General features: G+C 49.3%; 2 protein-coding genes and 1 long non-coding RNA gene across 5 annotated transcripts; all 3 read right to left on the reverse strand.

Moving 5' to 3' along the window:
* Positions 1-1,680: 1,680 nt before the first annotated feature.
* ARID1A (AT-rich interaction domain 1A) lies at positions 1,681-62,553 on the reverse strand. The gene is given in 21 exon segments (XM_075721838.1): positions 1,681-3,936; positions 4,761-4,891; positions 5,193-6,066; positions 7,527-7,623; positions 7,734-7,868; positions 8,027-8,177; positions 8,351-8,523; positions 8,875-9,007; positions 13,065-13,272; positions 13,828-14,037; positions 16,526-16,635; positions 16,722-16,867; positions 18,159-18,474; positions 19,099-19,266; positions 19,993-20,082; positions 20,436-20,676; positions 36,254-36,367; positions 37,373-37,834; positions 38,536-38,748; positions 61,386-61,679; positions 61,681-62,553. Coding segments are annotated over 21 exon segments (6,861 nt in total). The 3' UTR covers positions 1,681-2,214.
* A 9,672-nt stretch (positions 62,554-72,225) lies between these two features.
* Positions 72,226-81,000, reverse strand: LOC142595003 (uncharacterized). Of its 3 annotated transcripts, none has more exons than XR_012831675.1 (6): positions 80,927-81,000; positions 79,795-79,894; positions 75,722-75,880; positions 75,014-75,177; positions 73,989-74,103; positions 72,226-72,459 (listed from the first exon to the last, which is right to left on the reverse strand). It is a non-coding gene; the product is annotated as an uncharacterized LOC142595003 (long non-coding RNA). The 3 variants fall into 3 exon arrangements; XR_012831673.1 differs by having other exon boundaries at positions 75,014-75,281; XR_012831674.1 differs by having other exon boundaries at positions 72,226-72,464; positions 75,014-75,281.
* A 20,553-nt stretch (positions 81,001-101,553) lies between these two features.
* Positions 101,554-142,239, reverse strand: RPS6KA1 (ribosomal protein S6 kinase A1). Its single transcript, XM_075722201.1, has 23 exons — positions 142,177-142,239; positions 135,451-135,495; positions 118,354-118,407; positions 113,465-113,581; positions 112,279-112,360; positions 111,907-111,987; positions 111,028-111,107; positions 110,302-110,408; positions 109,670-109,707; positions 109,394-109,536; positions 108,307-108,377; positions 107,972-108,060; positions 107,696-107,760; positions 106,586-106,688; positions 106,148-106,275; positions 105,529-105,654; positions 104,973-105,062; positions 104,567-104,725; positions 104,187-104,348; positions 102,846-102,922; positions 102,564-102,681; positions 102,008-102,145; positions 101,554-101,688 (listed from the first exon to the last, which is right to left on the reverse strand). The coding sequence occupies exons 1-23, from the start codon at positions 142,237-142,239 to the stop codon at positions 101,566-101,568; spliced, it is 2,259 nt and encodes a 752-aa protein (XP_075578316.1). The 3' UTR covers positions 101,554-101,565.
* Between the last annotated feature and the right edge of the window lie 598 nt (positions 142,240-142,837).

Genomic DNA, 142,837 nt, shown 5'->3' on the forward strand with positions numbered 1-142,837 from the left:
TGTCACAGAACGGCGAAGTCCAGCAGAATTCCTATCTCACAACTTGGTTTCCATTCAGTATTTTTTAAAGCCAAGGAAGCCTAGCACCCTGCCTGTCTCTTCAGAAATCCATTTTAAGGACTCCCCTCCTTTTGCCAGGCAAAGAGCTCCCGCAATTCCTGCTGATAAACAGACTTTTCAGAAAAGAGTCAGTTTGATTCTGGCACAATTACTCCCAGGAATCTGAAGTTTACAGAATACAGCTAAAGGAGGGTTCTGGGAACCAAGAGCTTCCTAGGAGAGGACTAGGGGGATAAAAACGAGGCGATTTCTTGAACAAAAAATACACTTGCCTTTAAAAAAAGCTTCTCCTTTAACTAGCTCTTTTGCTTAAATGAGCTCAGTGCCGTTCTAGCAAGCCTGCTTCCATTACCATTTGAGGATAAAGCTTCAGGCTAAATAAAATACCCATTTACTAACCCATGAAAACGTGCCGATTTTCATATGAAGAGCCTGAACTTTGGCCGTTTGCTGAAGGGCATCAGAGCTCTGTCCGCTGGAAAACCCCGTCCTCTGAAGGAAGTCAGAGTCCACACCACGATTCCAAGAAAATGTGAAAAACACGAGAGGAATGAGAATTTTCCATTTTACGGAGCTGAAAGGGAACTGCCCCCCTTCCGAGCAACTCTTTTACCCTGTGAACTACGTGTGTCTCTGCCATAGCTTCACCTCACACTGCAAATCCGCTCCTACCCGAGCCAAAGCAGCACCAAGCCAAAACTCCATCGCTGAAAACAAGCCAAACAGAGAAAGCAAAGCCAGACCATGGTCTCCAGAGCAAGACAGGACTTTGTCACCTCCAGACACTGCTGCAACGCACAGGACCTTCGAGGTCTCTGCGCTGTGTGGGAAGAAGGAGCTGACCTGCAACACCACGCCTACAAGACCTGACAGCACTGAAGTTACCTCCACATTCTGCTAACAAAAAAAACCCTTACAAACATCTTACCAAGATTTAATGTACATTTATTCTTAACACGTGGAACATATAGTATAAAGATTTCATACGGAATAAATGATATTCATTAAGCCAAAAAAGGAAAAAAGGGAGGAATTTACATCAAGTTTTTAGCTACATCGTCTGAAATACAAATATGCAGAATTCATCACTGAAAAATCTCAATTGTGTTTCTTCATCAGGAACTTCAACTGAACCTAGAACTTTTTCACACCTCGATTAGAAAGAAAACAAAAACAGGAAAAATAAACTATAAGTTGATTGGCTGCTGAGACAGCAATGACTTTATACACAGAGACCTGTACAGCATCCTCCAGGGAGGGATGTCTGGCAAGAGATTAAATAATTGTGTCTCGCTTTCGCAGGTCATCAACTCGTTAACTCGTCATACTATAAAGGGGTAGGGAGAGGGGGACAAAACTGTAAGGAATCTTAGGGTATGTGCAATGTACAACGTCATATATATATACACACGTGGCAGCGCTCAGGCTGCAGCTAAAGGTTAAAACCAGTTCTAAGAGGTGATCTCAGGGTTATTCATACAATCAAGGAGGAAGAGAGAAAGAGGTCAGGGTGTTGTAGGTTCACACATGATACTTTGGGGGAAAAGCCTTTTTTTCTCCTCAACATTAACTAAAAACATTTTTAAAAACTACAGCTTGCTGCTGATCCAGCTTTTTTTTTTTTTTTTTTCATGTGAGACATTATTACAGTATGTTTACAGTTTAAGGTGTACAGTACATGAAGTTCTACACGCTACTGCACAGGCCTCCCTTGGACAAGGTCTGTTCACAACTGGTAACTTCTTGGTTCCTGCAAGATTGTGAATGTACAACGATAAACCACACAGAGTTCAGCAGTCACTTTTGTCCTTCAGAGTTTACCATTAAAAACAGTTATGAAAGTGGTGCCTGTCAATGTGATAACACGGCAAGTCGTTTTCCCCAAACTCACTGTAAACGACAGTAACTTTGGTTAAAATAAAAAAAAGTCTTCTATGTAGACAGAACTTTGTCTCCTTTAATAAGGGATTCAGGACAAATTTGAAGGGCAGGGGAAGGGGAGAGGGAACGGGGACATCTTTCCCCAAGGGAGAAGCAGGACAGCGCAGGGCAGACAGTGGATTCTGAGGTGGTTTTGCATAAATAAAGGGCAACAGTCAGTTTCTAAGTTCTCCACTCACGCACACGCACACAGGGTCTCGGATCCCACAGCTGTCATGACTGGCCAATTAAAAACAGTACATCACAAATAACTTGTGAAACCAAAGGGTTCATCAAAGGCGACACGGAGATGTCCAACAGCCGCGACTCGTATAACGTGAACTCCGAGTGGTTCTCGTCCACCTTGGCCAGGGCGAGCAGCGCCCGAGCAGCTCGGCGCATCATGTCCACGCTCGTCGACTCAAAGGGCGGGTTCTGCATGTGCATCAAGCCGGCCTGGCTCTGCTGGAACTGCGTGGCGGCCAGGCTGTCCTCCAAGAAGCCCAGCAAGTTGCCAATGCTGCCCTTCTGCACAGCAATCGCTCTTGCTGCCAGGCTGTCCCCCTGTGCCAAGTTGGCCAGTAGTACCACAGCCATCTCTCGACACACCGGGTTCTTTCTGTCACTAAGGAACCGCACCATGGTGCTGTACAGCTTCTCCAAGCGACTGAAGGGGGGAGTTGCAAGAATCAAATCCACATTGTTGTCCTGGATGCTGAGTTTGCTGAGTGTTTCCAAAACCAGTCTCTGAGGGGAGAGGACCGCATTGGGCCCCAGTGTTGGAAAGGGATCCTGGGCCTCTGCTGATGGACAGACTGCCCAGTGGAGGAGTCCATCCAGGATAGGCAAACAGATGCTTTCCGGGTAAGGGGAGAGGTCCAGCTGGCCAGAAATGTTGGCCAACGTGACCAGTGTATTTTCACGCAGCATCTCCAAGCAGTCCCACCACCACTCCACCTTGTTGCAGCTCACCCCTTGGTCCTGCTCCTCCTCTTTCTCATAGGTCAGGGGCGCCTGTTTGCGTTCTGGATGCTTGTGGTGTAAGAGAATCAGCTTCCCTAGAATCAGCAGCAGCCCGGGATGTTTAGACATTTCAAAGTCATTGCCCGGCACAAACGATAAACTCCTGATGATGTTAGAGACGCAGATGCAGCGCTTCGCCAGAGAGTCCTGCCAGTCTAGGAGGGTGCAGAGGGGCGTCTCGTCTTTACTGTGAGGTTCATCTTCCAGAATTTTTATATTTCTGTGGCTCTGAGCTGGACTAATGCCAAAGGGAAACTTGCTGCTTTCCTTCGCCGTTTCCAAAGCTTTGACCTCTTCCTCCTCCCCTGCCAGGGAGCCCGGACGTGCCGAAAGCATGTCGTCCATGGTGGCAGTTATCCTCTTCTCCGAGGAGCTGTCGGATGGAGGAGTCTCTCCTTCCCTAGTGCTCGGATTGCTCTCAGCTGCCGAACGTTTCCTCAAGACAGAGTTGCAGGAAGCTCGTTTATGAGTCAAAGGTAGCTCCGTCTTGCTCTCAAAGTGGGTCTGAATGTGCTCGGTGGTATCTCCGCCGCCAATCCGCCAGTGCAGCAGTCCGCTTTCGAACTCCTGCACTCGCCCCAACTTGTCTGAATAATCTACCACAAACGGGTCGTTTTTCTGCACGACCTTGACTGGAAGCTTGTCAAATTTACTAACTAGTTTTTCCTCGCTGCTCTCTAGAGGTGCTTTGTCCTTGCTCGAAAACGCAGCCTCCTCCTCTTCCTCATCCTCTTCCTCCTCACAGTTCAGGCTCCGTGGTTCATCATCCTCCTCCCCTTCTTCATGAGAGGAAGCTGACGATTTGCAGAACCTTTCGGGATCTAATAGTGTTCTTTGCCCTGGGTCTCCCACCTCATATTCCTTCAGGATTCCAAATATCTCAATCAGGCAGCGCCGGAAATACTCCACCAAGAGTTCCAGCAAGCCTGGCAGCTACGAGGGAGGAGAAAAACAGGAGGGGGAGGAAGGAAGGGAACAGTGATCAGAAAACAACTTAGGCCAACACAAGCAACTGGGACAGCAGGGCATAAAGGGCTAAAAATGTAAGTAATGATGTTAATTAATGGGTTCTTCTCATGCTGGCCATAAACTGTTTGCAAAAGAGAGCTTTCCATCCTCTGAGAAAAGGAACAAAGGCAAAACCAGATACAGACCATCACTATCCAAGCCGCCCCCCTCTCCAGACACACGTACCCGTGTAAACACACGTGCTCTTTGTTGTTTCTCCCCTCTGGTTAACACACGGGGAGGTGAAGGGCAGCGCTAAGCAAAGTGGCCTTTACGGTACTGCCGAGCAGTTTTTACAACAGCCACAGAGACACGTGGCAACTATCTGAGAAAGACTGGCCCTCTGGATTGGCATCCCAGCCTCGCTGCGCACTGTCCCGGGGGAAAGACAGAGCCGGAGGTGGACGAACGCCATCAACACCCGAAAATACAAGCAGCCTCCAGCCTTTCGCAGCACTCTCGCTGCCAAGTCCATTATGGCCTCCCCACCGTTATTCACTTTCTCTGTTACAGAGGAGAAAATGCACGCTTGCACACCAACGAACATCTAGATTACACGGGCCGGTGAGTAACCAGCACACAGCTACCCAGTCCCCATGCTCTCTTCAGACCTGGCGCGTTCCGCAGGTACGGGGACGTCTGGGAGTCTGGCCCTGTAAGGGCACAAGCTGCGCGTTGCTATCTTGCTGACAGAAAACCCTACAAAATTAGCATTTCAAAGACCTGCATCAGAAAGCATCTGCACCCACCTGGCTGAGATTGAAGGTCATTATGCTGTTGTCATCATAGAGCAGGATGTTTATGGTATCTAAGGCCCACGTACTTTCAGCTAGCAGCCCAGACTTCAGAGACATCATCACTCTCCAGGCTTCAGGAGTTCCTGTAACATAAACACATGATACTTCCAGCTCCTGGAGTTTAGAAACAAAAAGGAGATACTTGATACCGCTTTTTGGACCCATGAAGAGCAGAGCCTGTTTAAGATGATGTACAGACTGTATGTACCAGCAATCTCTCCGCAGACAACGTCAAAATGATGCCTGAAGACACAGCTAACCTCCAAAAATGTAATTCTTTCAAAGCCAGCAGAGCCCTTCCACCTGGCAGTACTGTACCAAAGGGTAACGGCAGCACCCACCCCCTTGAGAGGCACAAGCAGAAAAGCAGGAGTTTCCTCTTACCGATATCTTTTGCTGTCAGCCGTCTCCTCTGCTTCAACACAGGCTGCGTAGCTTCTACTGATCCCGGAGGGAAGGTGATGTCTCGTCGGATCATGGGAGGCTGTACAGCTGCTGGTGTTATATGCGAGGCAGGGACTGGCGGTCCTGCCTTCTGCATTTTCATCCCCGAGTGCAGGAATGGAGATTTACTAGGAGAAGTGCGATTCTCCAGAGGTCTGGGCAGAGGTGCTGGGCTGGATACCTGAGGAATGTGATTCTGCATGCTAGGGGGGGTCTGGTAGTTAGACTGGGGGGGCCTAGTCATTGGGGGCACGGGGGCAGAGGGACCATAAGGAGGTTGCCGGTTCCCATGGGAAGGCCACGGTCCCTCATGGTTGACCCTCTGGTCTGAATGCAGAATTTCATCTGTTCGAGTCACTCCGTGATAAGCAGGCCCCTGGGGCGCAGAGCCAGCGCTCTGCCGATTCGGATAGCTGTACCCTATTTCGTTGCGCCCTTGCCACATGGCGCCTTGCTGTGGGCCCTCTGGAGTAGACTGTATCGGACCACCCATCATCTGAGGAGGCATGTTTTGCTGAGCATTGGAGCCTGGGGGAGCTGAGACCCTGTCTCTGCCAAATTGGAATGGGAACTGGTTCTGTGGCCCTCCGGCAGATCGGCGGTCAGCAGCAGGGTATGTACTCCCATACTGGTTATACAAGTCCTGCTGTGGAGACGGCTGTGCAGTTTGCTGCTGGCTCGGTTGCTGGGTCTGTGCTGGAGGCAGCTGCTGCTGCGTCTGCCCCTGCCCGGCGCTGTATGGTACGTTGTACATCTCCCCTTCGTGTCGCTTAGCGGGCGGGCCGTAGCTGCCATCCATCGGTCGCTTGTAATTCTACAGGGAAAATAAAGGTATCGACAATATGAGATTATGCGCTTAGAAACAAGCGACCCAAACCTCAGTGGGCAGAGCTACTCGGAGCCAGAGGATCTGCCCCACAGCGTGGCATGTGAGAGGGCAAGACTTGTCTCGTCGTTAGCCATATCTAATGTGAAGTTAGATCAGTCCTTCAATTTCACAAGCCAAGGCCAATTCCTTGCGGCTGGCTGGGTAGTTTCCTTGTGGATTCTACAAGGATGCCTTAGGGGCAGATATCTGCCCACAGAAAGGACTTTCCTGTAGAAAAGACTCAGCTCTCCTATACATTCACCACAAACCAAACTGTGCACAGGTACTTGTTTCCTTTCACATCCAGGAATTTTATCAGACCCTGTTTCTCTTGTGTTTCCCAGAAAATGGAGGTTTCTGCTGAAGCATCAAGCAAGATGTCTTAAAAACTGCTGTACTTCCCGCTTCTTCCTCTCCTATAGATTTCAAAACACATCACTGAAAGGAGCAAGAACTATTCTCCCCCCTACTTCTTTTAAGCGCAAATGGAGAAAACAGTCAACTGCCGAGACAAAATTAAAATCCAACGTCTCTCTTGCCTCCAAGGGTCTATGCTCTAGCTGCTATACAGTTTACTCAGAAGCTCCACGGTCATGACTGGCTTCAGATGGAGCTCTAGGGCTTCAAAGATGACAAGTACCAGAGTAACCTGAACTCTTGGCTCAGAGCCCCGTGGCTCTGGTTGCAGAGCCAAACTGCAGAGCAGTTGGAATTATTCTTAGCACAGCTCAGCGAGTGCCCTCTCTATACTCTCCTAAACCAGAGGACTCAAAATTATCAGGAAAACATTATGGGTCTTGGCACTGATACAAAGAGCGAGTCATATATAAGGATTATGGAAAGAGATATATGTTCATTCAAACTCTGTCCTGAAAGAAACCTGATGTTTTCGAGGACAACGAGTAGGAGGCAGTGGAGGAGTGGAGGCAGGTCTGAAGCCTGTGTCTGCAGGCTCAGTAAGGCAAAGACAAAAAAAAGCCCTGGGTTGTGCAGAATGATCCACCTGAAACAGCTCCCCAGAACGATCAAGGACTTACTCCAAACAAGCTCATCTGATCACTTGGACCAGAAGTGTTACAGAAGCATGATGGGGTTCAGGAAATTCCAGAGGGACAGAGAAGCCCAATAAAGCTTCCTGATCTCCTGCTGCCTGAGTGGAGCGTGCACGCCCGCAAACTAAAGAACCTCCGTTCTCAGAACATTGTTTTGCTAACTCAACACTGGAAACGCTAATTAAAACTTATTTAAACTATTTCAAAATTGGAGGGAAAAAAGCCTCCTGTACAAGGTACTTGATAATACACATTCATAAAGCAAACACACAGCCCAAACAGTTTTCATCCTCCCCTTTTCACAAATGTCACAGTCTCTCAGTCAAACAAATCAGAAACTTTCTGGTAACTTACCTGCTGTTGCTGTTGATACATGGTAGTTTGCTGGCTAGGGAAGGGGCTGCCCGAGGATGTGCCTTGAGTGGAGAATTGATTGCCATAGGAATCATGTCTGGAGAAGAAACAGATGCATTACTTGTCTGATCAGATGCATGCTTCACTTTCACAGTCTCAGAGCTCTCTAACTGGGAAGAGCTGTTTGTGGCAACACCCCGCACAGACCTTTGCTGCTGCTGCTGCTGCTGCTGTGGGTAGCGGCTGGGAGAGTACATCCCCGATTCAGGGGTGGAAGGCATGATGTTTGGCTGCGGAGTTCCGGTTGCTAAGTTGCCCTCAGGTCCCATGCCGGGCTCCGTCCTGCATGGAAGCAAACACAAAAACCCCACACGTCCACTTGAATTCACCCTTGCTCCTCAAAGGGAAAAAGATGATCAGAAAAGTCACAATAGCGAAGAGAAAGTAATCATTTCACATGAGTCAAGCAAATCAGGATCTCACCAGGTTCAAGTACTCACCTCACTCTGTCGTAAGGGCCTCCGTAGGAATAGTGTTGCCGCTGTCCCATGGCCATGTTACCCATCCCTGGACCTGCAGCACGATTGTAAGGGTCACCCATACCACTGTTGGGGCCCTGCCCTGAGGGCATGAAGGGATCGTTTGCTGGAGCTGAAATATTGAAAGAAGGATTGATAAGCACATCTGCCTTAGAAGGACATGTCCCACCTTCTGGGGAAGAAGGGCAAGCAGAAGGTCTCCTACAGCACATTCCAGCGTACAGCCAGATGGAGGGATTACTACTCAAGGCGAAAAGGGAGAGGAGCACACAAGGACTTCCTCACCTTTCCTCATACTGCTGTAAGGATCTTTATTTGGCTCGTAAGACATGCGACCCATCATGTCGGAGGTATTCATGCTGGGCTGGTACCCTGGATTTGGAGTCATGGAGTTCCGCTTCTGGAACGTAGGATCACTACCATCTGCAAAGGCATCCTGAAGGCCCACTGAGTTACTCCTGATTCAAAAAAACCCACAAACACAGGATTATAGAGGTCCACAATGCTCCTCAGGATACTTTTCCCCACATGTTCCGTCTCAGGTGTTGCTATCCCCAGAAGGACCACAGCCATGCTCCTCCAACGCAGCCATGAAGAACTGCCCTTCTACAATACTGTCCTCAGTGCCAATCCCAAAAGCAATGATTATTCACACACAGATGCAGGGTCATCAATGTTGCTGTGAGCCATTAACAAAAGAGCAAAGCCATGGAGCCCCACCAGAACAGCCATCTGTGGCAGCGACCCAGAAGTAACCTCACAGTCACGCTGCATGCAGCACAGCGGAAGAGGGTGCGATGGTTTCATACCTGATGCCTGGCAAAGGGGGCATCTGGCTGTGTGGCGTAGATGCTGGAGTTGGTGGCTTCAGGTCTCCTCCTTCTGCCATGGAGCTGCTGGTGGACTGAGGCGTCTGAGGACCCTGCATTGAGCCTGAACCCGCTGCAAGAACAGAAATGTGGTGTGAGCAACTTTGCACCCTACAGATGCAACCCAGAAACTTCCAGAACATCAGCCTCAAGAACAGAGAGCAAAGAGTCCTTCAAGAAAGAGAGAGATGAAACATGGCCAAAAAGGTAGAAGGAGATCAACACTGCAAGGACATACTGGGCCAGACTTCCCAGAAGAACCATGTCCTATAATGTAAAGCTGAGAGGATATTTTCATCATGCCTTCATTCTTAACCACATTCCCTTTTACACACCCTGCCGCCACTGTGGCACTGTGTTGTGTTGCCCAGGCTATCTAGCTTCAAAGGCTGATGCTCTACAGCGCACCACGCAGCACGGAATATGGTGCTTCTTGCCAAGTGACAACCACCGACCCATCACCTTCACCTTGGGGCCAGAAAGAAGGTGGGTTTGAGCCCTCTCCTGGAAGTCTCATAATCCTCCTAGTGATGGAAACTCCAGGACATCAGCCGAAGTCACCAGGTGACTCTCAACAAGACACCTCTGTCTGCTCTGCCCTTCGAGAGGGGTTAATTCATGCAGGTTAATTTCAAGCACCACTCCCAAGGATTCCTGGAACAGGGAATGCCGGAGATGCCGGATCTTTCACTGAACAACAAAACCCGTCCAGCAAGTTCCCTGGCTCGTACAGGTTGCTTTACGCTACAGTAAGCTTTCATCAAAAATCCCAGGCCGTCATGTGTAATCCAGCTGTGCCGTCAGCTCTAGGAGCTCTCCTCTGTCCCTGGATCGCTGTGACAGCGTCGGCTCTCAGATTCATCTGCTCCTCGCAGCTGGCAAGAGCTGAACTCTTAATTAATGTTTCCATTAGTTACCATCCCCAGCACCCGATATCCCTCAGCTTCAGCCCTGCTGGTTGATGAGTCATTTCAGCTATTCATTAAAATCCTCCGAGGTCACATCCAGGGCATGTTTGTTTACACCCCACCTTCCTGGCACCCTGTCCTCTTCTCCGCAACTCCCTCCCAGCCTGGGGAGGTCTCGGGAGAAGGAAGGGCAGAGGCAAGCTCAGCAGGGAGTTTCATTCATGGGGCCTGCCCGCCGTTCTCCTTTCCTCGTCAGCAGTGGTTGAGCTCCACTCACTTCCCCCAGGAATTCGCCGCTCGTCTCTGTTTGTAATGCTGGCATCGGCAGGAAGAGGCCTCGAGACATTCCCTGCGTCGCTGCCATTTGGTGTTTGTCCCCACCCCCTGCCGTCCCTCCCACTCACAAATTTACACACAGTTGGAGCCAGGCCAGTTCCATGCTCTGGGAATTAAAACCCAACGGCAGACTGATTATGCCTCCCCAGGGACACGCTGCAGTTTGTGAGCAGGAACCCAAGAAGGTTTGCAGGAAACCCGTGCCGAGCGCCCAGGAGGCATACCCAGTCCAATACTCCAGCCAAGACCTTTCTGTAAACACTTTTGGGTTTTGAGGGTTATGAATGCACACTGCATGGAAAACAGCTCCAGCACCAAGAGCTCTATCTAGATGATTGTCCTGCATGGCCTCTAGATGCTCTGCAGCCTCAAAAAGCGGTTAATGGAAAATCACACAGTACGATCCCCATCATTCACAACGTTATGCAGAAGTTCATTTGACAGAACAGGCTGAAAGGAAGCGTAAGGCAATGCCAACAGGTTCTAAAGCCTGCAAGGAGAGCAAAGCATGTGTGTCTGTGTGGGATGACAGAGCCCTTCATCCACGTGATGGGACTTCAAAATGCCCCACTGCTGTCCACTCAGCTTTCAAACAGGGAAGTTATTCCCCAGTAAGGGTGATCCGCTGGGAGACAGGCCTCTGTGTGCGCAAGTCTGGAGGATTGGATAATAGGAAAAATTTCTTCACGGAAAGGGTAGTCAAGCATTGGAACAGGCTGCCCAGAGAGGTGGTGGAGTCACCATCCCTGGAAGCGTTCAAAAAACGGCAGAGGTGGCACTTCGGGACATGGTTTAGTCTAGTCTACCCTTAATTGGTTTAGTGTGGACTTGGCAATGTTAGGTTAATGGTTGGACTGGATGATCTTAAAGGTCTTTTCCAACCTAAACAATTCTATGATTCTATGACGCTGCTTCAGCGGGGCCTCAGCAACGCGCTGGAACAGTAGCGCCCACTGGGACTCAATGCTCCTCCAAGGCTCTTAAGTCTGGAGCTGAGGTTGAGAAAGCAATTTGTGTTGTGTCCTACACCCGTGTTCCTGCTGATCCAGGGGAGCAAGAGAGAGGAAACGGAAAGCAACAGAGGAGCATGAATGTGCTGAGCGATACAGCTTAAAGGATCAGAGCAACCAACCATGCTTCAGTGCTGCCTCTGCATATTCCTAGTTGCAGGAGTCTGAAGTAAGACAAGTGGAGAGAACAGTTTAAATAGGAAATACAGCCCGGTCCTCTCTCAGCAGGAATCAAACCTGTGGACTAAGTCAACAGAGCTTGCACAAATGTGCAGAGTTTGGGATAGCAGCCCTGCAAATTCCTACTGCTGATGTGCTGAAGCAAGAGATCACCTGTATCACAGCCCAGAAGGCAGACTCACGACCTTCACATACCATCGAATCAACTGGAACAAAATAAAAATTGATGCACCATCTAATCCATTCTGACAGGCACCTAGTGCTACAAGACATTTTAAGTGGCTTCCCAAAAGTCTCAGCCCTCTCCAAATGCTCTTAACATCTTTGTTCCACTGCCTAGTATCTCAGGGGGGCAAGAAAGAGGTTCTGGAAAGAAAGCGGGGATGGATTTGTGGTCTAGCTTACGCAGAACTCAGACACCACTTTAGACAGAAGTTTAGTCTAATGACACAAAGTTGCTTTATCTTGCAGAATACACCAAGGTTGAAGCTACGCTGGGACAGGTTTCCTGACTAGTGAACAGACGTGATTTAGTTCTTTAAAAAAACACCACTCTGTAACTGAGAGGATAGATAAATGTAGTTGCCAATAGAATATTCGGACAAGCACGCTGTCAATCAAGGGCTTAGCAGGACTGAAACACAACTGCAGTACAATCAAAAAAAGGTTCATTATTCCACTCCTCAGGGGTTAGACAAAGATGATGCCAGGTTTCAGAACCAATAAGGCATTTTTTTGCAAACATTACAGGAACTTCAAAGCAGACCAAGTTTTTATTTTACCTACATGAACAGGCTCCTGACCAGAAAAGGCATCTGAAGGTTTTACTTATAAGACAAACTGGAAAACTGAAGCTTAAAGGGTTGGCAAGTTCAGCAGCAATTCAAGCAATGAACTCGATGCAAATGAGACAGAAATGATCAGACTTTCCAAAGACTGAGGAGCACAGCATGCACTGCTAGCCTGGACTTTTTCTCCCTTCCCTCCCTCCCCGAATTTAACGCTATGCTTAAGTATTCAGAAACCGGAGCACCCCATCAAATTTGAAACAACAGCAGAAGTTCATTTTAAAGGGCCTGAATTCTAGAGCATCCAACATGTGATAGGCTTAAGAAGCTCTCTGGGCACAAAGCCTCAGAAAGTCCTCACTGTCTTCTGCTGAAGACAGAAAGAAGTAATTCATGAGGAAGATGAGTGCACACCCACATCAACCATTTACTCCCAGAAGGTGGCACTTTCATAGTCCAAACAAGCACAACTTTTCTAGCAAGTTCCCGAAGCTAAGTAGTAACAACAAGGGCTGCTGTTTGCATATGCAGAGATCACCCTGAAAGGATACCTCCAGACTTCTCTCTCCACCAGATTCTCATCAGGCAGTGATGTACTGGTAAGCACAGAGGTGAGTGTGTATATGTACGTACAAATCTTTATGTTTTCCCTTTTCTTAAGCTTAGCACAGAGGTGGCACACAGAAAAACTGAACTGTCCCAAGAGGCTTGACTTATTCCCAGTATCATTCGCTCCCACATTACAAAAGTATTTAATCTACACAACCAGAGAAATCAGAAACAGACATGAGGGCTTTGCGAAGTTTGGAATTGGTCTGGCCCACAGCATGTGGAAGTCGGGTGTACGGTGCCACAGATCCTCTGGTTCAAACATTCATTGCACACCTTAAACCAGTGTCTAAACTCACCTGGAGATGGAGGCTGTATCTTAGTCTGAGACTTCTTTGAATCGGCAGCTGCAAAGATATCTGGAGGGGGGTCTTCACCTCGCTCAATCTTGCACTCAAAGGCATAGAGACACTGGATGTACTGCTTCTTCAAAGAACTAGCCGCACTGCTGGACGTGCCCACATTGAGATTTGTGGCTAACTCACGCCACTTCTTGTTTTTGTTGACCTGCACAACCAAACAAGAGGCTCTAAACTCAAAATCCCAGCTACTTCTCCTCCAAGGAATTTTCTGGGAAGAAATCGACACTTCCCAGGCTAAAACAAAGGATGCAGTAAGGCCTAAGCAGAGCAGATACAGTTGTGTTCAAAACCAAAAAGTAGCAAACTCTCTTCCTCACCTACAGAAAACTTTTCAAACAAGGACAGATTGCAAACCAAATTAGCCATGAGGTCGGTTGACAGCCAGATGCAAAGACAAAGACAGTGTCACCAATCTTTGCATTGGACAAAGCAGGGGACAAAAACGCTTGAATTGAATCTCACCACAGACTGTTCTCAACCAGACAATGGGAGAGCAGACATTTGGCTCGCTTAAAGGATGCTAGGGTTTATAAGCATTATTTTAAAAAATAAAAAGAAACACAGCTAAATGGAAAGTCATGGCTTACATCTAGCTACAAATCTGACTTTGAATTGTGTTGGCTATTGACTTGTGACTGCCAGGCGGTGGGCAGCTCTGAACACAAACACCTAGTCACCACTGCGGCTGCTGGACACTCACCTGAGTCAATCCTCCAATCTCCTTCACCGAGATGTAGAGCCGGTAAAGGTCCAAGGGTTTCCTGCCTACCGCTGGGAGATTTGTCATGCCCATGGCCTTCTCTTCAGTAAAGGCCAGGTAACGATCTACCCAGATCTTCCTCTCAGGCTCACCACCCAGCTCATAGAGTTTGGTGATCTTCTCATTGGTTGTAGTAGAGGAACTGGACTTCTAGGAGAAGGAAAGAGATATCAGGACTGAGCAGCACAAAAGCAGCTAGTTCACATCCAAGATGGTTTCAAAAAGGCAGTCAGATAAGAGTTCCAAGTTCTGCTGTTATACTGAGAACAGCTTTATATTAGACCCACACTTGTCTCAGATCAACATCAGGCAAGCATTATTTGACAAAGGTATCACAGAATCAGCCACTACTCAGGGAATTCACAGAATATGTATTTTTAAAAAGTGAAAGGTTTCAGGAATGCTACAGAAACCAAACAAACCTCAAGGAGACTTTGCAGAGAGCCATCTCTTTGAGACATCCTTTGTGGGCTTGTTTGCTAAATATAGGAGAAAAACATCTAATTCAACTGCAAATGAGATTCCCCATGACTACTGCACTCTGCCAGGGTGAATGCTGCCCTCTGCTTAGTCTCTTCTCTTACCCAAGCGGTAGATGCCAGGTTAAACTGACACTAAACACTGCAAAGGAATAAAATTAAACGTGCCTCAAAGAAAAATAAAGATTAGAGGCACCTGTTTGACAAATGTGTGTTGGGGCCCCCCACAAAGACCATCTCTCTTCCCTTGCCTATTCACTGACGGAACTGCAGAAATCCACTGCTACCCAGATACGATGTAAACTCCCATACTGGTTTGCTATCGCTGGCATATCAGGATCCAGGAAGACTGATATGGAAAGGTATCACAGGAATTTGGAATACAAGTTTACAGTTATGAAGTACGACTAACACACACTAGATCCCACACTTCTGATTCACTGAATTGTCCAAGTGTCTATTGAGAGGTAAAACCTGCGGTCCTGCATCTTGCCTTGCTTCCCTCAAGTCTTTTGCTGTAGTACACGAGCATGTTATTTTGTCTTTCACCACCTGGATCACATACACTTGGAGCAAAGGCAGAAATGGTTTTGGCATTCCAAATGCTTACTTAAAAATAAACTTCCAAAGTAGAAGTGAACTTCAAATCTGATGATGTTCTAGATGAACCACTACACCCAAGACTGAGTGCATTTGTTAGCGCATGAGATGATCCTTGAACAGCGCAGACCAGGAGGACAGAACAACCCTTATTTGTAGCTCCTAGCATCTCCTAGCCCAAGAGCATTCAAGTCCTTATTTGTCATAAATAGAAAGGCAGATGCCAGAACACACGAGCAGAAGTGAGAGATCTTCTGAATCTTCTTGCCGACTGCTGGTGGCACAGGTATCAAACTTGCAGAGCATTTCTTTTCCTTCAAGTAGCAAAAGAGGAGACTATGGGCTCAGAAACTGCTTTTTTGGTGGTTCTTTTGAAGCTGGAAGCAGTAATGCAAAGAAAAACACTCCGTGAAGAACTTGTTTGCCTCCCTCTTCTGGCTTTAACACAGGATTAGTAAGAGGTTTGTTTGTGAAACAACTGTAACACTTTAGTGTACCACCTCCCAGCTGAGAGGTGATAACTGACTAGCTCCAAGCCTACAGCAGAAACAAACTCAGGTTTGTTTACACTTCTTTTGGCAGTTTCACTGTGGCAGGTGATAATTCCTAATACTAAATTGTTTTGCAAGTGAAATTGATTACTCCCAAAGGACTGGGAAATGCTCCCCTTCGTTTCTAAACAGTTTATGAATCCCAGAAGTAAAACCCTCAGTTGTCTGAATTTCCCTGATAAATCTTGAGGAACCTCTTGGACCGCTGGCACAATTCAAGCACAGCCAGGGCTGGACACGTCAAGCGTAATTCACATTGAATCTCCTTACACTGAGCTCTTCAACTGCACGGTCTTTACCTTTACCCTTCTGATTCAAGCAACAGTCTAATGAGCTATTCATAGGATCTGGGGACTTGGCTAAAGCTGACCCCAAAGGTGCATCTGTTCAGGTACCTTCTCCCCAGTTAATAAAGGCAAGACTAGCCCACAATTGAAACGAGAACATATAAACAAGGCGTGCCAGGCATCTGTTAGAAATTCCAGATAGAGGCTTGAACTCATGAGTCATAAACAGGGCAGGACATGTGAATTCTGACAGAAAAGTCCCCTTCCTGGCCTTCCTGAGGGCTAGCACGTCTCTGTAGGGGACGGCAGAGTTCAGGCTCCTCAAGAATACTGTTATTAACACGTGGGTATTCAGCGGTTTATTGCAAGTATAGCCAGAGCCTACTCAACAACACACATACACACATTTCGAGACACTTAACGTCTTTAATTACACTCCAAACCAGTAACACATCCCAAAAGAGGATATCCCACTCACTCGCCACACTCCTGAGCTACACCATGGTCGCAAGTAGCAGTCAGATCACATACTACAAGGACAACCATGCTAATGAGAAGCCTGTTCAGGGTAAGGAGGACAAATCAAATCAGGTTCCTCTCAGGAGCCACACTCACTACTAGATAGATGCACTGTTCAATCTAAGTTAACATGCAATGGTTTTATTCCCCTGGATGCTGAAGAGGATGGGAGTCATTAAAAACAAAAGCCAAAACATTTTACCTTTGACTTGGATTCCGCTTTTGGCGTCCCATCTGCCTTATTGTTCATTTTAGTTGCAGGTGTTAATTTGACATCCCCAAGACCCATCATTTCAGGGCTTGCTGCCATCCCTAGGAAGTTAGAAGAATCTTTAACGCTGATTTTCAATCCAGTACAATGACATCGGTGAAATGCCTAACCGTCAGCACAGGCTTACCTGCAGAGTTGTTTGCCATATTCCCACCCATGGGATAGGGTGGGCCCTGGGGGTTTATCATGCCACCCATACTGTTAATTCCCTGTCCGTAAGGAGGTCCAGTGCCCATCATTCCCCCTTGATTCATGTTGGGATAACCAGGAGGCCTAGAGAAGGCAAGGAAGAAACAGATGCTTACTCCAAATACTAAGCATTAAGATCTTATCTACTAAGGAAGCAGGTTTACTAAAAGAAACCTTCGACACAGGAAGCGGAGAAGTGACTTTCTCCAGCTCACTTTTCCAGCAAAAAGACCAAAGATCAGGTGCTCTTCTAAAGCTTAGCTACCCCAGAGCCTAAGTCTCATTCTCAAAAGGGGATGCAAACCATTTTGAAAGAGGGACTTCAGTTCTGAACGTTTTCACCCTTAATCTTGTTCTACTACATCCCCAAACTGAACTTCATTTCAGTTGTTAAGTTGCCTTTACAGGGAAAAACAGATCTGCAAATACTGCAGCCCTGTGCATTTAAGTGAGGATACATTATTTGTGCAGATGAACAGTGTAGTGCTCCAGCCACATTTAATGATTTTTTCTTTCTTTCTTTCCTTTTTATTACCCATACAAGCTACGTTATTTTACATGCATCAGAAAACCTCATACACAACTGTCGCTCAAACTTGTTACTCAAAGGGACAGGCTTTGATGCCTTCATTGGCATTTGGGAACCTGACCTCTTGGCAGGCATAGGTAACATCATAGGTAACATCAGACAGTAGATTGCAGAAGCAGCCCTTAAGTCAAGATAAAGAGCACAATGCCCTGGCAGACAACAAATGTACCTAACAGCTTTACTGGGGGAACTCAATTTATAAGCAAGTTCATGCCTCGCAAGTCATTCTGGTAGGCCACATACACCTACTCTGAAATGCACAGTAAAAAAACCCACACACAACCACAGAAAATAGTTGCAAAGTTCAGTGCTGAATTCCAGCTCCCTTTCCCACAGCTGCTCATCAAGGCCCTAAAAGGAAGAAGTTCATTACACTGGACAAGTAATGCCTTAGTTCAGACAAATGCAGCTGGATGGCTGTCTGCTAGATTTATGGGCTTTACCACACACACAGCATCTTTTAAGTCACTCATGTAGCAAAGGCAACCAGAAAGCAAAAACAACTGAGGAGGATCTCAGAGTTAAATAGATTTCACCTATGAGTATTAAAAAATTCCCTAAGGATGTCATTAATGATGTATGCCAACACATTGCTTGTCCAAGCTTTCTGCTCTTCTTTTTTTAATACTTAAGACTGATGAAAAAGTCTCCAAGAAAGGCAAACCTTCAAGGAAGTGTATGTTCAGTATTAGCCCAACTTTGGGTTATTCCATCCACAGCTTTGAAACCTAGATCTGACATAGGGAAGGGACTTCAACAGCGACCAGGGGAAATCTCATTCCTTACCTGTTCTGGATGGAGTTGGCAGCAGCATGCATGGCGGCAGCAGCCGCTTCTTGTGCTTTGCGATTCATGCCTCCCGGCGGGGGGCACATCCCTGTCCCCACCTGAGGCGGCATATTCGCCATGTTAGGTCCGTAAGGTCTGTTCCCCATGGTTGCATGGCTCATCCTCCCCGGAGGAAGCCCGCTGTATGGTGGCACACCGGTCTGCCCATGCATCTGGCTCCCTGCTCCCATGGGGTTCATGCTTCCTCCCATTCCCGGACTGGGGTAGTTGGCATTGGACATAGCATTGTAGTTTGGCTGCCTGGGATAACCTCCTAAGGAGATAAAAAGAGGAGAAGACAACATCATTCAACTAGTTAGTTTATGAATCACCAAAAAAATATTCTATCAGCAAATATTTAAAGATCACTAACAGAGATGAGGGGGAGTGTTAACACCTCAACAAAAAGTCAAAGTACTTGGATATAAGCCACATAAAATGTGTTTTGACATAGCCAAGTAACAACATCGATTCAAAAGCTGCCTGAAACTCTCCCAAACCTCAACCAAGCAGAGTGAGCTAAATGGTCCAGGACAGGATGTAAAAAACTCATTTAACCCTTTCCAAAGCATAAACCATTCAATTTTCTTCCTCTCCAAAGAGAACTGGCCCTTCTTCTCTATTACACTGGATGTACAACCTGTATCTTTTTAAACGAGGAGGAAGAATCCTACATTTAGAAGTACAACTAGCCCTGAAACCAGCACATTTCATCAGTCTCAACATGAACAAAGCACAGTTCCTTCCAGCTCGTAAGGAGCGCGCTGTTTTGTACTACCCACACCTTAAGAGGGGACAAATAAAAACAGTTTATCAAAGACAAGGTGTTACAATAGAGAGGGGCCTTTTTTTTTTTGCTGAGCTCAGTTCCCACCTTGAGGAGCTGACCGTGCCTCACCTTGAGGTCCGTACTGCCCGCCCTGGGGTCCGTAGCTTCCCATGGAGTTCTGCTGGTACGGCCCCATGCCAGCGTGCATCTGTCCTCCAGAAGACTGACGGGGAGATAAGGCTGAGCCGGGCTGGGGTGAGCTGTACTGGGGCATCTGAGGATTCCTCTGCATGTAACCTGGTCACCCAGTGAGCGGAGCAGACAATTATTAGTGTGAAGTATCCAGACGTGCCACTGGACACACATGGTCTTAGGTAACAGCAATCTCCGGGACCCACTAACAAAATCCCTTCAGCAACAGCCTAGACAGATTTTACAGTGGTTGCTATTAAGGAGCCAGTGTTATCTGCTAAGATAACAGATCCAATTTCCTGTTTTAAGCAGGAAAAAAACCTTAGCGTCACAGAAGTAGACAGTATGACTCTGCAAATCCTAGGGGCTTCTTTTTGTTGGTGGTGGTTTTTGTTTGCTTGTTTGTCTTCTCAGGGTGACAACTATATACCTTCAGCCATGAGAGCTGAAATTTTACATGCATTTTCCCCCACACTAACTTTAGTCTCTTAGGGGTAAAAGGCACGCAATATCGTTGCGAGCACCCCTCATTCTGAAGCTTAAGGTCATGGACCTTGGACAAGCAACATTTTCAAGAAAGTGTTTCGAAAGCCAGGGAAAACATCTTACAAGCCAAACTACTAGCTTGGATGGAACATTATGAAGCCAAACAACCAGCAACAGCTGAATTTACTGCAAGCTGCCTAAACACTTGCAGCTTATAAAGCTGGGGCAGCTTTTAAATGCTATCTCAACATCGAATCCATGTCACCAGGCCAGGCAATTTTCAGTTACGCATCTAGCTTTACAAACCAATCCATACAATTAAACCTTTTAACTCATGTCACACACCTCGATCTTGCGCTATGCTTGACTGGTTCATGGAAGGATGCATGATACTGTCCGACTGGCCACTGGGCGGTCGGGGTGGCATCTGATTGCCTACACCACAAAAAGGAGAGTGGTTAATCACAAAAATTGCACACCACAATACCCAAGGATGCAAGAGTATTAAAACCAGAACTACAAACAACTTCAGGAGAAGGCTATGTTAGCCACAACGAAGAAAAACAAGAACGCAGCAAAATGACACTGCTGGTTTACCAGACATCCCACCCAGCCCACTGCCTCCTTTAAAAGTTAAGACATTTTAAAGCAAACAAATGAGATCACAGGACCTCAAAAACCACATAGTACTGACACTGGCCAATTCCTCCCCACTGGCCAGTTCAATTCACTCTCCAGCTGCATGAAGCAGTCCCACCACCACATCAACTCGTGCCGAGCAGCGTTACCTGGTACTGCAGCAGGTGAAAGTGGACCAGAGCGGGACTGAGCAACGCTAGCTGGAGATCCAACTGGGGATGGGGAGGGTCCTCTGATGCCTGGCAGGTGAGGAGAGGTATGTGGAGAGAAAGGAGACTGAGCTGGGTTACTCTGCTCTCCTTGACTGCTGGAAATCCCTGATGTGCTTACTCCAGGACTCAGGGCTCCTTCTGTACCCATGGGTAGATCATCTATTGAACCAGACAGGTCCTGCAATACACAGAGAAACAGATCAGGCAAAAATAAAAAGACATGGGACTGTTCTCTCACATACCACTAAGAAAGAAGTGCATTTCTCCCTTAGGCATACTACAAATAGAAACCAATGAACTCTGTTCATGTTATTGTCAGTGAGGAAGGCTGCTGCAGACTGAGGTAACTGCCAAATGTGTCTTATCCTGCTGCCTGTCTCTGAACCCAAGAGTTCCCTAGCTGGTTTGCCGAGTGCTTGCTGATGGTCCAAATGACTGGTTAATTCTCCTACTTGCTTCTTTTAATTCAGTTTAGAGGCGAGAAATTAAAGAATGCATCAACCATACACGTAAAACTGCAAATAGAGGAGACGGTCCATGTGATCATGGCTTGGAAGAGAAATGTGGCTCAGCCTCTGAAAGACAGAAAACTCCTGCCTCACCATAATTAATTCGTAAACCTCATATGAGCTGGGAAACTACTCACTTGAGATGGATAAAAACAAACTAAACAGAGATTTAAAAGAAAACTGTAAAACATTCTTCAGGGTTCCCACTTCCCTTTCTTCAAAGATAGCAAAAATTAGCAGTTACAGTATCAGCCTGTAAAGTTCAGCTTTTCTTGAAGGCAAGGCTAGAAAATACCCTTCCTACTGCATGTATCCACCCTGAAGAAGAAAAGCACGAAAAGCCTAAGAAAGTTGAAACCTCCAATGGCCACACTAGTGACTGCAAAGCGACAGCACCAAAAATCAGCTGGCAAGTCTGAAAAATGGCGATACTTCCAAGAAGATGATGTGCAAATCCAACACGCACAAATGTACTAGCTGTTGGACAACAAAGTCCATCAACTGTTCAGGCTTGGCCTGGAGTAAATGAGGAAGTAACAGTCCAAGACAGAGTAAGTGGTGGTGCATTTGAACAGAAAACTGGGAAGTTATAACTATTCCCGTGATTAGATAAAATCTCTGCCGGAGATTCGAAGGATCACAGCAGGTGAAGAAGTGGCAGACCAAAGCTTACCAGGACTTCACCTATCCTTTGTAAGTCTTTCGGGGTAATCAACCCTGCATCAGAAGTGTTCTGGACTGCACCCTGAAGGCATTTCAGATCAACTCCCCCTGCAGAGAACTCAGCTGACCAGCATGAACAGAGCTAACCTCATTTAAAACACCATGCAGAAAGGCCGAGCCAACTGACAAATAACTTGGACACCCTGGTCTCATTTACACTGACTGGATGATGCCTTGTTTAGCAGCAGTTCGGATAACATTTTTCCAGCTCTGCGCAGCGCAGAAGGACCTCAGACACAAAATTCTGCAAACTTATCGGCCTTCAGAAGCAAGCAAGAGCCCTATCGCTCCGTAACACCTGTCTGCTAGGTGATGCGTGAAAAGGCTCCGACAGCACATCCCCATCATCTAAGCTGGAGAACAGTACGTCACCACATCCTAGGAAGTGGAAAACTGGAGTTATGGAAGAATAAAAAACCACCCAGGAGATATCCAGCCACCTCATCACACTTGTTGGATAGACAGTGACATTCAGAAGGACAAAGGGGAGAGGTGGGCATCAGCTGCACCACATTCAGTTGTCTGCTGCAGTAGGGCAATCTTGTCTATTTTAACAGTGGAATTTGATCAAAATGCTTCTAACAAACGCTGGCAAGTGCTACATTTGAGCTGAAAATGCCAGTCAGTTGGTGGGATGACTTGGTGCATAGCACGTCCTTCCTCCCCTTCCATTACCGCTTCCGTTTGAGAGATCATTTCCTGCATGACAGTCTCAGACGTGTATTTGCTTACTGCTGAACTATTATCTTCCTGGGGAAAAAAGAGCTTTGTTTTATTTCAATGAAAGATAGAAAACTGCAGAAAAAGCCTAAAAATAGTATCTAAGAGCTCTTGCAATTTTCACCACCTTCCTATTGTAACATCAAAAGCGTTGCTCATTTACACAGCCGCTTGTTTTTTTCCCCCGGACAACTTTTGACAAAACCCATATTCCTACTGTGGAAACCATCTGAAGTGGGAGTAGAGAGACAGTATTTCCAACATTTTGCATTAAAAAGCACCAACCAACACAAACAATCAAGACCAAAACACTCCTCTCCCTGAGACTCACTGCATCTAACTTCAGGCACCAGTATAAGACACACATCTAGACTCCCGTCTAAGTCAACAAAGGGATCAGAACGTCCAGAAGCCAATTCAGTCCAACCTAAAATTGGACAGAAATACCGTTATTTCCCTTAAAAACATTAAGGTACTTTCACAGTCTGAATCACCAAATGCATCCAAACACTGTTTTCATCATCACTGAAATGAAGTTGGAGGCCAAAACCCTTTGCAGCTGCAAAATCCCCACCACCATGAGCTTATGCGGGTACGGCATTTCAGAGCAGTTAAACCTTCAGACCAGAGGGGCAGAGCCTATAGCTACTTAGATGAGAGATTTTTAGGCTCAAAAGAAAAAACACATTATAAATGTACACCCGCGACAAAATACTGGCAGGGAAGGACAGATACGGAGCGAGTGTGCAAGGTGAAACGTGAAAGTTTCCTTCCGTTATCAGGAGTATAAGTGACATGCTTCTCCAAGAGGCAAAAGAGAAGGTTTGCCTCCAGGATCTGAGGAGGTCACTGTCCGCTACACGGGATAAGCGATATTCATACATGAACTGGGCAGACTAAGGGATACAACTTGGTAATACCAGGCACGAAAATATCTGCAAGACATAAAATGAAGCAATGTCAAAAACTGTTTGAAAATTAACTCTTAAGTAGCTAGATAACAATCTTTAAAGCTGATGTTTTCGACCTTACCTACGCATCAAAGCTTAACCTAAGTGCTGCAAGTCATTTAAAAACATTCAGTTTTAATTAAGCGGGTTAATACAGGGTTGCTTCAGACATGCGAGCGAGGGCCCCTCTGCATTGCTAGCATACCGTCATGGACCTCACATATAGGAAAAGCAGGCCTTCTAGCTGTAAGGCTGTGGATCAGACTCTCAAATCATCAGTTTAAATAAGTTAAAGGTGAATTACACGTCAACCTTTCTTGGCTGTTAGGACATGAATTGAAACAGGACCATAAAAATCAAGTAACTCATAAAGTGACTTTCACCTCTGTAAGTTTTATGAATTCCAACAATAGTCATTTTCCAGCAAAGAAACACTCTGCCAGCACAGCAGCATTTTCTGAGTGTGTTATTCAGCAGGACTAAGGAGTGCGACTCCTGCAAGGGGAAGGAGAGAAGCAGGGACTGGAACGCCTAAGTGCAAGGAGCTGATCAGCAAGGAGCTGTTTTCCACCTATCAAGTTATTTTCTCAGGATGCCAACCATCAAGGCAGAGCGTGTTCGGTTTTGGGGTTTTTGGGTTTTTTTTGGTTTGTGGTTTGTTTTTTTTTTTTTTAACTAAGCCAAAAGGACACCCTCCAGCTCTGATATCCCATTTACTCAAGTGCACCACAAACTAGGGGAAAAAGAAATCTCTCTACAGACTGTTTTAAGGACGGCCGTAGCAGAAAAGCCTTTTAAAAAAAAAAAAAAAAAAAAAAAAAAGAAACCTCCTTGAAATAATGGAGACCTGCTGCCGTCAGTGGGTTCTGGATCAAGCCCAAGAGGAGAGGGCCAGTGAGGTTTTTATTTGCCTCCCACAGAGCATCAGGAGGAGACCTGGAAAGACACAGCAGCACCAGGAGAAGGGCTCTCCTCTTCCCTCCTCCCACGAGCACAGCCAATCGAGCCGAGACAGGAGGTGAGGCTCGACAGCAGTAACTCTGCCAACTTGAAGGAAACGTCAGGGTCTGGAGAATTTCCTCACGTGTTTCCAATGTGTTTTTTATGCATTTTATTGCTCATCTGCCATGCAGATCAAAAACGCTGGAGGGATTCCAACTATTTCACACAGAATCTCACACTCCAGGCTGGCTGCAGCCCCAAAGCCTGAGTTTCTTCACTTGAAATACTGCCCAGTGTTATTTTGGGATGTGACCTGATAGCGGAAGCCCACAGGGACCCCGAAACGATAACTGTTCCAGCTGCGATTGGCTGCCCAATCCCCACCGATGCCAGCATGGGTTTGTCAGTACTGCTGACAAACAAGGACTCAGCAGCTAACACCTTCTTTTCACACCACAACAAAACCATGCCTGAAATCACACAATCTGGTACCCAAAGGAGGGGGCAGGGGAGTTCATCTATCTCCGGGAAAGGGCTGCAAGTCCTGGCATGACCAGCACAAGGGAGCCGCTTAGTTTATGCTGGAAACAGCAAGGTTTCTTTTCTATGAAAAGAGGAACCACCATTTCACTGTCTGATACAAGTTCATTTGTTAAACAAACACAAAGATGAAACAACAAGAAATACTTAAGATCAAGGTAACAAAACCCCAGAGGAGAAGAGATTCAAGGCTCCGCTCTGGCCCATGCCACTGATCTGGAAGAGCAGGAAGACTGACCAGAAAGCAAATTGATCTCCTCACTGGGGACTGCAGCCTTCCTCTGCTACTCCCCTGCCCGTCCGCGACCTAAGTGCCTGCGAGAAGTGTGGGGGAAGAGGGAAGGAGCACAGTCAGACTGCAATGATTGTAGGCACTATCAGATCACTAGATAGCACTCAAGGAAATTATGATCTGGAGACGAGCATGTGGTGGAGCTTATAAATTCTGTCAGGCCAGTTGTTTCCATAAAGATGCTTACAAGCAAGACCAGAGAACAATGGCTAAATTTATTCCCTGATTCTTTCTGAAAGGGAAAAAGCCTCTTCATTGCTTCTGACTAATTGAAATATGTACTTTCTATTACAATTTCATTTTCCCTGCAGTTTCTTCTCCACTCATTCAAGAACTATCAACACTTAAAAATCACAAGCTTGTCGTTCCTTCTCCTTTATTTCCACACCCAAAATACCTCAATCCTCTCTATCACAAAAATTACACAGCTGACTGGCAAGCTAGGGTCTCCCTGCTATTTCGGGGAAACGGATAGAGTTGTTCCTCCTTCTACGGTACACACAACTGAATCTTGCATCTTATGCTTCACAAAGCACTCTATCTCGTAACACAAAGCAGCCTGGAGACCTCACCGTGCTCCATTTACACCAGACTTACAGATTCACATCACACCCAGGAAGACACCTTGCAAAGCTGACGTGAGATTTCCACAGATGTGACGGAAGGGGCCGGGGAGGGCTCTGCAGCCTGCCACCGCCTCCCGACTTACTGCATGCCTCTTCCAGATGGCTTCCCCAGTAGAAACCAGAAGTTGGAGCTGAGGAACACAAATTAAGCTACAGCAGAAATCCAGTTGATACTTTTCATCTAGAGAGCTACAATCTACTGCCTCCAAAGTTTTTTCTTGCTGACAAATCAAAGAGTCAGAATGGAGTTTTCGCTCTCTGAGCTGGTCCAGCTTACCAGAGGCACACTGGAAAGGGCCCACACTCTTGCAAGCCCTGCATCACTACCAGCTCAATTTCAACTGCCATGCTTTAAAATTCTGACAAAAACCATCAGCACGCAGCACCACAAACACGAAACCCACTGAGCACTGGCTCTCAGCGTTTGGTAGGCAGCTGCAGGCTCCCTGAACACCCTGGGTGGGAATGTAAAAGACCTACCATCACCATGAGAAGAAAGTGAACTATTCCAAAGCCAAAGCAGATTTCCAAGTCCTGTCCCATCCCAAAAATATACAAGTTGTCCCAGGGAAGACCACCATTTGCCTCACTCTGCTCTTCTACCATCGGTTATTGTGCAGAAGATAACGAGTTCATCTTTCCAGCACCAAAAGCACCTTCTAGATGATCGTCATTCTTGGTGCATGTATGGGCTGGGCAAGAGACAAAGGGGAGGAGGAAGGATGCACTCAGGATGTCTCTCCAATAAAACCTCTCGCCACATCTAGAACATTTCTGGAATTTAAAGTGAAGTGAAAGATGCTGTTAACACTCTGCTCGCATGCGCTCTGTACCCTGTCACACTTTGGGAGGGGTCGGGTAGAAACCAAAAATAGGTCTTTTTAAGCTGCCAGTTTACCTGTTACTGATTTTGTGTTCATATATGTGTGGGAAGCATGTTCATCCACATTCCCAAGCTACCCAAGATGACTAAAGACTAATCAAATATAATCAAAGCCTGGCAAACACAAGCTGGTGTCCCCTTGACCATATACAGCTTTCCTCTGCTGCCACATAGCTCCTACCTCTTACGCTCAGAGGTAGGAGCCAAAAGTCTGGTTTTAGTTTAACAGGGAAAGATGACTTTCTCCTGGCATAAGAAATAGGGAATGCCCAGAAGGAAGATCCCTGCCATACTAGCACAAGCTGCACAGTACATTTCTGTGTTTTATGAAAGCTTTTTAAATTCATGGCCTTGCCTCTTCTCTTCTATTCCCCTTCAGAATGGGACAAGATCAGCAATCAGAAGGAACAAAGGGATTTAATTACACAATGAAATCAGTGGTTTGGGCCCCTTGGATACATCCCTGGGAGTTCAACCTCTGCTCTGAGCAAGGACCACATGTGAGCAACTAGAAACTAGACAGTTCTCAAGTTCTGCGGCAGTTTTTGTTTTGGAGAAAAACCCAAGATCCTGGTTACAAAACTAAGCATGCATAAAAACCTTTGAGTCCTATTACGTGCCACTTACTCATCCAAGCAGTCCTTTGGTAAAGGAAATAAGTGCTAGACTTTTACTGCTTCAAGGGAAAAAAAAAGTGCCCACTAAAACAAGTATCAGGAAGGTAACACTATCAAGGCTTCAGCCTCTGCTAGATGGAGTCCATATTCCCTTCCCTTACAAGGAGTTTAAGCTTCTCTCAGGCAACAGCGCTGACAATTACAAACCTAAGATGGGGACTAGAACATGCAAGAGAGATTTGTGCAGTTTCCTTGCTCAAAAAAGAAGCTGAAAAGCTCATTCTTCCAGGCTGGCTTTAGATAAACTGGTAGAAGCTGCTGGCTCTAGCTGCACTGCAGGAAAAAGAGCATTTGGAAAGGAGGCTGTCAGGAGGAGGGGCTCAGTGTCACACAAGAAATTCTACTCTGATTGCAAAAATAAGCTGCTGTTCTAATCCACCTCAGTAAATCTAGGTGAGTCTGGTCATTTGGCAGAAAGCAGGTACAAATAAAAAGGGAGGACGATAGACAGAAGTGCTGCTGGTTTTACTACACTCCTGCAACGGGAGACCTTGCAAAACAGCCAGCACTGCTACCGCAGCAGCCATTGATTTTTCAGAGGTCGATACTCCACTCCCACAGATCTACTCGGCAGGAGCTTTAATCACATCTACTGCTCCTAGCCTGTGCCACCCTTCCTTCTCTTCCCTCTCCAAACAAAATTAAAAAAAAAAAAAAGGGGGGGGGGGGGGGAAATGGTAAGGGGGCTTTCCTCCCCCTTGAAATACGGAGCAGACCAACACATTGCATATTCTCAGTCTTTGGAGAGGAGAGATTCACAAGCTGTAGTTGCAGCACAAAGTATAGAAGGAGTAACATGATTCATCCACAGAACAAGATGTCGCTGAAGGGAAAACCCACCATGTGGAAGGCCAGCATTCCCGCTCAGGCAGCGCTGGGTGCTGAGCTCTTCTGCAGGACCCTGGGAAATGCAGCAGCAAAACTCTCCACAAGAGTTTCCATTTAACCCTTTGAAAGCTGCTCAGCTTCTAAAAAGTACTGCCAGGTTTATCTAAACATTGATACAACATAAAGTGTTCAAAGCAGCAGTGGTAAATGCGTTAACTTCAGCTAACGCAGCAGTTGGCCCAGCGATCCAGCGGCAGCGCTGCCACACGAAAGGATAAAAGCTCCAGCTTCAACAGTAACGCCGACCCTAAAACAAGCTGCAGGAAAGAAGCATGGAGGAACCCCAGGCACAATGAGCAGCAGCAGCAGCAGCAGAGGATGCTCTCAGCAGCGCTGATTTTTTGGAGGGTGTTGAGGATGCAGGGGGAGCGAGACCTACAAGTCGATCACGTCAGTCAGAACGGCCGGTCCGACACCAGGCCTTGGAAGGCAAGGGCAAGCGAGAAACTAGTACAGGTCTCAGATGACAGACCGCAACCTGTTTATCTGAAGAGCTTTTGGTTTTCTTCCAGAGGTTTTTAAGTATTCTACTTCAGTCCGAGGACAAACCCCAGATCATATAAAACGCTAAATCACGTAAGAGGCAGGAAGCTACCCTCTTATTGCCAGCCGTAAGGATATTCCAATTCCCCAGCAGTGCTTCCTCTGGAAGGCGCGTTCCAGTCTCCGATGTGTTCAATTTAGACTCCAAAGCATTTAGTCATCTCAGCATGTGATTATGCCACCATGCCAACCACACGAGTTAGGGTGGCAAAGAAATGCAGCAAAGGCAGGAGTCTGAAATAATTAAAAAATTAAAAAAGGCCCCTGTTCGGGCCAACACTTTGGACTTTAAGACAACTCTGCTTTTAGTATTGCTCTAAGCCTCTCTGAAACAATTAAGAGTGACAGAATCAATTTCTAAAAAAGCGGAAGAAAGGAAGGTTTTAGGAGAGAACAAGATTTCTAAGGTAACAGGTATTTGCAAGCCTGACGAATCTGGCGGTCCTCTCATTGGAAAAAGCTGCTGAAGAGACAGCTGAAAGCTGGCAGCTCCTTCCCAAAGTCCGTCGTACCTGCGGGGAGGCAGCGATGGAGCGACACGAGGGGCCACGGCTGAGCCCCCCGCCACTGCCAGCTGGGGCACCCCTACAGAAACCACTTCCAGTCAAGAACCGTCTGCAATACCGCAGCCAGGTACCGCCGATCTGGATGGGACAGAGAAACTGAAGACACATTTGGAAAGAATCAAGGAAATTCTCCTCTTGCCCTGGCTCAGAGCAGCGAGCGTGCACGGGAAGAGGTAACAAAACCATGGAAACCTGGCCCAGGCCAGACTCTGATGCATGCCCGGCACTACCCTCGGGTCAGGGTGCCAGAGCAGTCAATTCCTAGAGATGTCACTTCTCTTCGTTTCAGGAAATTCAGCTTTTAAAAAAAAAATAAATAAAAAAATAAAAGGGTTTCTGTTTTCCTGGGTAAGCCCTAATTCAAAATTATAATAAAAACCAATTACACAACTCCTCCTCCAATTACCAGGACTTGTTTGAAATCACGGCACGAACCTTGTACCCACAAGGGCGCGGGCATAAGCCCATCCGAGCAGTGTGGCCGCTGCAGGAAGGGAGCGGAGCAGACCGAGCTTTGGGCCCCTGCCATGCCCCACACTGGAGCACCATGTGGAAACAGTTTTCTCCGCGGCATTTATGATCGTGCACACCTCCAAGACAAGTCAATCCAGCATGCTGAAAGGACATTAACAGGAAAATGATTCCTGTAAACTGAAAGCTCAGGGGTGGCAGCGCTTAAAACACGTGCAGCATTGTCAGCCAAAGTTAAACACCTTCATTAATCCCTGCATCCGCTCCACACAGCGGATGAAGGTCACACCAACACGGACTCTCCCTCCCCTGCACGGTGCGGGACCTCTGGCAGGGTTAAGTTTTGATGGAAAGGGAAGAGGATGAGGCTAGTATGTCCGACATCAGACTGACAAAAGGTTTCCGCACATTTTAAAGGGTCTCCAATGACACCAAGTCAGCAGCAAAAAGGAAGTGAAAAACCGATTTCCCTGCCCTACAACAACGAGCTTCTCAAAAGCGTGTTTAAAAGCAGAGGGTCGCCTCACGAGGCGTGTGCTTCAGCAATTACGGTGCAAGGAGCAGCTCCGTGTTTTCAGGCTGCGGCAGCGCAGGGGATGCGTGTGACAGAGCACAGGCTATTGTTCAGGATCCAAGACCAGAACTGGTCATCCTACAGCAATTTCCTGATTAAACACTGACCCGCCTAGTCACTCTGCCCGGGCCGAAGAGAACAAGAGCCCGTCCTCTCCCGAGCGAGCTGCCAGCCCTCCCTGCCGCCCACCTCCCCGCGGAGGTCGCCGTCTCCTCTTGCACTGGGGTCCGTAACCGAAATCGCTCCTAAGAAAACGAAAGGCTGGGGGTTAGGGGAATCTGTGCGAGGCGTGCAGGCAGGAAGCAGAGCCGAGCTGCTCGCGACCAGAATAGAAACAGGAAACGAGCCCGGCATCGAGCATAGCGCAAGCCGCTGCCAGCGCAGGCTCCCGCGAAGCTGCACCAGTGGCTCCACGCGGCATCGTCTCGACAGGGACGCTTTTTGGAGGCGGAGGGCTCCCCGCAGCCCGGAGCGGGCCCGGGCGATGCAGCCTGGGGTGGGGAGTTTCCTCCCAAGCACCGGGTGGGATTAGCTCAGTTCAAACCCGGAGGAAGGGGTGGGAGGAGAGAAAATTGCCACATGGACAAATAGCTGAGCAACCCCGAGAAGCAGGTCGCAGGCGCGAAACATGTCACTGGAGGGGCTGGAAGATTAGGGTGGCTTTGTGAGCAGCACTCCACGCTCTCCACAGCTCTAGAGGTTATTAGCAAAATAAAAAGTTATGAAAAAAAGGCACAGCCTTCTCAAGAAACCACACAAAGATGATGGCCACAATCACACACCAAGAAAAGCTCAGGCAGAGGAGCTTCAGTCAGGAAAAAAAATTTTCAACTCCCCGTATCACCATAACTTGAGACAGAAACCTTCATATCGGCATAAAATGGAATGCACCAATCTCTCTAATACCAGTTGCAGGTATTGCGCTCCTTGGGGCAAGCCTCCGGGTGCTGGGGTATTTATCTGCATATCCGCTGTGATGCCCAGGCACCACAGCATGCAACTACCCTGCTTTGAAATGCATACATCACTAATCCCTCTCGTAAGGCAAGCAATAAGACAAGCTCAAAAGGCCAAATACAAACCAAACAGAAGCAGGAATTCCCATATGGAAAAAGAAAAAAAAAAAAGAAAAGAAAAAAAAAAAAGAGCCTGAAATGACCAGCAAATTCAACTATAAAAGGCTCTTTTCCCCTCCCTCAAAAGAAATTGTCAAAATGATTAATTTTGAGCTCAACGAATTTTTAAGAAAACGTTCATTTCCTGGGCTGTACCCCCCTCCCCATCCCCGGCAGCTCTGAGACAGTTTTTTGCTGCATTTCAGCCTGTTGCATTGATTACTCCCAGGTCAGGGGACGCAGCTGACAGAGCTCAACTTTATTCCACTTCAAGTACCTGCAGAGTACAAGTTGAAATGACCACTTTGTAAGAATGGAAAGTCCAAACGGTGCTTCCCTGACAACCTCCAGTGTCCAAATTCAGAAACTACTTGACTTAAGAAAGGAAGAGGTAATCAAACAAAAAATACCCCACAACTGCTGGGGATATTCGCAGAACAGTTGTTTCTGCACAAGCCAAAACTCTGCAGCCTCATTCCTCTCCCGTCCCCACGAAACCTAATTTTGCTAAATCCATATTGCAAAGACCCAAGACCAGAATGCAAGTTCAAAAGTCAAAACACGGATCAAGAATTTGTTTTCAGGCGGTTATATTCCTTTCTGCCATTGACAAGATGTTTTTCAGATCTAAAGTCAGAGATGAACCAAAGTGAAAGGCAGCTGAATAAGCAAAACAGTCTTCAATAGTGCAAAACACTGAGACTAAAACGATTCCCACTCCACGTCAAGATGGAAGTGAGTTGCCCGGAACAGGGATAGGGTTTCTCCCTCAGGCTACGCAATACGCTGACCAAAACAAACTAAGGACGTTCTGGGGGTGGGAATTCTGAAACTTCAGTCCAAGTTGCCCCAGTTTGCCTCATTATGTATTTGCTGCAACAAAAACCTCAAACGCAACCTTGCTGTTTCAGGACCTCCAAAACCTTGCCAGTATCCGTCCTCCTGGTTTGGCCAGAAGTCCCACGCCCACGGAACCTTTCCTATCAAAGCACTGCTGAAAACAATACCTCTCAAAAAAGCTTTGGTTTCCACAGATAGAAAAGCTTCACTGAAGAAATCCCTGAAGGTCTAGTGAAAAGCAAATACAAGCCAGCGTATACTGGTATCAAATCAGTTTTCCTTTATAAATGGCTTTTGGGGCCAACATGGAAGTCCTAATGCTACAGATACCAACTTCTGTGGTTGGGAAGGTAAAAACAGCCTGGCGCTGGCAAACACTGCCTCGATGCTCCGCTCCTCATCCATCTCAAAGACATCAGAAACTTGCACCCAACTCCTTCAAGGCAGCCCGTAAGACAGAGACTGGAGCAAGATAACAATCTGTTGCATGTTCCATAATGAGATACAAAATTCCTCCCAACAAACCTAAAAGTCCAGAGAACTTTGCAGCAGAACTGATTTGCAACCCAAACCCACATGGATGGCCTAGCACCCCATCTGCTTCCCCTGTACTTGCTACCAGCACCCTCCATGTCTAAGCAGAAGGTAATTAATAGCTGGAAATATTTGACTCCTACAGACTCAGAATCCAAGCCTCAAAAGATAAAGACACCGAATAAACTGGATACAACTTGCCAGGAAGAATTCTTTGCTAAGGAGAAGAGACTAGGGAATCTCCTGGGAGAAACAGATTTATACTAAGGATTACTATTCCTCTATTACACCCAGACACAAAAGACTACACTTCACTTCTCCCATGCACAATAGCAATCTAAGTTTAGTTTAGCTGCAATCCTGACAGAGCCTCCCTAGGGAAGCAGCAAATTCTTCAGAGAAATTCTTCACCTAGCCTGCTACAGGAAAAAGAGTACCAGCCAGGGCACTTGCATGGATGCACAACTCTTTAAAAGGCATCAGTGAGTTCAGTTAGCAACAGCATTCTCCCCCAAAATACAGCAAGTATAAGCCTTCAGAAAGGGAACAACAAACCAGGAAATACTGAAGTTAGAACAGCCTGTAACACAAGCAGAAATGGAAGACCAGACGTTTTGCTACTTACAGATGAGCAGACAAAGCATTAGAGAAATCAGTAATTTCACTCTTCTGCTGTTAAAAGTCTGAATCTGGGAACATCGTCAGGAAAAAAGAGTTTAGCTAGTGACATGAAAATCTTTATCTGGAAGATACCTTGAAGACCCCCACCCAGAACGATCAATGTGACATTTCTCAGGCAGATCCCAACAAAGCCAGCAAGAGCTCACAGGAGCTGAACAACCTGACAGTGTCACCATCCAGGAGACCACCACCTCCCGAAATGGTGATGGGATCAGCCAAAGAAATATTCCCCCCCTTATTGCTTAGAATTCCAACATTAACGTTGATGTACAATATTAATGTGTAAAGGCCAAAGAGTCATCAAGGCACTGGGTGCATAAATTTAACACTTCGTAAGAACCTAAAAAGCATCAACCTCCTTTTCCTGCTGGAGCTGATCTATGTTTAATTGAAGATGATGCATGGCACGATTTGCCCCGATTCCAAGACACCCAGTGAGCTATTCCACAGCGCCCACTGAGGCTTGGAAAAGGGCTCAGAACTCCACAAAAATTAAAAGCCCACAAACTAACTATGCTTCTGTAAGTCATACATAATGGCAAAACAGGGATCCAGGAATCCTCCCGAGTAGGATAAAACTTTCTAAAACAGACAGACTGAGCAATATAAGGAAGATAAAAAGAAATTGATAGCACCCTTCCACGTAGCTCTTTTGCTTCTAAGCATCCCCAGGCCAAACTCTGTGCAAGAGATTGATCACTGAGACAAAGAGTTGGCTTCCATACACCTCAGAGGTCCTCTCTTTAAACCATTCCACAGCATCACGGTCTGATGCATTTCTCAATTTACAGACAGGGGTGCTGGTCTTGCCCTACAAGATCCTAACAAGAAAACAAGGAATTATGAAACACGTACAAGAATAAGGGTGAGTTTCTGCAGGGGGGTCTCCTTTTTTTAATTTTTGCCTACCAAGGAAGAGAAGGCCCAAAAATACACCAGGATTGGGTAAGCTAAAGACTGCTTGATTTCTTAAATGCAAATTATTTGGTGATAAAGTCAGGAAAACAAGATGACCATAAGTCTGTTTAAAACAGAAGCGAGCTTTATAGCTGGCCAGTTCTAAAAGCTGGACCCGTTTTTTGCACCCTGGATTTCTCTTCAGCAAACCTCTGAAGTACCCAATCAGAAATTGGCGGACATTTAAAACTTTTAAACTGGATCAAATTCCCTCGTTTCTAGGTTCCTTCGCTCTTACAGCAGAGATGGATATCTTTTCTTAAACTGCTTGGGAAAAGGGAAAACTTGAAAGGGGCCAAATACATTTAACCACATGGTATAAAACAAACTCCCACTTGGTGCTGAGAAGGAGCCACTTCTGCTATGCAGAGCAACTAATTCCTATAATCTGAGTCAGAGGGCGCTGATTGGTACGATTCACGAAGGCTCTATCAACAATGCTACTGAACAGGACTTCCCACCGTTCAGAGCTAGAGCAATTTCTTCAATTACTTCAGTGGCTTCACTTTTCCTACATTCTTCGCCAGAAGATGGGTCACATGGAAGAACTTGTGGAGAGGCAGAGTGGAAAGAAACATGCTATTTAAAAGGATTTTCCCCCAGGCCTCAGAACAAATTAAATCTTTGTAATCAGGGTCCAAAAGGGGGGGAAAAAAAAAAAAAAAAAGGGAAAAGAAAGAAAAAAGAAACAACCCACAACTACTCCCATTAGGTGGTCAGAACTAGAATCACTTTGTATTTTGGGTGACAATTTGTACCCACAATCTAAAGGAATTATTTCAAGGGGCTCACAACAAAGCCGTTCTCATTGCTGAGAGCAAAAATAACTTTGCTATACACACAGCTCACTCTCCTCTGACCAATTCAACTGCAGCTTAGAAAACTGACTTAGCCAGTGGCTAAATAAAAAAATAAAAGCTCACTTGCTTCCTACTGGTTACAATGAAAGTAACCAGCAAAATCAGAACTCAGCAGCTCAAAACTTCTCCTCCAAGTCAAAGGCACAGACCAACTTGTGCAAACTAATCTAAACTTTTAACCCTTCTCCATTTTTTGATGAAGTTTTAACCCAAAGTTAAACTACTGTGGTCCAAAAACTGCTGGAACACTAGGCACCAATCTCATACCCAACTGTTCACTGTACATACAGCAAGCAGATTTAGAATGCAAAAGAAAATATAATTCTCCATCTGTCAAGGAAGGAGCTATCTGTGACTGATCCTCCTCACTCCAGGTACTAATAAACTTGGTTTTTTCACCAACTGTTCAGTCAGATTGGACCAAAGCAGCTTAAATCAGCAGTATAAGGATCCAATGACACAGAAACGGAACCGCGCTGCCGGTCTGCTAACCAATGGTGGGCTGAAGGAACAAGAAAATAAAATGAAAATGAGACACTTTCCCCTGCAGGTCAGGGTCTACTCTAACAGCAGTCAGGTCCTTCAGCCACTGCAAACAGAAAGCTCAAAAAAAAGAAAAAAAAAAAATCTTTTAGCTAGAACATGCAAACCAGAGTATTTAGGGTTAAACTTTACTCTCAAATCCATTACTTTTGTAAATTACATTTAATCTCCAGTGGGAAGCCAGAAGCTAATGACTTAGTAAAAAGCACAGGCAGCCTCCATCATTCCCATTTCCATGTGGAATACTACCAGTGCTAATTTATCCTGCTGTGCTTCTGATTGCCCTCGCCCCATTCACTTCTAGATCAGCTCACCACTCACCGGCAGGCTAGAAGGTCTGGACTGAAGATTCAAGTTCATATCTTCTTGCCCTTTACTGGAAGCCATTGAGGGAGCAGACGATGCCTGGGACCCAAACGAGTCTTGAGATAACTCCTGAAACGTCAAGAAACACCAAAAAAAAAATACAAATGGGAATAAAATAAAGGCTCTGCTGGAATCACTCTGGTATATTCTCATATTGTGGAACAATTATGTACCCTCAGTGACATTTGCCCAAAACAGGAAATAAGACAGCAGAGTTCAAGCCAGCACGCCTACTGCTCCGCAGGAGGACAAACACTGCCGGACTGCTACAGAGAGCATGGCGAGTAGAAGTCTAAAACATGACAAAACAGCAATTCTCCGGCTCTCCCTTATTACAGATCCTGAAGAACAGAGACTGTCCTGGGAGACTGCCCACTTAGCTTCTTGATCTTCTAACATCTTACGATAGCTCCAAGTACTTCATTACACAAACAAGGCAAGTCAATTAAAATCTTCAACTTTTCAAAAGCTACCTTTGGTGCATTGCAATGTTTGCTGAAAGGTCCCAGCTAGCTTTTCAGACAACTGTTAAGATTCTATTAAGCCTTGCTGAAAAGAAATACAATTCATAAAAAAAAAAAAAAAATCTGCTTCATGATTTCATCTTCAATTCCATGCACTTGCTGCTTTATTTCTCCTCCCTAAAGCCAAGTTTTACATTTAAGAGCAAACTATCCCATCATCATCTATGTGTCGCTCTGCAAACTGTGCTCTGCTTTCGTGCTAAGCCAAGTAGCTCTATAGACCACCTGGAGAACTTCCGCAGACCACAGCGTGAAAAGCATTCCAGTACAAAATTCTTTAGACTGGTATTGCCGAACAGCAGCATTTACTCAACAGCAGTCTTCAAAACTGCAGTATTAGGGCGGCTTAGCCTGTTACCACCACCACATCCCTCTGTAAGAGATACAGATCTAGACACAACAGAGAAGGCAGCACATCTATTACTGTAATCATTCCAGCCAGCTTGCTGACGTGTAGTTCAACCGACTTTAATGCACAAAGAAAAGGATTTGCCCAAGTTGCTTTAAAAAAAATCACTTACAGAAGGAAACAAAGCAGGAGACAGCCTACCTGAGGAGGGGGGAAGCGTTGCTGGGAGTACGCAGACTGCTGCTGCTGCTGCTGCGACTGAGGGTATGAAGATGACTGCTGCGAAAGAGCCGAGGAAGCTGTCTGCTGAGTTTGTTGCTGCTGCTGGTAGGGCGACTGGGACTGCTGCTGTGAGTAGGGAGGCTGACTCTGTTGATGTGGCTGGGCTGTGGACTGCTGCTGAGGATATGGAGTTGGGGACTGCTGATGGGGCGGCTGGGACTGCTGCTGAGAATACGCCGGCTGCGATGTCTGAAGCTGTGGAGGTTGAGACTGAGGCTGTTGCTGCTGCTGATAAGAAGGCTGAGAGTGAGGGGTCTGGGATGTAGGCTGCTGAGAATATGGAGGCTGCTGCTGTTGGGGATGAGGGCTTTGCTGGTTGTAGTACGGAGTCTGGCTTTGCTGCCCATACGCACTGGGGCCCTGCTGTCCGTAAGGAGGAATCTACAGAAGAAGAGGGTAGAGTTATACCAGTTATGAAGGCATTTTACACACACACTCTCTCAGAGCAAGATTGTGCTCAAGAAGAAAAAAATTCAGAGACCTGTGCAGAGCAGTTAACTGGGAATGTACTGGAAATGTCACTGCCTAGACACTTCCCAGACAACAGCAAAAGTCATCTGCATATGACATTATTCTTGGCAGTAACAAAATTTTAATAGGTCCCATAACTAAGTTTTTAGGGATCCCAATCTGACCACCCTTCAATGATAGTAATATCAAAAGGAAAGGCTGCTCACTAAAAAAAAAAAAAAAAAGGCAGCCTTTTGAATCCTGCATATAGTCCAGCAGGAGCCACTTGGATCACGCAGTGAGCCAAAACTGACCTGAAGTCATTTCTTCTGTAAAGAACAGCTGCGTCTTTAACAGACCACAGCGGAAAGACTATCTTACTCCCCTCACTATTCTTCCCTTGTTTGATTCACTGCTCTGACGCTCTTGGAAGCAAGGATTCCACAGGTCCTTGTACATCGATCGCACCTGGATCCAGGCATGGTGCGACACGTAGCCTAAAGAAACGCCATTTTACCTAAGCAACTGATTCCAACCTGGCTGAAGGTGGCCCCTTCAGAAGACACACTACTTTGTTGCTCTTCTGCCTGCCCCTGCTGCAAACAGAGACTACAGAAGCTTGGGTGCTCTACCTGCTGTGCATACGAGATGCTGCCCATTGTACTTTGCGTCCTGCTTTGCATTCCCATGGGATATCTCTGGGGAGTTTGTGGCCCATACGGCTGTCCTGGATAGCCATGTCCTTGCTGCGGCCCCGCTTGAGGTCCCTGTTGTTGTGTGTACGGGTTGTTTCCTCCATACGGCTGAGGCCTCATCTTCCCCATCTGATCCATTGGGCTTGAAGGCTGCAAAGCAAGTTGCGACACACGATGTGCATCCAGCTACATGTAGGAATCGTTCACAACTTCCCAAAAACCCCAGAAGAAAACTTCAACAGGTTGGCGCAGAGAAGCAGAAGCTCATCTGTCTCTTCTCAGGTGCTAAACCTCAGTTACGTTCTGAATTACAACAGGGTTCCTGCTGCCCTTTGAAACCTACAGACGTTTCACAAAGAACAAACCCAATGAGAAGTAGTCATTTTATGCTGACGTATCTCCCATGGCCAGAGGACAGGAAAGAAAGGGGGAAGGGTCATTAAAGAAGATGAATTATCAGTGTAAGTGGCTTTTCCCCATAGTAGGTAGTAGTTTAATGTCCAGATATTCCACAACAAGGTAAATTTAGGCTGAAAATTTAAATATTCACAAGAAACACTGCTTCTTTCACATATAACAAGGTCTCCCAAAACACTACAGGCTGTTAATTTACACTTATGCATTTCAATTAATCCGTATGGATGTAGTAATACTGGGCAGTGCTACCGACATTCACAGCGTTCAAGACTGCAGTTCCATTTTTGCCTTTTTTTTTTTTTTTTAATATGTGCTTTGCATCTGCTGCCTTTTGTAGAATACAGGTTTCTAAATAGAATTTCTTCAGATGCATGAAGAAAAAAAAAAAATTGTCAGCCTTGAAAGTCAGATCCCTGAGTTTTAGAGCAGACATGATGAGATGAGTGAATAAATGCAACTTTCCTAGACTTCCTAATCTGTACTACCCCTGCCTGGAGCCAAGACAGAAGAACAGTCAATCAAATTTCCTGAAAATACTATAAACCTCAAAACACAGTCTTTCTACCCAGGCAGTCCTATTCCCGCACTAAAGGACGGACTGTTTTGGCGTAGTGACCTCTGAATGAATCCCAGGCGCAGTCTTTAACCTCCAACACTCGGACTGAATAAGAATTGTTCACTGATCTCCTGATGACCTAACTAATACCAATTAGATGTTTTCCACCAGATCACCATGACAATGGACTCTCTATTACACCATCCCTTCCTGCAACTAGCCCTAGGGTGGTATTTGTACAAATCCACCCTCTCTTGCTGAGATCAGGTGCTTGAGGAGCAGCACTACAGGCCTGCACAAGCAAATATCGCACAAAGCCAGCTCCTGCTGGAAACCTGGAAGAATCCCGGAGACCAGAACAGTATTTCAGTTATGTTTGCAGAATCCACCCTCCTAGGAAAAAAAGTTCGTGCAGTATGCTACACTTCAGAAAATCCTACCCCAACAGCCAGCACAGCTTGAAGTCCCAACACACAGACCCTGAAAACATTTGTTTGACCAGCTGTCTGCTACGTCTTGCCTGCCAGGCAAGCCACACAGCACCGAGCCCATGCCAAAGAGAAGGAAGCAGGGGCGCAACGGGGAGTTAATGGCGCTCTTGTGGGGCAACAGGAGCTGGGCCATGGGAGGGAATGTAATGGAGATGGCGGGAAGAGCACCCCATTTTTGGTAAGGGAGGGCTAGCCACTCAACTGAAATCGGGCGCCCTTAGACAAATTTGCACCAGTACGGCACAAATCAGTTAAGAACCAGGCCCAAGTCCCCTCCTCTACTCCAGTTCAGCCCCAGACACCGCTGCAAATACGGTGTGTGCTGTCCTGCGGAAGCTGCTCACAAACGGCCACGTGCATGGCACCAGCATGAGTCCCTCTATCGAGGCAGATTTTAGATGCCCTGCCATGCTCAGTTGTGCTGGATGTTTCCATTTTTGTCCATACTGATACTAAAACAGTCCCGAAAAAGTCACGTTTCATGTTTTATGTTCAAGTTATCACAGATGCTACTGCTGCGGAGCAGCACAGAGGCTGCAGGACCTCAGAGGAGGAAGCCCAGAGAAGCCCTAGATCCCTGCACTCCCAAACGGCCGTACCCACGGACCACGCCATGCGCCCGCACGGGGTTTTGCGCCATGTGCTGAAAAGGAGCTTCCATTCAGGGGGTCAGGGAAAAAAAAAAAAAAAGAAGCCTTTGATGGCTGTAGTCTGAATCCTCAGAGCTACAGCGACTTACCTCCTGAATGGCAGCACCCATGTGGAGCTTTCATACATCCTAACGGATGCAAATTGCGTTTACATCTCTCGAGCAATTGTCCCTAATGCTTCCCGAGTCTTGCCTTGTGGGTAGCACCTCAGATAACTGACATCTTTTCCCTCCCCACATTATCTTCTTTGGTATGTAAAAACGGTGCCACCAGGAGTGCTTCCCAGGCCCCAGCTTTTGACAAGTCAAACCTCTCTTTCGCCACCCCCCAAAAACACACACCTCCTTCCTTCTTCTACCTGATCAAATGCAACTTCGGGGTTACCGACTAAACATTACAGCACCTTTTCCATTTGTTACTTGCTTCCTCCTGGCTGCTACCGTCACCTTCACAGCCCACTAGCAAAGGCAGCTTCTCAAATACATTCCTGTTCGGGGATTTTTTTTTTTTTTTTTTTTTTTTTTTTAAAAACGCGCACACCACATGCTGCCTCCTCTGCACAGATTTTCTTGTCTGTGGTCACCCACAAAGCTAACCATATCTTCAGGAAGGATAGAAACAAGGTGAAGATCCACTTTTCCATGACTCCTACAGGAAGCATGACGACTGTTAAAAAACTTCAAGAAACATTTGGAACTGTTTATGCAGCCGTTTTAAAAAAAAAAAAAAAAAAAAAAAAAGAAGAGAGAAAAGAAAAAACCCAAAACACAAACCCCAAACATATTTCCAGGATGTGACCAAGTGGTCACCTTGATTGCTCAGCGTAGGAGTACACAATGTGCTTCCAAACTGCGCTGCTTTGAACTGCCGCTCTTCCGCAAGGCCCTCGCGCACAGAGGATGCTAAAAACAAACATGAAGAGCATCACTCCAAATTACAGCCTTATAGATAAAATTCTATAAACAGAAGAAATGTAAACGCCAATTAATCTCTAATGAAGGCACTATTTCATACACACTCTCCTGACTTGCTGCAAACCAACAGGCTAATTCGTGCTCCCTGGGGCTGCCGTGTACATCTCGAGTGTTGCAATGCATTGTTTCTTCCTTCAAAATCTCCCATTAAACACACACATCTCTTTCGCTGACAGGGCTTTAACTGCTCTCGCCTTAGCACGTGTTGCTCCGACTTAAAGAGCCTACCATCAGGAAGTCTACTCGAGTCTGCTATCTCAATCCTTTTAGGTAATTTAACTAGACGCGCCTCAAGAAAAGAACAGTCAAAAGTTGCAACGCAGCGAAGCGCAGAGTGATCCAAGAGCTCACGCAAAGACTTTGGGGGGAGCGGAGGTGCTGCCCAGCTCCTTTGTACGCCCACGTTAAACGTGGTGGGTAAGCCAAGAGGAAGCGACGCCTGTTCGCTTGCAAGAACACTTCAGGATAAATAAGGAAATACCAAACTCTGACTGCAAAAGGCTGGAGATTCTTCTCTGGACTGATACATGGGAAATCCTTTCAATAGGAAACCACAGGAGTAGATTACTGTGATTACACTTCAAAAGCAAAGGCCCTGCCACAGAGAGACATAATTGAGAGAAAGTGTTGCTCCTTGATCACTGAAGTCCAGACCCCCTGCTTACACCTCCTTGCATTCATAGAAATTGCTTCTATTCTCCCTTCAATGTCGGTATCTCCGCTGTTTTTATAACACCGTTAAGCACCAAAACTTGGCAAAACATACTCCTGTCGCCAGTCAAACTTTCAAAAGCAAAGTTGTTTGGTACGGTGTGTAATGAAAGCCACCGTAAGCTGGTGCTCCAGAGAAACTGCTGAGCTTTCGAGAAAATTTAAGATATTTCTAGACTAAGAGCTTGTAACAGCAAGCCCAAAGCGAGCTTAAATTGCTGAGTTCAAAAGCTCTCCAAATCAGTAAGTGTAATGTAAAGGATGTCAGACCCCTAAAATGAAACGGCACCGTGAAAACCTGCTATTCTTCAAAAACAACGCCGGAGCTTTCCTAAGAGAAAAAAAAAAAAAAAAAAAGCTTCTAATCAGATGAGAGGATTCCACAAACAATTCTTTTCAGATTTTGTCCGGCAGAAGAGAAATCTGGCCTCTCAAAAGAACAGTTTGGTTAAATTGGAGGGGACTTGCTTAATGGTCCCAGCAGGAAAACAAGTAAAGGGAAGAGGCAAATCCCACTTCAGAAGCAAGAGCCAAGCCCTCCGCAGCTGTATAGGAAAATGCAATTTTGACTTTCCCCGATTACCTTATTACATATTTGTATTTTATTACACCAGAGGAAGAAAAGGAAGGAGAGTCATTCACTGAACTCTCCAGTTTCAAATCAGCATCATTCAATTATTGGCAAATGCGGGTATTGGCCACAACTGGTTTCCTCAGCCGCCCCCAAAAAATAAAAAGGCCAAAAAAAAAAAAAAAAGCCCTAAGCTCTCACCTTGGATTTGAGATCTTTTCCTGACCAGATTTGCTGTCCATTTTTTGTGATAAAAAATAATAAAAAGCATTACTGGCTGTTTAACCGAGAGAAGCCCTAATTGATTCCCACAGTAATTAACCTGCATTTTACCTCGGAGAGTGGTAGTTAAGGAAGTCGGCACTGCTATTTATAACTCATCTCAAATTGAGGGCAGACTGCCTAAAATCTAACACATCCCAGCTGTACTCCTGTTTGAACTGGGGCCAAGGGAATTTTTTAAAGCAATCTTGGCACTGAATGAATGACACCAACAGTACGAGCGCGCGTGTGGTTGTGTTGTGGTGACGTAGCAGTGGAGGTGGAAGGGGAAGGGGGGGCAGCACGCCGTAATCCCTCTCCCAAGCCCGCTCCACGCGTACAGGCTGGGCCCCGGCCGGCACAACGCGCCGGAGCCGCCCACCGAGAACCAAACACAGGAAACGTCTTTTCCTGTGGAACGCCTTGAAGTGAGAAGCACATGGCTAATCTGCATAAAAGCAAAGCCACACCGCTCCTGCCAGGAAGGTTAGTGCTCGTAATCTCTGGCCATGGAGCTGGCTGCCTGCGAGGACTTGGACCCGCGCCTGATAACCCAGAAAGAGCCGGGAACAGATGGGCAAGGACCCCGGCAGAAACAGCACCGCGCACGTGACTCGCCACATGGCCCCGCGAGCACAAACTATTGTTTGGCTGCGGAGCGCCGCTACAAAGACGAGCCCGAGCGGGCCCTGCGAATTCAGCTGCTCCCCTGCCGTCGTCAGGCTGGCCGGAGGACGGGGACCACCAAACCCCGGAGGCCTGGAAGTCGTCAAGCCGAGAAGATGCTGACCAGCGCCAGCACTGGTTAACACCCTCCCGCAGGCTCCGAGCGCGAACCGCTCACCTCCCCGAGGCTGAATCCGGATGGGATCCTACTGAAGCGAAGAAACAAGGTCTCGGTAGACGAGCACGCTCTTTCCTCGTGTCTCCAACCCCTCGTTACCCAAAGGTAAGGGCAAGCAGCCTCTGCAGCCACTGAAGTTACAAAGCAGATTGTCACGTCGGCTATAAAAATTGTATTAGTGATGGACAGTGCTGGGAAAGGGGAATCATTTTCCCTAAGAATTAGTCAGCTGGGATCATAGTCATATTGGATTTAATCACTGAAACCAGGCAAGAAAATAAAACCACTCATGCTCGTCCCAACCTTTCTGTGCCATTTCTATCAAAATCAACAAGCTGTATGAAGCAGAAAATCAGCAACAGCAGCATCAGCTTAACGGGCTGGTGACACCTACAGTGGCTCACAGAAAAGACCTGGGTTCAACAGCAGCAGCTCTCCCTGCCCTTTTTCCAGGGCCTTCCACCCCTTTGAGAAACACCGACCGCGCCAAGGCAGGCGGGGGAACCTCCACATCAGAGTCATGGCGAATGAAGAATCACTCAGGAAAAAGATATTTTGTCTTGATCGCAAGGCTGCCAAGAGGCTTTATCAACCGAGCATTAATGTTTCTAAAAAGCAACCCTAATCAAAGTGGAGAGGCTGCACCGACCTTTGCCATTTCTAGTATGTTCCGCATCCTCTGGAGCGGCCAAAAGCTGAGGCTGCCGCGAGACACCAAGGCTGGGTAAGGTCTTGGAGGTCCCAGCATCCAACCCCATTAACACCCTGCATCCACGCTGCCTCCAGGGATGAGGGATTCGACCTCCCGCCCCTGAGCCCTGCCCCTACGTCAAACCTCTGCCGTATTTTCAAGTTCAAAGGGCACCACGAGAGTTACGCTGCCTGCGGCATCGAGGCATCGGTGCCTTGATCAAGACAAACCCAATTTTCCGCACACTCACCAGCGTTAAGCTACATCAGGTGGCATGGTGCCTGCACCTGCTGTGACGGTACTCACGAACGAGCGTGAAACGCACGGGAGGGATTGCCCCAAGCTGGCACAAAGCCTCGCAGACCCACCAAAACCAGCCAGGCCGCGACGACGCACGCCAACTGACAGACGGACGCAAGCAGGCAGCTACTGCCTTGCGACAACATCCAGCCCTGGCAACGCCATGACGCCACCAAGGAAACAGAACTAACAGGGAGGAGGGAACACGACGGCAACCAACGGGAGCACAAGATGCTTCGGCAAACCCTACTTTCAGCCGCAGGTCACTCTCATGCCTCAAGTTTGCATTTCAGACACTTTCATGCCCGTTTGTACCTCCCGAAACTCCAGCACAAGTGTCTCCAATTCCTCCATAGCCGGTCTAGAGAGTTCAAGCTGAGAAACGAGCACAAACTAACAACCGTCCTCGTTCGTGAGCAAACACGGTTCATCTCCCAGTGAGGAACACTTCCGTCTGATCTATTTAAGGTGCAGCTGGCTGTGCTAAGGTCAATATCCCAGCCTGAACTTGCTGCCTTTTATAGCCTTCTGAAGGGCCAGTGCACTGGGTCATGCTTCATTGCCTCTCTTCCTATGGTGGTCTGCTTTTAAAGAGAGATGGAAGAGGCTGAGGGGAAATTAAAGTTAAGATAAAAAGCCTCCTGTAGTAGATGAAGATGCCCCCAAAAGACAAAACACCTAGAAAACCCAGCAGTAAACACTACATGGGTGCATGTCAAGTGTCTCACCAGGACAGTTTAAACGACGAGCGTGTTTTACCGAGAACGTCATCATAGAAATGTGCACTTCCTTTTTTTCTTTTCCCCTCCCTCTTTCAAACTTGAGAAATCCACCAACTTCCTCCAGTCCCTCGGCGCAAGCAGGACAACATGCCAAGGCTGCGCCAGCACTGCCCAGCACCCACCAGTTGCCCTCCTTGCCCCTCCAGCGCAGTACCCATCGCTTTGGGAAACGAGCACTCCATAGGAGACCAAAGCCAGCGCTTCTGCGAGGCAGTATGACTCCTGCAAACACCAGGCCAGCACCGGCAAACGAACGCCCGTGTCTGCCCTACAGCGACAGCTGGCTCTGCGCTGCGGCTCCCTACTCGTCCCTACGACCTCCTACACCTCGCTGCAGGAACGAAGCACGCCGGGTTGCTCGGCCTCACACCTGTAAGCTTGGGGTACCAAAACCTGACTTCTGGAATATAGTACAGGATTGGTTTCAGGGTTACAAACACTCACCCTTTGAAAACTTGCAGGACAAATCAATTTTTATGTAAGCTACAGAAAAAGACGACTCCCCGTCTCGCGCCCACAAATCCTAGAATCTAACTTAGATTTTAATACGTAACTGAGAGGCAATGTGTCATCATCTCATTATCAATGGCCAATGCAGATGAAATTATTGGTTGCCAAAGTGTTCGGATAACTTACCTCTGCTCAACAGTTTCGGTTCTGCAACTAGAGGGAGCCTGGTTTTTCTTCTGACTTTTTCCAGTAGGTTAGAGTTTGACCAAAGACACTTTCTATTCCTCTAATCTTCTGCTAACACACAGACCTCAGAATAAGCTAACGTTACACATAAAAGGAAAACGGGACATTTTCTAAATTACTTCGGTCACCTGCTTCTAACCAAGAGTTATTTGGAGCTCCTGTAAACTTAAAATCAGCCCTGTTAAATGTTGCTCCTTTCCTTGATTATACATTTATTACACCAGCTCCTTTGGGGAGACTTTCTGTAAATCCAGGATACTAAATTTTACCAGTGGAAAAAAGATGAGTAAGTTTTCTCCAAGCAGCTATACTGTGAACTGTATCTTCCTGGCTAAACACAATTCAGTAATTACCCTATTAACATTTCTCAGCAAGAGGCCAGTCCACACATCTCAGAGGAGTTTCCTAAGCACCACTCTTGGTAATACTCTTCAAATTGATTAAAACTGACCAGAGTTTTGCTTACAGGATGTATCATTATGGAACATTTTATTCCTGAAAGATGTCAATCAGAAGAAGGTGATCTGGTGGGGATGTGAAATGAGAGCCCCACTGAAAATAACCTGACGGGAGTACAGCATTCGTGCCCAAGTATGAGCAAGAGTCTGGTTTTTTTCTATTTTTTTTAAAAGGTGGAGGGCGCGAAGGTGCCAAGCCTGCCTGTGTTTTAAACAAAGTGCATTTGTTGATCTCACCTTTCCTTCCCAGCCTGACTTTAAGCCCTCCTTAACAAATTCAACAAATCCAGCTTATCAAGGCTCCAGATTTCAGTTCCTTTCTTCAGTCAGTTGTTCTGACACACGGCCACGCTGCTTATCACACCACATTATTCAGGTATCTCTCAGAACCCTCGATACAGTATTTCGACCACTATCATATCTAAAGATGACACGCAACTGGTTTTCTGCAATCTTCAGGATCTACTGGAAGGCAGATGCATGCTCACGTTAACAGGACATTTTTCTGGACTTGTGAAAAGCTGTAGTACAAAAGGACAAGTTAAGATTTACACTCTAAGCACTGAGGTGGGCTGACCCGGGAGAGGGGGAAACTCTGCTTTGGTTTTATGCCAAGTTAGCACCGGGCCAAACCTTGCCCACAGCTGGAATCAGACCCTCGTCCTCCCGAGATGCACAAGCAACGCGACAGCAGGCTCCTCATGGACACCGCTCCTGTCTGCAGTCTCTGCGCACGAGGGATCCCCCACCACCTGAAAATCAGGCAACAACCAGAGGATTCAGTTCCCTCTCCCTCCAGTCTCTCTTTTGCCAGCACACCACCGATGATGTGACTAAACATCCACGCGGTAACGCAACGCCTTTGCAGGGGCTCTGAAGGGCAGGGATGAGAACAGCCCAAGCCTCGGCCGAGGCCGCCCGTGCGCCGCTCCCTCTCGCGCTCCGCGGCAGGCTGGCGACACACGTTGTCCCTATCTGACAGCCCAGCCCAGCCCGGATGCCTTGGCTGGGCGAACGGTTCCGTCTTTATCAAGCAGACACTGAAGTGGAAGCAGGAGCTGACAGTTACCTACATGGTTATTTTAACATGGCAGGAGACTCTGACAAACACTATGTACCAAATTAAATGCAGTCAAAATTAACAAAGGGTTACGATTCTTTTGCAACAGCTGGAAACTAGTGAAATTTGCAGACATTTCACAGGTAGTTGGGAGTCAGATTACGCAGTTTGCTATTTAGATGGGCAGTGTGATCTCAAACATCTCAAATAATTTCAAGTTACATTTAAGCACGAAAATATAATTTCCTTCTAGCCAAAAAATTAGGTAACTAGCTATCCCCTCACCCTCAGACTTCAGCTCACTTTAGAAGGAAACTATTCAGCCAACTCGCCCCAAGATTTCCAAAGTGCCGCTGTTGACTAAAATCTAAGCAACACCAAGATGTAAAGAAAGCTGCATCCCAGCTCCGTGGGAGATGATCCCAAGGAATGTGTGATAGTTGTAATGAGGTGGTGCTCCTTTTAAGATGGAAAGAAACTTCCTTCCTGAATATTAAATCAGGCTTTAAGTTTAGCCAACCTCCTACGTCTGCTCTAATGAACTGGAGGCAAGTCAACAAAAAGACGGTTCAGTGTCTCATTACAGCATTTTCGTTCCAGGCCTACTTACACACTAGAAGGAGCAAGCAAGCTCATGTTGTACCACAGAAATGGGACCGGGCCAAAAGCAAGCCATAAAAAAACCAAGAGGAGGAAGGGCTAGGATGGAAGAACAAAATTATTCTAAGTGTCACCACTACTTAAGTGATCTAATTTCGATCAGTAAGGGAGCAGCTGTTCCAGATCGCTAGCAAGATGCAAAATATTTGCACTAAGCACCATTGAAAACCTGAAAGGGCTCCAGAAACCCCACAAATACATTCAGACAACTGTGACCTGTGGCAAACTTCATTCATCCAGCTAATTCTCCGTAACCCCCGTTTCCTTTCAAACAAGCAAAGCTGATCTCGTGGACAGATGTCTTTTGCTGCTGAACACGATGGACGTTTTCCAAAACTTTAGGCCTGAAGGAAGACCCAGTGCAAGAGGCTTACCAGAGTTTACTTTCCAGAAGAAAGTTAGTTTTATCAATTCACTAAAAGCCCTTTTTGCACAGAAATCCGATGGGGCCTGGTACACATTCAAGAGTTGATAAAGCACCTCCAGCACAGCCTCCTAGCTTTCTAAAAGCAATTTCTTGCTAGCCCTTCACCCATAATATGCGGCATTGCAGGTTTCTACCCACTTGTGTCTGTCTAAAAGCTCGATCTGTATTTGAATATCTCATCACTTTGCAAATCTGTCTCATTTTAGACCAGAATAAATGGTGGCTGAACAGACTCAACTCGACAGGCAAATTCCCATGACCTCTTACCATGCCAGGGTGGTAAGGGCATACCCGAGAAGCACCTCGGGATCAGGTCAGGGCTCTAAAGCACCACGGGTCTCCATCCATGCTCCTAACTCTCCTACCACACACAATGCTAAGATGGAGGAGGACGCAGCCACGCTCATCTTAAGAGAGAGGTACAGCTGTCGGAGGCTACCTCAGCTCAGCACGCAGAGCTCCATCTTGTCCAGAGCAGCTGCCTGCTTTAATAAGAGCTGCGTGTCGGGGCCTGTAGTTTCTCCAAGCCACGTTTCAGCACTGCAGAAGTAAGGGAAAGCCTGTGTAGAGTAACCGAATTTACTTAAAAGCATGCATAATGCAACATAAAGGAAGATAAAAATAATCCAAGAAATCTGAGTTTTGGAATGAATCTGTGGAAGAGACAGGCAATCTCAGTTTAAGTTAGCACAAAACTCGGTGCTCCATCACCCTCGCCTCCCAGACCTTGAATTCGAACTCACAGTTCAGCAGTGGACATCACCTCCGCCTTGCGCCGGGGTAATGTGGATCAGCCAGCTGTAACTGCCCAAAGGCACGCCCTTATGCCAGCCAGGAACGCTGCGGGAAGGATCTGCTAATTACTTCAAGAGTATCTCAAACACACCTCAGCTACAGGGTCGCAGCTGACGTTGGCAGCACATTTTGCATTGCGCTGGCATTAGCCCTACTGTCACCTCATCAGGAAGCAACTTAGTACACCTTGAACCCCATCCATCCCTCCCGACTGCCCCCCGCAGTGTTTTATATCCAGGATGAAACAAGGTAACAAAGCTCTGTTTTGCTAATAGGAAGAAGAAAAGTTATTTCCCTTCTCATTACAGCAGCTGACAAATTTGGGTGCTATTTTTGTAGATTTTATTGAGCCTTCTCTTATTTTAGCCTTAAAATTCAGCCTTCAAGACTCCACTTTGGTTCCGTGGAACCAAAAATATTTAAAATTGCAGTAATGACAAGTTACCATCTGCATTTACCAAGGATGCACTCAGTAACTTTATAGCAAGCAACAACCAATCTCCAGTATTTATACCCAAATGATCTATTTGCATCCAGAAAGCAGAGCTGCTGTCATGCCAGCGTTGGTAAGAGGAGAGGAGGTTGGGGGAGATGAAAAGACTACGTAGGCAAGAAACCCAGAGCTGCAGCCAAGCCAGCTCCCAGACAGCAGTGAAGACACACTACTAGAGCCTTCATCGAGGCAACGCTGTCGTAATTCAGGTTCGTTATACTGGCAAACCCGACACGAATCCCAGCCCCACAGTCACACAAGGTCATTGTCATTTAAAAATAATAGTAATTTGTTTAAAAAAAAAAAAAGCCCACCAGCCCTTGGTTATAGTGATTTTTGAGGCCTGGGTCCACTGCCCCATGCTTGCTTCTGTCCTTGGGCTTTTATTCCATCTACGCCCAGAAAACTCCAGCTTTCTTTTAAAGCAAAATGAGCAACGTAGAGGGCTGCTTAGCAAGTTGAAAGGAGTGCGTGCTGGCAGCTGGTGAGAAGATACAAAAATTCCTAACTGTGCCAATGCCATGGGGGGAGGAGGAACAGCCAACGCTGCAAAGTCTTCACTGGTTTCAGGAACAGGTATAACAAGAAACTGTAAGACAACTCATATGAGAAAAGGAAGATGAGACACGACTGTACCTTGACAGCAGTGACAACTCTGAACAGTTTATTGCCATTTACAGAGCGATCAGATTTAAAGCTAACCTTAATACATGGTCGCCGCTCAGTACGAGTATCGCTGTTGCCTCGACGCAGTCCACTTTCAACACTCTGCATTTGTCATTAAAGCCAGTAAATCCACACTCTGAAGCTCAGCAGCAAATCACACCACAATCTCCTGATACAATGCGCCTAATGAGTTATTCGCCTGCGCGTGCGGACAACACATTTAGCACCTTGCTCCAGAGAAGAAGGGAGGCAAGGGTTAAGGGCCAAAACAGAGCTGAAAGCCGAGCAGCACTCAATTGCTCTGGGATATTTCATAGAACACTAATCACTTCATCTGATTTTAATTCCTGACACCAAATCAGCATATAGCTTTTCAAAGGAAATCTTGTCCTAGATTGCAAGGTAATCAATCACAATTAACGTGGAGACAAGCTTTTGCAACGCTGTCACACCTTGTGAACTGAACAGGAAGGCCAGAGAAGGCGCTTTAGAAATATCTTGAAAGTACAGGCAGGTAGGGTAATTTGGGATAGGTCTGTCGGTCTCTTCCGCACATCCAAGAGTGGAGAGTAGATAGCCAGGCATTTTGCTTCTCCTCCAGAGCATGAGCTGGAGAAGAATGCTTTTTATGCCATTTCTATTACGAGCCCTCATCCAGAATTAGCACGCTCAAAACCTGGAAGTCCCTTCCCCACTAAGATGCCCTGTCCCAGGGGAGCCACATTCTGCCCACAGGCAGCCAGAAACGACATTTCCAGCGAGATGATTTTTCATAAAAGCAAAGCAAGCTGTTCCAGGTGTAACCCCATGTCCAGAGAGAAAGTATGATCTAGTAGTCAGAGCATTAACCTTGATTTTGAGAGATAACGGCTTTTGAAGATTTCCCACGCACCCAGTTGCAGGGTGCGGAGGCAAGGAAAGGCTTTGAGAGGTGGAGAACTGCTCATACTAGCCTCGCTGGTACATCACAATAAACTGAAAGATTAGGAGATACTTTGATACTTAAATGTTTCCTATCACAATACTGTCCAATTATCCACACACAATTTAAAAAAAAAAAAAAAAAAAAGTCTTCAAATCCGTAATATGCAGCAGCTGCCCTGAATCCTTTCCAGGGGATCCAAAGCACTACAATTTCCACAAGCCCCCCACGCAACAGTACGCAAATGAGTTTGGAGGCTTTTTTTCACAAAATAAACAACCCCCCACCCACACAGCTACCCAGCCCGAAGGGCAGGACTCCAGTACTCCTCAGACCACCGACACAACACGTGCAGCCACAGCACAACAAAAAGGCAGTTTCTGGGAACACACGATCACGCTCAGTACACTGGCCTTGAATGGGAAGCCTTTTCCTTGATTAGCAATGCCAGCTCCAAAGTCAGAGATACTGAATTTAAAGGGGGGAAAAACCCCCCATCAAGTTTTAACTAATTCCAGCACTTCCACCATTTCAATGGATCTTCTGCACAGAGGTAAGAACTTCTCTTCAAACCATTTCACAAGGAGTATGTCTGAGGGAAGACCACCTCTAGTCTGGCACTGGTTTAATTATTTACATACAGTTAATGAATACCAGATTCTCCTCCTAAACTCGTACAGGGTGCATAGTCCTACAGTCATTTGGACTTTAAATCCATCATCAGACTGTTATGAAGCACGAAACTCCAAACAAGCCTACAGGAAAGATCCCAAACACAGAAGTATAGAGCGAGCCCGGTCAGCTCCAGGACTCTGGAAGAAGTTCAGGTGGCAAAGCAGGACAGTCCATTCCCTTCAACGCAATCCCCAGCGAGCACAGTCATCTGGAAGTAAAGGGAGACATTTTGCAATTTAACTAGCAAGTTTATCTCAAGGAAATAGGGGCTGGGCAGAAAGCTACACATTTAAAAGCAGGTTACCATACGCATTTGCCTCTGTTCTCCGTACCTAGAGAGACTAGGACAACAACAGATACTCAATTAAGATGATTTGAGTTGGAATATTTTTCCTAATGTCCAATGCTAAGGGTAGCAAAGCACCGAAACAGACGGAGGCAGCTCCATCGCGCCCGTCGCTGTCTGCCCTGTTCCCAGGTATTGTGGACCCTGCCCTGAAGCGGGACAGCAGACTAGATGACCTTTTGAATTCAGATCCAGACCTCTGCTCCAACGAGAAAAATAGAGTCACCTACGCAGGCAACGAACCGGCAGCAAGATTTTGCAGGCAGCACAGACTACACTGCACATTCAACTCGCCAAAAAGATCAAATTCAGTGCTGCAAAGCCCAAACAGAATGCCATTTTCAGAGCAGGTACCCTCCCTCTTCTGCGCCTCGTGCTTCTCAGGCCACATTCACACTGCTGAAACTCCTGCTCTGGACACCGAAAGCCTCAAGAAAGCACAAACCCGCTGTCGACAATGTGAGCTGGCCACCTTATCCCCAATCTCGGCCCTGGCTGGGGCAGAGCAGGTCTCCCACCGTGGCGTCTGGAGGTGTAGCTGCAGCTGCGGCTGTGGCCTGAGCGCAGGTTTTAAAACATTCCTGTTCTGTTATTCACAGGCAGCGTGCCAGAACGGTGCTGACATCAGAAGGAAATGGTAATTTTCAGGGTTTCTCTTAGTCAGACCTGAATGAAATTTCACAAGTGAGCGGAGGGGGGGAAAGTACTTGTTTAACCCAGTAATTCTCCCCGGGGGAAATTCCAGAGCCCTCCGAACTTCAAGAATTTCTCTTTTTGAGAAGAGTCGCAGAATCTCTCAGGATGGAAAGTCACGGCTCCCTTAGGCCACGGCCTGACATCGGTGACCACCGAAACGCTCTCTGCTCCCAGCCACATCCAGGATGTCACCATCGCATCCCACCAAAAATGCAAAAGTGTTCTTCGGTCCCCTCCCGATCGCCACACGGCCAAACGCACTGACAAAACACAGGGCAAGCCCCCAGCAGGAGCGAGCAGCAGGGGTCTGCTCCCCGCAGAGGGGACACAGCAGCGTCCTCCGCAGCTTCTCTAAAAACTACTCCCCGTGTCTAACTTGCAGCTTCTTAGGACAGTTTGGGCGTAATATTAATTATCCAGGAGAAAGAGGAACTTGCTCAAGTTTAAGAAAGAAAAAAAGGGGGGGAAAAAAAAAAAGAAAAAGTTAGTAGCAATTGAATTTGTCCTTGAAAGAGTTCAATTACTATAGCTAACTTAAGGAAATCATGACATGCTGGTTATCGCATGAAATGCCAATAACTGTAATGGAGCAGCAGCTTTTTCAGAGTTATTTACACAAACTGATTTTTCACGGGAATTTCATAGGAATTAACACATACACTCTTCATCTCCACACTCTCACCCTCCTGTGAAGAAATTTCTTTACCGTATTTACAGAATGAACCGATCCCCTTCTTTATTTGCTCCTACCCACTTCTGGCCCTTTTTTCTCCCCAAAAAATAAGAAAGAACATGAATAGAAATTAGATTCTAGCTACAGTTATCATTTTACTCTGAACATATAAAGCAAAGAAATAATTTGCTGAGAAATTCTGAAGTAGCTTTTATTAGGTTTACCTATCATTATGTAGCATCCTTTACACTTCACGACAGAAAGCTCATGCTGACACTGTGTAAATACTTACTGAGCTGTCACTTAAACTCAGAAATACTCCAGAAGGCACACCATGGCAAACCTGGGAATGCTCTTCTCGAGGTAGTCCAAAAAACCTCAAAAATGCTCAAGTTGCACAACTGAACTGCTGAGTTATAACACTGGGAGTGCAGGTGCACAGAGGAAGAGTAAGAACTGGGAACCCCTCCCTCATCCATATGTTAATAGATATTATCATCTGATTAAGACACTACAGGAACTGGTAAAATATGTACATGAGCTCAGTCCTGAGAGAAGCAGCTCCTCCTGTTCCAGCCCTGCTTCTTTCGTTCTACGAGCCTCCAAGGGCAGGCTTGGGTGCTGCTGCTTTAAGCGCAGCACTCCATTAAAAGGGTCTTAACAATACATTCAGCCAAAACCGTATACTAGGGAGGAAAGATGGTCTCACACTTAAGCACAGGATGAGACTCAGAAGACCTATATTCCACTCCCCGCCCTGTCCCAGCCCTAGTGCCTCACCTTGGCGAGTTCCCACATCAGCATCTCAGCTGCTTCCGCGGAAAAACAGTCGTAAGAACGCGAGACCTGGCGTTCCTCCTCTACGTACCGGGGCGAAACAAAAGACTGCCTGAAGCCTAGTCTCTACAGAATTTCAGCCTTAAGAATCACAAGCATACACTCAGTACAGCAGAGATGACATTAACTTCACGATTGGAATTTTACTGGAATCGATTTATAAACACAGCATGGTCTTCCCGAGCCCACAGAAAGTACACACAGTCTCTCTTCAGGTCACCAACTTCTCTGCTTTTTCCAGCCACTAAAACGAAAAACAAGAAGGCATCAACTCCTCTCATGTCATCCAGGAACAGGCAGAGAGCAGGGACCCAGACAGAACGCACGTCAGTTCTGGTCCAGCGTGCCAAAGAAAACTGCTTTTTTTTTCCTCCAATCCCACCTGTCATTCACTTCTAGCTGGAGATTTATGGCTTTGGCTAACAGACATCCAGTATAGTTTTACCACTGCACATGCATAACCTCCGGATAAATTAAAGGCTGAACTTCTTGACATCAACACACGAGAGAAAAACTTCTGCAGGACCTCTCCTCAAAACCATTTTTTCCCAGGAAAACAGTTTCCTTTATTTCTTCCACCAGAACAAAAGGGGAGATGTTATTTTGCATCCTTGCTGATGGTTTAAAGACCCTTCCAGAAGAAAAAGCGAGTAGCCGTAACAGCAATGCTAAATACTGACAAGCTTATCTTTTTCATTCCCCCCCCGCAATTACGCTTGCCTGGCTTCGGTTGCTGCTTTGCTACTGCTGCTACTTGAGAGTTTCAAACATTCTTGGCAGGAATTGGGCAATGGCATGCTGATGAGCTTTTCCCCAGAGCGATCCATCACACAGGAGTTGCAATTCAAAAAAGAAATCAAACTGACTAGACAAAGAATTTCAAATACACAGAGTAAAAACTGGAAAGGGCATCTTTCTCCTCCAATATTTTAATTACCGAGATCACAGATTCAGATTCATAGCGTAAAAACTGGATTTCCAAGTTGGTGGTGTTCCTTTGAAAAGAGCAGGAAGAAAAATGGTGGAAAAATCGCATACGAGGTAACAGATAAAACAAGCAGCTGCACTATTTAGCCTAATTTTAGACATTAGTTTCTCTCTGAAGGAAAACTGCTGCTTTTTTTCTTACGGTCTTGATGTAAGACCCTTAATAGCATTTCGTGTAATACTTCTGTAACGTAGTATTCATTGACCAGTGTTCTCAAACAAGACTACAGAAAAAAACCCAAAGTATTATGGGCATACCAAGCTGACGAGAACAGTAAGACACAGCTCTATAAGAGAACATTTGATTCTCATGCTTCCCCCAGCCCCAGTTTCTAGTATTATTTAAGAACAGGGAAGAGGTTCTGCCTGTTTGTTGAGCAGTCGCTTCAGGAAAAGTTGTAGCAGGTAACAGGAATTAAACTGGACAGACAGTTTTAGGAAACCAGTAAGTATCCTAGCCAAAAAAAGAAAAAAAAAGGAAAAAAAAAAAAAAAAAAAAGGCCTGAAAGTCAAACATACAACCTTCCAGAAATCACATTTCTGTCCTGCACCTGACTACACGATTACAAGAGACACCATATGTAGAAACCCTCCCCTAGTCCGGATAACAAATAAGGACTGACAGAGCACTTCATTTACACTTTGTAAAAGGCAGGTAGGCAGCCTTGCTAACCCCATTTCACCAAGGAAAAAAGACACTACGGAACAATCCTGGGGTTTGTCGCAGGGTTCCCAATAACTGGTGGTGATAAGGGCAGGAGAACAAAGCTCCAGCTGAGAGTCAGAACCGAGGTTTACTGTCCTGTGTCCTACACACGTCCTGCCTGGAAACACCGGTCACCTCAAAACCGAGCATCAAGGAGATGGTGTTTCAGAAAACAAGAGATTTTAAGAGAATCAGGCAACCCCCAGTTTACTTCAGACTAGCACAGGCTATTCAAAAAGGTAAGCCACCAAAACCTTCAGCGTCCACACCAGAATTCACCAGATCTTAAGAACGGTATTAAACCAGCATGATTTTCCTACCTTTTCTAAACCAGACAAGGCCTAAAATCACTCATTCAGAGGCGAACCCTACCCCAGAAAAAGAAGATGTACCACGCTCCTTTTTGTTGGAAAGCTCTAGCGTGTCCCACACCTCGCGAGCGATTCGGGGCTCCTAACATTACAATGCGAAGCAAGGAAAAACCCTGCGACACAAGCCAGCAGGAGCCAGGTCTCAATTTCCGATTCCAAGATATCGCAGCTCATTGGCAGCACCGAGCCATTTGGTGCCAATTTAGTTTAAAAAACATATTTCCAACAACATTTTTCATGCCTCACTTGCTACCGAAGTTGAGATCTAAGTCAACAAAAAATAGCTATTGTATGGCAACAGGCCCAAAAGCATTTTCTTATTTACACACAATTTTTAAACTGCCTTCACTGAACTTACAGCAGAGGCCTAGAGATGTCCACGCGCCCATGGGGAGCTTATCCAACACGTCAATGTTTAATGCGATCCAAAGACATCTCCCGTTACCGGAGACGCCGTTTGTCGTGGCGGAAGCGTGTACCACGAGGAATGCCCACCTACTGAAGGGAGGGAAGTCCTTTCTGTTATGCAGTTTCACTTAAGTCCCAAGACACGGGGAAAGCCAGCGTATTATTAAGAACCGCTACACGCTCTGAAGGGAAGGGGGGTGGAAACAAATACATGATAGAGCTGGAAAAACTGAAAACTAAGATCCCTGGCCTGGTTTCTTACAAGTCGTTCCCACAGAAAAACCGCAGATTTCTCATCCCACACACTGTAAAACAGCCACTCTGATTTCTTGGTCCTACTCCACATTTCCCAGCTATAAAGGTCATCGGGGGGAGGAATGCACAGGCCTCTATCGCAGTCCCAACAAATGTGGACTTCGCCGGGGCTCCCGCTCAGCACCACCTTCCCGGGACCGGCCAGCGAGGGAAGGCGTCCGGGAGGGCTGCAGGCTGGAGTCTGCTTCTGCGCAAGTGACTATGCTCATTTTATTGCAGGAAACATTCCACCAAAACAACTTTCACACCAGAAATTACTTTGCTTTTCTTGATGAGCAATGTGATGAAACTACAGCATCATTCATAAATCCTAAAAAGTGGCAAGAATGAAAGGCACTTCCCTTTTCTGCGTAGTCCCGCCTCCCGTCCCAAAAACCTCGGGTTTACTATCCCAAGGATTCCTGAGCGGAGAAACCCCACGCTCTTCCCACATCATCTTCTCCAAGCCTGCACCAAGAGATGCTTCTCTTTGTAGTGTTTGGTCAGATGAATTACATTCTCCTCTCGCTCTCCCAGAGTTTCTTAGAAGTTAGGGGGTAAGTACCCACTCTGTTCATCACTGTACAAGACAAAGAAAAGACACAAAGCTTTAAATTCTCCCAATCCAGGGAATTTAACAGAGTACACAGCGAAAGGAGGCTGTAATTTAGGACCGGAGTATTATTATTAATCAACCATTTCTTCTGGGCAGCACAGAAGCAGCTTTTTTTCATCATGCTAGATAAGTCTGATCTTTTTCCAGCAGAAAAAAAAAAAAAAAAAGGAATTGACAGTTTGAGTCCAATAATCCTTGGCACAAAAAGGATTTGGGGGGGGGGGGGGGGGGGGGGGGGGTGGGTGTTTGGTTTTCAGGATGGGGAGGGGGGGCGTTGGTTTCCTTTTTATGTACACTATTTGTACTACCTAAAGTTCAACTAATTCTCAGAACAACTATTCATTAATAATTCCAGTTGATGGGACTAGTCACTCAGGTATTATTAATACACTATACATCAGCAGCTCGTGGAATCAAGTTAAATTCATTTTCCAAGACGAAATAAGCTTCTTCTACAAATTCATATCAGAATACTGAGAGAAGTACGCTTTTGTCAGGTCTGTGCTGTAGTAAAATGCCTGCTTGAAAAGTTCAATCTGACACCATACTCTAGCACGCATTTTATCTAAATTGAAATTTTTCAGGATACAAAAAGTACCTTGGAGTAAACACCCTCGCGTCCATGACATTTGTCCGAACGTATTGCAGGCATACATGGACATATTCCTGAGGAGCTGAAACCTTCACCGAGGGCAATCGAACGCTCGCTACCAGTTACCGTTGGACACTTTGATGACCGCAGCAGAGATAAGATCCACTCTCTAAGAGAGAGCACTACTTCAATCTGACAGAAAAGACAATTAAGTAATTCAAGACGCTGCAGGAGACGTTGCCTTCGGTAATCAAGGAACAAAAAATTAAGCAGTTTTCAGATTGACGCAAGAGAAGTACCGAGCGAGAAGGGAAACTCTGGAGGCTGCATGTCACGCTGCGCGGCATCAAATGTCTCCGACCCAGGGCCTGAAGTCGGAGCAAAGTACACAGAATGAAAAGGGAAGTCTGTCAGCCCCGCACGAGGCTGCGACGGGCCTTGGGGATGCGTGCCTAAACAGAAAGTAACCCCGTTTTAATCCACGTTTCCAGGTATTAGATACCAGCACCTCTTTCCCCTGTACCTAAAATGTCTGATGCGTATGCTGTACTGCTCTCTCCTCTGCACCCGTACTTCCAGCAAACAGGTAATTCTACACGTACAACAATAAATTTAATTCTGAGGTTCGTTCTTCCTATTTGCACTCCTCCGAAAAGCAGAGAGTTGCGACGCTGTCGAGCCTGACCGCAAGCAGCACCTGAACACCTGTGACACGTCCCTTTAGTTACGGGGGAAGGAGGCACACCGCTGCTTTCGCTCCAGGTCAGTCCAGACGCGCCCCGCGACGTGCAGCTAGAGGCTCAGGCCTACGCTAAAGCGCTACCCAACGTAAATTGGTAAGTCACCATTTTCGGTGCTTCGGCCACAAGTTTGGTTTTGATTGTTTTGTTGTTTGGTTTTTTCCCCCCTTCCTAAGGCCGTAACATACCCCAGAAACCCCCACATTCTCCATCTAATAAAGAATGCAAACAGCCCCGGCTTTGAAAAGGGCCAAGATTAGCCAGGAACAAACGCATCCTCAGATGCATCAAAGAAATCATTTATACCAACGGGAAAGTCACATAACCAAAATAAACAGCAAGCCCATTGTGCCGAGCGGCCCTGCCGCTGTTCCGACAACACAGACTCTATTGCAGGCTGCATAAAACAGCCCAAGCAAAATAAACGCCAGGTACAAACACAACGCCATGGCCGCCCCTTTTGTTCCGGGCACAATGCAACACGGGCCGCCCGGCTGGGGCTCGGCGGGGCTGCGGCCCGAGCGCCTCAAGGTCACGGCCGGTGCCGGCGCGGTGGGGGCGAGCGGAGCGGCGGGGCCGCCGCGGGCCCGGGGCTGGCGGAAAAGCCGAGCGTAAAAGTTTATGAGCTCATCAGGATTGTTGTACCATTACATCAGAGGCAATTATAAATGGCCAAGAGCAGGAGATGGGGAGCCAATCAGATCACAGATAGGATGTCAACCTAAGACCAACTGTCTCCTGGCTTTGACAGAAGGATTTTACCTCCATAATTCAAATCCCAAACCAAAGCGATCTGCACTCGCTGCTCCCGTCGCCCAGCCGCTCGCCAGCGCTCCCGGCCGCAGGCCCCGGCCGCCGGCCCCACGGGCCGCCCCGCGGGGAAGATGGCCCCGACCGGCCCGCCCGAGCCGCGGCCACCCCGGGCGGAGCTCGCCGGTCCCCGCCGCGGGCTGCGGCCCCCCCCCCCCCCCCCCCCCCCCGGGAGCCGGCCGCCGGGGCCGCCCGGGGCAGCCGGGATCGGGGCGGCGCGGATGGCGGCGGCGCTGCCGGGGCCACGCGTTGGCCCGGGCGGGCCCGCCCGCGGCCCCGGCCCCCCGCGCCCGGCCTCGCCTGCCCCTCGCCGCCCTCCGCCGGGGGCCGCTCCCCTCGCCGGAGCCCCCCGGGGCGGCGGGGAGGACGGCGGCCGCTCGCCGGGAGCCTCGCACAAAGGCCTGGGCAGGGAGGAAGGGAAGGCGGCGAGGCAGCCATTTTAGAGCGAGCGAGCAGGCACAGACAATGGCAGCTCCCCGGCAGCGCCGGCCCGCCGGGGGGAACCCGCGGGAGAGGCGCCGTCCCCCCGTGTCCCCCCCCCAGGCCCCTCGCCCCCCACCGCCCCCGGCCCGGTGCCGGCCCCGCGCCCCCCCGCGCCGCCCCGCCGTTACCTGCTGGCTCCTGCTGAGGGACTGTCCCCCGCCGCCGCCGCCGCCGCTGCTCCCGGGGCTCATGGGCGCATGGTGGCTCCTCGGCGGGGCCCCGCCGGCCGCCGCGGCCCAGCCCTGGCTGCTGCCCCCGCCGTACTGCGAGACCATCTCCGCTGCGGCCGGGCCCTTGGCGGCGGCTCCCCCGTCCTGCGGCCCGCCGCTATAGTCGCCCCCGGGGTACCCCTGGTAGCCGCGGGCGGAGCTGGGGGAGGTGAGGAGCTGGTTGAGGGTGGGGGTGGCCGTGGGCTGCGGGGGTGGCGCCCCCTCCTCCTGCGCCGCCGGCGGCCGAGGGCCCCATGACCCCGAAGCGCTGCTGCTGGAAGGCGGCGGCGGCGGCGGCGGCGGGGGACTTGGCGCCGGCGGCCGCCGGAGCGGAGCTCTGCGCGCTGCCCCGGGGGGAGCTCAGGGCGTAGGCCTGGGGGGGAGGCGGGTAGGAGCCGGCGCTGCGCCCGGCCCCGGCCGCATAGTAGGAGTTGTACTGGTGGTTGGGGAAGCCGTGCTCGGCGCCGCCGTGCGAGTTCTGGGGAGGGGGCGGCCCCGCGGGGGCTCCCGCCGGCCCCGGGTAGGACTGCTCCAGGCCCCCGCTCTGCAGCGCTGCCATGCCAGGGCTTTGTTGTCCGCCATGTTGGTGGAAGGCAGCGGCGGCGGCCGCAGCGGCGGCGGCGGCGGCAGCAGCCTGGGCGCCCCGGCCGTAGGGCTGCCCGAAGCCGTAGGCTGGCGGGGGCAAGGCGGCCGGGTGGGAAGGGGGAGGCTGCTGCGGCGGCTGCTGCTGCTGCGGCGCCCCCACCCCGTCGCTGCTGCCGCCGCCACCGGGCGGCTCCGGGAGGTTATTGTTCAGGGTGGCGGCGGCAGCGGCGGGCCTGGGGCCCGGGTTCCCGTTCGAGCTCTTCAGGTCGGACTCGGCCCCTGCGCCCCCTCCGTTGCTCTCGGCCCCGTCCTGCAGCTCCTTCCCCGGGGGGCCCTCGCTCTCCGCCTGCTTCTCGCCGCCGCCGCCGCCGCGCTCCGCCGCCGCCTCACCCCCCGCCTCCTCCGGGGGACAATCCCGCTGCTGCGCCTCCGCTTTCTTCAGCTCGGATGGAGCCGGGGCGCCCAGGCTGCTGGCGGCGGCGGGGGCGACCTGAGCAGCCATGATCCCCCCCTCCCCACCCAGCCACCCCCCCCCCGGACCGGTCCCCCCCGAGCTGCTCCCTGCCTGGCCGGCCGGCGTGAGGCCTCGCTGCTCTGCTGCTCCCCGCTCAGGCGGCGGCGGGCTCTTCAGGGCAGCGGGGGCTCATTCCCCCCCGGCCTGGTTGGCGAGGCGGGGAGGGCTCCGCTGGGCTGGGCTTCCCGGGGCCTGGCCCCGCTGTACCTCCTCGGTTGCAGCCGGCGGAGAAAGGGGAGGAGGAGGGAGTGGGGGGGAAGGAGGAGGAGGGGGGGACCCGGGACGGGGCTCCCGGGGCGGGAGAGGCGGGAGGGAGGGAGGGGGGACACGGCGGGCGGGCGGGCGCCGTCCCCGGAGCCGGGCCGAGCGGCGGCGGGGCCGGGCTGGGCGAGCCGAGCGGCAGCTCCGACTCCGGTCCGCCGAGCGGGGCTCACTCCGACACGAGGCTCAGCACTGCCATTTTACCCAGCGCCGCGGCCGCCTGCCAAACCCGGAGCGGAGCGCAGCGCGGCCCGGACGGGAGCCTCCCCCCCGTCACAAAGGAGGAGCGGGCCGGCCCCGGCCGCGGGCGGCTCGGCGCGGCGGAGGCTGCCGCACGCAAAACCCGCAGCGGATCCGCGGAGCCGAGCCCGGGCCGGGCGGGCGGGCGGGCGGGCGGCGGCCCGGGGTGCGGGGGGCGGGCAGCGGGGGCCCGAGGGAACGGCGGGGCTGGGGCCGGGGGGCAGCGGCCCGGGGCCGGGCGGGGGGCGGCCTCCCTTACCTCGCCGGGCGCTTCCCAGGGCGGCGAGGCCACGTCCTGCGGCGGGAGAGCGGCGAGGGCGCGGGCGGCCACCGGCTGCGGGGTTTTCGGCGGGGAGATGGCCCGTGGGTTAACGAAGCGCCTCTCCTTTGTCCCTAGAAATTCCATTTAGAATTAGCCTTTGCAAACTCTTAGCGGTTGTCATTTCCTCTCGGACGGTTGCGTCCCTCTGGAAAAGGCGTTGGCGGCGCGCCAGAACTATAACTGCACGCACGGACATCCAAGAAAGTCCGGTTCCCGCTCCTGCCAAAGCGACTGGCGGTGGGCACGCAACCAGGAACTCCCTCGGGGCGGCTGGATGGGGACAACCAAAACCACCTGAACGTGTCTAGACACAACGCGTTGAGCAATGGGACGGGATGCTCCGGCAATCGCAAAGGGTACGGCCGTGCTGAAGCTCCCCAGCTGTCGAGAGGTGAACTGAGAATTAGGCCATGCTCTTCCGCAACCGTTTCAGACCCGGATTCCCACCTCCTCCATCCCCGCGGCCTTTCCCAGAGCAGGAAGAAGGAGGAGAGAAACGTACCTGGAACTCTGTCCGGGACCCGGCCTGTGCTATGCTGGCAGGTTCTGTGGTTGCGTATTTTACCTCAGATGGTACGGGCCTGCGGCAGAGCGTGGAAGATAGGAAAAGATGAGTTACTCGGATCGTCAAAACCAAGCTCTCGGAAATCAGGATGCAGTCGCCTAGTAAAAATGGCGGTCGCGGTACGGTTCGGATCTGGCTCCCATGTAGCGGGTCTGGGTAGGTGTCTCCTCTGGAATATGCAAATATTTGGAAAAGTGAAGTTTAAGTAAATACAACTTTAAGGAGAGAGAAGACATCAGAAAACAATGGGTGGAGACTCAAAAGACCGCTTCTGAGGTCTGAGGCTGCCATTTTAGGATATCACCTCAAAACAAGGAACAGACCAGCAGTAACCCCGATTACCCGCTGTACGGTGAAAAAAGCACCGTGCTCGGCCCGAGTCTAACAACCAACGGGAGACACCACAAGAAATCCCATTTCAACAACACTGATGACAGTGGGGAAACCCGAGTGCAGAGTGAGAGGCAAGGCCACACGCAGAAGGACCGAATCACTGCCAGCGCTGTGTGCCTGTTATGGATGAAACAAAGATTTTGGTGTCTACTGCTGTCAACTCAACCCTCACACTTGTTATAAAACTTATAAAACATTTATCATCTAGAATGCAGGTGGCAGAACAAAGGGGTTTATTCCAAAGCTGGAAAGTGGGAAGGGAGGCGGGACAGGGCAATAAATAGCAAAATTTTAAATGTGTTCTAGAGCAATAAACTGCCCTGCAGGCTCCTGAACAAAGACAGCTTTGCCATTTTACAGTCTTTACAGTTGACTGTGCGACGCAGAGCAGATTCCATCTCAGCAAATTGGTCTGTCGGTCTTTCTCCACAGCTGTAAATAAACTACTAGAAAGAAAAGGGTAATAAACGATGGCATCGGTATTGTGATAGTACTCAAGGGCCTTCGTGAAGGTTGGAGCCCCAGTACGGTGCTAGAATCTCACAAGGGAGGCCCTGTGGCTTTACTGACATCTGCGTGGACCACAGAGCAGCAAAACTGCCAAGATACTCTTCTTCAGAAGAGTTTGGCAACTGTGGAACGTGCCAGAAGGAAAAGTTGATCTACATGCTCTCCTTGGAGGAGCCTCTGTTATTTGATCAAACCCTGGGTTCTAGAAAGACAAAGAATCAGAGGGAAAAACTCCTTCAACGCATCAGGCTAGACTCTCACAAGTGAGGCCCTGTGGCTTTACTCACGTCTATGGTGGGCTATCGTGCACCACAGCACCAAAACACTCTTCTTCAGATGTTTCATTTACGCTACACTTAGAAAAAGACCCAAACTGGACAGAATTCTGCCATTTAATCCCAGAACCGTCTCGAGCAATCATCTCCCAACTCCAGAGCTACAGTCTACTTCAGGAAGCCAAGCCCCGCCATCCAACTGAGCACCACCAAAAGTTTAACGACTACAGTTCAGGAGCTCAGCTGGCAGCACAGGTGCATCCAGAGAAAGACTCCATGCTCGCAGCCTCTCTACGTGTGCCAGTCTTTTGGAGTCGTCTTCAAAGAGTACTATGGCAGACTAGGAAACCTGGTGTTGATCGTAATGTGAAAAGCAGACTGGATTCCCCAGCCACCCACACAATAAGGAGACACTCACTTTACCAAATGTTTGTGAAAGCTGAAGCAGATTTTGGAATATGCCTCATCAATGAGGCCCTGGCACTTCACTAAATACTAAGGCATTCGATGAAATTCCAACTGTGGGGTTTGGGAAGCAGATGACAGTACAGTTCTTAACAACATTTCCACCTAATAGCTGAAAATCCTCCCGCCGGTCGTGTCATCCCGTGTTGTAACGACCACCTTTCCAGCTCTGCAGAACCGGGCGAGACTTTTCATTGCAACGCATCGCCACTCTTTTCTCAGCCTGAGCGATCCCTGCTAAGCAGCACGCAGCAGTCCTCTCCTCCCCATCTCCCTAAGTGCTGAGCACGCTTTCCTCCACAACAGGCTCAGCCCCTGGCTGCTCAGATAGGCTGGGGAACCCGCTCGGCGCGCTCACATGGCACTGCAGGCCACCACCACTCGGCTGGCTCCTCCTGAGTGGAAGTCTCCTTCATGAAGGTGGCCATGCCATTTAACCCAACACTAAGGCGGTTTAGGAAACCTGGTCTAGATTAGAGTACTAGAAACAGGAGTAATGTCTTTCCCCCCCCCCAACAAAAAAAAAAAAAGGCTCTGCCAACTGTGTGATGGCAAATATGGACTGAATCGTTGACATGGAAACCGGACTAAAGTCAGCCGTGCTCCCTCACGCTCACAAACACAAGTTATCATTATCCCCAGCCTTTCAACCGGCTACAAACACGGACTGGATTGTTACTTCAGGAATTGGGTAGAGTTTCTGTAATAAAGTATTAACCGGCACAACTAAGCTAGAACGAAACGAGGTGAGAAGCGATTAATATAGTTGGGTGAAGAAGGATGCTCTTCCATTTTACTGAAAGGCACAGTATGCTGAGATATGCAGACTGGACCCAAGAACAAGAGACCCATCTATTATAATTCACGGGGCACGCTGCAAAATATGGAATGGAGTCAGGAAAGGTTATCTTCTGTGCCTCGGCTTATCTGAGAGTAGTTTTGCTAAAGAAAATGACATTTCCTGTAAATATGTTTATATTTGCCCATCCCGTGCCTTCCAGTATTTTAGCCACTGTCGTATCTAGGTTAAGCGCTCTCATTGCAGCTTCATGACCAGGAAGATTAATATGATTTGAATTTTTTGGTTGCTGCTGAATGGCTAACGCGCTGGGCATCGTGCGAGGCAATGCTGATTTATCCTCTTAAGGAAAGCGTCAAGGTATGGCACAATCCCGCCGCTCCAGCGCTGGCACAAGGGCACAGGGCCGAGGCAGCGAGGGAGCTCCCCAGCCCGCACGGAGTTTCAGCAGAAGGGAACTCTGGCAGTGTGCAGCACAGCTCGAAGGCAGGAGTGGATTCCACATGGGATTTTGCCGCTTCCCACCCAGCCAGCACCGGGGGTTACCCGGGGAAGGGACCCAGCCCCGGCCGCACTGCCAGAGCCCGGTGTCAGCGTGTGGCAGGGAGCTGCCAAACTTTGGCTGGGTACTGAGAGGACAGCGGGCTCGGCCTGGCTCAAGGAAAGGCATTATTTTAGCAGCCCTCGCTAGGAGGAGTGAAAGGCGAAGGAGCTGGGGGAGAGGAAGGGGCGCGGAGCCCACCGGGGGGACAGCAGCAAAGTGCTGCGGCCCCACGGCAGCTCCCACCCACGCCGACCCCGGCGGTGAAAGTGGAAGAGGAGCCGAGTTTTGGGGGCAGATGTGCACGGATCCGGGGCTGGCTGAGGAGAGCAGCTCTCACCCGTCCATGAAAATAAGGCTGGAGGTGGGATTTGGTGATTCCGGAGGGAACTGGGAGATGTTCGGAAAGGGGACAACTCGGGGAGGAAAACAAGAATTAAAGTGCAGGGCAAGAGCAAACCGCCTTTATTTTGTACACGCGGGTGGGCACAGCGGGTCCACAGCCGCCCTGGGACGGCAGCTCTCCGGTGCTGAGCGCTCGGAGAAGGAAGAGTAAATCTACTTTAAAAGAAAAAAAAAGAAAAGAAAAAAAAAAAGAAAAATCAAACAAAACGCGGACCGGAGTTTCTAAAAACCCCTGCACTGGATCAGGAGCCAACCGGCTCATTTCCTACTGAATCCCACCAGATTTGGGAGCTGTCGGGTGGGCTCGCAGCTCAACCGCGTTACACTGCAAACCCCACGCGGAAGAGTTAAAAAAAAAAAAAAAAAAAAAAAGGCTTTTAAAGCTGCGAAAAGAGAACGACCTCAACTCTGGGCCTGGATTTTCCCAGCGAAGCAAAACTATTCTGCTGTTTCAAGTACTTGGGAAGTGGGAATGCCGTGCAGGGAGGCGGAATCAGCGGCGGGGTCGCCTGCGTGCAGACAGCTCCCGGCTCCCAGCGAGCTGCCCCTCCGTGCTTCTCCCACCCTCAGCTGCTCTTTTCAGTGGAGTGTTAAAAAAAAAAAAAAAAAAAAAATCCCTCCCGTGAAATTCTGCCCTCCGAAAGTGTATTTTTAGAGAAGTTTGAGTTCAGGCGTCAGGACTGGGGCGGGGGGTGCTGCGGAGAGCAGCGCCGAGGAAGGAGGGGTTCACCTCCATCCAGCGCTCGCACTGCCATCTTACCAGGCAGCGAGGCAGGGCAGGGCGGCAGGCAGCGCTCGCAGCGAAGTTCCTCACGGCAACTGCGGGCTGGATCTGGAACGGAGCCTTTTGTTCCCGGCAAGTTCAGCAGGAGAGGGAGAGTTGGAGTCTGCTGAAGAGAAAAAACCAGCGGAGAAATAAAATGGAGGGAAGTAGGAAGAGAGGGGGAGAGCGTGCTGAGCTGAGCTGAGCTGCAAAAGCGGCGAGCTCGGTGTGCTCTGCGGCACGGCGTTTAGTTCGAAAGTTGGTGTGGTAGCCGCGGGCAGAAATCCCTCGTTAAGGGCATGGGAATGAGTGAGAGACCCAGGGACAGGCACTGCTGTGCAGGAAGTGGAATTTTCCGAGGGGTTCACATCCTTCGGTGCTCTTTTTGCCAAGATTTTCTCTCCTTGCTCGAAGAAGGGTGCCTCCTAGAGACATCAGGGAAAAGGCCTTAAAGATGAGGCGTGCTCCAAGTCTGTTTAAACGAAATAATGAGAGGTAGGGGACACCTTCCCCTAGAAATTACAGGGAGGTCTGGGGACCAGATGCAACTTGGGGTACTCCCCTCGCTCCCCTTTCTCCCCAGTGAGTGTTAAAACACCGTGCGTTGTCACCGTGATCTCTGAGTGTGGTGAAGACAACTGAAAAAAAAGGCCCCCTCCCTCCAATTTAATGCTTATACACATATCCAATATACTCTATATTCACATAAACCATTGGGTTTGCCTCCCGGTACACCCTGCTAATTCTTCACCCCAAGCCCCACACATGCTCTTTGCTCGTATACGGACTCAGAACGCCAAGCACTATAAACTTGTCGGGATTAACCCTCAAATCGCCAACAAACATCGAGCCCTTACACAGTCGCCCGCCAAAGGTGGAGCGGAACTTTAATCCCCTCATTATTTGTACACTTGGCGGTGGATTCAAAAAGCAAGAGCCTGCTGCTGGCGAGACCTAGCTTTTCGCACCGGTTTGGGCTTTAGTGCGGTGTCCTGAAAATACCGCTTGATTAAAAATGTTAATCACCTTCTGCGTTCTCGGCAGAGGCGGGAGAGAAGCGCCTTCGCCCTGCGCGGCGTGGCTGTGGCAGCAGCTCGGCGAGACACCCCGTGGGAAATCCCAAGTTCAGGATTTAAATGTGCTTTTGCACTCCGGCCATGAGGGACTGAGAGCCTTAGTGAGGGGAAAAAAAAAAATTAAAAATTAAAAAAAAAAAAATTAAAAATGAAACAATTAGGAAAAGAAAGCCCTTTCGTGCTGCTCAGAAGCGACCTCTGTGGCTGCTGGGGGAGCGGGAGCGCAGGGCAGATGCGGCGCGGCACCGCCGGCCTCGGGGTCGGGAAGATCCAAAAGCATAAAAAAGGCCAAGGGGCCCGGGCCGGGCCGGGCCGGCGCAGCGGGCCGCGAAGCGCCGCTCGGCGCTGTGCAGCGAGGGCTCCCGCCGCCGCGCCCGCACTCGCCCCGCAGCCGCCGCCTCCCGCCGCCGGGGCCCCGCAGGCACCGGCTGTGCTGCGCGCTCGCCCCGGGGCCGCGGACCGCGACCGCCGCGGTTCCACAGGCGCCCGATGAGCTCTGAAAATAACACGCACCCCCCCGGGGCGGCTGGAGCCCCCGGCTGCCGGCTCCGGGCCTCACCGACCGGCCCGCCGGCTCCGGCCCGCCCGGGCGCGGGGAGCAGCAGCAGCCGCGGCTGGGCGCCCGCAATTGCTTCTCCGTGACTTTTTTTCGGGTTGTTTTTTTTTTTTTTTTCCTGGAGGATTTGATAAAATCGCTTCGCCGTCGGGGACCTCCGACAGGCCTGTAAAAGTTTAATAGGGAAATGTCATACACAGGAATTTCAGTTCATCACTTTTTTTTTTTTTTTTTTTTATGGTGGCATTAACTTTTACATATTTGTGAGTAATTAACAGCGTGGCTGTTCAAACAAGATTGAAAGACACCCCCACACACACCACCCTTTCTCTCCTTGTCTAAAATGGTGCAAATCCGGTTTACCTCTGACATGACACCCACCGGGACAGAGGAGAAAAGTACAAGCACCACGGTTTGCCCGTGTATGCGGGAAAACATTAAAACCTACACATTAATGAACATGTCCATTAAAATAAATATTACTTCGCTATGGTTATTTTTGCTTGTTCACTCCTCCCCCCCCCCAACTTTGTTTTACTAAAGCAGGGAAACATATACAGAAACCTTGCCTGCAGTAGATGCTTTTTTTTTTTTTTAAACGGAGCCCAGATGCTGGTCAGGATTAAGGTTACACCAAACACATTCTACATTGCCATTTTCCAAACAGAATGAAGCAGATGGAAAAGATGGAAGAGGATAAAGCAGGAACGGAGCACGGCTGAAAACTGCAAGCCCTGCACTAACGCTGTAGAGGAGTGAGCTGGGATGCCAGGAGAGACAGAAAGAAACCAGGCGTTTCGCCTCTGCGTATTGCATTCCTCACATTTAAAATAAGTATTTTTAATTCAACAGCCGTCAGAATTTGTGCTTTAAGCCTTAGATTTAAAAACGGGAAAAGAAAATTCCGCCGCAACCGTTCACTGTAGTCTCCTTAGGGCTCGGTCCTAGAAGATGCGAAAGCCACTGGCCTCGGGCCATCAGAGTACTTAAGTATATGCGTAATTTTAAACATCAGCAGTCCCCGTGATTTTAAGCATATACTCCCTTAAAGTTAACCATGCACTCAGCACTTTGCAGGATCCGCCCATAACGCTCATAGCAGCTCCTAGCTCAAGAAAATGAGTATCTGTACCTCTGAGAAAACAAAGAAAAATCTTCTTTTGAAAAGGGCCAACAATTTTTTGATTTCTGAAAGACACCAGTTCATCCGTACCGGGAACTCAGATCACACTGAAATAAAATCTCTAGGGGAATTTTGCTGAATCTGTGGTTATCTGCGAAATACCACCGTTTGGCAAATTCATTCTAGCATTTTAAGTGAAATTCTACAGTAGCTTAATATACTCGGCACTGTGGCTCAAACATAGGATGTGCTTTGAAAATTTCTCGCAAAAACTGATTTTAAGAGATTTTGCTGATATTATATAGGCACACACACAATACAGAGAAAGAACACACAAACTATTAAATATTCATGCTACGGGGAGAACACTTAGCAATGTCCCTTCATTTCAGATGTTCAAAGGCAGGCACAAATAACTAAAAGAAAAGTTAATAAAACAAACCAAATGCAATATTCTACATAAACAAGGTGTTGACCAGCTTTGAAACATTTGATCATGAAAGGGTCAGACAGAAATTCTACTTACCTACCTTTCAACAGTCATCCATAAATGCGTATTTCAAAAAACTTAATTCTGTAATCTAACCCACATGGGCAGCTTCAGGACTTTACACGCGCACAGAAGTCTGCGTGCAGGGATGTGACTGAGTTTCTGCTTTTAAGGCCTCCATCCTGTAATCTTGCTCAAACGTACACGGCCTAAAAGTAAGATTCCCAGCTTCACAAGTATGTACTTCGGTGAAATGTACTTGCATTAGAAGCAAAAATTTAAGCACATTCAGACCGGCTTCACTGGAACTTTTGGAATTCAGTACTGGAACTGTGAAACAAGGTCATTTTTATCTAACAGTTATCTATGACTTTAAAGAGGCCCACAATCAAGCCTTAGCAATATTACTTCTTATAAAGGCTGATACTATCACACACACTTTCAGTAAAACAAAGGCGTTGCTCAGAACTATTCACTTTCCCTGTAAAACAGAATCCTGAGCTCCAGACATACTGAAGAATCATTAAAAAAGGCATCGCTTTCAAATATTTATAAAAATATTGAGTGTATCTGGCAAAAAAAACCAAACCCAACAACAACAAAACCCCAAACTTTCCAGGGTTGTTGCTTACATTCCTATCTTTACAATTAGGTACCTGAGTGAAAGGTGCTCAGAAAGATTCGTAGTCATTATGTGTATTGGAAAGGAGTGTAACCACCTACATTATGAAACAAAGTATTTAAAAGTATCATTTTTTCCTACTTTCAGGAAACATAGTTAATGACCCAGGTTTTCCAGTGGCGTGTAATTGCTGAGAGCGCTGCAGTCTTCCCTATGTAATCCTGACCCTCCAGAGCCACTACCTTATTCTTTTACTTACTTTGCCTATTCTCAGACTGCATTTTCTTAACAACTATCTTATACATACGTGTAGAGTAGCCAGCACACGCTTTACTTTCTGTTTAAACGCGGGAATGATAGCAGTGAATAATGCTGAAGCAGCACAAGGAACTTAACTTCTGGATGTCAAGGATCAGCATTGCCAAGGGCTGCCATGATCCGCCGGTAGTTATCAACAGCTACACAGGATAATGGAGTCCTGGGTTCAGCTGTCCTTAGTTAAGAAGCTTATTGTTATTATGTAGTTTTTAAAAAGACTTTGCAATGCTTCAAAATTCATTACTTTTCCCTGTATCGATAGCCATGACATAGCATCTTTCTTTAAAAATACAAAAAAAAACCCAAACAAAACCCCACCAACAAACAAAACCCAAACAAAACATGAAGCACGACAGTTGAGTTGTGATGCAAATGAGTGAATTTTTTTCTGCCACCTCTAGGCGTACAAAAATAATCTAGAACTAACATCCTACTATGAGGAGATGGGGGGGGTGGGGTGGAAATCAAGCCAAACACTTGCAAAGTAATGTCCAGACAACTAGAGACTAATTAGCCTGACCTCAGTGAGATGTAAAAGTTAAGTTATTTTTCCCCTGGAGGGGGAAAAGATGTGGAGGAAAATAAAGAGATAAAATGCAACATGGGTTTAACAAAGGCAATCATGCCAGACAAATCGGATGTCTGTCTTTGATAAGAAAGCAGATTTTTCTTGGTAAAGGAAAACACAGTTGTTCTCACCCACCTAAAATTCAGTAAAGCATCTGATCTGGTGCCACATGTGAAAATAGAAGTTAAACTGGAAAATGTGAAGATTAGTGCAAGAAAAGTTTTGTGGGTAAAAAATGGCTAAAAACCCCCCATGCTGAATTGTGTTGAAATGGGAACTTGTGGGCTAGAGAGCGAGTCCTTTAAAAGCTCCTCCAGCACTGGTCTCAGAACTGGTGCTATTTACTGCTTTTCAGTTACATTAGCACAAGGAATTGAACGAAGAGCGTTAATATAGCTAGTTATTGACAAATTTAAAAAGCATCAGTACAGGAGACTGGAATATCCTAAATGAAGAACCGGATGAGGTTCTGGAACAGCACAGGAATCCTGAGGAATGGACCAGTGGAATGCAGCAATAAGATTAATGCAAAGCACAAGGCTGTTCACACAGGGACTAACAGCCAAAATTCTCGTAAACTGGGAATTCATCACAGTTAATAGAGAAGGATGAAGACGCAGAAGCATTATTTAGTCACAGAAATGACTAAACATCACAAAAATGAAGATGACAAAAGCAATCTAAAGACCAGGCAAGGCACATCCAGATGTTATGGCAACAGCTCTCTTGCAGAATTTTGGGTACGGTTTATATTCAAGAATGACTCGTGAAAACTAGAATAGTCATAGAAAAGGCTTCCTAAGATGGTTATAAGAGCAAAGAATCTATCGTGAGAAAACAGTACTGTTTTATTTCAGCTAGCTCCAACAAAAGAAAGGCTGAGATAGGACAGGGTTAGTTTGTATGCATAGGTTATGGCTTGAACACAGGTATTTAAACTGAAGGGTTATGGTGGCACCAAATACGTATAAAGGCCTGAGTAAATTTAGGATGAAAATTAGGATAGGATGTCTTATTGTTAGAAAAATTAGAGTTTTAAAAATCCTTCTAGTGGGGCTACCAGGCTCAAAGGGACTAACTGTTTTTATGCTGGAGCTTGATGTCCTTATGGACAAAATGAGATACGATTACCTGCAAAAGCGCGGCGTAAGGCAGCCAAGGGAGCCTCCTCGAGCCCAGTGTTAGGGGAGTCCAAACAGAGGGGATAACCAATACCAGCAGCACCCTTCAAAAGCTCACCTGCAACCTGGTGGATGATTAATGAAGAAGATACAATTCGTTTACCGGGGCAAGCTGGAAATTTGTTTACTGTCACTGTGGAACATACAGATACAGCAGAGAACTTTGATAGCTTTGCCACTAATTTCCCCGCTTTGCATCGGTGAAATGAGAGGAAAATCTCTTTGCAATGTTGTGAAGATACACTTATGGTGGTTGAAAAGCATTTGGATACTATAGTGAAAAGCATCACAAAAATCCATTACAATTAGTAACTCTGTATTTACTGCAGCACTTGAATTATATGCAATAAATAAAATATGTAAGCAAACATCAAATAACAAGGATAAAAGAAAAATCTGAATTAAAAAAATAATTGAAATGAGGCAAGAGTTTGAGAAGGCAGGTTGTATGATTTGATTTATAATTACAGACTGCATCACGCTGTGAGGAACTGGATTAAGATGGGCAAAAGTGTAAGAACCGTACACAGGAAAACGGAACACACCGCTCAGCTCCCTGTTAAATTCATCCGGGTCACAAGAGCATAAAGAAGCATGAAATACAGAGAGTGAGTAATATGCAGGCTGACCCAGCCCCAGAGTACGCACAAGCTCAGCACATTCTCTGTGTCAGACAGTGCTCGGAGAACTAAGCAGTGATCCTTGTTGTAGTCAAGGCTACACACGCTGTCACCTCAGCAGCGCAATGGTCCTCTAGTGCTGCAGAGAACTCTTGAAAGAGCAAGCTTTTCTAAGGGTAAAGCTTTCCAAAAAGCCAGAGCGTTGCACCTTCCCAGAAGACCGTGAAAGGCTCACACCACATTTCTAGTCTTTGCTAACAGCTTTTCGTTTCCATTATAAATAACATCACCAGGAATATGTATCACCCATTTCTCCCCATCTAAGGTCTCTTAATCTCTCCAGACAAAGCCGTACCTGCTTTAGCAATACTTTTCTTTAGCAAACAAACCATGGCTGCCCTTCTTGGGATCTTCTACTCTTAACTCTTTGACCACTGGAGATGTTTTTCATGATTTCAAACGCGCAGTGTTCCATGCTGTCAAAGACTCCCTCCTTGTATCTGCCACCTCTTCATGTTTCTATAAACGATAATAGGCAGGGGCATGGAGCCGAGAAGCATCTTCAGTTTTGGGGTTTTTTTCTTTTTTTTTCTTTTCCTTTTTCCAGTGTTCTGACCAGATAACTGCATGAAAGACCAAGAGGACACCTCACATCCATAAATTTAATTTTCATGTCATCAGTGTTTTGGACAAAACCAGAATCCCATAATTTTTCTGTTGTTGTTTTTGTCTTTCTTCAAATGCCTTCCAGATTTAACTTTGGTTCATCTCAACTCTAGGAACTATGTCTATTATTTTTTAAAAGAGACATTAACAAATTATTCTGCTCGCCTTGTTAATAGCAGGAGAGTGAAAAAGTTTAACAAGAAAATCATAATCTAATACTCATGTACTATAACTATGTTCTTTCCCATTTGCAAGCAAACATTCCTAGTCCAGCTCATATTAGAATTTTTATGAAATGAACACTTTCTGAGTAATAATAAGACAAAACATAATTGCCATCCAATATTGAAAATTAACATTATCCCACAATTCCTCTTCCGTTGGCAGGCTGACCCACCTGAAGTTCACAAGAATAGTGTGTTTGAAAAGCCTCCTCAGATCTTTTTCTTCCCCTCGGTTTAGGCATGATGTTTTCAGAAGAGTTTTTTTTGTAGCCAAGGATCAAGACATGAGCATGCACAAGGAGGGAAGTAACTGCCTGGGCAGCAGGACTGCACTAAAGAAGCCAGTGGTTATAATGGATGACAAACTGAATTTGAGTCAATGCAATAAAGATAATACATCACAGAAATATTTAATAAGGCTGTTTTACATAGGACACCCATGACAATTATCTTGCTCAACTCAGTGTTAGTGAAATCTCAGCTGGAATACTGTATCCGTTTTCAGCTACCACATGAAAAAATAAAACCAGGTATAAACCAACTGGGAAGAGCACAAAGAGAGGAACAAGAATGCTGGGAGGCTGAGGAAATCTAACTCCCAAGAACAAACTGAAATGCTGGATTTGCTTAATTAAAAAAAAGGGGGGGGGGGGAAACAAAGGGAGAAAAAAAAAAAAGAAAGAAAGAAAGAAAAAGGAGAAAACTCATGTGAGAATTGAGAGGGGACAAAATACCAGTGGTCCATTTTGTTACAATAAAGGTCAGCAATCAAACGTTCACGTCCACTGAAAGTAGAACAGGTAATAGACTTCATCCACAGTAAGATTTGGTAGAGTAACAAAAGTGACATTTAAACAATGAAAACACTAGTACAGGAAGCTGTAGAACACCCTGCATTTCAGATTTTTTAAGGCCAGGATACACAAACATCTGTATGGGATACAGATAAGCATCCCTCTCTTGCCTCAGAGTTGGGATGGGACCAAAGGACCTCCTGATGTCTCTTTCTATGACAGCTGTATTCATTATTATAGCAAACACAGGAAGAACAATACTGCTAAGAAAGGAATATTTCCATTAGAAAAGTTGACTTTTAGATGAAGAACACACCGTTCTGGGCCACTGCCTCAGGCTGCCATTTCAGTGAGTTACTTGGAGGACTTTCTTGCAACTTCCAGCTCCAGAAGAGATGATGGAGTGTTATAGGTGCATCGCTTACATAAATATACGCGCACTCCCAGTTTAAAGTTTACAAGGCATTTCAGATTAAATGTTTCTTGTTTGATTAATGTTATTTTGCTAAGTCAAACTACTTTGATACGCTCTTGTTGAAGATCTTCACTGAGCTACACCTCAGCCTACCGTAGCATGACATCACCTATAGTCATTGTTAATCAAGTCGAACACTGTTTCTTTGATTAATTTGCTCCGTTCATAAAATCATAGTGCAGACTTTTTCCTCATAAAAAGGTTATTTTGCACTGGACATCCATAACACTGAAAGTGGCTTTCCACTCCTGGCTTCTACCCACCTTTCAGTATCTTTCCCTGCCTCTTACAGGTGGTGTACAAATCAGGACAAGGTCAAGTTTCTAATGAGTCTGTTCTGAAGAAGTTTCATAATGCCATTCTACATTCATTCTACATCCATTCAATGGTAAATCACTTACATTGATGAACAAGGCCGTGTACAACCATTAAGAAGTTGTTCTCTGTGTCCATAAATTCTTTCTCCTGGCTCGACAGACCATGTTTATTCCTTGAACCCCCATAACCCTTATTTGATTCACAGACTGTACCTGGGAAAAGCTCTCGGTAATTTCTTATGCATTGCCAAGCTTTATGACACAGAAGATCAGCACCTTCTCCAGATATATACATTAAAAAAATATCCCATGACAATATCCCTGACACAAAACTGGCTAGTTTTCAGCTGGAAATAATCAGAAATGATGCTCTTCCACAGATGGCAATGGGCTTCTGCATGTTAAGGAAAGTCTTTGTTTTGTATTCTGCCTCTGCAGCCAAGACCTGCACAGGTTTCTAGGAATGCAATATTGTCATCCGTCCGTTTGGCTGCCGCTCCTGGCCACCCCAGTTCTGCACCAGCCCCCTGTGCTATCAGTCACTGCTGGCTGACTACACCCAGAAACAGCACACCATTGAGTAAACTGCTCCAGACAGCTCCTGCACAGAAGCAGCAGGTTGATTACATCTTACTGTTTCTCTTTGCGTGTTTCTTCCGCTATCAAAGTAGAAAAAGCTCTACGAAGCTGCAGAATGGCATCCTTCCGCCTGTGCAACCTCACAGGAATATGCATTGCAACGGATTTCCCAGTTTCTTCTTCGTACAACCTTGCAGCATTTTGAAAAAGTGGCATAGGCAAAAATCAATGGATGGCAAGAGAAAAGGAATAGTAATTTGTCAGGTTGACCCACAGAATTCCCAAATTCCTGAGAACTTCCTGGCAGCACACTGTGAAAAAACCCCCATACAGCTGAGTAGCAGAACTCCACTCCATGGGATAACTGCCCAGAATATTTTGAGAGGTAAATTAATACAAGAAAGAACCATGCACCCGATTAGCAGTGAAATACCTTAAATCAGCATAACAAAGTGGGGTGAGAGTACTTGTGCTCAATATAGTTAAATAGCTGTAATTAGATCAAACAGACCAGATTGATGTATCATCCCTTTGTAGACATGGCCTCGGAAGGTAGGTCAGGAGCTCAGTTCAGTGAAACAGTTTTAGTACTGCAGCTTTTATCTAACAAGGCACAGCCACACACTCACTCGAAAGTAAATACTACTCAGTAGAATTGCTGAATTCCAGAGAAAAAGAGTTTATAGAGAAGACGGCATTCTTTAATAATAACCTTAACTTTTGTCGGTAATAAAACTCTCCTAGTTGATTTGATAATATACCTTTTGGAGGAACGATGTACAAAATTTTGGTAACAAATTCATTTGTGTCAAGCCATTTGAAGGTCTTTATTGAGTTGTTCCCTCATCAGTTAAGGTGTCTACATGGAAAGGGTGAATTCTAATTTGCTTTGTTCTTTTAGAACCTTTTCATTAAATTTTAAGAAAATAATGTAGAACAACGTTGGATGAAATACGGTTACTAGCTTTCAGAGATGAGCAAAACATAAGGTAGCAGATGGTATGAGGAGGATATATGTGAAGAAATGTAAATAGTAGGGAACTTCACAAAATCAAAGAGGTAAGGCAGAACTGAAAGCATGTGCAAGACCCCTGGGAGAGCAGAGGAGATGAAGCAACAACTGAGCCGAAAGACATCAGACTTTCCTTACTCAGAAATGACAAAACACCGACAGGAAGCTCTAATCTATTAGAAGGAAAGACCCATCATAACTAGGGGAGTCGAGATTGTTTTGAAGGGTCCTTAAAGTAAATATGGAAGGAGTGGAGGAAACAAGGACAGAGTTTGCAGGTGCCAGCAAATATATTCATCAAACACTCTCTGAATCAAAAAGAACCCCCAACTATTTCAGAATTGTAATCAATAAGTAATGAAGACATTATAAAAGAGCTAATAGTAGAAAATAACCTTGTATTGAATAAAGACAAGATGGGTTGTTTAAATTAGGGAGAAGACCAAACAAAGAGCAGCTTGGTAACTAATCAGAAGTGTTCTAATCATCAGAAACAGCGCAGCGTTACTATGGGGTTAGGAAGAGACGTAGCCTGCGCATTTGGTACAGAACCTGCACTCCAGGTCAGATGAATTATTGTGCCTGCACAGATTGCTGCCTTCTATGATACAGCCTGATAAATCAGCGAGTAGATGACATAGCTGCATATCATAGCAGAGTCTGGGTGAAGACCAAGGAGGTCTTTCTAATCTTTTGATAAAAAAGTTATCAATACCAGACCAATACTATTAAATGGAAGCCACCAAATACTACTTTAATGTACCTAAGGGTGAGGGGAGGCACGCTTGAGAAGCGGGGCCAAGTTGATGACTACAATTCGGTTGAAGGAATAGGGAAAATGGTAACTATTCTAAACATTTGTATTTCAAATAGTTGCTAGAAATTAGGAAAAAAAGCAGTTGCTTCCTCTTTTCCTGCGGGATTTGTTCTAGCCAGTGACAGGCCTGTGAAATACATCACTAATTTATGATGTTGTTAGAATGAATCCCAATGAATATTCTACCAAACATGGGAGGCAGGGGGAAGGAGCAACTAGTGACCTACTGTTACAAAAGCACCTACCACCTACATTCAGAAGTTGAAGAGCATTTTCTTTCTTCTCGCACCAAAAATATTGCCATCTTAAAGATGTCTTTACACATCTCCATCTCCAACAGAAAAGCCAGAAACTGCAATGAGATGAGAGGGATACTGAAATATAGACAGGCAAGGGTGCAGAGTTTGGTTGACAAGCCTCAGGAATTGCAAAGAAAAATGGCTGGGCCACAGATTTTCTTAACGTGTCCGTTTACTAATCACCAAAGGTTAAACTCAGTCAATAAAACCTGGGAAGCTGAAGAGCTGCTGATTTCTGAAGTGGCCCTTCCATGCAGCTGCAGAGAATATCACACCGGTGTCAGGAAATAACATACCTTGTTCTGTGAACTGAGAGAGCGCACTGAGAAGACACCAAACTGCCCAACAACCTGTCTGCAGCTAGTGAAAAATATGACTGCATTCTGAGCATCAGAAAAAGCATAACAGAGAGAAAATGGCAGCACTGTATGCAAACAGCAGCATCAAAGAAGTATAGGACAACATGGGAACACCACAAAGTTCATTGAGACTAAATCACAACTACTCTAATTTTGTATCTTCTTCTGCCCCAAGTTCAATTTGTCTAGGTGATTTATGAGGTGAACTCTGGCTATGCAAGGCTTCTGTCCTTCTGAATGGAGGAATAATGCAGATAAGAAACAAATCTCTCCTGAGTTAATAGAGGAAACTGGACTTAATCACATTTACTAAGGTATTTATTACACATACTGGCCAGATGAAGCTTAGCACATTTAATACATATAAAACTGCAGATAGCTGCTAGGAAGAACAGAAAACAAACAAAACAGATTCACAAGTTTCTTAATAATTTAAATTAAGCCACTAAAGTAACAGAAAAACAAGAGTTGCTGGCGATAGCAACAGATATCTATCAACTCCAGCTTGCTGCTTATAGCAACGCACACGAATTGAGAAGCAGCTCGCTCTCCGTCCCCTCAGACACCCTCAGGCTGAGGGACTGCTAAATTGTAATCAATGTGAATACATAACCCCCAACAGGCACTGCATTACTTTTGTGGCTGTTGATTTCATAAACCGTCTTGAGGTTCTCTGTCAGGAAAGACACTGTATATAATTAGAGAAAAAAGATGACTGCAACTCACGGGCCTGGTCCTGTGAAAGACGCATGCTCTTTGATGACTCAGCAGTTCATGGGGGATCGTCAGCACTTTGTAGATGGGAGCCCAACGCTAAGAGAGAATTTGCAAGAAATAAATCTCTGTGGTGTAACTTCAGCTTACCAGTTCAGAAAAGACCACGCGCAGAATTCTTAAAATGCAATGAAACCACAGAATTAAAAATTTTAAGCGTAAAAACCATTATTAAGTCATCCAAGTCCATTTACAATTATTGATGGTAAATCCATCTACTCCAGATGGGAAGAGGTCACTCTCTTCTTTTTCCAGGGCAAGTCTATGAATAATTTGAGCGATTAAAGCTCAAAGCAGGTGTGAAAATGAAAAAGACCAGGAAAGCACATGGGAAAGAAACCACACTCACATGAAGATACTTAGCTTTCATTCTGGAATCAAAAAAGGCACCCTCCCTTCCCCCCAGTCCATACAGCCACAAAATACAGATGAGTTTGTACATTTTTTCCAAAAGAGTTGTCACTTTTAAAGGCACATTGAAAACTTATTTTTACTTTTTAGGTCTTCCTTCTTCCATCAGAGATGACCTAAATTTTGAGCTGAAGCATTCACAGGATCCTTGCTTGGAATATAAAACAACAGCAAAAACATCAGGCTGCAAAGGAGGCAAAATAATGGGAGGGAAAATTACAGTGAAGACCTCCCTGAATAACAGGAGGTCACAAACACTGCAGAAATAGATGCCGAAGTAGTCCTATCCACAGACAGTGGACACAAAGTGATTGCATTTACAGAAACCCAGGAGAAGACAGGTAGGCAGGATGTGAAGCTAAGCAAACGGCCACAGTTCTGGGAACACCCAACAGTTCTCAAAATTTCCCCTCAAATACATCGCTGTATTCTTTGTGCAAAAAATACCAGAGACACCAAAATCCAAGAGTCTCCCGTTACAAAAAAGGATAAAACCCGAAAGCTTACTAGGAAAGTATTCAAATGGAGTTAAACAGCTACAGAAAGGGGTAGAGGCTATATTTCATATGCTAAAGAGAAAAATGTATGGAAAACATGTATACAACCAGGTAATCAGTAGTATAGACTACTGAACAGTCATGCAGCTCATTATTAAAAAAAAAGAAAAACCACGTACTTGCAGATACATTTATTTTGTTTTATCATCTTAAACAGTCAATAGAAACTAAGATTATAATCTGTGCCTTTTTAAAATTCCATTCAACAGATGTTCATAAACAGACTTGAGCCAAATTTCAGATCCCCAAAAGGATATTCAGCCAGAGAACTTTTACAAATGGATGATAAAGTCCCGCTTTTCCCCTTGCAATGATTGCTTTTCTGAGACATCAAATCCTCTCTTAGCCTCATTACAAGTTCCCACCAGCATGAAATGTATTTTTCATTTCCATTTCCTATAGTATTGTTTTCCAAAAATGGCATTGACGTTCCCAGCACAAGACAACTCTCCTTCACTCCTTTTTTATGTCATCTCCTCAATACGGTATGAAGTGATTGTCTCAGTGACAAGGCTCTGTTCTTTTAAAAAGATGAAAAAATCCAACTGGTACTAAGAAATATTTACCTAATGTAAGGTGAAAGGAATTCAACGATTAAGTAGGAGAATTACAGAAAAAAAAATAGGTGTTTGGAAATGCAAAGCTGTAGGAAGTTCAGTCCTTTTTATGAGAATGACTGCTCAATAGCTCCTTTTGGGACGCAGTGAGATGACTTCTTTAAAAGTATGGTCTAAAAATACCCCCAAATCACAGAAATTATAAGTCACTTGAGGATTTAAGATGCAATACAAAATTAAGAAATATCAGGACACATAATGAAAATGGTGTAATGAAAACAGTGTTGCGCTTACTTGTCTGTGTTAAAAGGGGTGGGGGGGGGCTGAAGTGAAAGGTTTTATTTTTACTTAATTACTCTTAATGTTCACTAGGGACTCCTTCCAAAGTGTGTTTTATATTTGGACCTAAATGCAAGCAGGATTCAGCCTTGATCTTATTCCTTATGACAATACATTTCTTAAATTAGAAGTCCCACAACTAGAATCTTGACACTGCCGCTACCTTTCCTCCAGCACCTGAGAGTCTCTTAGGTGTTACCAATCTATTAATCCGGGAAGCAGTTAGCATATGAAAAAGAGATTGTTTAAAATAAAATTAAAAAAAAAACCCAGAAAATAATACTTTATAGGCTTGTAGCATCTTTCATCCAAGGATTTCAACATACTTTGAAATACGAAGTCTCCAAACATGTAAAAAAAAAAACCAAACCACCCAACTTTAAGGTATTTTGAAAATGATAATACATTAATTGAGTGAGCATCCACCTGTGATGCAATTACAAGAGTCTGCTACTGCAGCATTTCACACATATTCAATCCACCTTCTGGTTACAGCTTACAAGTTTGTGGTATGTAGCAGGAACAGCAGAGCTGGTTAAAGATTTTCTCTTGCTTCACGTACTCTGCAAGCTTCTCATTAACTCATACATGACTTTAATCAGTGCTGAAGCACACACTTCCTTCAGCATGCATCAGGACCGGTCTGGAAAAAAAACCCTCACTCGATAAAATATTATCATAACCATGAATTAGTAAAGAAAAAGGCAACCTGTTTCTAAAGTGACTGCTGATTTTCATATCTAAAGGGTTAAACCGACCTTCACTGATACAGAAGAGGTAATAAAATAGAACTTTAAGGACAAAAATGGAGCACTTTGAGAGATTATTATGAAGAGCTACATTCAAGACGCCAGAAGACAAAACCTCATTCTCAAAGCACAGATGCTTCTAAAACAAGAGATCACGCGTTTTAAAAAGCACGCTACCAACCCCTTGTAATGAATAAGCAAAACGAGGGGAATCAGGGTTCGTTTTTTTTTTTTTTTTCTTGCAGGGCTGTGGAGCTCAGAGGAAAGGGGGCATTCAGCCGATGTGCTAGCAGAGCCAGATGCATGCCTTGCACTTATGCAGGGCTGTGGAGCTGGTATTGGTTGGTAGGGGGGGAGAAAACAGAGTAAGCCTGAGAAAAACCCATCAGAGCTCCTGTCCTCCCCTTTCAGCGTTAATGGGAGGGATACAAGTCTATGGGAGCTGCAGTGGGGGATGGGGCTGGCAGAGGGGGTGGGGAGAAGCAGAGCCAGGCCTTACAATCAGCAGCAGCTCTTGTTCTCCTCGCCTTTCAGCCTTAGCAGGAGGATGTGAAGCTCATGTAGCTGGGGATGGGATGGGGGAAGCAGAGCAGGATCATAGTTTAGCTTTTGTCCTCTCTCCACAGGGTTAATAGGAGGACATGAAGCCTGTGTAACTGGGATAGGGGGAGGGGATCGGGGGGGGGGGGGGGGGGTAGGCCCTCCGATCCCAGTTTTGGCCCTGCTCTGCCTGCAGGGCTAACGGGAGGATGCGGAGCGCTCGTGTTAAGGGGCAGCTTCAGGGTTTGTGGGGTCCTGTGCGGAGTCAAACATCGGCGGGGGGACACCCGGGCCAAACTTCCCTAAACGTGGCGGTGCGTTTCGGCGGCTCAGAGGCCCCCTTATCCAGAAAAAAGGAGCCAATAAGTTGCCCGTGGGGCGGCGGGGTGGGGTGAGCGCAGCTCCTTATCTGTAGGGCGCAGGGAGACCGGCCCCGCCGGCTGATGGTGAGAGCCGGGGGGGGGGCCCAGGTGTGCGGACAGAAACGCGGGCCCTCGGGGGGGGGGGGGGGCACGACTCCCGAACACGGGTGTGGGGCGCAGGGAAGGGGCAGCCCCGGGGCCCGTGTGGGCGCTGCTGCGAGGGCGCTCACCTGCCAGAACACCGCGTCGTGTGAGGCGGGGGGGGGGGGGGCTGAGGCACGTCCCCCAAGACCCTCGCCCTAAACCAGGGGAAAGTTTCCCCGAACTTTGCCGCTGGCCCCGGCGGGGGCAGCCGTGAGGCGGGGGCTGCGGCCGCCCCCTCAGCGCCGGCCCCCCCGCGCGGGGCGGGGGCGCTGTTCCCGGCTCCGCGCCGCGTTTTCCCGCTCACCCCCTCCCTCGCGCACAGCTCCCCGCGCCTCCTCACTCCTCCGCGCCTCCGGATCCCTCCGCCGGAGCCGGCGCTTGGGTTTTTTCACCTCCCCTCCCCCCCCCATCGCTTCCTCCTGATTTATCCCGGCCAAGGCCGCGGGGGGAGGGCGGGGGAGCGAAGCCCTTCCCTCCCGGTTCCTGTAACGGTATCCCGCTAAGGGAGCGCGGGACGGAGCCTTTTGCCGGGTGAGGGCGGAGAGGCGGTTGGGACTACTTGGCGTTCCTGCCACGGTCTCGGCGGAAGCAGCTCGCTGTGCGACAGGCTGCGGCGTGCTGCGGCTCCTCTCAGCGCTTCCTGGAAACTCCCGCTTAGGAGCGGGGGGGCGGGAGGGAAGCGGTCCCAGGCCGGGAGCGGGGGGGGGGGCCCGGCCCGGCCCGGCCCCCTCCCCGCCGCCGCTCCGGGGACGGGGACGCGCACTCGCAGCCCGGGCAGCCCCCGGGCCCGCTGACACCCCTCAAACCGATCCCCCCCACCCCCGCTTCCTGTGCAGATGGAGCCCAGGGAAGTGAGGGATGAACTCCCTCCTAACCGCCGAGGGCGCTGGGGGGGCGGGCACCCCTTGTCCCCGCCATAACGGGGGGAGCGCCCCTCAGCACCCCTGGAGGGGAGGGGAGGGGTGGGGTGGGGAGCCCCTCAGCCCGGCCGTGGAGGGAGGGGCACGGGGGAGAAGCAGCCTGGCTGGGGGGAGGCAGTGCCCGTCCAGCCCCGCTCCCTTTCCCCGCGTTTCCTCGGGAGGGGGGAGGCAGCCCCCCCGCCTCGGGTGGGCCTCGGCCCCTCCGTGCCCGCCGTGGGCGCGGGCTGGCGGCGGGGGCTCGGTGCGAGAGCGGCCGGGCGCCCGCGGGGGAGGGGAGGCCGAGTTTGTAAATGGAAACACTGGTACATAAGCGTTTAGCACAATCGGGCTGGAAAGCTCCAACTGCAAAGGGCTGAGAACAAAAAAAAAAAAAAAAAAAAAAAAAAAAAAAAAAAAAAGTAAAAACCCTCCCTTTGCTGCCCTCTGCCTGCCGCTGCGCTCGGCAAGGCGTGCGGGGCGAGGGCGGGCGGTGGGCTCTGCCCCGGCTGCTCGCAGCAGCCTGCGGGGGGGACCCGGAGAGCCCGGCGGGACGGGCACCGGGACACGGCCGGGACACTGCGGGGACACGGCCGGGACACGGCCCTGGCAGCCAGCGGGCTGGACGGGCACAGGGACACGGCCGGGACGCTGCCCTGCCAGCCTGCTCCTCCTGCGCACAGCTCCTTGCTTTAGCTGGCAGAAAAAAAACCCCCAAACCCCTTGCGTGTCTTTCCTTGAGTGGAGAAACTGAGGACCTGTGGAGCTGGTCTTGCTCTGGATACAAGAGGTTCTCCTTTTTCCTGGGTGTGGATGCCCTCCTCTTCCCCTCACTTCCAAACAACCGGCTTCCTTAAGGGGCTAAAACTCATCCCCGTTAGACTCAGCTGAAGGCTACCTGCAAGCTGAGAGGGCTTTGGGGTCTCCGCTTTAGTGCTTGCAATACTTAACAAGAGTAAAAATGCGTAGTGTTTGCAAGCCACAAAAAAAAAAAATTAAGTGGAAAAAAACCAGGAGGGGAAAGCAAGTCGGCTGATAAAAGCCCATGATGCACAGACAAGGACACACAGCATCAGTAAATACCGTGTGGTTCATTAGATACGGGCCGTAGCGATTCTGCCCAACAGTTAAAGACCGTACTTCCTCTGCCTTCTCCAGCTTGTTGCCTTTTACAAGCTCATCTCTCCAGCTCTGCCAGTTCCCGGAGTTTACCACCCTTTAAACCTGGAGCTGTTGATCCCCTCTGGTGTTGCAATGCAACTGTCTGACAAAAAAAACAAACCCACAAACCTTCCTCCGCTGAATCCATGAGTTTCAGGGGATGCTGGGACTACTCAGGAAAAGCAGGCAACATGTAATGAAATTACGTGGAAGAGAAGGATCCATTATAGCAAGTAGATACCCGTAAATCCTGTTAGCGACCAAGCATTTCCATAGAAAATTCCTGACTCTAGATGCCCCGCACCTTTCATAAGCTTCCATTTCCTTAACACCATTCCTAAATCTGTGCGTGGCTTCCTTTACAAACCTAAAATCCAAATGTAAATTGAGGGTGAAGGTTGTCCTCGGCCTCCTGATCTCTTTGAAGTTGCCGGCTCGTTCATCGGTTTTAGCTCTAAATTATGTAGTTCAGCGTACACTGGAAAAAGCAGCCTCCAGCTCCTGAGGACAAAGAGAGAAACATTATCGGCTGCACTCTCCTCCAGCACCAGTGAATTAAAGACGATCTGTCCTCTGTTTTAGGCCTCAGCTCCCCTTTAATATCTGGCTTTTAGTTAGTTGCTCTCTTTGTTGCACTTTTATTATTGTACTCCAATCAGTACGGAACGTCTCCTAAATATATGTATTTATTCTGTCTGTCTTGCACTGCTTCCCTTCTACCATCAAAATATTAAAACACAAAAGCTCACTGATTACTCATCAGCAGATCTGCAAATTTACACACAGACAGCTTTCTCTGGAGCAAGTCAGCAAATTAAAAACAACTCCTTCAAAAAACTTCGGCTGAGAATCGATTGCTTCCAGATCCCTTTTTTTTTCCTCAATAAAAAAAGGCAGGTCCTGGGGAAAGCTAATAAAGAGCCGCTATTGAGAAGCCGATAGCGCACCACATTCTGATGCTGGTTGTTTTGGGGTAATTGCAATCTTGTGTTTAGATAGCAGGAGATAGGAAAATGTCACTTTGTCTACATGTCCCATAAGAGTAAATCATCCTGGATACTTCAAGGGGATAAAGTGTCTACCGACAAAGAGCTGGTTCGATAGTCTGGACTGAAAAGCTTTACGTTGCCTGGTGGGTAGGTTAAATTATCATGGGAGGATTATCAAAAGCCTAAAAAAACCCCCAACACATTAAAATTAAGAACTCGAATTCTTCTTGTCCAACTGCAGGAAATTCAAGTGTTGGAGAGGGGAGAAAAAAAAGCCCCCAGCTCCCTGATTTCATGAACTCTTAATTGAGCGTCGTGGCTTAACCCCAGCCGGCAACTCGGCACCACCCAGCCGCTCTCTTCCCCGCGGTGGGATGGGGGAGAGAATCGGAAGGGTAAAAGAGAAAATTCATGGGTTGAGATAAACACAGTTTAATAGCTAAAGCAAAAGCCGCGCACGCAAGCAAAGCAAACCAAGGAATTCATTCCCTACTTCCCATCGGCACGCACTGTCCAGCCGTCTCCAGGGAAGCCGGGCTCCATCACGTAGCGGTGACTTGGGCAGACAAACGGCATCGCTCCGAACGTGCCCCCTTCCTCCTCCTCCCCCAGCTCCGTGTGCTGAGCACGGCGCCGCATGGTGCGGGACATCCCTGGGGCAGTCGGGGGCAGCTGGCCCGGCCGTGTCCTCCCAGCTCCTCGTGCCCCGGCCTGCTCGCGGCTGGGGCGAGGAGCAGAAAAGGCCTTGGCTCCGTGTCAGCGCTGCTCAGCAGCGACGAAACGGCCCTGTGTCATCAACAGCTTCCAGCACAAATCCTAAACAGCCCCATACGAGCTGCTGTGAGGAAACTTAACGCTACGCCAGCCAAACGCGGCATGTTCTCCACCCCTTATTCCGTACCATTTGCGTCATGCTCAGGTCCCGCACTGTCCAACACACCCTCATTAACCACCGCCCCTTCCCATCCTTTCATACAACACACAGATACCATTCCCTTAGCCTATGGACCACCTTCGTAAAATGTCCAGAAACGTCCACAAAATGTCCACCGAGTTCATTTAGTGCATGACCTTGGGCTCCATCTCTTACGGTGGTCCCCGGGACGGGAGAGGTGGTGCCTTGCGTGGAGTCACCGCGCTCCACAGCCGCTGCTCCGCCTGCACCGCTTCTTGTGTTTTATTCCCAATTATCCTTTTACTGTGCTCTAGTCCGAGTCAGTTATTGTTTGTCCTCTTGTTTTTATGGACACCGCTCCAGTATTGACCACTTTAATACTAACCACTTGAGCGTTTTCAGCGATTCCCGAGAGCCGTGTGAGCGGTAACGCGCCTCCCACGCCCGCAGCCCAGCACAGCGATCCTCGGCACGACCGTGTAAGATGTAAAGATGCACCCTGAAAAGTTTTAGGTTCTGTGATTAAGTATAAATCAATTATTCTGGCTGAAGGTTGTGCAATTAATGATGTTAATTACCTGGCTGACAGACAATTTCGAATTCGAAACCGTTTCATAAGTGATACCTAAGGATTTTGCAGTTGGAAGTGATTTACCAGTAGCGTTGATAATAATCCAATACAGATCCCTCTCCTGCTGTTTTGTTAGCTCCCCAGCACCAGGTAGAAGGGCAGTCCTGCTTGGTTAGGGGAAAAAAAAAATAATCTGGTTGAAAATTGTGCATTATTTTAAATAATTACCAGATCCGGTGTAGTATTTACACCTGTATTTTTAATACGCCAGGTGACAATGTTTTTTATTTTTCAAGTTACTCAAGTGAGCAGAAATCGCTCTGAATCCAGACTAGCAGAATCTAGTAAAAAAAGGTGTTAGTTTTATACAGCTGCTGTTCTAGCGCTAAGCGCATATTAAACAGGGAAAGCTGTGGTTATCAGACCGGAGTACTTGATACTCGGTACTCCCACATAGTACGTCTGAAGTGATATTACTGAAACACTGCAGGAGACTCCGCTCTTCATCTTTCAAGCCTCCTGCTAGGCCTCTGGCAGAGGATGAGGGAAGTTTACAGGAGCTTCCCAAATGGGAAAGGAAGGGGAAAAAAAAAAAAAAAATCAGTTCAATGATGTATTTGTGAATCAGCAGCTGAAGAAACACTGTCATGTGAAGGGAATCCCACTATTAATGCAAGAAACATTTCCATGCTTGCATGCTTAAGTGAAAGCCCGTGCAACACCGCAGTCCAGGCACAGCTCCTACACCGCGCAAACCCACACCATTTCCACGCTCCGAGCGCAGGCAGCAGAAACGCGGGGGAGCAGGGAGAGGCGGCATCGTTTGTTGGAACGAGCTGCTGGCGAGGGTGCCTGCGTTCGCCTTCCCCACCTTCTCACCGGAGCCTGCGCTGCAGGTCACAGGAACGACGGCACGAGGACGAAGGCGGGTGGAGATTACCGAGCCAAAGCGAACACGTTAGAGAAGTCAGGCAAGTACTTTTGGAGGAGAAAATTTCAAGCACGCTTTCCAACCCGTCGCACGACCTGTTTGGGAGCCGGCAAGGCCGTGTTAGTCCTAAGGCCAAAGAAGTAAAATGCAGGTGGACGATACAGGTGTCTCCTCTCTGTGGCTGCCGAGGAGAGAGGCAGTGAGAAGACAGCACGACGCAGAACAAAAATTGCCGAGACAGCATACTCATTTTCCAGAAAACACCCATCGGTGGAATTGTTTTCTTTGCTCAAATTTGGCAAATCGCTTCAAGCCCACACACATCCGTTACACTCGAGTACCCAGCTTCTCCTCCTTCCAGCTCTGTCACCCTACTAGCGATCAGCTGTGGAAGGGCCTCATTGCAAGTTGTAGTCCCTCAAGACAAAATAATTCAAAATATGTATATTTTGGGTATAAATACCCTTTTCTTAATGAATGGAAGATGCTCTTATGCGTAAGCTGAAGACACGGTAAACATCAACAGAAGCGGCTAAACTTGTTTCACATTTTCTGGTGATGTCTAGTTGCCCTCTTACAAATCTTTTCGCTGTAGTTCTGGCCTCAGCAGTTTTAGAATGATATTTCAAAGACCACTGATTATACCCTTCAGTAGCTGGCAAGAGAAAGAAGCCGTGGACGGAGTTAGGAAGAGAGATAAAAGCAGTCCGTGCCCCAAACCCCAAATTTTCATAGTGCACATGGGTTGGTTGTGTGAACTAGATGCAGAGAGCTACAGGGATGTTACGCTGCAACTCCTACAACTGCAATTCTTGCGCATTTAGGGCTGTATCTGATTGTGCATTTTGATATTTTCTGAGTATGTAATTATCTAGCACAGTGCGTGCGGGTTATGGAGTAAACCCGGTTGGGAGTGGTGCACTGAGAAGGGGAGAAAAGGTCTGCATGTGGGTGGGTGGGTTTGTCTGTGTCTGTGTTGGCGATGCAGTGCGGAGAAAAGTCTTACCTGGGAAGAAACCAAGATAAAAATCATGGCTTTGTGCTGCGAGCAGTTATTGCCTCCCTGTAGACTACGAGGATCCAGAGCAGCTGCTCAGGCATAGTCCCAAGCAGATTACAGTCGAGGAAAGAAAAGTTTCAGGCTTCTCAGAGCTGAGGAGTTAAAGCAAGCTAAGTGTCCTTGCTGTAAATGCAAGGTAAATTATTCATTCTCTCTCTCTCTCCCTCCCCCTTCCCTCCCTCTAGTTCAGTTTTTCTTTTCATGCTTTAATCGTTTTGACACCAAGCTGTACAGAAGTAATTTAAAATTAACATGACTGACACTTGGTAGATAGCGGGACCTAGCGCGGGGCTCCACCTTCTCCTCGGGACTGCGGAGAGGGGCTCGGGATTGGCTGCAGGTCCTGAGGCAGCTGATGGGGACGAAGGAAAAACACAGCAAACAATTAATTTGCTAATTTAGTTTTCTGTTTAATTTGAAACCAGAAAATTGTCAGGCACTCATCGGCCCACGAGCAAGGCTGAGTGGACTTAGGGCAGTGCTGCACTCGTGACAGCAAAGAGGAGACACGTTTGATTAGACAGCAAAGCAATTTTTTCTGCTGGTACCAATGGCATTTAATAGGCTTGATAGAGTGTTTTAGCACTGAAGTTCCGCAGCATTGGGTTTTGTGTCACCTCTCCTCAATCCGGTGCAGTTTGTGCACATGGTAACAGCCTCTTTCATGGGGAAGGAGGTAACGCGCACACGTGGGTTGCAAAACAGCTGTGAAAAGTTGCCACCTTAAGCGCAGAACATGCCGTAGCCCGTCATGAACCTGGTACCTCCAAACGATGCCTCGGTCAACCAGAATTCTTACAGGGATAACTCCTGTGCACGATAAATGATGGCGAGGCGTAACAAGCCTGTATCAGGACTAATGTCCTTTGATGGAGAAAGAAATGCTCTAATTTGATTTCCTCCCTTCGGCTGTGAAGGAGAGTACGTAATTTCAGATCTGCGTGGAGCGGGCCCTTTACGCTCAGTTTCAGGCCTATTTTTGATTTAGCAAATTGAAATGTATCTATTTATTCCACGTGTCCAATTCAGGATTTCAGTAGTGGCTCATCAGAGCAAAAAAGGTGCACGTTTACCGGGACTGAGAAAGCACCACAGCCCTAAGTGATGGCTCATACGTTTGCAAGGATTTGCTGTTGTGCGTGCGAGTGGGTGAGCGAGAAGTTGTGAACGCGTTAAATCAATGAGTCCCTTACCGGCAGAGGGAGCGTGGGTCAGGGCTGGGTTCAGCGGGGAGTCAGCAGGCTAAAAATGGGACTGTCTCCCAAGGAAGCGTCACAGCACCGCTCGCTACAAGAGAGGCTCTTGCAGTATCAGCGCAATTTGTTTCCTAAACCCAAATGAACCGAGAGATAGGATCGCATTTGCAAATCTGGGACCTTGCATGGCCTCCCTAATTCACAGCTTTCCTCTTCCCCTTCTAAACGATGCTCTCTGTAAGTCAAAGTCACTAGATGGTACTGTTGCTGTTTAATATTCATGCCTCTGTGGGCCAGCTATTTGGGAAACTCACGTTTCTACTGAGAGCTGAAGAAGGGCCGTGCAATTTGTCAGGGAGACGCAAGCGAGGAGCCAGGGAGAAGAAGTAGGTCAGACCTGGTTCCTGGGATTCAGTTGTCGGAGGGGGAGCGGAGGGATGGCAACGATTTCATCTGAGCGGGTTCGCTTCCACGTCTGCTCCCTGAAGCGGGGACAGGGTCAGGCACTCGTGCAAACCCCATGAAGCCCAGGTCTTGGTCAACCTGGCTTGTGGCGAAGCGCTGCCGGGGCGGCTCGGGCTCAGGAGGAAGGACGAGCCCTCCGTGGCTGCGGTCGGTGGAAGCTGGGCTACTTACCGACCTCGGCGCACGTGGAGCCGGCCTCCCGGCAGGAGGAAACACCGGCTCGGGCGGCGGATCCCGACCTCTGCAACGCGCTAAAAGCCAACCTGAGGTGAGCGGCTGGTTGCACAAATTCCTCAACCGCTCAGAAACACCGCCGAGCTTTGAAAGGGCATCGCTGCCCGGGTGCCATCCCCGTGGGGCGGCCACCAAGCTCTCCTGCTCTGCAGCAAACAGGTTATTGTGCTCCACAGACGAGCCCCAGCCCTCCCAGCGCGAGGGAGGCTCCTTCCCGAGCCCACGGAAAGCAGCCTAGCCTGCCCTGCCTTCACTTGGGCTCCTACCAGAGGGGAAAGTCAGGCCAATTAAATCAGGCAGTATTGAATCTCTAATTGACATAAATGAGACAGACAGACAGCTGGGAGGACTGGGGGGAGGAAGGGGAGCAGGTGCCCTGGATGAGAAAGAGAGAAAGCCAACCTCAGAGTACTGCAGCTTGGCCTCTGCTGTGTGTTCAGATTAGCTAGCAACATTTTGAAAAGTGCCTGAGCTCCTGCTGGAGAGAAATTAGTGAAATAAATACAAGTTACAACTATTGTGCAGTTGATTAGGATGTCCCCCAAAACCTCCAAACAAACCCAAAGCAAAACAAACAAACAAAAAAAAAAAAAATCAAAAAGACTTTTGTATTTGTGCAGTTAAATCAAAAAAAATCTGTTTTTTTCCCCATGCAGTTTGAACATCAGGCCTCACAGCTGAACAATTACAAGATAATTTTAAATGACATTTGTTTAATTTTCCACATCTGAGCAGTGCATCACTAGGTATTTCCCCCTCTCTTTTTAAGCAGGGAGCGCTCTTTTAACTTGAGCAGACCCTTCAAATATTAATTTGTACAGAAATAACTTATTTACATTCATACGTTTCAGAGGAATGAGGCATAAAGGGGAGTAACCTACTGCAGTCCCCCACGCCAGCCCCGGCCCCGCGGATGGAACCAGAATTCCCAGCCCTTCGGCGGGCGTCTGCCGGCGGAGCGTGCTGCCTCGCCCGGGGTGCTGCCCTCACGCAAACGCAAGCCCCTGGCCGCGCGGGTGAGCGGAGGGGGCCGCGCGGGGCACAAAACCAAGGGTGAAAGCGCAGTCCCGAGTGGGTGCAGGTAACGGGGCGGGGGGGAATATTCCGTTTTACTGTGCTGGTAAATCCTCTGATAGCACAAAAAGCAAGCAGCTCTTGCAAACCAGAACGAAAACAACCTGTACCTTAGCTTTAAAACAATGAAGGTTTGCACATCGGGGTGCAAGAACACCCGAAATGTTTTTCACTTCCATTTCCAGCAACTTTTGAAGTCTCTTCCCGAATATTTCAACGCATTTTCCTTCACCATTTTCCCAGCTGGGATCATTTTTGTCAGTACAGACAATTCTTCTTGGTATCCATGGGAATTGCCTCCATAATTAGACATGCACCCAGTGCACAGATCAGAGCGTTCAAACCCAGCAGCTGGAACTGGGAGGCGGGTCTGATTAAATCTGCTCTGCCACAAGGAGAAAAGCCGGCTTTAATGAAACATCAGAAGAGCTCCCTACCCCTTCTTTAAACAGAGCAGGAAAAGGGGCTCCGGGTTTACTTCGCGAGTCGCTGCTCATCGCGTGCTCCCAACTCACCGAACGGAGAGCGAGCGCAGCAGCAAGCGATCTGGGCATCTGTCTCATTAAAAAGGGTCTAATTGCCAGCAATGGCATTTATTAAAGCGGGCTCCCAATATGCCTTCAGAATTACAGTGAAGACTGGAAACGCTAGCAATTGCAGCCCTCGGTTTTCCCCGCGGCAGTTCAGGGTAAGCCCTCCTCGAGCCGGCGAGATCAGGGCCAGCTCATACGTGTCTCGTAGAGGAACAGCTTCTCTTCTGGCTTCCCTGCCCTGACCCGAAGCCAGCATTCGCCTGCATCCACGAAACACACGCACGGCCGGCTAACAACTCTTTTTTTTCTTTTTTCGTGGAAAGCAAATGATTTCTGCTACCGCACGCCCGGTCTGCATTTAACAATCCGCTGTGCGGAAAAGGGAGCTGGTGAAAGAGGCGGGTGGTTGGACAGAAATTATTAATCCGATGCAAGCTTTTTTACCTTTAGCGGCTGCTTTCACTTGGCGTCCCAAGCCCCACGACACCGGGGGCTTCCCCGCAGGCCGAGACACTGAGCTGACCGAGGAAGGCAGGCTGCGGGCGTGCCGATGGCACGGCAGACAAAAATCACGCCGTAAACCTGCATTTCTCTTCCTTTTTTAAAAAATAGAGCTGGGGGTTGGTGTGGAAAGGACGTGTTAAAATTACAAGTAGTTTGGTGGGTGGGGAAAAAAGCGAATTTTAACAAATAATGATTTTCCTACTGCTTACGGCGGCAGAGGACACGGCGGGGACTGGGGATCAAACACGGCTCCAGTCTAGACATAGCTGCAAGCCCCGCCTGCCTCAGAAGTTTGTACGGCACAAGCTGAGGAGAATTTAGCATATCGTTTCCCTAATATGATTAAATGCAGCTCCCTGTCCTGGGGTACTGACAAATCCTCAAATCCGTAGGCATTCAAAACCCGCGTTACCGTTTCCACTGCTGAAGAAGGAATTCACTTCGCAAATGCGGCAGCGGGGACAGGCGCTGCTCACGGATCCCGACTGACGGAGCTTTCTTCAACCAAAGTTTCAGCTCAGCCCTTCCTGCGATGCTGTGATTTGAATATCATTTTCACAAACCTTGCAAGATGCAGATGAACGAGAGATTCCTGGCTTTGAGTCAAACGCTGCAGTAATTAAATGTTTATAAAACACTTTAAGCATGCGAAGTGCTATTATCACAGACAAGAAACCAATAGACTATGGCAGATTGGAGCCGGATTTGGAGGCACACGAGCAAACACAGCTCATTTCTCCTGCTACATCTCTCTCTCAGCGTTGCTGACAGAGGATTATGGAGAACATTACCAGGTTCCTTTTGTTGTAACCAGAATGAGTCAAGCCAGAATTGCTTTCTTTCATATGAACGTGTGTGATTCAAAAGTTTTTCCCTCTGTAATAAATATCCAAGTAGAGGGCCAGCTTGCTGCTTATCTCGTGAAGAAACTACCCCTAGGGAAACGAGAAATTGCTGCTACTTCTGATCTCGCACATAAAACTGAAGAGGTTCCACCTGTTACAGGTTTCTAACACCATCTGCTGTCTAAACGTAAGACAGCATTTGAGCTGAGCAGCACGCGAGGGTTTGTACTTGTCTGATAAACCAGGAGCGACACCGGCTCATCTGGAAGGTTTCTGTAATTGGCACATGGCACTTTTGTTCTTTCAAACCCTGAACGAATTTTGACTTGATCTTAATTATGAAGTGAATGATTTCTTTGCTAAAGACCCGGAAAGCCAACGAGCAGCAGCTGAAAGCCAGGTCCACGCCACAAAACTTAAATCTTCGCCCACAGTCAGGGGACCCCATCCATCTTCTCAGTGTTGAAGCAGGTTTTGAAGCAGATTTTGAAGCAGCGTCATCCCACTCCAAAGCCTGGCCCAGAGGACCAACTTAAAAACTTTTTCTTAGGAGAAAGCCACAGACTCCACAGGGTATGAGGAACTCAAAGAAAATCATTCTTTCCATTAAAAATAAAAATATTTACCTTTTGCTGTCTCCCACTGCTGCCTGTATGACAGAATAAATACTCTAACCAAGGATTCTTTTACTGCTTCCTTATTGAATGTGAGACAAACTTTTGTCCCAGGAAAAACGACAGAGCCCTGGAGTTCATTACACATCTAAATCGAGGGATTCACCACCAATTTTTTTTGTTTTTGTTGCACGTGTTAAGAAGCAGGGAGGAATTCTTAGCAACACCACTTTTCTAAAAAAAAAAAAAAAAAGTTTTCTCCAAATGGGTCCCTACGGAGCCCAGCCATTCACCCCGAGACAATGAAGCGGTTTTAGCGCCGCAGGTTTCAACAGAAAAGCACCCAAAATCGTCAGGTCTGACACCAAAGAGAGGACGCAGCTATGCAATCCCTCTGTAGCCGTATCACTTCAGCCCACGTACAGCAGCACCCTCCATATTTAACATTTAGAACCCCCTCCACACACATCATTTAAGAGTCAGTGGCTCCTTTTGTAAGCGATCAGCTTCTTACCCCAGCACTTTACATGCACTTTGCGACAAAAGAGACCTTTTACATGTCAATTTATTTTCAGACAAGCATATCTGAAAGGGAGTTTCTCTCCAGAGTAGAATTAGTATTAATGGCAGGTGTTCCAGTGGAACACAAAAGGAGGAAGGCAGCAAGTTAGCTGAGCTTAAGTAGTAAGACAGCTTGATGTTTTAATAACCGGAGGCAAGAAAATGGAGTGGCAGCGGACCTCCAGCTTTCATAGCATGAATGAAGGTTTTATTCAGAGCCCCCTATGTACTTGCAAAAGCAGACCTTGAAATATTTTAAATGTTCTCTTTGCGTTAAAAGAGGGATTAAATTGTTGAATATTACATGAAAGCGCAGCATCCGCCCCACACACGCTTGCGGTCACCGAGTATTTCCGAAGCCTCCGCGTTCCCAGGAAGGCGGCAGTGGCTGCCACGAGGAGGTGGTGGCACCCAGGAGGCCACCGGCTGCACGATTCACTGTCCACAAATGGCAAAAGACGCGGGAAAAAGAATTACCTGAACTAACTTGAAGGTGGGGACTTGAAGCGGGTATTTGCATTAGTCAGACGGAAAGTTAAAAAGCAGATTGGTTGCTCAGTGAAGTTTTGCTAAGAAAAAAAAAAAAAAAAAAGAGATGATTGCTGAGAAAGTTACCAGCTTTCAGTTTTAAAGACAGCCTAAATAATCATGATGGGAATATTTATCAGGCCAAAATATGTTTATTTATGCTCCGGTTGGTTTGACAGAGGTCAGTACCACATCATCAAGAGGAAGGCACGGCTACGTTACACAGTGGGAAGAAGGAAAACAGCCTCTCAGCTGGGTCAACCTCTTTTACAACAGAAAATGTTGCTGATTTATACCCCAAAATAGGAAAGTTTAACCTTTCTTATATAGAAGCTGTTTTATATAAAGAGAGCTGCTCGATATTATTTTCAGGCTCCTTGTCTATGGATGAACACACTATTTCCGCACAGGTTAATTCCAGGTGGACTCAGCTATTAGAGGCTGGATTCCGGGATTTCTGCTCCCTTGAGCTTTCATACAGACGTACAGGACAAAATCTTAAAGGTCAAGTTGGCTATGAAACACCTGAAATAACACAAGCAGTTTTCCTTGTAAAGATTTCCTTACGTATGAAAGTTAAATACATTTTTGTCCCTTTTCAAATCAAGACAAAGGTAAGCTCTATATCCTCTTTGTCCCAAGGTAAAGCTGAACGACCTCAAACTCTTGTGAGAGCAGATCATTTGGTCTTCTCTAAGACACCTACTGGCTCCCCCCAACAGGCATTAGAGCCCGACCCCGGCCCAACTTTCACCTGAAATAATGCAATTTCAGTTAAGATGACAGCAGCTGATCCCAACTGTATTTTGGCAAAGGTTTAACACTGTCAGGACAAAACCAGAAAGGGAACGAAGGGGCCCACCCGACCCGTTACAATCACCCACGGTTCTCATACACAGAAAGATCAACAAGTCCATTTTTATTGAGCACTGGAATTAAAAAAGTAACAGCACTTGGTTGATTTGGAACTAAAAATCAAGACTTATTTTCACTTATGGAAGGATCACTCAAAACGACTTGGTTAAAAGCACCCCAGAAAGCAAGGCGTAGCCCTTCTTGTTCACTCTGTTCTCCAAAGTGATGTAGGTCCAAGGAGCTACAGCTGCACCAAACACAAAGTTCCTCTGACTGAAGACCCCAGCGAGGCGGAGGGGTTTGACGCTCCGGGCATCGGGGTTTGACGCTCCGGGCATCGGGGTTTGATGCTCTGGGCATCGGGGTTTGACGCTCCGGGCATCGGGGTTTGATGCTCTGGGCATCGGGGTTTGATGCTCCAGGCATCAGGGTTTGATGCTCTGGGCATCGGGGTTTGACGCTCCGGGCATCGGGGTTTGATGCTCTGGGCATCGGGGTTTGACGCTCCGGGCATCAGGGTTTGATGCTCTGGGCATCGGGGTTTGACGCTCCGGGCATCGGGGTTTGACGCTCCGGGCATCGTCTCACGGCCATGCGGAGCCCGCAGCAGCCGCGGGCCGCTCTCCCCGTGCCCACAGAGCTCTGCACCCGCTTGTCCTACGCATCTTTGAGTTGTCACTGGTTGGCCTCACGCCAGCACCATTACAGGGAGGATTAAGCAAAGGTTGTAACGTTTTTCCTGACTGATATTCGAAAACTTTTACAATTTCATACAAACAAGCCAGCTACCCTCCAAGCAGGGCGAACGTTTGGTTTAAGACCCATCCTGATGGTCCCTGCCGCTGCGAGGCTCACAGCGAGTGGTGATCACCACCAACACGTCCAACCCCATCCACCGTTTCAGACCCCACCCTTTCCAACGTGGGAAATATTCTGAAAAACTGTCAAAGTGTCTGCTTCAGTCCCAACAGTGCCCACAGGGACTGACAGCTCCAGAAAGAAGCTTTTTATAATTATTACATTTGCTTCGGTTACCTAAAATTTGCACACCTTTTCGCTGGCACAGGAGTTACTGCACAGCTGTGGGAAAGAGAAGGCAGGTTCACCGGCACCAGTGCAGACATCGTGCCAGAGGAGAAAGCAACTATTTTTAAGGAAGGCATTTTGCGTGGTGGAGCGTCCCCCTCCCCAGCTATCAGCAAAACATTAAATCCGGTTCTGCCGGGGGTCGGCGGCAACACCAGCAAGAAGATCCAGCGTGCGCTGGCACTGGCATCCTCCTCCCAGCAGCACTGGACGCTAGGGCAGTACTTGGAATAAATATAGAAAAAAAATCGTGACTATTTCAGCTTCTCACTGGCTGCTCCAGGGAGTAAAGCAGGACCTGCCTGGATGAGGGTAGAGGAGGAGCACGCTGTACATCTCAGAGAAATTTTTTTTATGGAATTCTCCATTTTAGAGTCAACTGGGACTAAGGAAAAGGGAAAAGCAAAAAAGAAAGTTTCCCCTCTCATTAAACGATCAGCCAAAAGTAGCAGAAATTCACATGAGAACCTCTGCTGGCTTCAGTTGCCTCCTTGCGCGCGTGAGCGTTTGCAGTCCCCGTAGCTCTCCGGCTCCTCCCGAGAAAAAGCCACCACCGACCCAGGGAGCTCCAGCAATTCCCTGCAAGTCAGAACGGGTCGGGAATTTATTTCTAGCACAGTTTGCCTCCAAGCGTTTGTTTCTATTAGCACTAAAATGTCCTGAGAATAAGAAGTTCCCCTCCGCAGCCTGCATCCTGCCTGCTTTCCTGTTGATTACTGCCTTATTCCGTAACCAGTTCTAATTCCTTCCCACTGCCAAGTGAGGTATTGCACCTGAGAGAAGGAGGCGTAATATGCAGCCCTGCTACAGTACCGCTGGCTTTGCCACCGCAGGGCCAGATGAAAAAGCTTTGCAGATCTCCCAAAAGGCAAGCAAGAATCATTATCCCCATACGACGTGGGGAAACGACCGGGGTCGCTTATTCTGCAGCTAAAAGTCAGTCAGTAAAAAAACATCAACTGAATGACACATTTATTGTACAATTCAGAAAGAAACCCTGAGTTACCAGCTGTAGAACAAAGTTAAATTAAAAAAAAAAAAGGACTGTTTGTTTCATAGGTTCCTGCTGAAGGAAAGGAAAACCAAAAATGGTAAAAGCAGCAGCCAGAGCCAGCCCAAAGCCTCAGCTTTGCCGAGGAGAAGGTTCCTCTGTCACCTCCGCCTGCGCGGGTGACAAACTCCCCAGGGAGTGGTGGGGAGAACACGAAGATGGGAGGGCAGAGGGAAGGAATGAGCCAAACCTAGCAGGCATTCTGGACAGCCGAGCATCTAAGGGGGTGTTTGGAAAACCCGTGGTTTATTTTGTTCAGAGAACTGCTGTCTGGGCTGGGGAAGGGCAGGAGAGAGGAAGAAACGGAGTCTGAAAAACCGACCTTACACTCTGAGCACACACGCACGAAAAGTGAAGGGGAGGGAAGTCCTTTACAAACACAAGTGCTGCTGGCGAGGAGTGTGCAGCGCTGACTTTGGGAAGGGCATCCAAAGGTTCAAGGGAGGAAAAACCCCAAAGCCTAAACCCCAAACGTTATGCAGTCTTCCAGCTGCAATGGCGTTGGAGAAGATCGGATTCTAAGAAATGATGTAGCTACAAGAAGTATCTGGCCCTACACAGGAAAGGGTGAATCAGAGCTCCTTTTTAGTGCCGCTTGACATCAGTTATACATTCTGGTTCTCATATACACAGATGGATGTCTTCAAAAATCGACAATTTACACTTCAAAATGTTCTACAGTCAAGTTCTCTCAGCAAAGGTCAGTCCGTACGAGGAGGAGCCAGTCTCTCAGAAACAGAAAGGCACTTGGCCTTTTGAGAAGAAGTCCTCAAGGGAGCTCCTGTGCAGGCACCGACCGCCCAGGATCCTGGCCCCTGTCTTCAGGGCTGTACGGAGTCTGGTGTGACCGCACCGCGCCGAGCGGCTGCAGGCTGCCCCAGCTTCACAGTGTGGTGGAAGGAAGTTTCTTCACCCGCCTCTGTGCCAGAATGGAGGATTCGATGGGCTTCAGCTGGGGGCTTGGCTTGGAGCTGTTCAGTGCAGAGTATGTGGCAGCCATCGCCCCCTTGGAGAGAAGGCACGAGAAGTCATTTAGGTGGCGAAGACGTATTTCAGACTCATGGCTTTGCAAGATGAAGGACCAGAGTAGCCAGACCCATGAACAAAGCCAGAAGCATTTTTTTTTTTTCTTTAAATCTCCCTCCCGTACTGACACGCAGGCTTTCCTGCTAAAACACCAGCTTGCCTTGTATCGCCTCCCCTGGCCCGCACCTCTCCAACCTTCCATCCTGCGTTGCCCACACCACCCCCCACCGGGACCGCTGCTTTCCAGAGAGCCCAAGGTACGTGAGGAACCAGCTGAAGGCCCAGCCCAGACTTGGTACCTTTACGAGCTGAACGTCCTGGTGATTCAGCTGGCTCTGGGGCAAGCTGTCCTTCTGGGTTATCCATGAATGCTGCAGGACCTGCTTGGCTGTTAGGCGCTGGTGAGGATCTACGTGAAGCATCTTTGATACCAGATCCTAAGGGCATCATGTGGAAAGTTAGACTTTCGAAGATTTCATACTTTAAATGCAAAAATACCACCTGTTCACCCCCAAATTAGGATTTAAATTCAGAGGCCAAGTTTAAAGCCCGCAGATATCAATCTCCTTTTGTATAAAATATATTTTCAGTAGGCCTGGGAGGTATAACACAGCAGCAAACCCTGCGTGAGTTGGTGTTGCACGCAAATATTCGCAGCCAGAGCTAAAACAAAGCGGGGAGAGGCGCGCTGCCGAGCTGCTATGGGGGAGAGGAGCACAGGGCAGAAGCTACACTGCTGGTTTTCTCCTCTCTCTTCTGCCCTCCCTCCCCAACCTGCTTTAAGCTTGCCTCGCAGCAACTGGCCGTGCTTGACCTCAACCCTTTAATGTAACGCAGATGAATATCAAACCGTACCTTGGCCATGTCAGAAATAGTGTCCCAATTGCCTCCGCTGATGGAGAACTTCCCCCCGCCTATCCGGGTCAGGATCTCTTCTGGAGTGTCGCTGGGACCATTTGCAAATGGAGTGCAGCTGGGGAGAGAAGAGAGAGCATTTGATTTACTGTCCTGTAACCCAGCCGGGGAACACCTCCAGGTAGCAGCGACCGGCGAGGAGAGGTCCAGCTGCGGAGCGCGTCTGCGAGCAAGGCGCTCACAGCCCCAGCCATCGCCTTCCAGAGAGACGGAGGCGCTTACCCCGCGAGCATCGTGTACAGGAGGACTCCCAGGCTCCAGATGTCGCAGCCCTCGTCGTAGCCTTGGCGTTTTAGTACCTGAACAGAATAAGCAAAGGGAAAAAAAAAAAAACCAGTGTGTTGGGTTCTTGTTTTGAGCTCACTTCAGCTTGTGAAGAGCAGCTTGACCCCTGCGTGCAGTCTGTAGGCAAAGCTCCTAGAGCCCTACTGAACAGCAAAGCCTCGGACTAAAGATCAGGATTCAAATCAGAGTTTGGTTTCACGGAACAGAGGACCCCCCCCCAGACACATCAAAAAGAAGCCGTGTTCCAGTGCGGTGACACTGCACGCGTGCTCCGTTGCGTGCCTGCTCTTTTTCTTTCTTCCGCACCAAGATAACTGAGTGGCTGTGCCGCGTTTGGCTGGCGTAGCGTTAAGTTTCCTCACAGCAGCTCGTATGGGGCTGTTTAGGATTTGTGCTGGAAGCTGTTGATGACACAGGGCCGTTTCGTCGCTGCTGAGCAGCGCTGACACGGAGCCAAGGCCTTTTCTGCTCCTCGCCCCAGCCGCGAGCAGGCCGGGGCACGAGGAGCTGGGAGGACACGGCCGGGCCAGCTGCCCCCGACTGCCCCAGGGATGTCCCGCACCATGCGGCGCCGTGCTCAGCACACGGAGCTGGGGGAGGAGGAGGAAGGGGGCACGTTCGGAGCGATGCCGTTTGTCTGCCCAAGTCACCGCTACGTGATGGAGCCCGGCTTCCCTGGAGACGGCTGGACAGTGCGTGCCGATGGGAAGTAGGGAATGAATTCCTTGGTTTGCTTTGCTTGCGTGCGCGGCTTTTGCTTTAGCTATTAAACTGTGTTTATCTCAACCCGTGAATTTTCTCTTTTACCCTTCCGATTCTCTCCCCCATCCCACCGCGGGGAAGAGAGCGGCTGGGTGGTGCCGAGTTGCCGGCTGGGGTTAAACCACAACAGTGGAAAATCTTCCCACCTCTTTTAACAGGTCAGTCAATCAGGAAGAGAAGCAGCCGAGAAAATCACTGGGGTTTTAAAGCCTCAGTATCCTAAGCAAACCCCCTCATAAGGACAGTACAAGTTGGAGGACTGCACTTGAGATTTGTTCATTACTACTACTACAAGTATCACTTGTAGTGATCATGACTACTACTACTACATTACTATTACTACTACTACAAGAATGAAATACAAGTGGTATTTCTGTAATTACCCCTTCCAGGACAGAGTATGCCAGGGCAGGCTGGAGTTAGGAACGGGGCAGACCTACCTGCGCCGAGGGAGAGCACAGGCCAGGGGAGGGAGGTGAGAGCTACCGAAGGGGCTCAGGTCAGTAAGGTGCTTACCTCGGGCGCCACAAAGTTTGCCGTATAACAGGGAGTCATAAGAAGGCCATTCTCAGCCCTCAGCTGCTTGGCAAAGCCAAAGTCACAAATGCGAATGCTTTCGGGGTTTCCTGACTCATCCACGTAGAGAATATTGCTGGGTTTCAAGTCCCTGTGAACCACCTGCGGAGCAAAGAAAGTGCCATTCTCACACCCCTGGGAGGCAAAGGACTGCAGCTGCATCAGGACACAAGCCCTGCTCTGGCCCCACAGCTGCCTTGCCAAGGCAGCCACACCAGCAAGAAATAATAGTCCTGACAGGCACAGTTACTCCCTGGAGGAGAGGGAGCGTAGTGCAATGCCAGACGGCTTCCCAGGAAAACACACGTAACCATACTCACCCCCTGGGAATGCAGATACTCCACTGTTTTACAGATAGTGTGCAGGACCGAACTGGCTTCCCTCTCCGAGAAAAATTTCTGTCTGAGGATTTTATCCAGCAGCTCCCCTCCCCTCATCAGCTCAGTCACCAGATACACGTACTTCCCATCGTCATACACCTACCAAAGCAAACATGGAGGGGTTAACCAAAAAGTGCTTCCAGAGCTTCCCTTTTGTACTTCTACCGCCAAGAAGCAGACAGAAATCAGCCAGGCAGAGGTGGGGCTGGGGGAGCGTCCCCAGCCCAGAGCGATGCGTTGAGCAGGGCCATTGGGCTGCCCACGCTGGAGCTGCACTCTGCCCCCCACGGACCACTCTGCGCTTCCCAAACCAAAATACAGGAGAAGTCATTCGAGCTACACTCACATCCTTCAAGGTGATGATGTTCGGATGCTGCCCGTATCGCAGGAGGATTTCTATTTCCTCAGAAGGGTCTCGCTTGCTCTTGTCAATAACCTGCAAGAGCAAGGATAAGCATCAGCCACAACGGGCGGGGAAAGGGGCCAGGACAAAGCAAACCAGCTGAGTGTTTGGAGCCCTGCAGAGATCCTGCACCACAGCCGTTCCCCGTCCCTGCCCTCTTTAGCAGCGAGCTCTAGAAATCCCCTCGTTGCTTCATCAGTTCTGTGCCCCCAAGCCCCAAAGTTTTATGTCTGGCTTATCTGTTAAGAGCTGACATAGCCACAGCAAACTGTGCAAAGAAAGGTGTGATACTGTCCCCCCCCGACAGAGGAGAACACTGCTTCCCCGCTATTCCTAGATAAGAAAGCTTGCGCAGTTACACGCGCAGCAGCACAGAAATTGTCCATTTGGGCCCTATGCAAGCAGGGAAAGCAATTTCATTCCTGGATGTTATTTTGGTCATCATGGGGATAAACAGAAATCTAACAGGGGAGTTCAGTTCAGATGGTAAATCTCAGACCTTGACTGCGTATTCCATGTTGGTTGCTTTATGAATGCAGCGTTTACACACTGAGTAGGAGCCGACGCCGATTGCCTCCTTCACCACGTAGCCGTCGCTGAACTGGACGTTCTTGCCGTGCAGCTGCTGCAAGAGGAGAGCAGAGAGTTGATGAGCTGGGAAGGTTCAGGGAAGGGTTTGTGCAATGTGATGAGTTAACTGCAACACAGAGCGAGCTGACAGACTGCTGTCTGCTACATCCCACAGCTTCTCCTCCCGGCTGGGGAGAGGGAGGAGAAGAGAGCAAGGCAGATATAGGTCAGTGGGCTAACGCTCTCTGCATCGAGCATGGTGCATTTCGGTGGCACCTTTCAACCCGCGGGCATTTACACAGACCTCCCGCTAGCAGGGGTCCACCCGGGGAGAGGAACGCAAACGGACTCGCATTGCCCTGAAGACCTTTGCACATGACAGTCAATGGAAATCAAAGAACGACAGCATGCAAGAATTCAAAACAGAACGACACTGCCTCAGGCTTCCCGTCAGCTCTGCTCCAGCTGGTGCAGAGGTCCCACAGCCCCACCCACCCTGGAGTACTACTGCCTCTTCAGACAGTTGTTCCTCTGCCCCCACTTTTTACCTGTACAACCGAGTGTAGAGGTGGCTGGGCAGGTTTCACCTTGCCATCCTCCATCAATCCGGTCGCCACAAAACTGAAGCCTCGGAAGAGCTGATGGGCCCCTGCGCTGGGGGGGATGCCTGGGGAATCTGCAACAGGAGTTGAGAGACAACTTGAAGAGGGCTAGTCCTGCGGGAGCAGAAGCCTTCCCCTTGCTCCCCAGGAGCTATGGCTCCTCTTTAGCTCCTTGGAGACAAGAGCCGCACCACGCAGCACTGATCTTACCCCCTAAGACCCCACAGATCTACGGCTGGGCCACCTCCTCAGTGCTGCAACCATCTGGAGCTGGCAGCACCAGCAGGAGGCAAACCTTGCCCCGCTGGCACCGGCAAACCAGTATTGAGCCGTGTAGTATCGTTTCACCCAGGAAACTTTGGCTTTGTGTGAATGCATACAAACCTTTTGGTGTACGCGATGTAAATTCTGTGTCAAAATAAAAGGTGTCGTCCGGCTGGCCTACTGCAGGCTTGAAGGGCGGTTTGATTTCCCTGCGGTACAGCTTCTGCAAAACAAAGACAGCTCGAAAGCGTTCCGACAGGTCAACACTGGCGTTCATGCTCAGAAGGGTGCAAAGGCTTGCTAGGAATGAGAGGCCAAGAAGAGATTTTGTGAAACTAGGAACAGCTCTGTGGCTTAGCATTTAACTACAGCTCAGCAGTCAGAGGGAAGCCTTCTTGGCCAGTGGGGTGCTTTTGAGTGAGTTTGTGGAGAAATACTACGAGTTCTACCATATATTAAATCACGAGAAAAAAGTGCTCTATATGTAACTTGGCACCACTCCAAAAGCAGTATCCATAAAGTATTTACCTCACCGGGCTCTTCCACCTCCTCCTAACTCCCATCAGGGCTTTGCTGACACAGCTCTCCCCAGGGACAGCCAGAGGAGATGCCCCAGGAGGACATTCGTATCCCAGCACTCCTACAAGTAGCCTTTTGAAATTGCTTCTTGAAGCAAAAATTTGAAATAAGCTTTACTAGCATTGCTGGAGGTTCAGTCTAGCAGCTTGCTGGATGCCTCGAAAGCACTGAAAGACTGATCTTCAAAATCCCTTACCAAGTAAGGGAAAACAGGGAAGAAACAAAATTATGTGGTAAAGCAGGGAGTTGGCCAGAAGCAGTTGGGAAATGCCGGTTCAGTTATCGCCCTGCTTCTCTGTACAAAACAAGGTATTTCCTTGCCAGAAATGTTTCCCCGAGTCCTTCCCACTTTGTGCAAGCCAATCCGTGTTGTGCCAAACCCCAGTTAAAACCTGCACCTTACTGTTGAGAGATGAGTAAATTCAAACCAAGGTGAGATCATAGGCAACTCAGGTATGAAGCAGTTATTCACACGACAAATGGAATTTCAGTTTTGGGAAGGATTATCGGAACAGATGGAACAGGGGCTGGTAGCTCTCGCGTAGCTGGTCAGTCTGCAAGCAGCACGACCGTGCTATTACGGCAGCCAGCAGAACGGCATTACTGGTGCTGAGCGGCGTAGAAGTTTGCTCTCGTATTTCTGATACTCACATTCCAGTCAATGGTAGAGTAGAAAGGATGGCGCTTGATCTCTTCCGCCCCATCTGGTCCTGAACCTGAAAGATGCACCCGTGGAGCGCGTTGCATTAAACCACCGACAAAGCGAAGGCCACCACGTATGCAACGCAGCCAGGTATTACGGGGAACCTGGCTGTAATTAAACGAGCCCATTAACCGAGCACAAGTGCAAACACGCTGCTGACCCACGAGGATGTGAGAGGCCCCGAGACAGCATCAGGTGTATTCAGAAACCAAGAAACGTCTTACCCAATCTGTTGGCTGGATTCCTTTTGAAAAGGGCTCGCAGGAGGCTCTGTGCTTCAGAGCTCAGGAACTGCGGCATGCCCAGCTTTGCTCTGGAGAGGAAATTATGCAATCAGTTGCAGGTTTAAAGAAGTCAACCCACAAGTCGACTGCAGCACCTCCACCCCTGAACATACAATCATCTATTTGGCATTTACACTGCACCCTTCAAACTAACTGTTGATACAGAACCGCTTGCCAAACAACGCCATTAAGTTGCGAGAACCCCCAAATTGCAACACGCTCAGAGAAGAGCAGATGCTCGCCTCCTATACATACGTGAAAGAAACTCCTCTTACTTGAGGATGAGGGTCATCGTGTCCTTACGATCCTTCCCCTGGAAGGGCAGCGAGCCGGTGAGCATTTCAAACTGGGAGGGAAAAAGAAGGGGAGGTCACACGGCTGAGCGAGTCTGAGGGTTGCACAGATCCCACAGCACCTTCACCTGGGAGCTCGCCAAAGCTAGCAAAAAGCTTGCGAGCGATCAAAAGCCTACTTCTAAAAAAAGATCGCGGCCATCAGATTTTCTCAGAAAGAGCTTGGTTCACAAGGTTTGCAGCGAGAACATGTTCAAACCAGCGCCTGCTCCTCTGGGAGCCCTTGGATTCAGCAATGGCCAGACGGTGGCACCAGATCTGCACAGACACCGACATCCTGGGGCCCGCACGGACACCCCCACGCACCCCACGCTGCACACCCCACGCTGCGCACCCCACCGCTCGCTGGGACAACAGCCTCAGGAGCTCTGCCTCCCCCGAGAAGCACGCGTTCCTGGCTGGACGCCTGGCCAGCCTGTTACAGAGCCCTTTCAGGGAGCTTGGAGAACATCCCCAGGTCAGCGCAGGGAGCCTGGAGAACATCCCCAGGTCAGCGCAGGGAGCCTGGAGAACATCCCCAGGTCAGCGCAGGGAGCCTGGAGAACATCCCCAGGTCAGCGCAGGGAGCCTGGAGAACATCCCCAGGTCAGGACAGGGAGCCTGGAGAACGTCCCCAGGTCAGGACAGGGAGCGTGGAGAACGTCCCCAGGTCAGCGCAGGGAGCGTGGAGAACGTCCCCAGGTCAGCGCAGGGAGCGTGGAGAACATCCCCAGGTCAGCGCAGGGAGCCTGGAGAACATCCCCAGGTCAGGACAGGGAGCCTGGAGAACATCCCCAGGTCAGGACAGGGAGCCTGGAGAACATCCCCAGGTCAGCGCAGGGAGCCTGGAGAACATCCCCAGGTCAGCGCAGGGAGCCTGGGGAACATCCCCAGGTCAGCGCAGGGAGCCTGGAGAACATCCCCAGGTCAGCACATCTGCCAGACACGCAGAATCACGTCAGGGTGTTTCCGAGCTCTCGCTGGAGCAGCTGCTAAGCCAGCTCTCCAAACCCCCCAGCTGGGTACCTACCATTAAGACCCCGTACGACCACCAGTCAGCACTGTGGGAGTGGCCCTGGCGATTCACAACTTCTGGTGCCATATACTCCACTGTCCCGCAGAAGGAATAGGCTTTCTTCTCGTGGTCTATAGCCTCCTTACTCAAGCCAAAATCTACGTAAGAGAAGAAATGTCAGCGTGCGCCCATGTGCTCTGAGCAATCACACAGAGCAGAGAGGCCTAAGAGAAGCGCCGTATTTCAAGAACCAACCTTGCTGGAGCACAAGGCTTTTGTGGAGTCCCTTACCTGTGAGTTTGATGTGCCCTTCTTCATCCAAGAGGATGCTACGGCAGGAATGAAAAAAACAAGTCGTTACTGCCTGCAGTAAGGGCTGGTGAGAACAAGCACGCACAGCGGAGGCTGGTCTGAGATGCTCCCAGAATCCGGAGGAGAAAGTTATCCGTCTCTTCCCCCAGTGCTTTAAGCTCCGTCACCAAGACGTGAGCGGGACAAAGAGCAGCTCCCCTCTCTCTACGCCCTCAACTTCACATTGAACGAATGACCCACACAGGTTACACCAGATCCCCCACAAACCCCAGGTGAGAATAACCAAGTCATGCAGCTGGCGCGCGTCCCTGCAGAGGCCCAGCCCGGTGCCTTTTCCCTCCGAAGGCTCTCGATTGCTTAAAGCTGGAGCCCGGAGACTGCCAAGGATTACTGCTCAGGCATGTGGCGCACACATGCTGCCTCCACAGCGCTCCTGGCCGTAACTGCTGATCTGAGGAGCAAGAGCCTTGTCGATTGGCACTGCCGCCTTCCATCTGGCTGGCCTACGGGCATCGTTCAGCTTCGTGCAGGAAGGCTGCGCCGTTGGCTGACTACAGGCTTGGGACCGAACTGAAGGACTCGGATCCCTGCCTCAGCTGTGCCGCACGTACTTCTCTGGTTTGAGATCCCTGTATATGATTCCCAGGCTGTGCAAATGGTCGAGCCCCAGCGCCAGCTCTGCTAGGTAGAACTTCACGTCCTCCTCGGTGAACATGACCTGCAGGAAGGGAGAGGAAGCGGACGGGCGCTGGGGTTACAACGCCGGCAGCGGGACCACCTCCGCTGCACCCATGCAAGACCTTTCGCATCCATGTTGTTCCCTTCTGCCCTTTCATACCTAATTTTCCCAGGCTTCGCCCACCATCCTAAAGTATCAACTGAGCAGCAACACCAAAAAAACAAACAAGGTTGCTAAGCAGCAGACAGGTGTTTAAAAAACTCTTCATTTACATTAACCAGGTTATGTTCCTGGTTGTCTTCACCTGGCACAACTTCTCACTACTCCTCCCATTCCCTGCCCTCGCCCTGTCCCAGCGAGGTGACGCAGCCAGCCAGCGCTGCAGCAGAACATGGTTCTCGCCCGTTCTCGTTCTTAACCTGATGCTCAGCAGAAGCTGCTGCGGAGGCGAGACCCTGCCTCCTGTGCTGCCGCTTTGCTGCCAGAGGACAGGGTTCCTGAGACATCCTCTCCTCCTTCCAGCTCTGGGCTAGCAGCAGGCTGGAGGTTGTTTCCACCCCTCTCAAAGACTTTGCAAGGGTCAATCGCTTCTCCAGGCAATTAAGCCCAGATGAACTGAGAGCCTCAGCAACCCACCAAGATGCCAGAGCATACCCACCTCTTTGGAAAGCCGAGTGAAAAGGTCACCTCCTCTGAGGAAATCCAAGATGAGATACAGCTTCCCCTCCGTCTGGAATGCTGAAACACAAGCCGGAGCAGGAATCAGACCCCCTCCGCTGAGGGAAGGCTCCCCAGTGTTACATTAATCACTTAAATCCCAATGGCTCCAGTTGTGCAGATGCCCTGCATGGTTACTAGGTTAAACACAGGTAGGGCTAATTATTTGGGGTAAATGAGATAGCCTGTCTGTGATGTTGAAATCGGAGCTCACCAGCAGCACTCTGGCACTGCAGAAAATCCTCATTTTATGGGGGGTTGGCTCCGTTTCAGCCAGCGATGCCCTACTGAAAGGGCTGCTTTCCCGAGAGAGGCACTGGTCACTTTACAGGGAAAGAAGCTGTCCTCGCCCTCCTCAGAGTCAGAGCATTAATCCTGCCAAACTCTGGCTCGACTAGTTAACTTTGCTTTCTCAGTTTCTCCTGATTTAACGTTTTAATCCCAAGGATTTGATGTTTAAACCTCTTCTCCCGGCCTATGCTCTGTTCCCCGTTCAATAGCTAGAGCGGGCATGGGACCAAAGACCTTTCCAGGAAAGGATTTGTGTTACGGGGATTGTGAAGGCTCCAGAGCAGCACAGCCGCTGAGGGATACAGACTGCTCCAGGCCTCTTCTCCATTTCAGGTATCTCCAGAAGCCTGTTAGGGACCACGAGAGGCTCTCAGCACCCTCCAACAGCCTGCTGCCGGATACCTCGTGCTCATCTACCTGCCCATGGCGGCCGTGCCTGTAGTAGCATCTTTACTGTGCTTAAAAGCAGTCAGTGTCTGCTCGAGCCTGCGGCCCCCTCTCCCAGTGTCCCAACTAGCTCTGCACTCACCGTAGTGGAGTTTCACCACAAAGGGATGGTTTACATCAGCCAGGATGTCCCGTTCTATCTTTGTCCTTACTCGATCACGCACTGTGGGAAGAGAGAGGAGCAGCTCGGACGCAGGAAAAGGCACGCACTGCCCCGCCGTCAGCCTTGTCCCCAGCCTTAAGCCCTCCAGTACCAGGCAGCTTGAGCCAGGTCTTTGCCCACCTCCATCACTGCAACAAGGGTCTTTTACAGATGGAGAGGAAAGGAGGCTGTTTGGCTGAGATAAAGATACTTCTCTTTCACCCAGATCGCCCTGGTGCCAGCAGTGACTGGCATTTCCCCAGTGCTCTTTAAGACATGGAGGATAAGAGCATCGCAGTAAGAGTCTCCGACCTTTCAGTGTCGCCTTCTTGAGCACTTTCATGGCATAGAGGTGGTTGCTGTCTGGCGGTGTTATTTTTCTCACCAAGAAAACCTGAGGGAGAAGAACACCACATTTGCCAAGCACTAAACGTTAGCAGTAGGAGTTGGATGCCTCCCAAAGTGGCAAACCTCACAGTAAGCCTCAGAAGCAACTGGCCACAGGACTGCTAAGCTGCACCTCAAGCTCTCCACGTGAAACCCCATGAGGTTTTCAGGAAAGCGTTGTGCGTAGACTCCTCTCACGCCCTATCTCCAGCCATTACAGCACTTGTGCTTTTATACCGTGCTCTCCTCCTCTCCAGTCTTCCGCACCTCTTGCTCACTCCTGCAGCTCCCGTGGGGCTGTGGCTGATGCCTGGGAGCTGTGACTTGAAGCACTGATGCTTCGATGCACCACAAAGCCTCCTGATGACTTGCTGGTTTGGCAACCAGAGCAGCTCCTCATTATTCAGCTCCTGCATCCTCTTTGGATTTTTACCTCCTTCCTTTCCCTGATGTCCCATTCTCCCATGTTAGGCAGCTTCAGAAAGACACCCCCTTTCTTTCGCGTAAAGCCGCTGCTGCATTTGCCCAGGCAACAGCACTGAGTCCTGCCCAAGCCCCCACTGTTAGCGCCGGTAACTGATTGACATGAAGTTGATTTAATGTGTGAGCAGATGGTCTGTAAGAGACCTGGATTAGTTACACATCGAAACAGATAAGAGTTACAGGCTACTTCCTTCCCCCTTCACAGAAGGGAAACTGGACCGTAAACAGGGGCCAAAAACAGATGCACGCAGCATCGTTTCTGAGAAGAGAGGAACATGCCTGAGTCCTCCAAGTCCTCGATCCCGCTGACAGCTTGGCAGCCAGCTAGAGAGCTGCAGGAGGTCCCTCTGCCCTGCGCAACACCTGCACTCACGAGCAGGATACTACTGCTTCCTCCTGATCGTCTGAAAAAAGAATTGCAGGGCAGCTTTGGCCATACAGGCTGGCCCTTACTGAGAAGGCATCGCTACAGTTGCCTTTCAAGTTAGAAGGAGCCATTTGCTAAGTGGGCTCATCAGGCAGATTCTCACGATCTGGTGGGAATCGGGAAAGTGGTTTCGTGGGGGATAGTCCCTTTTGTCATCAAAATCATTTATCTGGCATGACATGCAGGACGAAGTGAACTCACCTTGCCGAAAGAGCCCTGTCCCAGCACCTTCAGGAGCTCAAACTGCGAAGGATCGGCTTTCTCGGAGCCTTCCTTCACATGGTGCGTGATGTTGATTTCTTTCACAACACCTTCGCCCTGAAAAAGAGGGGACACGGTTGACTGGGAATATACTCCTGAACAAGGGAAACCAAGCCTTATCGGATTAAGGAACAAGGATTGTAGCTACAGACTCACAGGAACCACATCTGAGAGAACCATAAAAGTTGGTGCTTGTCACAGGTATCTCCTGGCTTCAACATCTGGGATAAGTAAGTGATCAGTAGGCTTGCACCAGGCAGCCTCGTTAAATATCCAGCGCTCTCCCCAAAGGCTCCGCTCCTCGCGCTGCAGGTGTTGCATTTCTTTGAACTGCGTTTGAGAAGAGTGCTTGAAAAGCACCTTCCTTTTTAAGGCACTGGTGGCAAAAACAGGAGTGTTTATGCCGCTAAAAATCCCACAACACAAAAATACGGCTCTGTTGTCAAAACACGGCCAGGGCTGGTAAAAATCAGACATGTTGAAGCCCATCTGCTCAGCAATCTGAGCAACTCCGCAACATAAGTCTTAGTGCATCTTCAGCACATACAGATGATGCTTTAACAGACTCAAGCCTTCAAGAAGATTGAGGGGAAGCCAAGGTCTCTGGCACATGTTTTGTTTAAAGCACATTCTTTTATTTAAAAAAAATAAAGAAGAAAAAGAGATTTTATCAGCAGTCTCTAGAATATATTCACCAAGGAAGCACACAAGAACAGCCACAGACCCTGAGGTGATGCTGAAACACCTCCTTTCCCCAGCAAACCTTGTCCATACCTCTGGGGCAACCCTGGTCCATAACTCTGGCCCAGGGTCCAGCCCAACAGAAACACCTTGTGCTGCTTTCTAGTTGCATCCCACATCTAAAGAGACTTTTTATACTACTAGTCTTCCAGCTGTGCCCTTCCCTCCACTTCTCTTGATCAGACCTAGCCAGTGTATCTGTACTTAGGTTTCCTCTGGGCTTGACCTGTTCCAGCCCCTCTCCTGGCTGACCACGGGGAGAGCCCACAGGCCAGGCTGGACTCAACTTCCCACTCCTACGGACATGAACCTTACCCAGGCCAGAAATCCCTTGTAGCTGTACGTCTTGTAAGGGCAAGTCCAGGCTGCTTAGCACTTCAGTCCCACGTTATCCAGTGTCAGACACGGTCTGGTTGCTGTTTGGACCTGAAGGCTGGTAATTATGTTCCAAAGAGCGTTAAACTTGGTTGCCCTCTGACCCTACGGCAGATGTGGCCATCAGAGGCTGCCAGAAAGCTGGAGCTACTACTTAGTTTTTCCCCTTGCAGAGTCAGGGGAAGAAAGGTTAGGTTTTGTTTTCTAAAACTGTTCAGACACTTGGTCTGGAACCCACCTAATCAAAGCAGCTTTTAAAAACAACAGGAACCAAGTTTCAGGCCCTGCCTCTCCTCCGCACCCCAGCCCACTCCCCACCCTCCCAGCACCTTCTCGGGGAGGGTGGCCTGGCCAAGCGCCTGCGGATGTGGTTGCCTACCTGCACTGAGCACCCTTCCCTTCCCGCTCTCATGCTTGGCTTTTCTCTAGATTAGGAAGTGGCTTTGTTTCCATGTTGGTAGCTTTGCTCTCTCGAGACCCTGCGTTATTCAGACACTAAGACCTGGCAGAGAAGCCCACGCTCTCAGCGGTGCGGCACGCACAGCCCGAGCGCGGGGAGAGGGCAGGGGGACAGGAGCTCCCCCCGTGTTGTTCTGCCTTTTGCTGGTCTCAGTGATCACAGACAAGATCTTATAATCCCTCTAACAACAAGTTTTCATGTTCCATACGATCTCCCAGCTTACATCAGCCACCTTACACTTCTGGTTTCGTTTGGAGGCTTAGTCCATGGCAAACAGCTGTTGATGAGGAACAGCTTCCCACTTCTGGCCACGAGCCTGAGCGGGAGGCAGCCAAGAGATCTCCTGCTAGCCCTTCCACATTCTGCAGCTCGCCAGGGAGAGACCCCGCAGCAGGGAGAGACCCGGGCACGGGACCAGTGGAAGTTGTTGGCTCTTTCCCTCCCCCTCATCTTCACGAAAACACTAGAAACCAGGTCTACAGAGCATCAGCACTTGTACAACCGTGCACGTTTCACCCTGTAGCATCACACACCTATGCAGGGAGGAACATTTAAAATGAACTCCTGTACCCACCCCCAGGGCATCTGGACCCATCCTCCTACCACAGCTCTTGAGGAGCTGCGGAGCGATGTATTTTCACAGCTGTGGGAATTCTTCACCTCGGCCAATAGCAAGGCCCAGTGTGTTTAACTGCAAGTGGTTTCAGCAGCCCAAGCTGGATCTCAAGGCGGGCACGGATTTGCATACGCAGCTTGCCAGCCAGACCGCATCAGCAAACACACATACATGCCAACTAGACCAAAAGTGGCATCGGCGGAGACATTGTTGATAGCTTTCTGAAAAGCCTTGAGATGCCATTTGGCATCTTGCTGACACGAGGGAGGTGTCCTCCCAGGGACTCATCCAGTAACTTGCAATTCAACAGCCAGGACTCTGGAGCCCGGCTCCTACAGCCTGTTCAGCAGCACACCACAAGCCTCCAGCACAAAAGCACCTGCGGGCCGCCGAGCTGCAGCACAAACAGGCTTTGCTCGCACCGAGATAAGTTTCTTCCAGTGGCACCGTTAAGCAAACTATCCCAGAAGGCAGAAAAAGGAAAGCAAATCAGACCGCTCCGAATATCCATCCGAAGCATCAGCCCACCTGGACGAGCAACCAGCGACACCAAGTTGAAGCAAAGCGAGCTAGCGGCAGTACTGACCGGGCTGGAGAGCTGGCTGGGGGCAGGCAGCTGCAGGCTGCAGGGCTTGGCTCGATGTTTCCTCTGCAGCCAGAGCGCGAGGAATGTGCAGATGCGAGGAAGTTTAGGGTCCCTCTCCATTCTCCCATCCCGATCAACATCGCACAGCCCCAGTAACCGCCACCCCCACGAGCTCCCGGGGAAGCACGGCCGGCTCCTGGGGAGCGGGGAGGCTCCCGCGGCGCTGCATGGACGCCCCGCGCTTGAGGTTGCCGGATGGAGGAGATACAGGTGGTTAAAGCCCAGCCGGCAGATGCGCAGTGGAGACAAGCGACTCGGTCACACGGAGGCAAGTTCACGCTCCCACTCCCCAGCAACAGCGCTTGTGGTTGGGGCTTGCTTTGGGGTTTTTTTTTTTTTTTTTTTCCTTTCGAAAAAAAACCATAATCTCACAGCTCTTTGTTCACATTTGGGCTCCCTGGTTCAGACAAGATGCTGACAGAAAACATACATGATCTAGTTAAAGTGACTTCCATCTAGTGCTGCGTGAATCTTATATCAGGCTGTGAGCTTTGGGGGTATTTCCACAACGGGGGAATATCCTGAGAAGCCACTTATTCATTAAAAAGGAAGAGAAAATCTCATGAAACCCCACACAGAAGTCTGACACCACCTCGGAAAGCTGCACATCTTTCCTGCTCTCACACTGGCACAGGGGTGATGGGTCACCCATGATGGGATTCAGGGTGCATCGATCCCATGGGCAAATCCTCTGGCATCACCAGGATTTGCATCTAATCCTTCATTCGCTTTATGCTGCACAAGAGTCCTCGCCGTGGACGCTGGACCTACATCTAAGAGCCACCCTGGGAAGTTCCATGTGAAGTATTTTTAAGGGCATTTCTGATGCAGACAGCTTGTGAACCCGCTGCTGCTCGGCTTTACTGGCAGGATGGAGGAGAGGTATTTAGAGCGCTTGTTTTGCCTCCTTCCCCCTCCAAGCCTGTTCGCCTTTGGCCTTTCCATTGGGTCAGGACAGACAGATATTTTCTGCAGCAAGACCCCAGAGAGTGCAGGTAAGAAAGAAACCCCTTGAAATGAGTAAAAAGACACCCACGCACCTTTGCAATTAGAAATAACCCCGTGTCAGCATCGATTTCTGAATTTCTCCAGAGAGTGCAGAGTATGAAAAGAGGATCTTGGTTTGGACCCAGAGAGACTACTTATGACTGTCTTGCCTCCTCCGCCCCCATAACGTGCTCTTTGAGAACCGGTAACGAAAGAAACAAATGACTTAATACCAGCAAGGCAGCTGGTCCCAGCTCCGCAGAGGGAACCTCCATAGCCGATGAGGGCCAAAGCAAGGGAGCTGGGAGTAGGTGCCAGAGAGCGGCGTGAAAACAGCACCGTGCAGCTGCTGAGCACAAATCTCCAGGAGCCTCGGTTCATACCGACACCTCCTTCATTCTGCCACAGTCCCACTGAAGCAGAAACCGTGTCCACAATGTGCAGCCCAAAGATGAGCATCACTGCTTCCAAAGAAGCTTTATGTCGCTCAGTGAAGCCGTGCAGGTGCTGCAGCCAGCCAGCTCTCTGCATGCGGGCCTGGCAAGATCTGATAAATCTCGTCTCGACCAAGACAATTTTGCATGTTGTCTTATCAGGCACTCGGCGTGGGGAGAGGAGCCTCAGAAAAGCAATCAAAAAACCCCACTGTACGTCCATGCGACTACAATGCTGGAGCACCCGCCCCAGCAGGCTGACAAGATCAGAAAGCCACAGGAGACATAAACGACAGCACAGAAAGTGGTTTGGTGTGGGGAGGAAGGAGGAGGAGGATGAAGTCAAGTCCAGGATGTCATGTGAGCAAGTGAGTAATGGCTGTTTTCTGTATTAGCAGTCCCACCTAGCTGAGACGGGCTGGTAGGGGCGTGCTGCAGGAAAGGGTTTGGTTTTCAGAGAGGTCCTCGCAAGCACTGCTTACGCCCTCGCATACGTGGAACAACCCGTCATGGGACAAAGTACGAATGAGAGGCGTGAGTCTCCTTGAGGTGCACGTCTGGCTCTCCTACCTTGTCTGCCGAGTCCACGAGGTCTTTCTCTATCCAAGTGATGTCTGATTTTGCCTGTGGGACAATAAACGAGCGTCAGCACAGAGGGGCTGTGATACTGCACTCAAGTTTTCCCAATGAACTTGTTTAGCGAGACCGGGCGAGCTGTTTACAGTCCCTGGGGGTGGCCCACCCGACATCGCTCCTCGGGATGCGACTGAGCTGTGTTGGTGGCTCCAGAAGAGCAGCTGGAGCCAGCTGCTGTTAAAGGCTCTGATAAACTCTGGCGGGCGGTGGAGAAGGACACGGTGCCGGCACTTGGCTGCGCACGTTCCCCCAGAATCAGAGCACCACTGCCAAGGACAGAGAATTAATTTCTGGCAGGTTGATTAATGTCTAGATCACTTTTTACTCTCAGCTACACCTGGACAAACTCCAAAAGCAGCTGTTCTGGTAGCGGTGCCCTGGGTCTGCAGGGAAGTTTGGCAGCCCCATGGCAAAGAGAGGGCTTCTCTCCAGGGGCACGCTCGGCATTTCTAAAGCAACCAGGAGGAACATATTCAAATACCAAAACTCACCACAACCCTCGAGGGCAGGGCAGGGCCAGCCCAGCTGCTCTGACAGCTCCCTGAGCAGCATTAGAAATGTCAGTTTATGCTGCCTCTTGGGGCCAGATGTAATTTTGTGAGCCCTTATAGGAAGAGATGCAGAAGCATTTCAAGGGAGCTCAGAAAAGAACTGCTTCTCAGCCAGGATATGGCTCTTTCTGCCCCAAAGACTCAGACTTAAAAGAAGAAGTAAGTTTTTGCAAGGTCAATCCCCAAGCCTGCTGTATTTTAATGAACGTACGTAGATTTGCTATCACGTCTAGGTACTCTTTCACCTGTTTTTTAGATAACAAGCTCAGTTTGAATAGAAAAATCACCTTCCCCCCTCCCCAAAATCAAATCAGATCTGAAACATTTCCTCCGAGAGGTTCAAGTCTTTGGCCGCGGATGAGATAAAACTCATGTGACTGCAGACAGAAGGGATCTAAGAGAGGCTCGAACTGTGACTTCTCTTGTGTCTTTTCAAGCAGTTTGTCGGCACGACGGAGCCCGCGGCGCTGGCAGGGCTCTTCGGCGCCAGCAACGTCAAGCGGGTGGGCGCAGCGCGAGGCAGAGCGACCTGAAAGTGGGACAGGAGCTACGGACAGGCGAGAGAAGAAAAAGCAAGCCTTGAGGGAAGGGAGGAGCTGCGTGAAAACGGCGAGATTAGAGTCAAGAATTAACTGATTTTCAGCTCCGGAAGGACTGAATCAGGTCGGAGGGGGCCCTCGCAGTCACCTCTTCCCCCTCCCCGCCGTCGCTCTGCCCTTGCTGCGGGAGCAGCCGAGATGACTTTGGGTCTGGGAGACGGTGGCTATCCCGCTGCCGCCGTGGGAGGCGGATGCCCGTGTCAGCCGGCTGACGCATCTGCCAAAGCCACAGCTAAACCCCTTCCCGAGCACCCAAAAGCGATCACAAAACCCCTCAGCAGCCCCCCCCGCCCCGCCCAGGGATCGCACCCACCCACAGGGAAACCACCAGCTCCTTCACGGCTCCTTCGCTGCTCCAGCCAGCGCGCGGGCAGCGAGCCCTGCCTCGGACGGGGACGGGCTGATTTCTCTCCCACAGGTCCACCCTACCAGCGCAAGACTGCTCCTGCGAGCTACCGGCCATCTTCTGACACCCACAGCCTCGGGGGAGGCCATTTTACACAGATTCCTGTACCACTGGGAAATGATATTTGCTGCTCCTGGAAAATAAAAGGATACCCCCGGCCACCAGCCAGGTCTGAGCCCAGGAGGTTGCTCCAGTCAGAGGAGGAGACAACTTCTTCTGAACTTCCCACTGCGCCTTCGAACGGCACAGATGGCTTAGTCATCCTAGATCGGGGCTGGGGACGTGCATGCTTTCCCCCCCAACACCAAGTTCAAAATACAAGTCCTCTTTCCTACTTTCCCCTTTTTTGAGGAAGGATTTTACAAGCCAGAAGCCAAGAGACAGGTTTGTTTTTGCTCGCGTTTTGTCACTTTGCTAGTCGAGACAGTCACATCTAAATGCAAGGAAAAAAAAAAAAAAAAACCTGCAAGAGCTAGAAACAGATTACGCTTTTGGCATTTCGCTTCCTATTCATCAACAACTAACCAGAAGCTGTTTAATTTCTGTTGCTTCAACACATGCTCTGGTCCCAAAACACTCCCAAATTCTGGCAGCACCTAGGAAAGACACTTCTTAGAAAGCAGTTTTACCATCAGAAATGCCTTTTCCAAAAGAGAAGTCGTTAATTAAAACTGGATAAGGTCTGGCTCTCTAAGATCGGGCGATTCACCGACTTCTCGTGTCCTGCAGAAGAGACAGAGCACAGCACTGTACGCAGAGCAGATATTTTATCAGCTAGACACTTGCCTCCTGGATCCTTGGCTTGCTGCGAAAGAGGAGCCTCAGCATCTCCAAAGCTTTAGGCTGCTATTCTCCCATACTTTGCAAGCTGGCTTCTGAACTTAGAGCACTCTGCAGCACCCAGTCCAGCACGAGAACCCCGTGTGTAGTAGTTACGTCACTGGGATGTATTTTGGGAGTTTTCGCTGAAAGGAAATTGTGGTTTCGTATGGGGAAATTGCATTGTGTGGCGATGGCTGCACAATACCAGCAGCCACATGAAAACACTGGATGGCTTTACGGGTGCTTCGGCTTGGCTCTTTCCATCAGCAAATCTCAGCAGGCTTTGCATAGAGGATCAGCGTAGTCCCCCCTGTCACAGACAGGAAAACAGGCGTAGAAAGAGCAGCTTCAGCCACCACACGAGGCAGCAACAAGCAACTGAGAGTCTGTGTAGCTTTCTTCCCCAAAGTTAAGCTGCCCCTGCTCTGAGCAGCACAAACGCCGCATCCAGCACAAATATTCTCCCTGTAAGATCAGCAGAATTGCAGGTCTCCACGGACAGAGCCAGGAGCAGGCAGCTTCCGTACCCTTCCCTGGTTTGTCCCTGCCCTGTGTCAGAGTCGCCGCTTGGTCACCTGCCGCATCGGGTCTTTGGGACGCTGCTGCGAGGCCCCACATGAGGTTTGCACACTGACATCTTATGGGGGGGTTGCACAATCCTGCCCGCTTGCTCAGCTCCTGCACCGTGACGCTGCTCCGCACCCTGCTCTTATACATCCAGGGATGCCTTAATACAGCCAGAGGGGGAAGGAGATGGGAATTGGCCGAGTCGGGCAGCACAGACACGGGGACTGGAGCGGAGAGGGAAGAAGGGCTTCAGCCCTATGGCTCTGAATCAATTCTCTCCCAATTTCTATGTTTGCAAGGAAAAATTGAGCCCCATGCTTACTCCCAGTTCCCGTCAAGAGGCCATCTGCATTTCATCTATGCAAAACAGATGCCATAGATGGTTTCAAAAATTATCCAGCTGTTTCACCAGTGTCACTGCAAGGTCCTCTGCTGTTTCACAGAATCCCTTTAGCGGTCCCCGCTCTGTACCTTAAAAAAAGTCACAGTTCCTGCTGAACTTCTTTCCAGATCCATGCAACTTTTGCAACTGTTAAGCTGCTTAGTGCTGCCCTGGACTGCAGCATTCGAACTGCTGCCAGGCTGCAGATGTGTCTACATGGAGCATCCCTATAGCTCCTTCCCGCTCCTAGAGCCTGTTCCCTGGGGGATCACTCCCTCCTCAGCGGCAGAAGGCACAAGGGGTCTCAAAACAGTTCTGCAGCAGAGAAACACAGAAGCTGGAGCTTACGTTTGGGCAGCTACAGCTTGTGCAAGGAATTAAAGCAGCTGCAGAAGGCAGGCATGCTTCAGCGTGAGACGGGATGATGCAGTACCCTGGTTCGTGGCCTGGCCTCTCTTCTGATCAGTTTTCTGAGCTGTGTGTTAATAGGGGCACAAAGAATTGCATCTTCACCCCGTCCTGCCTTGCCAGGGGCCTGGCTCAGCCTACCTGCCCCTCTTCTCCCCTAGAAACAGCACTTTGAATTCCTGAGGCTTTTCACAAGGAAGAGGTCCATCCTGAAGCCCCTCTGCTAAACCTAGAGACCACAAACCAGTCTTGGACACAAGCTGAAGCCATCAGCTCTTCGCTTCAGTTGCAGTTGGCAGCCACGGAGGGAAAGGCTGCTGCAAGAGTGCAAACCTTCGCTGCTTCGCCGTCTCTGCTCCCAAGAGAAGGGACCAGAACCAAACAGAGGCAATGATCCCATTGCGATAAGGCGATAAATCTAAAGCAAGAAGCATAAACCAAAGGAAACTGCAGTGCAGGCAGCTGCATGCGAATCGGCAGGTTGTGGGTCTAAGGACAAGAGGCACATGGGCTGAGCCGAGGCAAGAGCCTTCCTCCACCACACTTCCGAATGACCTTACATGTCCTGGGCGAGTTTGACGATTTTAGGGCAGAATTAAGTTGCTTCTAGGCCCTGTTCCATGTTTTTGAAAAGCAAAAAATTGGGTCCTGGGAGAAGCGAGATGATGCTGCCTGAGCAGCAGCAGGCCAGACGCTGGCACTGAAGTGCCAAGACCCGGCTGTAAACTCTGCGTGAACCTGCTGTCATTGGCACGTCGGTGCTAGGAAAGGTGATCCCCAAATCCAGTGGTGCCAGATACAAATGGTTCCCAGTGCATGGTTTAAAGATGGTGTAATCCAGTTCTGTGTCAGCAGACCAGACCGCAGGACTAAGCTCCGGCAAGTCCCAACATCAGCTCCATAAAACAAGACACTTGCTAGCTCTATAGATTTAAATCAGAATAACCAGGGACTGCCTTTGCCTCCTGCCAGGATCCAGTTACATCCCACCGAGCACTGGGAACAGCGTCGGGGAGGGAAGGATCAGGGTTTCATAAACAGGAAGGCGATGGTGTGAAGAACTGCTGCCTGAAGAGAGCCAGCTGCTGTCACGTCAACACGCTTCAGAAGCGCGACTGGTGCCCCCGTGCTAGACCAGAGGGGCGGCTCGGCAGAGGTCTCAGCTGCCGGCCAGGAAGCACCGGATGAAGAAGACGTCTACTGCGTGCAGCCGCCTCCAGTGCAGACCGCTCCTGGGTGCCAGCCTCAGGAGCGGGAGCATTCACGCTCCTGAACTTTTGCATTAAGTTATTTTATGCAATCGACTCCAGAGCAATAACCTCCCTGCAGAGCAACAACTTCCGCTCTGGAGGGAGCCTGAAATAAATTGGAAGCAAGAGATGCTGCAGCTTCGCAGAGGAAGCAAGTCTGGTTTTGCTGTTGTAAAGAGCAGAGAGGCAAAGGCTGCTCTGTCTGGAACTTTTTTTTTAAAGTGGTGGTTCTCAAAAAGGGGAACAAACAGAGCAAAGCAACCTCCCCAGCCACTGCCTCCCCTCCTGCAAAGGCCTTATTTGGGCAAGGCTGACGGTTGGTCTCATTTGCCACCAAGGAATCGGCCAGAACCACGTACTGTTGTCCACGCTGCTTTGGTGCATCACCCCCAGTGCTCCTGGGAGCCCCCAGACTCGGCCCCAGCCTGGGAAAGCCGGTGGGACGCTTGCCCCTGAGCAGCACGGCTCTTCCCTGAGCAGAGACACCCTTGCAAAGCGAAGGGCTTCAGCTTGCGGTCCCCGTGTCCGAACGGACCCACCAGCCAGCACAGAGGACGGGCTGGACCTGTTTAGAGAGATGGGATGGAGAGAAGGGAGCTGTGCCTCGGGGCAGAGCCATTTTGACACGAGAGGAAGCGCTGCCCACAGCAACGAGATGGTCGTATCAGCAGCTGCAGATTTTAACTCGCTTTGTTGCCATCCACCGACTTCCAGGAAAGCAAGGCAGGCGACGCTAACTACCCCCACAGGAAACCTGCCCTCTGAGCGACGCCTCTCGAGAAGTCTGCAACTGCTCCCGGAGCTCTCGGGAGCTGAGAAATGTCACCCTGTATCTGTGCTACGTGCACGTCCTACATGTGGCAGGGTCACCATGTCAGCCCGCCGCCGCTCCCGGGGCTTTGCCGGGAGGGGAGAGCAAGAGCTAGGTCAGGGTGAGCAGGTGCCGCTACTCCGTATTCAGCAGGAAGGGAGATGTTTCCTGACCTGCCGCTCACTGCAGCTTAGAAGAGAAGTTGAAAACAGAAGTCCGGCCAAGCAGAACGTTTTGTGAGATCGTACCAATTTCATTCGATTGCTGAAGTTAAAAAAAAACCCAAACCCACCTGGGAGAATTCAAGAGTTTCACTCTATCTAATTAAGCGGGCATTACAGTATCAAGGTTGTATTCAAAGATTAAACACCGAAGACATCTCGTGCTTACACACACCACACACGCAATTGAAGAAAAAAATAATAATTTAAAACCTCAAGCAGATTTAAAAACCTCTCTGCCCAAGAGGAGACTCCGTCCCGTTCTCCTGCACGTGTTCCAACGGGTTTAATCCCAGCCCACGCTCCCCGGGCCACGCCAGCTCCCTCGGCCCCACAGCTGCCCTCCCTCCCAGCTAGGAAACCCTGCGGGCTCCGGTTTTCCCCCTCCAGCACCATCCCGAACATCACTGATCCAGCACCATTGCAGGGCTGCCTGCTCAAAGCAAAGGTCTGACCACCGTTTCATTGCATTTGACCAGACAGGGTTACTTTTGCTTAGCACATGCACGCCCGCATCTGCAAAAGGTCGGGGAGAAAAGACATGAGACCTCTCACTTGAGCTCCTCAGCCACTTCCAACCACCCTCGGAGCAGGAAAAGCTGTGGAAGAATTCAGCCCTGGGGCTTTTATAAAAGCAGGCGGCAGATGGAGGGAAGAGGTGAGCCCGTGCCCCGATGAGACATCAGAGAATCAGCAACAGCTTTTGCAGGAGGAGCATAAATGCTTGGGGTCATGGACAGAGCTTAAAAGAAGAGGGAGATTCTTAGAGCAATCCAAGAGGATCTGCAGGGAAAGAGCAGGGAAAGAGACAGCTTCGTTAGTCCTTTAAACTAAACTCACGCTGAATGAGGGCATTTGCTGTTTTGACAGACAAAAGCCTCGGGAGGCAGCCAGAGCCCGGGGGGCGGCTTTGAAGATGGAAGTCTTGGGACAAAGTCACTTCTACAAACACGGCTAAGGAGCACTGGAGACTTCAGCAACTGGAACTTCCCGATAAGTGGATAAGGACGGGGGCGGATTTCTGGCAGGAGCTCTGCTGCTAGAGGTTTGCAGGAAGGGATTACTGAGAGGGAACAGCGCTGCGGTGGGAAAGAGGCACGTTTCACCCCACACCATCTCCGAGGACTCTTTTATTGGTCTTCTGAAAAACAAACCAAACCAAAAACGGGGGAGGGAGAGGAGAAGAAACCCAGGACGCACAGTCAGCCCTCTGCACAGCGAGGCTGCCGGTAACGCTGGCGTCTGGAAATCCTGCTCATTGCTGCCTTCTCGCACAAACTCTTATGGGACCAAGGCAGCCGGGAGAACTGAACGACCAAGTCCATTGTGGCATGGATAACGCCAGGAACCTCCCTCTGTATGGCTTAAAACGAAAGCCTGAGACTCCGAGCATCCTAGAAGCACTCCGCTGTCTTCCTCGGGGCGATTCTGCTCCACTCGGAGAGGCAGCCAAATGCTCAATGCAAAATTAATTTGGTCACCCTTGGGAAGGACTTTGCTGCCACTCAGAGGAGCGATCTTGGCTCCTCACAATGGGGGTTACAAGCAAATCCCTAAAAAGGGAAAACTCAGACCAAGACGGCACGGTTTTACCCTGTTTGGTGTTTAGACGGAGCAGTTCCGCCCTTTTTCATGAGCCCCTTCTCTCACCAGCAAGTTCACTTTTCTTGTATGCAGGAAAGTGACCCACATCACCTTCCGTGGGGGTGGATGGAGCTGTCACAGGGAGGGAACACTGCAAAATCCCGGAGGCCACAGACAGACACCAACATGTTCTGGCAACAAGGAGGAGAGCAGCAAACAGAGCACGGGACTTCCCGGCACAGCGTGGTGGGACAGCGGTGACAGGTGCCGGTGTCTGCAGCCGCGGGACAGGCTGTGTCACCCCAAAGGGGCTGAGGGTGACAGGTGCCGGTGTCTGCAGCCGCGGGACAGGCTGTGTCACCCCAAAGGGGCTGAGGGTGACAGGTGCCGGTGTCTGCAGCCGCGGGACAGGCTGTGTCACCCCAAAGGGGCTGAGGGTGACAGGTGCCGGTGTCTGCAGCCGCGGGACAGGCTGTGTCACCCCAAAGGGGCTGAGAGCCCCAGGGGACCCTGCCAGGCTGGCTGCCCAGCCACCGCTCCCCCTCGAGCGCACTCCAGCAGGTGGCACTCGGAGCATCTTCAACGTCCCAAACGTGTTTCTGTTCTGAAACAGGAGGGTAGGAGCAGCAAGGGCCCATTTCGTGAACACCCATTTCATGAACACTGCGGGAGGATTCAGCACCCCTAGAACAGGGGGCACCCAGGAATGGCTAACGGGTAAGGTGTTTTCCCATGCAAAGCCTGAGATTCAAGAAGGGAGAAGGCAGAAGGCGGCCTCAGGCAGCAGAGCTCCCATGGCAAGGCAAGCCCTTCTGCTTCACAACATCCTTTTTGATCTGTTGCTACGTGATTCATTGGACCAGGAGCACCAAAATATCCGCTTTATGCCAGCTCGGGCCCCTTGTGGGACGGAGAGAGCAGGGAGACTCAGGCACAGGCATCCCCCTTGCACTCCCTGTTCTCCTCCCTGCTCCTGGCTCTCTCCAGGGGCATTCTGGCACCAGATCCTGCAAGTTGCTTTAAAAAAAAAAAACTGGGGGGGGGAGAAAAAAAAACAAACCTCCACCCTTTCCAGGCACTACAAGCCACAGCTGGCCAGGATCAGCTGACAACAAGCAGTTTGGGCTCAAGCTACAAGCTCAGGCAAAACATCTCCCCAAACGCCACCGAGACTTCCCAATAGCTCTCCCGTGCCACCGCAGCATACCGCAGAGCTGCGAGGGAAGCGCTCGCAGCCGGCAGGACTTTGCACCCGGTGAAATGAGATGCCAGAGACGAAAACACCTTTAACTGCCAGGAGATAAGGAACTACTTAATTATGCAGCTTTTACAGAACAAATTAGTCTCCATTTAGAAAGTGGAAAGGATACTGCCTCCCCTTCCTGTAGCCCTACACACATTTCCCAGCAAGGAGGAAAGATCCGCTCTCAGCAAATTCAGATCAAATTGCTTTGATGGTGGTGAAACCAGGAGACCCCGTCCCAGGCTTTTCTAAATGAAGAATATTACTCTTAGGAACGAGCGTTAAAGCACTATCCTCCAGCTAGGTGCGATGCACTTTTGCTACTTTCAGTACAGAAAATGAAAACTCTTTCTAACTGAATTATAATACATAACGCTGGTTTCACAACAAGAACCAAGACTTGTTTGCTGCCCCTGGAGTTATCGTGGGATGTGGAAACTATTCTCTATCGCAGGAACGCAGGAATTCCATACTCCTCCCACAGCACACATGCTGCTGGCAGTTTTCTTGTTGCAAGACACATGAAAAGTGGTCTCAGGACTTGGTAAAGCCTTTGCTTGGTACCTACCAGGTTTTGGTATGTGGAATAACCCAGCTCTGTCCCACCCTCTGGGAAGGACACACGTGCGAGATACATTGAGAGAAAAGTGATCGTCACATTTTCATGGTGGCTCTGAACTTTGTCAGTATTAAAAAAACCAACCACCCCATATCCAAAACACACCCTGAGCTGTGTCTTACCAACACCATAGCAAGAGCGTACAGGATGAGCACCTACCGTAGCAAAGCACAATTTTTTCATTTAACGCTTGTAAAAAAAATACAGATGCAGCCAGCGGCTGCCCCCTCCGCGGCTCAGCCCCGACACAGGCACACGCCTGCCCTGCGTGCCGGGGACGGGGCTGTAACGTGACGACCGCTACCCATCCCCTTCCCAAACATCATAGTACGGGAATTACAGTCACCCTGAACACTGGAAAGAACATGTTTTGTCCTGTTCCCCTAAGATATGAAAAATGCTACTTTAAGAAGCTTTTTTTTTTCCCCCACTCTGTCCATGCGGAGACCCCGGGGCTCCTCTCCTGGTGCTGCTGCACTAAAGGAGCGATCCCCAAAGACCACTGCTGACCCGTCCCGGTGCTCTCTGGCTGGCCCGGTGCCGGTGCCGGCGCAGAGCCATCGCCTCCCCCTCTCTGTAAGCAGACGCTGAATATTCCCGATCTGCAACCGGGCCAGCCTGAGCCGTCCGGTTAAACACACCTCTCTGACGGCAAGGAAATCAATACCACCGTGTCTCAAAGCGCTTACGGGAGCACAAAAAGATTGTGTTGGCAGTCCGCTCGGTATTCCCAGAGCCATGCCAGAAGCTCTGCCAAGACCAAGGTTTCAAGTACAAACGAGGGATAAACACCCTCATTTTCCGTATCCGAAGGAGTGACATTTCCCGGCTGTGCGCTCCAGGACCGGCAAGGGAATGACCTGGATTTCACGCTGTGGTTGGGAAACCCTTTCTGCCTCAAAGCGTCGTTGCGATGAGATCAGCTGGAGTTTCTGGGAGGCAATGCCTCTGCCTCCCTCGCCGCAGAGGCAGCCCCAGGCACACGACGAGTGACTTTTCCTACGGGCGAAGAAGGGCTGCAGGCAAGGCAGGATTCCTTGGAGGATAGCAGGGACTATCCTCCCCGGACGGTCCCCAGCCTCCCCCAGCCCCGTGGCAGCCCCTGGCATGCAGCACAGTGCAACTGGGGGGGAAAAAAAGTTATTGCGGCTTCACCTGGAGCTATAGAAGGAATTTACTGCTTGTGTCAAAACTCGGCTTCGGCTTCCAAATAAAGCTGAGACTTGTAAAGCTGCAGGAGCTTCAGAAAGCCTGCTTGTGTGGGCAGGGAGAGCCCTGGATCGGCATCCGAGCCAACCGTGGAGCAGTGGCCGCCCAACAAGCCCAGCCGAGGGGGCTCAAAGCTCCCAGCTGCCGGGGTGGCATGCTCCAGAGACCCAAGCCCGCTCTGACCCCTTCAAAAATGAAACGTGAATAAGTTCTTCGGTTTGAGCTCTTCGGGGTCCTCTTTGGTGCCAGCCCTCTGCTGCCGTCCCTGGCACAGAGGGAGCTGCCACCACCCCATCCCCTGCGGCCGGTCTCCATCCACCTTTCCCCTCAATCAGAGAGAGGAGCCCACGACTCCATCCCGCCGGGGGAGCGCCGGCAGAGCTCTGGCCTTGCTCACGCTTCCTCCTGGGTCCATAAAGAACGCGAGTTCAGCAATCCCGTGCCCTCCGCCCCCCAGCTCAGCCAGCCGGGAGAAGCCAGAGGAGGGGCTGGCAGCGGGATCCCTCGCTCTGCTGCAGGCTCAAGAACTCCTTTAACTCCGATGGGGAGACGGATGACACAGGTTTCCTCCAGGTACAGAACACAGTAAAAGTTTTTTTTTTTATTTTTTCCTGCCCAATAAAAGAGGCTTTCTGGAGGCAGAGCTTGAGGCAGTTTCTATTAACCTAGGAGGGGGATGGAAATGGAGGAGAAGGAACCGGAGCAGTTGTGATGGGTCGGCGCGCCATGCGTGAGGGCTGTTTGAGATCTGCTCGCCAGCTCTGCAGACTGCTGCATTCCTCGTGTGCAAGTCCTGTAAACTGACCCCTCTTCAATTATTCATTAGAGTCTGCAGCTCATCAGAGACTCTGCTCCTCAAACAGGCATTTATTTGTTTTTTTTTTTTTTTAAGAGCTCAGAAGCTTGCTGTTAACCAGAGCCCAGCCTTGCCAAGGACGAAGAGCAAACGGTCTGGCAGGAACAAGCCAGGCAGCTGTCAGGCATTACATTAAAAACAAACCCACTTGATTACTTCAACTGACAAGACGGAGCAACCAGTTTAAACCAAGAGCTTTACCACTGACAGGCTCAGCATGCCGCGCTCGAGATGTTCTGCTCCCACCAGGTCATCCCAGGTCCTTGGGGGACCAGAGCGCTCTTGGCCGAGCGGCTGGAAGACACAGAAGAGGGGCAGTGGGCAGAGAAGGGATTTGCTGAGGTACCTGTCTCTTCCCACGTTCGATAGCTTTCCAGTTCTCGGAGAAAACAGCAGCAGCTGTGCAAACACGCCAGGCCTGTTTCAAAGCAGAGCATTTCACTTGTTTGTTTTAAAATCCTTCACGTTAAGAGGCCGTGATTAGAGCGGTGTCCAGTAGCGATGAGGATTGCACCACCGGACATGTCTCGTCAATAAGGTTTGCGCTCAGCCTGGAGCTGGAGTTCACGTGCAATGCTGGCAGCATGCAGCCTACGCAACGAGAGCCCTCCGTCAGCTGGACACCAGCTGGGCACACAGCTTGCCCTTTGGTGGCTAGCAGATCTCGGATGACTCTTTCTTCCTCCCCCGTTGCAAAGAGAAGGTGCTTCAAGTTTCCCCTCCACCCGCCCGCTTAGTGATGCGGCTCCAGAGAAGACAGGACGACTGTCAGTGGACGTCCTGGCAGTCAGCGAAGCCTACAGCAAGACGCACAGCGCAACGTCTGGGTGAAGGAGAGAGAGGTTCTGCTGGAAAGCAGAGCTATGAGCAAGCACTAATGCAGTACGCCATGATGGAGCAGCACAAAGCCTTCCTCTCTTACATCCCGCTGGAAGAGCATAGAAAATTCCCAGTTCACATCTGGAGGTCAGAGCAGGATTCCTCACCAGCAGCAAAGTCCAGCCTGCAGGAAAGCTTCTCCAGCGACATGCAGTTTGCAGGCGGGAGCGAAGAACCGGGCTCGAGCACCTCAGCAGGGACATAAGGAGTTTAGCGAAAGTAAGAACCAGCCTTATTTCTAACAGCAGACTACTGCTACTGAACCACGCAGAGGACTGGCACAGAGCAGCCTCATGTCTTGCAGCTATCGCAGGTAGATGGCTACAACCCTCCTTCCTCCAACTCATCCCAAAGGATTACAATTCAGAGCTGTGACTGCGACTGGCATCGCCAAAGCGTTCTAACAGGGTGCCTCACCCAGAACAACACAAACTAACGTTAACACTGGCGATGCAGGTGTTTCTCTGGCCAGAAGCGTCCATGTCCAGGGCTCCTGCCTTGAGTTTCCCTTGCTGAAGACGCCATGGGGGCAGATCTTTCTGCAAGCTTTACTTGGTCAGGACACGAGGATAAATCAGCAGGAGCTATACAGATCTGGGAATGAGCCCTGTTTTCCCCTTTAATGCATCCCACTATGTTTGCTGCCTAAAGCAAGTCCCAGCCTAAGCAGGTGGGGCACGTCATGCCCGGTGTGCACAGCAGAGCAAGCCCGCGCTCCGGTCTCAAAGGTCTCTTTTATGGTGCAAAGCAGAGCTGGAAGAGGTTACTTATTCACTTCCCCAGTTTTCATTGCGCGCTGTGATTATCACCCAAGAACAAGCTGATCAGCACTCCCAGCCTGCGCCAGTGTTACCTCCAGAGAGAGAGTGGGCACACTCAGCCCTGCAAATCCACTCCTCTGCTCTTCATTATGAAGTGATTTCACTAATTGGGTGTTGTACTTTCATGCATAATTCCTCACACTTGGCACCTTCAGGGAGCACAAGCTCACCCCTCAGCCAAGCTGGCTGCAGAGCAGGCTGTAAAACCCCTATTATGAGAGGTTCCATTTTTCCACTGAATTCAAGCCCTCTGCTGCTGTTCCTTGCTGAACAAGGACCAATCGTCAGCCTACCTGACAATTAAAACCTAAAGAACACAGGAGAGAACGAGGTTCAGTACCTAGAGACCAATGCACAGCGCTGCCGATCGGCCCCTGGGGCAGAGCAGCTTTTGAGGGCAAGGCGAGAGACCGCCCGTTCTGCTCCTGACCAGCGCCGAGACGCAGCTGAGGTGAACCCAAGGCTGTCGCAGGAGACGCTTCTCTTGGTGTCAGCCCAGGCTGTGTCAAAGGAAACAGGTAGAACAGGAAGAAAGCAAGCCCTGAGCCCTGAAGTGCAGAGGATATCAGGATAGCAGGTCCTGCTCCGTAAGCAGCAGTCCTGCTCCTCTACCACCAATACGAATGCGAAAGAGCAGCTCGCCTGTTCAGCATCCTGCAGACGTTGCACTGAAACCTTGCACCAACTGTGCTGCTGCTACCCTAAAGCCAACATCAAATTTTAACAGGGTCAAACACCACCACCAAAGAGGAGAGGAAAACAAAAAAGCCATCTTTGTACCTATCTCTGCCAAAGGCTCCTGTTCAATATAGCGTTGGATTAGCAATTTGGTTTGAGGGATGTGGCCAGGATTGCCTGGCAGATTGCAAACTCTTACAATAGGGACACACTGGGAACATGCAGATAAGCAAGCATTTGGGCATGAGCAATCTAGGATTGTGCTCACTGCCAGGAGAGGGTTTGGCTTGGAATTCCTTATGGCCACAAAGCTGGAAAGCTGTTGGGCTGGCCTTGACTGCAGACCCAGGCTCCTTTCCCAGTGACCATGCAAAGGGAGACAGACGCTGCAGACAGCTCCCTGCCCAACCTGTAGGATCTTGCAGGCATTTCCAAGATACCCAGGTAAACACACGGAGGTACGATGCTTGCAGGGACTTGTGTACCATAATTGTTGTTAAAAGGTGGGAATCCACACAGGAATAAAAGCCACAAGAAGTTGTGAAATCCACCAGCTGTCCTCGGTAGAAAGCTGTTGAAGCTACAAAGGCAGATAGAAAGTACCAGATCACAGTCAGCCTGGCCCGAAACATCCCCTCGCTGCCTCTGCAGCGACCATTTCATCGCGTTTCACGCCCAAAGACCCTAACGTGCAACAACGGCAGGTGAGATGATGACGGAGGCGTTACACTGCATCAGTCTCGCGCTGCCAGCTGCTAAGTTCCGAACTCTTTTGAGGAACTCTTGGATTTCCTCCTTTGCAAAGCGTCTTTGGTTATTGCAGGCAAATAACGATTGTACTTCTGGCAGCACCCTACTTACGGGGACAGGGGGAGGGACAGCACCTGTGCATGGGTGTCAAGTAAATCACCGCTGTCACTGCTTCAGGCTATTTTTAGAAGAGATCACAGAACTAGCAGCAAAAGGATAGCAAGTACAAACCTAGAATAAAGGTGCCTCTTCCCCTTACAGCTCTCCACACACAGCTAGAACAGAAGGGCATGGGAGGGATCCTGAGCAACCTTCAACTTGAGAAGAGCCAACCTCAGATGTTTGCTGCCGCTTACTTCTCCTTCCTTAGCCCTTGTCGTAGGTAGAGCCAGTGCCAGAGGCTGCTGCTGATGTCTAACCCCAAAGGAACAGAAAAACACACAGATACGCAGCGCACTGCTCGCTTCCCCCGTCTGCAGCACCACAGCTGGTTCAGAGCGCCGGAGTTTGCCCTGAAGTTGAACGTACGTGTTTATAGGAGGGATTTAATTTGTCTGTGCTGGTAGCAAACGTACCTTGTACAAACTTGGAAAACACGACGGAGGTTATTTCAGGAGCATGTAGCAGGGCTTCACGTGTTCAAAAGTTACCAAAAATGGGATTGTCAGACACCGCTCACAGGCATTTTGGCCACGGTGCCTCGGAGAAGTGGAAAGCAGGACACCTGCACGTAGCACAGGGCCCTTGCGGTTTCCCTGCTGTGGGATGTCGGACAACTTGCCTGCTGCTCTGCTCCAGCTCCCCAGCTGCAACGGGGACCTCGCGTCCATGTCCCACAGAGGGACAGACACAGAGCAGCAAAGAGAACCCCAAGTGCTTTTTGGCTTCTATCGCATGATCGTTCTGTGGGGCTGCATCTACAGAGGGAATCAGCCGGGGTCTGTCCCAGTGATGTTCTTCAAAGAAAAAAAAAAATCTTCAATTATTTTTAAAGCAACATTCGTCAGCGGCTTTTACGGTAGGTCAGTTTAGCCAAGTGTTTGAAGATGAAAGAGGCAAAGTCTCAAGTCTTAGAAGCCCAGCTGGAATCCAACCAGAAGAGACAGGAATTTTTTTTTTCCCCCCCTCATGCCAGAGATGCAGGCACAGTGAAGAACCGTAAAACCACTATTCTCAGGGGAGGGAAGTGCACAGTCTCATCGACCTGAGTTCATCCAACCCACGCCAGATTTCTTGCAGGCCACTGGAAAAGTGCCAGTCCAGCAACTGGGACAGAAATGCAGACCAGGTAGTTGAGATGCAATGGCAATGCTAGAAGTCCAGCATAAGTTCCTGGAAAAGAACTGGCTGAAAAGTAGACAACTGGTTTTTAGGTTTAAATTTCTTTTACTAAAAATACAACGGTAACCAACTGGGAAAACAATACAATAAGCCCCCGTGGCCTTTAGCAGGGACGATGATTCAGAGAGAGAAACTGCTACAGGGCATTCAGTGAGGGTAAGGCACAGGATAAACTCTTGACAACCCGTTCAGCAAGGTCTCCCAAGCCAAACATGTGGTGTCATTCTTCACAGTTACGGCATGTACGTATCAGAAAAGCAAATCCTGAAAGGCTTATGATTTCAAGGCGCTGATATGGCTCTCCTACCCAGCACAGTGTCTTGCAGGACAGAGAAGCGTGGGCACAGTTAGGAACTACCCATGCTAACAACATCGGTCCTCGGTCTCGTACTTGGAGAGGGCTCACATCAGAGAAATCAAGTCCTTCAGCGTCATGCTGCAAGAGCTTCAGGTGTCTGAAGAAAGTCTAGCAGATTAAGGCCCTTGCCCAAAACATGGAAGACAGCAGCTCGGTTCCCTCTACCATTCCCTGCTGATGTTAACGGGGACGCAGAGGGCAACTTGACAGAAGTGGAGCTTCTCCCAGCCCCACCAAGGCAAGAGAATAAACAGATACCAGGCGCTCAGCAAGGGCAGCTGTGCCAAAACCATCAAATACTCTTGTATTTCTCATCCCATCTGGCAAGATCACAACATAGGGAAGGGTGTGAACACGGCACTGAAAACACCCCAGGGATTCCCGCTTCTAGCCCTCTGCTACGGCCTCCAGCTCACCTCCTGTGTGCTGGACCGAGGTGGCCCTTTGGGAGACTTTCCAGATGTGTTTGGATGACCAAAGAGACAGGAAGAAAGAGGGTTTATCTCTTCTCTTCCCCTACTCCAGTCCCTTACACTCCCACATGCACTCATCCAGATTACAAACAGCAGCTTACAGGATTTAAAAATAGCCGTCCCCGACCGATTCCCCAAGTCAGCTCATACCCCCACGCAGCTCAGAGGGATAACTTTAAGACGTAACCCCAGAGCATTTTTACCTTGGATGGAGGATTCCCACCTTCTTCTGCAGCAGTCTGCCCATTCTGCAAAGGAAGAGAACCTGTCGTTAGCACGCGCCAGGCATGGGACCGCTCCTTACACCCCCTTACGAAGGCTGTCGGCTCCGAGAGCCTTTCACGCAGGACAAACGGGAGGATGCCACTTGCAGACATGGTACAAGATGGTTGAACACTCCCCATACACCTAGGGGTCACTATCTGCCAAGGAAAAGAAAAAAACTCATTTAAAAATAAGGCTCTTGTCCAGAGAGTCCCTCCACGCTTCCCCCAAATGAAATTAAGGCTGCTTAAATACCGACCATCGCTGGTGGGGCGAGCGGTACCCCTGCACTCCTCCGGCGCGGATCCCTGGGGCGGTGGGTACGGGAGTCCCACCCTCGGCACCACGTCCTGCAGAAACCGCTCTAGCGACGCAGCTGCGCGGTTCCGCCATCCCACCCTCCCGCACCTGCGCCGCGGCTACCCCCTCCGCTGCCTCTCTGGGACCGCTGGAAGAAGCAAGCAGGGCAGATCAGGTGAAGACGGGAAAGCAGCGCTCGCGTGTGGCGAACAGCCATTTTGCCGTGACGTTGGCTTTACTACAAACATTCATCGGTTATTTATTGCCCTATCGCAGCTGATACCGCTGCAGGAAAACCGTACCACCTGCTTGGCTGCAGGCCACCTCTGGCCTGCCAGTCCAGCTCCTGCTGCTGGCGCTCCGTACAAAGTCACAGCAGGTGACCTGAGCCGCCCGCAGTAGCACCAGCCGGTCACACCGAGCGCCGAACCAGAGACGTATCGGGCTCAGCACAGCACCGTGCCTGGAGAAGCCAGCGGGAGCAAAAGTGGGTGGGATTTAATTAGACGTAGACACTCAGAGCAGGATAAGCACATACAAAAGGTTTTCTGCAGACTGTGGAGAAAAACAAGGGCAAGAAGATTTTGCTTTGACGTCTATTTGCGCTGCAGTCTTCTCAAAAATTCATGGAAGTGCTCTTTCTTTGAAAGAACAAGGCAAATTTATTCACTTCTCTTTAGATCTTGTGGTCCAAGAGAAGAGGTGCAATGCGATTGTATTTCAGCCTCAGATTCTCAGTTGAATGCCTGGGGTTTAGAGTCTGTCAGGAATCTAACAGAAACAAAGCTAGCTCCTGCCCTGGAGAAGCAAGGGGACATCGACGTGGCATCTGTCTTAGGACTACACTATCCCCTTCTCCCCCTTGGGCCAAGTTTAACGTACTTCCTTTTACTACAAAGCAAAACTTGCGATTGTTAATCTTGAGAAGGCTTTGGGGCGCCGAGAAAAACTCCCTCGAATGCTGCACTCGCTTTCTACAACATTCAGCGGATGCTTCCAGGTTCACACTCTGCTTCCCAGAGGAGGTCATCACGGCTGGTTTTAAACTGCTTGGCTACCTGCTCGCAGCTAGCTCACAATAAAAGGTGTAACGCTAAATTTAAGCACAAGTTTAGTTTTCGGATACTTCAAATCCACGGACAATAGTCCAAAATCTCCATATATCTTCATATTTAGGTCTCTCCACTCCCACCTGAGCCCCACCTGTGCTGCCTGCAGCACCTCCCAGAACAGCTCAGTCCTACCACAACGTGGAGTACCAGCACATCAGCTGGGGAGAGGACCTGCCTCTTGGCCTGAGGCTGGCCCTGCAATACTTATGTTTATATGGATCCACTCTGAGCCCCACAGGTCACCTTAGTACCAGCTTAAACTGGGCTTAAGTTCCTAAGTATTTTCAGTCAATGGCTGAAAGAAGCAATAGCCCTACCACGCAAGCCAAGTTCCTCCAGAGGAACGTTGCCCTGATGTTTACACAGAGCTCTTGGTGCCATTAGCACAAAGAATAGCTGAGAAGTGAAGTAAGATTTTGTGTTTATGTATAGCCTCCACAAAGAGGGGGGAGACACTGCACTCGAGATAACCAGACCTGGAAACACGCTTATGTTTAGTGGCTCAGCTGTCACCGGTCAACAATTCATAGCTCGCTGCTAATCAAAACCATGGCTCCGGGAGTGCTGTTTATGTCTAAAACAGCTTAAGAAGTAGAATTTCTGTGTTGGACGAAGGGAAGCAGTGCCTGGCTCATGTTCTGGAGAACAGATCGACAAGGCACGTGTCAGGAGAGGGGCGAGTTGATGCATGGGATAAGCTCTTTTATTCCCCTGGGAAGACTAGGATATGGCGAACGAATGCAGGGTCTGTCCAACCCTGCAGCTTCGAGGATAAGCTAGGAGACACCGGGTGCTGCCTCCGGACCTGCCAGACCTTTGGAGTGCTGCGTTTCATCAGCTCCCTACCCCGAGGAACACTTGTCCTACACACTGCTGCTGACAGAAATCCATCCTACCTGGGGGTGGAAGGGATGTGGAAAGAAAGAGAACAGTGTCCATGCCAGGGAGGTTTCCTGGGTGCGTAGGTCCATGGTCTTAGAAGGATGAAGCTCCCGATGAAACAGTCGCTTTCTCAAGCTGACATAAGGCAGATGTGTAAGGAGAGAATTGCGGTATTTAGAGCCAAGTGCTTTCCTTCTACCCCAGAGCAAAACCAGTCTTTATTCCCTCATATGGAATTCAAGAGCCATTTGTAAGCGTCCAAGATGGAAACACACTCACAGCTACAGACTCATCACCTCCCGAGATAAAATACGGCTATTCGCCGCGTCGTAAGCAGAGCTGAAATAGTTTGTGGGTTTCTTGGTTTGATATTTGTCTCTTTAAAATGCTTTACTCCTGCACTCCCCCTGCATACCACGCACAGCGTGTTAGCGAGTGCCTGTGTGTTTGCCTCCGTGCCAGACACCCCCTTACAGCACATTGTTCTCGGGGTTGGAAAGGAGCCTCCTGAACGTCCTGCTCCAAGAGCAACCCCAAAGATCTCCCCGCAAGCAGCAACCAGGCAATACCTGCTGCAGGAGGGAGGCACAGCTCCTTCCCTTGGGTGCCCAGGGCAGTAGGGAGCTGATGCAGGTGGTGGTAGAGCAGGGCTTGGGCTACCAAGAAGGCATCGGCACGAGCCTCACCGGGGCCCAGCAGCCTGTCCCTGCAGCTTTCCAGCCAGCATTGCTCTGGGGCAAGCGGAAACGGGGATTACAGAGCTAATCTGATGGGCACGTGGAGCGGCAGCCTGGCAGCGAGGGCACCTCCGGGCCAGCAACAGCTAAAACTGCCCGAGAGGTAACGCAAAAGCCCTTCTGCACACACGCCGCTCTAATAATTTTTCTTAATAGCACGCAAAAAAGTATACTGGAAAAGAAGCACATTCGGTTACGCAACTGCCAGCCTGGCTGAATTGGGAGATATTTATCTTAGGACATCTTGCATTTTAAATCCCTTTAATTCCACATAATCTGCAACACAGGGAGCAATTTACAGAACAGGACAGTGCTGCTCTGATCTGAAACCAGGACGAGCCTCACCCCTGCCAGGACCGCGCGAGACCGTGCCCACTCCTGCTGCCATCAAGGGCTGCGCTCTATAGTTAGCACCATCAGCACAAGTCATCCCGGATTATCGACAGCTCTGCTTAGAAAAGCAGCCTGCTGCTATTTCTGGACCTCTAGGTTTTGACTAGTCACTTTTGAGATGCCCATATACAACACAGCAAGGGTACCAGGTACCCGAAGATGCTCTTTCACCCAACTTCAAGGAACCGTGAAGCGTTCCAGCAGGAAGGAGTGGGGGAAGAAACCTTTCACCCCAGAGCTTCTGCTAGTTTCACACAAGAACAAGGCATTTTATTATTATTAAGTGGAATTTATGGATCTTGCCCATCGCAGTTCGGAGAAAGGAAATGATTCTGCAAAAATAAAGATCTCCAAAAGAACTCACGTAGCCCGAACAGACCAAGTCATCTATGCACAAGGCATATCCGAGGCAAAAGTTGCTTGGCTTCCTCCCCTATCTTTTGATCATTGCTTCATGCATTGTTCAGCTAAGATGCTTGAAAAAGATAGTTATTCATGAACAGCTCCTGCTCAATAAAGGATGATATGCATATACAGGCAAAAATAATTAGCTTGAAGTGGTTGGGTTTGGCGCAATCCCACGTCAGTTGTGTGGCTGTATGTTTGTGTAACAAGAGAAGAGTTTAAAGAAAAGCATAGCCCCGATGACAGTATCCATCGCTATGGTGATGAAGTCATTCCGCTCCACTCTCTATCGCTTGTACTCTGCCCCAGCCAGATTTTTCTACTACATAAGCAATATTCTGAATAATATAAGCAGCAGAGAGAAGCGGGCGGCAGGGGGGGGAAGGAAAAAGTATTACGAGGCTAGCTCATTCCCCAGGACACAGGGACTTGTCTCCTGCAGCGGATCAGTTCAAGCTCCCGCTGCCACCCACTTCCATGCGTTTGGCCGGCACGGCTCCAGGCTGAGCTCTGGTGGGCACCAGCCGGGACAAGGGGCGCCAGCCGTGACCCGTCCCCAACAGCAGACGGCCAACGCTCCCGGAGCGCAGTGGAAAAACCCCAAATCCCTTAACAATAGGACTGATGCCTCTACCTCTGCGGTGACAGCACCTCTGCTCCATGACTCAGAAAGCAAAGGTTGGAGGAAGCCGGTTTCTAACCTGGATGGCAGTGATCCCAGGGCAATTTACGTAACTGGCGTTCCAGAAAAGTCTCCTCGGTTTCTCAGTGGTGCCACCTTGCCCAGGAGTGGTGAAAACTTTCTCCTTGGGCCCCTGCCCTTGGCGAATTTAACCTCTCAAGGTGCAAAACTCCCGCCGAGCCCTAGTCCCTCTCCGCTGTTTGCAGATACGCTGCTGGATCTCAGGCAACCCTCGAACGTCTGGCCCAGGCGACGGCAGCCAGGTTTAGAGGTGAAGTACATCCATAGCATTTTCCTCACTGGAGTCAAGCGCACGTACCTGCTCACCGCCAAACAAAGGGAGCTAAATTGCTAACATCCCACTTGCGATTGCTCCTAAAAAGCCTGATTGTCAGAAATACCACCTGCAAGCGGCTCCTGACCCTGACCCAGAGCTCTGGCCAAGGTGACTTGGGGGAAGGGGACAGCTCAGAAGCCAGCGGCAGGCCCTCCAGTTTCGGTTTACAGTTAACACGCTCGTTACTAATGCAACGAGGAAAAGAGTCCTTGCTGCTGCCGTGACCCTCACAGCTGACTCGGGCTGACAAATACACTGGACCCCTCGGCTGTTTCCGCTCAGAAGAGATCCCGTGATGCTGACACAGCGCCTGCCTGGCACCTGGGAGACCTGGGATTAAGTAGTAAATGAATCTCGCCCACGGCGTTCACCGCCCTGGGCACGGGCATTAGTTTCCTCCCATTAGGACTCTAGCTGCGTTTCCTGGCTTTTCAGGCTATCTTCCTACTTAGGAAGAGAGAAACCACAACTCAAAAGCCCTGTCTCCCAGCAATAACCTACACCCTGGCTCTGGGCGCACGACGTGGTTTCAGGAATCGCGATCAAGTCACTGCAGGACTTCCCTCCTCTCCCACCTTCAAGCACAAACCCATCCTCATGACTCAAGCGATGCTTCAGAGCCCACCGCACCTTCGTGCCGGCTGTTTGGCACCCGCAGCACAGGCAGACCCTCCGCACAGCACCACACCCGCGCGGGGGTGGGGGGCTCTAGGAGAAGCCGTGCCATATCTGGTGGATAAAAATTAGGCAACCTCATCTCCAATCGCCAGCGGACCTCCCCGCTGTCATTGCAGCAGTGGTGAAACAGTGCCTCCACTCAAAGCAGAGATCTCTTAAGAGGCAATTTTAAATAGGAATGAGCAAATCTGACCGATTAACCAATGCGACAACCCTAGGCGTGACAGAGGAGCGTGACAGCATCGAATCCAGCCAAAACGATGGGAAAGCACCGAGCTCTGAGTAAACACCTGGGACAAAATCCCCACCATCCCTCTGGTTTCTCCAGAAGAGCTGCTAGTTCCAATTTGGATGAGAAGATGTTTAACTAAAGAGTGCCAGAGCACAGTGCCTCAGCTGGCTGCTCTGCGACGGGTGGAAACTGCTACAAGCTGTCCCTTTATTCTGAAATGGCTGTGATGCAAGCCTGCAGATGTGGACAGATGCTGTGCACTGTCCTGCACATCTGGCTTGCAGGTCTTAATCAGAAGGAAAAGAGCAAAGCAGGAGGGAAGAGCAGACATCCAGGAAAGTGAGACAGGACCGTGATCGGAGTTTGAAACACAGGCCTGCGGGAGCAGCTGGGGCTGGGGAGGTGGAGAGTGAGGAAGCCTGGAGGAGAAAGACCCCAAATCCGAGACATTTATTCCCCGGGCCTTCAGCGGGGCCCGCTTTCCTCTACATCTAGGAGGCGATTTAGGAGCACGCCGCTCACGCTCCCCGAACAATCCAAGCCTGCAAGGGCGGCAGCGGAGCCAGGAAGCCCCCGGTGCCCCAGCCCCACCGTGCACACCCCGAGCCCCGGAGCAGGCGGCGGCCCCCGGCAGCGCACGCCTCCGGCCGGCTGCGACCCCCCCCCCCCCCACCCCGGGGCCACCCAAACCCCTCCCGGGGCTACCAACCCACCCCCCGGAGCCACCAAACCCCTCCCCGGGGCCACCGAACCGCCGGCCCGGAGCACGGCACGGCAGCAGCCGCAGCCGGGGGGGTCCCGCCGGGCGGGGGGCCGGGCCGGGCGCTCCTTTGTTCGGCGGAGACCCCCGGGGGGGGCCGGCGCGGAGCTCCCCCCCGCCGCCGGGAAGGGCCGGCGCCCCGCTCACCTCCGTGTCCAGATGCACCAGCTCCATGTTGGGCCAGGGCTCGGCCAGCTGGGCGAGCGGCATGCTGCCGGCGGCTGCCCCGCGGGGCTCGGCCGGGCTCGCGCAGAAGCCCCCGCGCTGGGCACCGGCTCCCCGGGCCGGGCCGGAGGGGGCGGGGCGGGGCGGGGCGGGGCGGGGGGCGGGGCCCGGCGGGAGCCCGGGGAAGCCGGCGGCGCGCGGCGAGGGGCCGGCCCGGGGAGCGGGGAGCACCGAGCACCCGACCCGCCGGCTGCTCCCTTCCCTGGGCGTTGTGCCCTCGTAAATTTTGGATGCAAACCGGTCTTGAAACCGGTCGCTCCGCGCAGGGCGAGAGGCGGTCACTGCGTGCTCATGCCTGGCAAGGGGATCCTCAAGGCACCTCAATCCGCCGACAACACCCGGACACCAAACATCTACCGAAAACACATAGCACCAAGCAGCCAGCTCCCCTGCACCTTGGGAAGATTTTTTTTTTTGAAAGATTTTTTTTTTGAAAGAAAGATTTTTTTTGAAAGAAAGATTTTTTTTTGAAAGAAAGATTTTTTTTGAAAGAAAGATTTTTTTTGAAAGAAAGAATTTTTTTTTGATTTTTTTTGAAAGATTTTTTTTTGAAAGATTTTTTTTTTGAAAGATTTTTTTTGAA

This window comes from Pelecanus crispus, chromosome 16 (genome assembly GCF_030463565.1).
Source record: "Pelecanus crispus isolate bPelCri1 chromosome 16, bPelCri1.pri, whole genome shotgun sequence".
NCBI classification, from domain to species: Eukaryota; Metazoa; Chordata; class Aves; order Pelecaniformes; family Pelecanidae; genus Pelecanus; species Pelecanus crispus.

What these genes read in the sequence shown, in the direction of transcription:
- RPS6KA1 (XM_075722201.1), bottom strand. Translation starts at nt 142,239, where the DNA reads ATGCCGCTCGCCCAGCTGGCCGAGCCCTGGCCCAACATGGAGCTGGTG. An exon ending in TACATCGCGTACACCAAAAG is followed by an intron (nt 106,276 to 106,585) that starts GTTTGTATGCAT and finishes CTCCTGTTGCAG; the next exon opens with ATTCCCCAGGCATCCCCCCC. An exon ending in CTCTACACTCGGTTGTACAG is followed by an intron (nt 105,655 to 106,147) that starts GTAAAAAGTGGG and finishes CTCCTCTTGCAG; the next exon opens with CAGCTGCACGGCAAGAACGT.